Here is a 106,778-nt window from a genome sequence, read left to right on the forward strand (position 1 = left end):
GGAGTATAGAAAGCTACCAAATAATGAAAGGCCTAGATAGAGTGGATGTGGAGAGGATGTTTCCAGTCATGGGAGAGTCTAGGACCAGAGAACACAGCCTCAGAATAAAAGATGTATCTACAAAGGAGATAAGGAGCATCCATATCCCCCCAAACCTGTCCTATCCATGTCTAACCTCTTCTTAAATGTTGGGATAGTTCTGCCTCAACTACCTCCAAGCCTACTCAACCTCTGCCTATAGCTCAGAACCTCTAGTCCTGGCAACATCCTTGTAAGTCTTCTCCATACCCTTTCTAGCTTGACAGCATTTTCCTAGAAACATAGAAAATAGATGCAGGAGAAGGCCATTCGGCCCTTCGAGCCTGCACCACCATTCAATATGATCATGGCTGATCATCCTACTCAGTATCCTGTACCTGCCTTCTCCCCATACCCCCTGATCCCTTTAGCCACAAGGGCCACATCTAACTCCCTCTTAAATATAGCCAATGAACTGGCCTCAACTACCTTCTGTGGCAGAGAGTTCCAGAGACTCACCACTCTCAGTGTGAAAAATGTTTTTCTCATCTCGGTCCTAAGGGATTTCCCCTTTATCCTTAAACTGTGACCCCTTGTCCTGGACTTCCCCAACATCGGGAACAATCTTCCTGCATCTAGCCTGTCCAACCCCCTAAGAATTTTGTAAGTTTTATAAGTTTCTATAAGTCCTTTGACACTATGCCCAGAACTGAACACAATACTCTAAAATGTGGCCTCGCTAATGTCTTATACAACTGTAACGTGACCTCCCAACTTCTATACTCAATACTCTGGCCGATGAGGGCCAATGTGCCAAACGCTTTCAAGAGAGAGCTAGATAGGGCTCTTAAAAATAGCAGAGTCAGGGGATATGGGATGAAGGCAGGAATGGGGTACTGATTGGGGATGATCAGCTATGATCACATTGAATGGCGGTGTTGGCTCGAAGGGCCGAATGGCCTACTCCTGCACCTGCTGTCTACTGTCTATTGACCACCCGATCCACCTTCGAGGAACTATGCACCCGCACTCCTAGATCTACAACACTAACGAGAGCCCTACAATTCACTGTGTAGTTCCTGCCCATGTTGGACTTCCCAAAATACAACACCTCACATTTTTCTGCCACTTTTCACTGGGTCCCTGTGAGTTGAGAGTGAGCTGAGGGCCCAGCGAGTTGCATGGGAGTGTGGCAAACATTATTAGGTCTGCCAGGGTCAGGTAATGGTCCATCCACATGGTCAAATCGTGGATTATTGTTACTGTGATTATTTTACTGTGATTCCACAATTGCCTGGCATCAAATTATTGGTACACAACAGACAAAGTTAATCAGGAGATGGAAATCACTAACTCCGTGTCTGGGTTTCAATCAGCCACAGTGTGTTCCTGACCTCCAATCTACCTCATTGGAGACCTTTGAACTATCTTGAATTGGACTTTACCAGACTTCAATGTTATCTCATGCACTGAACGTTAGTTTTAGTTCCGTTTTAGAGATACAGCGAGGAAACAGGCCCTTTGGCCCACCGGGTCCATGCCGACCGGTGATACTAGTTCTATGCTACACAGTGTGATCCTCAGCTTTTTAGCGACCAAACTTCAATTCATCTTTAATTCTTCAAGTGACATCCCTTCACTGTGCACCATCAATTTACTTATTTTGACCCATCTTCAGCAGCCGAGGTATTAAGGGCGTCCACCTGCAATATTAACTCCGTTCCTCTCTTCGCAGATGCTACCTGACCCGTTGGAGATTTCCAACATGTTATCTGATGTTTAATGTTTGGCTTTGGGAAGAATGAGTGTTGAAGGCGTAGCGAGAGTAGTGAGGAGCGCGGAGATCAAACGGACAGCAACACGGTGGGCAGCGCTGTGAGGGTGGCACGGTGGCGCAGCGGTAGAGTTGCTGCCTTGCAGCGCCAGAGACCCGGGTTCGATCCTGTCCACGGGTGCTGTCTGTACGGAGTTTGTACGTTCTCCCCGTGACCTGCCTGGGTTTCCTCCGAGATCTTCGGTTTCCTCCCACACTCCAAAGACGTACATGTTTGTAGATTAATTGGCTTGGTATAAATGTTATAAATTGCCCCCAATGCGTTGGGATCACTGGTCGGTGCGGATTCGATGGGCCGAAGGGCCTGTTTCCGCGCTGTATCTCTAAACTAAACTAAAAACTATAACACCTCCTTTACTCACCTGCAGCATTCTCTCCGACGGCGATGAGAAATGTGGAGCAGGGGAGCAGGCTGGCCGAGTGGTCCGTCGATGATCTATTCTCTGAGCTCCACTGGATGGTCACATCTCTGATGGGGAAGACATGAGATTCAACTAAAGAAATTCTTCACCCGAGCGCAAACTGGAAAAACAACCGTGGCACGCTGCGTCTATCAGTTCCAATGAACTTCAAGAATATAAACAGAAACTGCTAGGTTGCTCAAGTCTGCTCCTCCATTTAGTAAGATCACTACTGGTCTTGGTCAAATTCCTAGAAAACTTGATTCGTCTCTGACCAAAGATGTGGCCACCTTAGCTTAGTTTAGATACAGCGTGGAAGCAGGCCCTTCGGCCCATCGGGTCCGTGCCAACCAGCAAACACTCGATACACTAGCACTATCCTACACACCAGGGACAATTTATAATTCTTACCGAAGCCAATTAGCCTTCAAACCTGTACGTCTTTGGAATGTGGGAGGAAACCAGGAGCACCCGGAGAAAACCCACGTGATCATACAAGAGAACATACAAACTCCGTACAGACAGATCGAACCCAGGTCTCTCGCACGATCGATCTCTGCAGACTATTTAATCCCACCTGGAAATAATCCTACTGGACACATCTCAATCCATGTGGACCAGGAGTTAATCCCAGCAGTAAAATGTAGACACAAGTCACTGTTGATGAAGGATCCTGACCCAAATCATCACCCATTCTTGTTCTCCACAGATGTTGCCTGACCCACTAGGTTTACAGCACTTTGTGTCTTTTTTTTGTTAATCTCAGCAGCAGGCAAGGTCCATCCTAACAAACTAGGAGTTAATTCCCACAGGCCTGGTCCATCAGGCCACCAGCATAATCAAGGGCAAGTCTCACCCCAGTCACTCCCAAAGATCATAGAAGGCTTTATCTTTGGTCACGCCCTCTTCTCCCCTCTCCCATCAGGCAAGAGGTACAGAAGTGTGAAAATCCACACCTCCAGATTCAGGGACAGTTTCTTCCCAGCTGTTATCATCAGGCAACTGAACCATCCCATCACCAACTAGAGAGCAGTCCTGAACTACTGTAAATCTACCTCATTGGAGACCCTTGGACTATCGTTAATCGGATTTTGCTGAACTTTATCTTGCATTAAATGTTATTCTCTTTATCATGTGTCTGTACACCAGTGGTTCCCAACGTGGGGCGTACGCCCCACAGGGGGGCAATTTGATTTTTAAGGGGGGCAATTGAGCGCGACTGAGGAGGTCTGGGTCCAAATTTTCGATTTTTTTTTTTTTTGGGGATTTTCCATCAGGTTCCATATGTAGTTTATGTTTCAGATGTTATTTTGAGTAAATACTTTTCTTTGGGTAAAAAAGGTCTTTATTGTGTAGTTATTACATAATCCAAGGTATTGCCGTTTTAAGCTTCTTCGGGTGAAACGGAGTTCACTTTTTAAATGATAAGAATTATATATCACCACATGGGGGGGGGGGGGGGGGGGGGGGGCATCAGGATTTTAGAGGTGATTAGGTGGGGCATGGCCAAAAAAAGGTTGGGAACCACTGCTGTACACTGTGGACGGCTCAATTGTAATCATGTGTTGTCTTTCCGCTGACTGGTTAGCATGCAACAAAAAAGCTTTTCACCTTAATACACGTCAATAAACAAAACTAAACTTAGACCAGTTACTCTCAGCAGAGCCAAATCAATCTTTGCAGCCTACATGATCCTAGCAGTTCTGAGTCTAATGTGTAGGAAGGAACTGCAGGTGCTGGTTTATTCCAAAGTTAGACACAAAGTGCCGGAGTAACTCAGCTGTTCTGGCCGCATCTCTGGAGAAAAAGGATGGGTAACATTTTGGGTAGACATTCTAGTCTGAAGAAGGGTTTCCGCCCGAAACGTTGCCTATTTCCTTCACTCCATATATGCTGCATCCACTGAGTTTCTCCAGCATTTTTGTGTACATTCTAATCTGAGGGACCTGTTAATCCCAGCAGGGCAGGGCAGGGATATTCCCAGTTGATCAGTAGTCAAACCCAGTTGGTGTGGGTCAATCGCTACAGACCATGAATTAACTCCAGCAGCCCTGCATCTACCTCAATAGACATGGGGAAAATAAACCATCAAACCAGTGAATGCCAACAGCTTCAGGCCGATCCCAGGGTCTCGACCCGAAACGTCACCCATTCCTTCTTTCCAGAGATGCTGCCTGGCCCACTGAGTTACTCCTGCAATTTGTGTCCATCTTCAATTTAAACCAGCATCTGCATCTGCAGTTCTTTCCTAGTAAACAACCCCTGCAGCCCTGCATCTACCTCAATAGACCACGGGGAAACCATCAAATCAATGAATCCCAACAGCTACAGGCTAATCCCAGACAGGCAGGGAAATTTCCAGTAGATCAGGTGATAAACCCAGTATATCAACAGACCAAGAGTTAACCCCAGCAGCCCTGCATCTACCTAAATAGACCACTAAAAAAACCTTCAAACCAAGCAATCCCAACAGACCTGGCAATCCCAGCAGCTTCAGGCCGATCCCAGCAAACCAGCAGACAAGTCAACCCAAGCGTATCAGGGTCAATACCAACAGACCAGGGGCAACCCCAGCAGGGCAGGTTCAAGACCAGCAGACCAGAGTTAATACCAGCAGGGCAGAGTCCACCACAGCAGACCAGGGTTAATCCCACCAGACCAGGGTCAACTCCAGCAGACCAGGGTCAATCCCAACAGGGCAGAGTCAATACCAGCAGACCAGGGTCAACTCCAGCAGACCAGGGTCAATCCCAACAGACCAGCAATCCTGGCAGAGTCAACGCCAATGGGCCGCTGGTCCCAGCAGCTGCTGGTCAGACCCCATCCCAGCCCAGCAGCGGCCCGGCCTCGGCCAACAGCCTCACCTGCGCCCCGCCAACTCCCTTCTGATCTCCTCATCCTCCTCCTCCTCTTCCTCCTCGGCCACCGCCCGGGAGAAAGCAGAGACGACCTCCCCGAAAAACGTGGCCATTTGCCGGCTTGGTTTCGCCTCTGCCTCACAGGCAGCAAAACTCCCGGCCTGGAGAGGGCGCGTCAGAGGCGGCCCGAGGAACGTCGGTCACCACGGCCGCCGCCGCCAGAGGGCGGGCTCCCCAATACCAGACACTGTAATTACAGCGATCCGCCGTCAGAGGGCGGGCTCCCTCATACCAGACACTGTAATTACAGCGATCCGCCGCCAGAGGGCGGGCTCCATCATCCCAGACACTGTAATTACAGCGATCCGCCGCCAGAGGGCGGGCTCCCTCATACCAGACACTGTAATTACAGCGATCCGCCGCCAGAGGGCGGGCTCCCTCATACCAGACACTGTAATTACAGCGATCCGCCGTCAGAGGGCGGGCTCCATCATACCAGACACTGTAATTACAGCGATCCGCCGCCAGAGGGCGGGCTCCCTCATACCAGACACTGTAATTACAGCGATCCGCCCATCATCCCATACACTCTAATCACAGTGTGGTTCGCCGCCAGAGGGCGGGCTCCATCATCCCAGACACTGTAATTACAGCGATCCGCCGCCAGAGGGCGGGCTCCCCCGCGCCAGACAGCAGGTACACAAAATTGCTGGAGAAACTCAGCGGGTGCAGCAGCATCTATGGTAGTAGGTATGTTGCAAAACCTACCTGAATCGTCGCTGAGAATCTGCCCCAGCCCGTGTGCGCGATTTTGGAGCTGTTTAGAGGGGGCGGGTTTAAAACACGATTTTTACTAGGCTGTTCCAATCGAAGATGTTCAGCCTAGTAAATCCGTTAACGATTTTAAGAAAAATATCTGAAATTACCCCTGTCGCAAAAAAGGCATTATTAGTACTTTTTATAGGCCTCGAATATTTTAGTTATAATAGCAATTTCAAAATCACTTCCGCCGCTCTCTTCAACCCGCGACCTCTTTCTATCAGCCCAAGGGCTGTTTATAAAGACTAAAGAAAATTAAAGGTATGGCCGTTTTATGTTTTTAACATTAAAAGGGGCTTCTTAAGACCCCTTTATACAAAGTTTACTATAGCGAGTAGTTCATTTTGGGCTCTTTATATCCCGCAGTATTTTTCTGGGCATTTGAGGGCACAAATCCAGCGCAATGTGAACGTTCTAAACCAGCACGTTCACACGAACCCACTAGAAAGCCGATTTAAAATGGACTTTAATTTACAGCATTTGAACACTAAATTCCTTCCATTTGGCCTATAAATTGATGTAAATGAGATTTAAAAATCATGTTTTATTGTGAATTATTAGTGAATATTATTTGGACACTTAGGCTATTTAAAAATGTTAATCATTTATTAAGAAATGGATAGATGTTTAGATCTAGTAATTGAAGTTTGAAATTAGCTACAATTTTTTTTTTAATCTTATTTATATCGCACATTTTTAGTCAACTTGCATTGACCCCAAAGTGCTTCACATAATTACATTACATTACACACAGGCAAAGGTGGGTGAAGTGTCTTGCCCCAAGGACACAACGACAGTATGCACTCCAAGCGGGATTCGAACCAGCTGCCTTCCGGTCGCCAGCCGAACACTTAGCCCATTGCGCCATCTGTCGTCCCAATTGGGTAACTAACTAATTATATGCTTTAATTTCAGGTCATACAAGTAAGATTATTTTATATTTGTTTCAGAATGGTTCAATCTATGATAACTGAAAATTTCATTCAGTTCTCTTAATTTTTAAGAAGGTTATGGGCTTTTGACTGTCCATGATCACAGCTTTTTTGTTATGTCCATAGAAAATCAATAGGCAACAAGATGCTAATTTCCGAGTATGAAAATGGCCATAACTTTTTTATTACTTGAGATATGAAAGTGAATTAGGTGTCAAATTAAACTTCTTTTTATGTTTTATCTGATGGGATAAATTGCAGACTTGATTTTTTAAATCTCAAAATTTTGTAACATTGCTATATGGAGCGAAGGAAATAGGCGACGTTTCGGGCCGAAACCCTTCTTCAGACTTCAGGTTTCGGCCCGAAACGTCGCCTATTTCCTTCGCTCCATAGATGCTGCTGCACCCGCTGAGTTTCTCCAGCAATTTTGTGTACCTTCGATCTTCCAGCATCTGCAGTTCCTTCTTGAACACAACAGCATAATTACAGCAATCTGCTGCCAGAGGGCGGGCTCCCCATCCCAGACACTGAATTTACAGCGATCCGCCGCCAGAGAGCGGGCTCCTTCACCCACACCGCTTAATCACAGCGGTCCGGTTACACGTGTAATTACAGGGTTCACCGACAGAGGTCGGGCTTCTCGCCTTCAGTGGAGTAAATTGGAAAGGGAGAGTTGAAATAACTGGAAAGAACCTCAAGAGAGTCAATAGTGTTTTATTGTCATTGTCCCTAAACAGAACAATCAAATACTTACTCTGTAGTTTGGAACTGCAGATGCTGGTTGACACCAAAAATATAAACAAGACGCTGGAGTAACTCAGCAGGTCAGGCAGCATCTCTGGAGAGAAGGAATGTGGCATTTCGGGTTTGGACCAAAGTCTGAAGGGTCTCGACGTGAAATGTCCTCCATTCCTCCTCTCCAGAGATGCTGCCGGTCCCACTGAGTTACTCCAGCATTTTGCGTCTATCTTCAATTAAATACTTACTTTGTCTCCATTAAACAATCTTTAGTCATCACAAAAAAAGTGCTTGGCAAACTAAATACCAGTGTGGTAGAGTTGCTGCCTTATAACACCAAAGACCTAGGATCGATCCTGACCACTGGTTCTCCCTGTGTGTTTTTTGGGTGCTCCGGTTCCATCTTACACCAGGAGCATACAGGTTTGTAGGTTAGTTGGCTTCGGTAAATTTGTAAAGAACCGCTGGTGCGTAGGATAGCATTAGTGTACGGGGTGATCACTGGTCGTTGCAGATTCGGTGAGCCGATGGGCCTGTTTCCACACTATCTATCTCAAAAGTCCAATGAGGTTAATATGTTACAGATCACCTAACCTGACAAATTCAGGTCATAAAAGAAGTGGGTGCAGAGTTTATTGATTGATGAATGGCTGGACGAGTAGGCACAAGAAGATGTTGGAACAATTTTCAAGGTGGAATGTAAACAAATTGGCAGGTTTCATCTCAGGATGATTGAAAACAATATCTTAGCAAGGATGTTAGATGGGCCAGGTTTAAACAAGCTTATGTGGGTGGGATAACGAGAAAAGGTGAGCAAACAGAATCTGCAGCAAGGTAATTGTTTTGTTCTTTCCAAATTTCAGTTGTGAATTTCTGTTTATCCAGAACTAAAAATTTCAAAGGCTAAAAGTAGAGATAGTTATGAGCAGCAACTTTGGAAAACTTTAGCTTCCTGATAACACCTCTGATTGCCAGAATGTGAATGAGAAATGAGGCAACGAAGTGAAGATGTTTGCTGATTATTCTCTTGTAGGTCTGGGTAGATAATATAATCCTAGTCAAAAACAACTTTGCAAATGCTTTTTATTTTTAAAGAATTTTATTTTTACAAGGGGAAAGCAGTTTTTCTGCATAAAACCTATAAAGTAGCATAACCACAGCCACATACACTATTAATATATACAATATGCTACGCTGCCAAGGCAAAAAATGCTGGTTTTCTAAATATGTACAAATGTACAATTTACAATAAACTGCCATAAATGATGAAATAAACTGCTAATGTATTTCCCTTTCATATAAAAGAAAACTGAAGTTTACCATTTTGATAAACACCTCTCCCTGAATAACAATTCGTCAGTTTACACGTACAAAGGCTCCTGAGATCAAAATACAAACAATTTGGCAAAAGCAATGTCCCAGGAAAGTGTTTTACTATTATTTTTTAGGGTGGAGACTTGAGCAAATCTGTGCTAGCAACATGATAAAACGATCAATAATTCAATTTTAAACTCATTTATTTCTCATGCACACTTTGGAGCTTTTGTCAGAAGTCACAAGGTGGCCTAATCCTTGAAACAGTCTGTAATTGTGGCATTTGCATGCTGTTTTTCTCTCTTTCCAGAATCAGACATCTAACCTGGATGGTCAGCCATTCCTTCATAAACTTGTTCATGCAGCAGTAAAGACTAAAGTCTGTTTCAGGCACTCGAATTTGGCACTGCAGTATTGTGTTTCTAAGACTATGGAAATGCTGCTCTTCTCCCCAAATAAAACATCATGCCATAATCACTGGGACATTGCACTTTATCACACCTACTAGCCTCCAAGATGCCAAGTCTAGGGAAACATTACCCACCACATTGCAAAGGAAACAACACATCAAATAATGGGTCATTTGTGAAAACCACAATTTTAGTTCACTGCTTGTAATAAATTAGGTCAACTAATTCTACCTGTCATTATTCGATATTTTAAACAATCATACAAAATTCTTAAGCGTTTCCTTTGTTCAATACTCTACTCCTAACTGGAAACCAAAATGCACAGTCAATTATGGTAATTTCTATAAAATGATAATTAATGTTTATATTAACATCGGAAATGTTTACAATGTCAATTCCAAAATAATGGTTTATTAATTGCAAAGAATTGAGATTAAACTAGAGCTAATGAATCAATTCAGCCTGATGTCAGCCGTGCAGGGAAATTATGCTTTGATTACATTATTGAGCATGTTCATATATTGAATTACCCTTTATAATTTTTGCATCAATTGGCACGATTTTTCTATAAATATAAAAATGAAGAAAAGTGTGACTGAAGAAGAAAGGAAAGTTGATTTATTTGTGGCAGTCTGTTCAAAGGCCATTTGCTCTGGATACTAAACCTCTCTCTTTATAAAAGAGACAGAATATCCCAAATCAGCTACAAATGGAATATAAAATGCAATTGAAAATTATTATTCTTGGCTATCATTCTTTTATACATCATGCTCAAGGACAAAAATATCAAGCATACACATCCAAATAATTAATTCACTTAAACTATGTCATCGTCATCTGACATGTGTGCTAATTAATAATTACAGTTTCTGGTCAAATCCATTGTTTCCCTGAGCATAATATAACGCACAATATCCATGAAACAACGTTTATAATTCATCAAGAAAGGGAACTATTTTTGTAATGTGCATTCCGATAAGGTGACAAAAAAACGTGGGTTGTTTCAAGTCAGCATGTCTTGAACATGCAACAATTCAAACCAAAACAAAAAGATCTCAGCTCTACAACAGAATGGTATGTAATTGTGCCAATGCTTCTGTTACTAATTACAACTTCAACCACAGTTCTACATTGCTATCTGATAGCAGGATGAGGATAGAGTTTGTAAACTAGTGTCTGCAGTTCCTCATTTCTACAGATGGAGGTGGTTATGTTAAAACAATTTGTTTTTGCATCTCTCAGTTGGTGGTGAGGAAGGGGGAAAGGTAAAGAGAAAAAAAAAACTGGGAGAATAAATAGGGTTCCTATTTCAGATTACAATCCATCTCTTTCCAATGAGGTCTCCGCACAAAACACCTTCCTGACATTAATCTCCTGGACACATTTTGTAGCAGCTCAGTTAAATCTCTTACTCGGGTAGAGTTAACTGAATCAGACATGATTCCATTCAATCTCCTTATATTACAATAAGACTAAAAATTAGTGGAATATGCCAAATCCTATGAAGTTCTACCCTTGCAACTTGAGAACCATAATTATATTTTGTTGCAGATATTAACTTGGCTTTTTAATTAAAATATTAATGTACCTTGAGTGGTGTTAGATGTTAACATCTCTTGATCTAACATGATTTTATTCTGGCAGTGGACTGACTGGCTGAATAGGGGAACAAAGAATTACCTTTAGTTACTAAGCTTTTATCTGTCATTGGTAATAAAAATAAACTCGGCCGTTTATGTTACTAATTTTACATTCATATCAAATTTTTAAATGGCAGGATAGAGCCGTAACACGTTGGATAGGTTATGGAATCACATGATGCAGGGAGGGATACAGAGAGGTGTTGGGAAAATAATCAAAATCTGTTAAAAGGTTACTTTTCTCCACAGAAGCTGAATATTTGCACCATTTTCTGTTGTAAATTAGGAAAACAAATGAACATCAAAATTGATTTTATGCAGCTTCTAAATATTAGAGCACATTAGGAGTAAGTCAACTGCAAAGTGCATTTTTATTTCATTTAGGAATCCAACAATATTTCACAGGGAAAATAGGATTTAGCAATGAGGGCTTGATAGGCGTGGGATATGTATTGATGGAAAAAAGTACATTATGAGGCAAATTTTCCTTCCAGTTAAGGTTAGAATGCATATGTTGGGTATATATTTCCTTAGTTTACAACCATTTCTTTGTATTTTGTTGCTCAAGTTGTTGGAATGGGCAGGAGAAAATATTGAAATAAATAAAATTACAGGTGAACTCTAAATCATGATACAAGCAGTTACTGATGACTTCAATGTGAGAATTGTATGATAATCAAAGCCTGTCAAAATTAATTCAGCTCTACCAGTTTAAAAACTGCCTTCTTTACAGCCAATTAAATATAGTTGGGATAAGAAGCTCAGTTTCCACTGGTGATTATTGCTCCAGTACAAACATAAATTATAGCTAGTTAATACCAATGAAATGTTAGTATCTGTGCAAATTATCCATTTCTCTATGATCAAACATAATTTTCTAACTGAACCACTGACGCAGAATTTATCTTTTTTTCTTAAGTCGAAATATTTAAGGAATGTTTTACTTGCAATAGGATAGTTCAGAAGATGACAGTTCATAAGTTTTTATTCAAGCAAATGCAAGCAAATTAAAAAAATAGAAACGACAGCAGGGGAGGGGGGGGGGGGGAGAAATGTTACCCTAATGTTCACACATAACCCTGTTGCCAATGCTGTGTTGTTCTTGCCAATTTTACTCAATATTGAACGCAATGCATTGATGTAATATCCAGAATAATCAAGCATTCCACCCGATTCCATGCGTTCGTCCCCTACATGTCAGGTTAAAATTACCTGTTGTTTCTTACATACAAACCACTTCAAACATTTCCCTCCATTTTGAAAACTAGTGGTGGTACAATATTCTGTAACATTCAAGTATGGAAATGGATCATGTGGTTTGCTGGGGCAAAAAATAAAATGTTCCTGAGGACATATAACAGCAAAAAATAATGAATATCATTTAGCATCTTTGTAGGCACAGACAAAACTGAAGGCACCAAATGTCTTTTTATAAAGCACAACTCCACATCAGTAAACTGTGGATGAGCCAAAAGGTCACTTGCTGTTACAGGCGGTTTAACAGTTTTTTTTTTTTTAAACACATCAAATGGAGCAAACTTGGCTGCCACCATAAATCATACAAAATCTCAGAAATCACATACTCTCGTAAGAGTTCAACTATTTCCTCTTTTTCCCGGTGATCTGGCATTCGAAGAACATTTTGCATATGAGAAATATAAAATTCACGTGCATTTTTTGAAAAGAAATTCTATTTTTTAAATTGATCAGTATAAAAGAGTTTTTTGTTTTTTTTAAATGGCCTCATTGTTTTCACCCTACTCTTTCACCCTTGGAAAAATGATACATGTGGTAAATGGGAACAGATGTAGGCAATAGGTCAACATAGCCGAAGATGATGGCTACTGGTCCCACACTGCAAAATAAACTAACATTGCAAATGCAGAAATTTATGTCCTCCACACACTTAAAAAAAAAAGCTAATTGTGCAACAAGTAGAGTTTTAATTTAAACTGTTATCTATCTTACTTTTTTTTGCAAGGGCTAAATGTGTAGGCATGAAAAGTAATTTGGAAAGAAGTTACCTGACCAACTACTGGTTTAAGTACAAATTAAATATATCCTTAAATAAATGGCTCATCATAAAGTAAATTTTATACATTTTTTGATTAAAAAAAGCTGCAAAAATACAAGAGTTTTGCATTGATCTTCATATTCAATGATACTTTTTTAGAATATAGTATAATTAGCAGTGGGTCAATATCTTCAGAAAACAAATCAATTTTATATCATGTGTAAGAAATAGGGAGGAGATGCTGGTTTACATCTAAGGTAGACACAAAATGCTGGCATAACTCAGCGGGTGAGGCAGCATCTCTGGAGAGATGGAATGGGCAATGTTTCAGGTTGAGACCCTTCTCTCCAGAGATGCTGCCTCACCTGCTGAGTTACTCCAGCATTTTGTTTCTACCCCAAATCATGTTGGGTACATTATAGATTAGAACAATTATAAATAGGCAGAAGAATCCCAGGCTGTTAGTAATTTGGAAGATTTATTTTGATGCATTGCATTCCTGACATTACAAAATAATGGAATCTGTTTTCTTATGGCATTCCTGCGAAGTTTGGTGATCTATAAAATGTAACCAAGTTGAAGAGATTATGAAGGAAGATATTATCTACCAACATTTGGGCAAAAATAATTTGCTGCACACTCAAGTCAAAATTTGTGTCCCGCCTCAGCTGAAGAACTTAGCAAATAACTTGGAATTTAAAGACACACAAAGGACACTTTAGTGTAGCATTGTGCCAACAAATACATATAAGCAAAACTCCCATTATTTGTTGCAAGCTATCTCCGTCTGAGCAGTGATAAGTTCACCATACTGGGATGGAAAAATATACACACCAATTTGCTGAATGATGTCTAGATCATGCCTGGATCAAAAGCACCTGAATCTCTTCAACCCTTTAGTTGATAAGTGTGAATGTTCACCAGCAAGACTCACATGGACATTGCCAACAGAATTGCAGGTCAGAATGAGTCACTACATTTAAATTGGAGAGCAGGATAGATTGTCTAATTTTACAAACTCTGTCTAATTTTACAAACTCTGAAAACGGTTAAAGCATCAGTCGATAGCACAGAGTGAAATGATGTGAAGGTACTGCAACATTTGGGAAAATAGCATAATTTTGGAATAAACACACGATTTATTACAGCGAGAATGCACCATATTCACTCCAGAGTTACTAGGTTAATGCATGCCAGGATTTCACTCCGATCACCTTTTGTTTATTGAAATATTTTGAAATTGCCTTTAATGTAGGCCTCCATTTAATACTACCTTCTGTCTAGCATTGAATATTTGCATAGATGTTGAGACACGAACAACTTTAATTAAAGAAAGCAGGCTGGATTATTTTTTTAACAAAAAGGTTACCAGGAAAACAGGCAAAATTAATTTTGAACCATAGTACATCCAAGTAGGTTTTCTCCTGCATTTTCTAATCTATCTGCTTATAACAACTTTTTTCCCTGAATTTAATTCCAAGCCATCCCTCATATTCCAAATAAATTTGCTCAGATTCTGCAAATCTGCATAAGATTGGCACAGTATAAATATTTATCATCTCTTTGCTCTCAACCTCACTAATTTCAAAATATGTTATATGGTCTATGCATTAAGGCCAGCAGTAAACATTGGTTTATTCTGTCCTTTAGCCAAGCACAGGAATTTGAAAATTAAACAGGCAATTACCCTGTCCGCTGACCAGACAGAACTCAAAGAATAAAAAAATACCAACAGATAAATCTATCAATCATTCAAATACGGTAAATTGTGATCAAGATAATGTTATAGTCTTTTGTCCAATTTTGCATACCTACTTCAAAGAAACTCATCTTTTCACTCTTTCCACAGTGCAGCTATTTCCTTCCTTTGAACTCATCTCCTTCCAAAAATAAGTCTAAGTCGGTATTAAAGTACACATTTTAGACAAAAATATTTGACTTGAATATAAATTCAATTAATGAAGTCATTATAACAAACCTTGAGATGAATGCAAAACGCCCTTTCCTGATTAATAATCGAGTACCCTAATGCAAAAAAAAATAACCGCTTTGTCTACTGAAGAGACAAATATGCTCTCAGTTGGCTTAAAATACATGCAAGTAAAAATAAATAATTTTTGTTGTAGTGCTTAATAGGAGACAAAGCCAAGTTGCAGAGTCTTTTCTAGCATGGTCCACAGACATTATTGGAGTTGCCTGGTGTCCTGTTGCAGTATCTTGTGCTGTTTAATGCTTGCAGTGTCAACCATGATTTTGTGTCCATGAACAGCCAGCTTTCCCCCTCCCCCACAAAATAAATCCAGAAAAATATAAATATAATCCCTGAAATTCTAGAGAAAAAAATTCACAGTGGTTCAGTGCCAAATAAATGGCTGCTTCTCAGTCTCTCACTCTCATGGGTACCCTCCGTACCCGTCCAGACCTGGATATTCCATGGTTAGCAACCTCATTGTGTAAGACACCATCTGTATCGGAATCACAATCATCATATCTTACAGTCCTTCTGCCTTGGTTTCTGGTCCTTATTGCTGATGGTCTACAATAACAATCCTTTTTGACGTAATCAGAGTCATCATCATCATCTTCTCCCTCTTCGCTGTCCAAAATATTTTTCTGTTTCTTGTATTCTAATCTGCTGGTGCCTTTTTTCATAACAGCTTTGTTTTTTCCTCTCCCTATAACTCTTCTGGGTCTCCCTTTCTTCAGTTTTACCTTTGCTTTAACTTTTGACTTTGCTTTCATATTGTAATCGCTATCCAAATCAGAAATAGATCCAGATTCAGAGTCCGTCTTTGATTTTGATTCAGAACTGGAGCTCGAGCTGCCTTCAGATCTAGAACCAGTACTAGAACTACTAGAGCTACATTTGCTGCGAACCATTTCCTGCTGTTGCTGGCTGTCAGGCAGCGAGTCATCATCTTCCAAAATATTGACATTTTTTCTTCTCTTAACACCACCGAATAACGCATGATCCCTCTCTGGCTCTGTGTCTTCTTCCTCTGAATCACTCAAGATCTTGCGTTTCTTAGCTGCAGTGGTCTGCCGAACCAATTTTCTGCTGTGTCCATTTATCCGAGTACCACTAGCGTCTGTTTCTGTAATAGAAAAGTCTTTATTTAGAAGAGAGATATAAACTATCAAAAATTATAAAGAGATGAAACAGCATACCTGGTCGTCATGTTAAAGAAATATAATCCAGTTCACTTTGCCATCAGGAGGGTGAGAATGGTGGTGAAGGATGAGTTAATGGATCAAATCTGGCAGGGACAAAGCAGCATTTTCCGATATAAATGTTGGCAACTTCAAGCCTTGAGTGTGGAAGCAGTATGCATTGCGTTTGAGAACGCATACATCCAGATACAGGAATAGTTTCTTCCCAGCTGCTATCAATGGTTCATGAATGGTTCATTCATCAGTTAAAGTGTGGTCCTGACCTCTTATCAACCTCGTTGGAGACCTTTGAAAATCTTTAATCAGACTTTATCTTCATGTTGTACCCTTTATCTGTGCACTATGGATAGCTTGGTTGTATTCATGCACAGTCTTCCCTTGGACTGGATAACACCCAAACAAAAGCTTCTCACTGTACCTTAGTACACGCGGAATAAACAAAACAAAGGAAACCCCCAAGCTGTGTTTAGCCATCCAGTGCAGCTTTTCCAAATGTTCTCCAACATTGACTGATGTATAGAATTCTGGCAATTCCTCACCACACAAAACATACAATCTGCACACAACATTCCGCACCAAGGAAAATTGTGATTTGAGCAGAAGGGAGTAACTGAAAGAGATTTAGATGGAGAGAAATAATTTTTTAAATATCATATTGTTTGCCAAATCAAGTGATGTGGAAAGAACATTTCAGCCAGGCAGCTGACCAACTGTTTTGTGAGCAGCTCTTGTTCCGAGCGCCATGGGATCCCACAGAAGAACCTGTCTGCACATAATGCCTCTCACTCTGGGGGAACTGCATCAGATTCTTGGATGATATGTGCCAAGCATCACTGAAAACTCCAAGCCAAAATTGAACAATAAGAACTCAAATATATTTCAGAGGAAAATGGCATATTTGCAACATACAAGCATTTAAATTGCGATCAGGGAGCGACACAATACTGAATTTGTGTCTTTTTTCAATATGATTTTTCGATGAGATCCATCATCCATCTGAAAGCACAGCACCAGATTCTGCTAAGTTAAAACATATAATTCCCTAAAAATTAGAACTGCTGTAGGAATCAAAATGTCAACATAGGTCATTTTTGGAAAAATCGCACATGAGAACTTAAAAGTTACAATCCTTTGATTTGACTGAGCATGAGAAGAATGTCTTCATGCCGACTCTCAAAATGATAGGAGAATTAAGTTATCTGATAACTGAAGTAAAGAATTATCATTCAACTTTCCGCAGTTATTGAATCTAAACAATTCAACAACAAATGCAGCACATGCAGTTTTATCTGAATTACTGTGCATGTTAAGCAAATTTGAATTATATTTTGAGATTTCTAAGTCCTGAAGTTATCTAAATAAAATAGTTCATCCAGTTCATATTGTATATACATTAATCAGTAGTTCATCAGTAGTTCAACTGTACTCACCTATTGTGTCTTTAGGTAAGGTGCACTTTCTTACGGTCCTGCTGCTTCCTGCCGCACTTTCTGTCCAAGTATCATTTGGAGAAGAGGTTGAAGATTTCAGAGTACAATTATTCGCTTCAGTAGAACTTTCACTGGAGTCCCCACTTCCTAATACAATGAAATACAGTATTGTAGAGGCTGCTTTTATCTTTCCTTAGTTTACTTAGGTACAGAAATCTTTTCCGATTCATTGTTTTCATATAATCACAATAATTTACATCAAAGAAGGCAATAGGTTCAGTAGGCCATTCAGCCCTTTGAGCCAGCACCACAATTCACTGTGATCATGGCTGATCATCCACAATCAGTACCCCGTTCCTGCCTTCTCCCCATATCCCTTGACTCCACTATCTTTAAGACCTCAATCTAACTCGTGCTTGAAAGCATCCAGAGAATTTGAGGCAGAGAATTCCACAGATTCACAACTCTGGGTGAAAAAGTTTTTCCTCATCTCCGTTCTAAATGGCCTACCCCTTATTCTTAAACTGTGGCCCCTGGTTTGGCACTGCCCCAACATCGGGAACATGTCTCCTGCCTCTAACTTGTAAAATCCCTTAATAATCTTATATAGTTTTAATAATATCCCCTCTCATCCTAAATTCCAGTGTATACAAGCCCAGTTGCTCCATTCTTTCAACATACAACAGTCCAGCCACCTGGGAATTTACCTTGTGAACCTACGCTGCACTCCCTCAGTACCAAGAATGTCCTTCCTCAAATTTGCAGACAAAAACTGCACACATTACACCAGGTGTGGTCTCACCAGTGTAAAACTGCAGAAGGACTTCTTTGCTCCTGTACTCAACTCCTCTTGTTATGAAGGCCAACATGCCATTAGCTTTCTTCACTGCCTGCTGCACCTGCATGTTTAATTTCAATATTCATCGCATCCATGGTAGCCAACAAAATAAAATTACGAGTCCTATTCCCAGGTGTATGTCATTGTCTGGCATGGCACTTCAAATGCACAATCGAACAGTTTAAAAAATATTTATAAATGCACTAAGCTTTTAAGCCCCAGGATGATTTCAATCATATGAACTGGGTCTTCAATTCCAAACTAAATTCAATTTGACTGCCCTTTTTACCAATCGTTTTAAAGTTGTGCCAGCTGGTTCTTGACTTCAGTGCTAAATAAAAATGGGCCACATTCACACAACTGAACCCCTAAATAAGTTTATAGTCCTCAATCATGTCTAACTTTAGCCTCCAATGTTCCAAGAAAACTAAAACAAAGTGTTGAAGGACCACATCTCGTCAGGCAGGAGAGAATGGACAGGCAATGCCAAGTTCCTCTGGCACTTCATGCTTGGCTCAAGATTCCAGCATCCACAGTTTGGCACAACTATTCCTCGCATCATAAAATATCCTTCCATAATCGGAATCAGCATAACAAACTTTCTCTTAACTACTCCCATCGATTTCTTTCATAGAATTACAAACTCATAACAACATGGAAACAGACCATTTGGCTCTCCACGTTGAAACAGCCAATGTTTAAAACCAGCAAGTGAACACCGGGAACTGATATTTTGTACACAATCTGTTAAATTCAAGCAATCTATTTCTATAGCTTCATTTGGAACGGGCTTGATCTTTTATAATCCCAGTCTTCTACTATGCAATAATAGAAACCTAAGAGAGAGAAAAGCGTGACATCCAGTCCTCAATGGCCAAGAAAAGAAGCATAGAACTTAGCATAAAAGTATCTTGATCGCAGATTCACCATGACGTATAGCAATTACTTCTATTTATATATTATCTTTATTGTAGTTAAACATTCCGTATGAGCGAAACACTATTCAGTTTCTTTACTCACCTGTCGTTGATCCAACTGACCCATTGGGTAAATCCTTTTTATCTCTTTTTACAGTTAGGGCAGGTGCCCTGGCCCTTGTGTTCCTCACTCTGGATGATGTAGAAGAATGATCAGAAGCATCACTGGAGCTACTATCACCTGTGCTACTTGTACTGTTGTGAGATGAACTTAATGAGGTAGACCTTTTGCAAAGATATTCGACTTTTGCTTGAGGCTTCATTGGTTTCCGTTTTCGCTCTGGACTAAAGATTGGACAGAAACAAATAAACGCTTGAGTACATTCAGTACTTTAGCAATGCCAGGCCAGCAAATTTCCCAGACGATTAAATGTTATTGCTATTAATCCCCAAAAACATTTTTTAGTTTAGTTTAGTGATACTGCATGGAAACAGGCCCACCGAGCCTTGAACTTTGATCACTCGTCCACACTAGTTCGATGCTTTCACACTTTCTCAATCACTCCCTACACACAAGGGACACGTTACAGAATTAACTTCCATACCCGCAAGTCTTTGGGATGTGGGACAAAACCTGAGCACCTGGGAGAAAGTGCAAACTCCACGCAAACTGCACCCGAGGTCAGAATCAAACCAGGTCTCTCGTGCTTTGAGGGAGTAACTCTACCATCTGTGCCACTGTGCTGCCTCAAAGTTCACTTTTTAAAAGTTTCACTGTATGTCAATACATTTTCTCAACCATTGCAGGCGAGTTGAAAGGATGCACAGGATCTGGGGCCCTGATGAACAAGTAGTGTAGGAACCGGTACCACAGTGAAAGGAAAGGGACATGGCAATCTTTGATGCTGAATGAGCAAAATTCTCAGAATTTGCTTCTCGGAATGGAGGTCTGTGACTAGTGATGTGCTACCGGGTTCGGTGCTGGGCCTGTTACTGTTTGTCATCTATATCAATGATTTGGATGAGAACATGCAGGCCAAGAATAGCAAGATTGCTGATGATACAAAAGTTAGTGGTTTTGCAGATAGTGAAGAAGGTTGTGAACAGTTGCAGCAGAATCTGGATCGATTGGCCACGTGGGTGGAGGAATGGTTGATGGAATTTAATACAGAGAAGTGTGAGGTGTTGCATTTTGGGACGTCGAACAAGGGCAGGACCTACACAGTAAATGGCAGGCCTCTGGGTAGCATTGTAGAGCAGAGGGATCTAGGAGTGCAAGTGCATGGTTCCTTGAAGGTCGAGTCGCAGGTAGATAAGGTGGTCAAAAAGGCTTTAGGCACTTAGCCATCATCAGTCAGAGTATTGAGTATAGAAGTTGGGAGGTCATGTTGCAGTTGTATAAGACGTTGGTGAGTGCATTTAGAATATTGTGTTCCGTTCTGGGAATAGGAAATATTGTTCCAGTTATAGGAAATATATTGTCAAGCTTGAAAAGGTTCAGAAGAGATTTACAAGAATGTTGCCAGGACTAGAGGGTGTGAGCTATCGGGAGAGGTTAAGTAGACTGGGTCTCTATTCCAAGGAGTGTAGAAGGACGAAGGGAGATCTTATAGAGATATATAAAATCATGAGAGGATAGATCGGGTAGATGCACAGTCTTTAACCCGGAGTAGGGGAATCGAGGACCGGAGGAAATAGGTTCAAGGTGAAGGGGAAAAGATTTAATAGGAATCCGAGGAGTAACTTTTTCACACAGAGTGTGGTGGGTGTCAGGAACAAGCTGCCGGGGGGGGGTAGTTGAGGCTGGGACTAACCCATTGTTTAAGAAACAGTTGGACAGATACATGGATAGGACAGGTTGAGGGTTATGGACCAAGCACATGCAAGTGGGATGAGGACATTGTTGGCCGGTGTGGGTGTTGGGCCGAAGGGCCTGTTTCCACACTGTATCACTCTATGACTATGACTCTAATTCATCTGACTGCAGATGTGCTTTAATGTAATTGGTATAGTAATTTCTCACAAAGCTGCATGGAATTAAAATGAAATATTTGAAAAATCCCACATTTCTGAAAGACTTAAAAAAAATTCAGTTCAACATCAACATTTTTTTTTTTAAATGACAAGCTTAACCTATAAAATATGTTCAAATAAAATATTGGACTGTAAATATCATACCTGGAGGTTCTGCTGCTTGACCTGGAGGCATCGGAACTGTGTATACGTTTCTTGCATCTCCATTTGTGCTGATTCCTTTTATTGTAGTTTTGAGCAGTTTTATAATCAGAGATGATGTTTCGAATTTGGTTCTCAAAAAATGCAGACAATCTCAGAGTCATGCTATATATCTATTTGTTGGGAGAAGAAGATTGCTCTCTTAAAAAGTTATGAAACAAAGCTCAGCAATTTCATAATCAAATCAATCATTACATAATTCTTTCAAAATTTAATATGAAATGTTTTTTCTTCCTCTCACTCTTAGAGGTGCCAATTCATAACAAATATATGGCTCGTATAATTACGGGCTTCATCTTAAAAGTATTCTATACATATTGACCAAAATGGGAAGAGGAAATTTCAAAAAGGAAGAATCAATATCATTGTTGCTACAGCCTTACAATTCCAAATACCCGGCTTTGATCTAACCCCAGGTGCTGTTTTTTTTTGTACATTTTCTCTATAATCAGGTTCATTCCCTCCAAAACTCCTAGATTAGCGCCTTGCAAGATTAGCTCTTTGACGTGTAATTAATTAACGAGTGGCAATGATGCCTTTTACAACTGCTGGATTTTATCTTAAGTATTTTTTTAAATGCATGCAAATAACAATGTTTATTCCGCTTACCTTAGACTTTTTGTTTGGGGAATAAGCCTTAGCATTGCTGAAGATTAATCGCACATCTTTGGAAAGATCTACAGGACTTTCGTAAGTTTCTAATGCTTCTTTTACAGTTTCCAAGTCCATTGGAGTGTGTATAATACTCCTGTAATCCTAAATATAATTCAGATAATCAAAATTTAAAAGCCAAACACTAAAAAGTCTATAATTTCTCCTACCTTACAATACAATATATTGTAAAAAATATTGCCCGCTCCTATTGGTAACGTGACTTTGACATGGCTTAGTACGTCAACAAATGTTGTGCAATCAAGTCTAGAGTCAAGAGTGTTTTATTGCACAGAATATGTAATCATAATTAATAACAAAACTAAAAAAAACATTAACAGTGCAATAAAAATAATTATAATAGTCCATCTGTAAAGAGTATGAAAATTGCCATACCTTTGTTAATACTGAAGATATGAAAATGAATTAGGTGTCAAACTAAACTTCTTGTTATGCTTTATCTGATGGGATAAATTGCACACTTGATTTTTAAAATCTCAAAAAGTTGTAACTTTACTAATGTTTCGCTGTCGCTTGAGCTGCCTCTTGATTTCGCCTTGGAGGTGATGGCATTTGAGCCCTGCCACAGTTGCCGAACAGCTTGGATGATGTTGAAAATTTGACCCTTTATGCAACTTTGATATCTTGGTGTGGTTGTTAAGTAATGCCAAGTGTGGAAGGATGAAGTGAAATATGTTTTTGGTATAAGACCTGACTGTTGGCGATTAAAGAGGAATCATGAGGTGGTTTATTCAGTAGTATGCAGATAATAGTACAGTTGGTAGGATATTTGAAGATACTTTCACCGACTGAAAGCTCACAACTAAATTTTGATCCTAACATTTACAGTGCCCCCCATAATATTTGGGTCAGAGCCATCATTTATTTATTTGCCTCTGTACTCCACAATTTGAGATTTGTAATAGAAAAGAATCACGTGGTTAAAGTGCACATTGTCAGATTTTAATAAAGACCATTTTTATACATTTTGGTTTCACCATGTAGAAATGACAGCAGTGTTTATACATAGTCGTCGTCCCACCCCATCCCCATACAAAAGTATGTTTGGGATCATTATCTTGCTGCTGGCCAATGAGCTTTGAGGCATTTGTTTGAACTTGAGCAGATAGGATGTGTCTATACACTTCAGAATTCATTATGCTACCACTATCAGCAGTTGTATCATCAATGAAGATAAGCGAGCCAGTACCTTCAACAGCCAGACATGCCCAGGCCATAATAACCCCACCACCGTGTTTCACATGAGGTGGTATGCTTTGTAACTTGGGCAGTTCCTTCTCTCCTCTATACTTTGCTCTTGCCCTCACTCTGACATGTTAATCTTCATCTCATCTGTCCACAAGATATTTTTCAAAAACTGTGATTGCTCTTTTAAGTATTTCTTGGCAAACTGTAACCTGGCCATCCTATTCTTTGAGTTTCATTTGCTCAACTTTGGTCCTCATGTTGATAAACAGCAATGAAAGTTTCCAAAGGCGATGCAAAGACTGGAGGAAAGACTAGGTGCTGAATGCTCTCTTATATCTTATAAGGAGGCAATTAAACACACCTGAGCATTTACAAACTTTGAAGCTATGAGTCCCAAACTTAAGGTGCCCAGAAATTGGGGGACTATGTATAAACACAACTGTAATTTCTACTTGGTGAAACTAAAATTTATAAAAATGGCCTTTAATAAAATCTGACAATGTGCACTTTAACCAATGTGATTTTTTTCTATTACAAATCTCAAATTGTGGAGTACAGAGGCAAATTTTTAAAAATGTGTCGTCGTACCAAACATTATGGAGGTCACTGTATCTTCATGACCATTTGCTCCAAATATCTTGAGGATATGTCCAGATGGGCTGCAAGGTTACTCTACATCAACTTTCACTTCTTCCTGCAAGTCTTTCACTGCAGAGTCCGAAGGCAATGATGATATCCCCTCTCTCCTGCTATACTTTACTGTACTTTATGTCACTTCTTACCTAAATACCAGCATCTGTTCTTCCCACAGAGCACATAGCCCACTTCCAGAACGTGCAGGCTAAATCTTAACATGTGTTTATGAATTTGGGTCTCTTGATGATGCAAGCAACTAATCAAGAGCATGATTTTGTTTTGCTAGTTACATGGCAAACTCATTGTCATAGTCAATTCACCCACGCTGAATCAATGGGTGCAGATTAATCTCACATCATGATATGTGTTTATTTTAGTTGATTTTCCGATCTTCATCACCTTCCTCAATTTCATCTCTAAATGGTGTATGGACACCTCAAATCCAGAAGAATCTTTGCAGTTAACCAAAATTAACATGTCTATCAGTTCAGGTGTTCTGAAAAATATCCAATAATTGGATCTCTTGAATAATTTGCATTGCTATTTCCTTTAGGGTAAAGTTGGCTTGCCTTGTTAAACTTGTATTCAATAAATAAAAACAAATAATATTATAATAATATAATAATAATAATAATAAGTGTTATTTATGGGCGCCTTTCAAGAGTCTCAAGGACACCTGATAAAATAACTAAAATATTGCAAATGGAATCTTAAGAGTTTCAGTCAGATAAAACACATCCAAATCCCAAGGTTATTCTGGTGCTCAAACCCATCTTCTTATTGCAGCAGGCTCACAATGGCTTTTTGACAAAATTAGCATTTTTGAAAAAGCGCAGAGACATTTATTGAGTTTACTATGATGCAGCGATAAGTCTTCAATTAGCATGCATATTGGAGTCTGAATTGACCTACTGGATAGACACAAAATGCTGGAGTAACTCAGCAGGACAGGCAACATCTCTGGATAGAATGAATGGGTGACTTTTCGGGTCAAGACCCTTCTTCAGACTGATGGACCCGACCCGAAACGTCACTCATTCCTTCTCTCCAGAGATGCTGCCAGTCCTGCTGTGTTAATCCACATTTTGTGTCCATCTTCGATTTAAACCAGCATCTGCAGTTCCTTCCTACACACTTGACCTACTGGATATTCAGCGAGGTCCACAGGCTGCCTGAATGGTTCGGAATCTTCACACTGAAACAGGACTTCCACCAGCTCTCTGCACTGAGCTTTCCATGCATTGACATCACAGATCATGTTCCCATCTAATTCATGCCTTGGGTGATTCTTAAGGGAATAAAACAGATCAAAGTAATCAATGCATCAATAATAAAATACAATCAACACAGCAATTTTTATATCATGAGCTTCAGAAAGAAAAAACTTACAACTCTTGACTGACCTTATAGAATCATGAAGCCCAGAGCTAACTTACACAATAGATTGCTACAATTAACCCTGCTTTATTTAATTGGAAGCAAAATCATCCACATTTAAAAAAAAATGAAAATATATAATTGAACAACAATTAGCATCTAGGAACTGTTAAATAAATTATGTTTAATAGTCAATTTACAATTTTTAAACATGATTTATTGATTGATGGTGTGGCCAGCTAAGTCGGTATTTACTATTCAGCCCCTGAACAGTGGCATTTTAGAATGGAATTACAATTCAACCAAACTGATGCAGAACATGATGCCAAGCTTAACTACTCTCATCTGTCTGCATATGACTCATGTCCTTCCATTCCCAGCATTTTCATGTGCTTTTTAAATGACACTATCGCATCTGTGTCCACCATCGCTGCAGCATGATCCAGGCATGCGCCACTCTCACACATCTCCTTTCAACTTTTCTCTTCTCACTTTAAAACCCTCTAGTCTTTGACATTCCCACCTTGGGAAAAAGGTCCTGACCATCTACCTACCCTATCTATGTCTTTCATAATTTTATATACTTTTATCAGGTCTCCCATCCGTCTCCAATGCTCCAGAAAAAACAGGCTTGTCTAACCTCTCCTTATATCCAATGCCCTCGAATCCAGGTCAACCTCTTCTGCATGCCACCACATCCTTCCTATAATTGGGCGAACAGAACTGTACACAATACTCCAAATGTGACCTGACCATAGTCCTATAAAACTATCATGACTTCCCGAAACTTATCGCAAAGGTCGGTGGGGGCGCTGTGAGACGGCTGCCCTGCCAGCAGCGTGTTAGTCATTTCTACTTTTTTTGTTTTTTTTAGTATTTCCAAATGTGTATTTTAATGTCTCTTGGTGTGTCTTGCGTGGGGGGTGGTGTGGGGGGTAAGGAAAAAAACGCTTTTGGTCGCCTCCTCCATGGAGAGGTGACTTTTTCCATGTCGCCTTCCTCGCAGCCTAACACCAAGGATTGGTGCGGTCTTTCCCAGAGTCGGGCCCAGAGCTTCAGCAGCGGGCGCAGCGTGAACTTTTTCCGATCGCTGGTCCACGGACGGTTCAGTCTGAAGCCGCGGTCTGTGGAGCTTCTAGCCACAGGCTTGGCGTCCATAGCCTGGGATCCCTCATTGGGGACCCCCCGGAGAAGAGCTCCGACTCGCCGACCCGCGGCCTACAACACCATGAAGCCGCGGACTGCGGAGCTCCTAGCCACGCGTGGCGTTCAGAGCCTGGGATCCCTCGTTGGGGACCTCCGGAGAAGAAGAGCTCCGACCCACGGCCTTCAACATCTTGAAGTCGTGGTCTGCGGAGCTTCTAGCCACGGACACTTACTTACCATCCAGAACGTGATCCCTTGCCGGGAATCCCTGGAGAAGAGCTCTGACCGCCGGCCTGCGGCCTTGGTCATCCTGAAGCCGCGGTCTCCAGTAGGGAAGCACAGATTCGGGACTTGCCTTCCAGACGAGAGGGCCTGTCATTTGACCGCCCGCAGCAACAAATGCGGAGGTTATGGCCTCAACCATGGGCGAAAATGGAGGAGGTCTGACTATACTTTGTGCCTTCCACCACAGTGAATGAATACTGTGGTGGATATTTTGTTTTAAATTTTTATAGTGTATTGTGTGTTCTTTTTTATTGTACCGCTGCTGGCAAGTTAATTTCACTGCACTTTATTGTGCATGTGATGAATAAATCTGATTGTTTAAATGATTGCCCTAACAAATGAAAGCAAGCATACCATACCGAGATAAGAACGTTAAACTTCTTTCTTTCAAACATTTTTTTAAAAAGAAAATTCAGTAGTTGCGTTGTCAACACTGATAGTCCTTTTTCTAGATATTTGATTGGCATCAATACTGATAGTTTTCATTCTAAATATATATATTTTTTTAATTTAAAATCCCCCGGTTGTAGTGAGAATCAAACACCCGAATCCAGATCAATAGTTCAGACCTCTAGATACTAACTGAGTAACTTAACCACTACACCATGGCACTGTTTTGTTCCCCATGCAGTTCAAAGTCCACTTGCACAGCAAATACTGCTACCTGATTAACTATGGCAAGTGTTCTCCATGTCCTCTCAATACCCAGATATAAAATAGAAAACTGCTGCCACAGCACAATAAAAATTAAGAAATTCTGTTCCCCATGGGAAGAATAGCCCAAAAGCCAAATAGTGATATTTTCAGGAATCCACTGGAAAAGCAGACTATCAGATTAATAGTTAAATACTTAGCAGCAGAATCAGTATTTATGTTACTCACTCTCTGAGTAGATGTTCCTGCAACAATGGCTGTATTATCACCCTGAAAATCAGATGACAATAGAACATCAGTAATATCTTCAAGAATGTCTTTTTCATTTTGGAATATACATTGAAAAATTATATTTTAACAGGATAAACCAAAATCAGTTACAAATATTATGATTAAAAATTCTTATTCTGTACCTCATCCTCTTCTTCAGAGTCCAGTGAACAGTTCTCCATAGTATGCCAAATCTCAAAAATATCATAACAATCTTTATCCCTGAAATAAAAAAAGTGCCACATTTTAAACATATTAGCTAGAGATGATTCGAGAACACAATGTTATATCCGCAGCTGAGGTATTGTCTGCTCCTCTGACTTCTCTACAACCAGCATCATTATTTCTTGATATCCTGTATTTCACATCTGGTGGCTCCGTCTTGCCAAAGGGACAAGAATTGCAATGGGAGAGTCTTCCATGTTGTCTCTCTGGTATGATTTTGTGATTCCATCATGTTGTTTGTTTGACTGGCAGCAGAATAGCTCTCCCCACTGATACATCATTGCCCATGAATGGTCTTTGGACATCAACTGGGGCTGGGAGCAAATTTGCTTCATCCGAATACGATGCTTGGTTTCATGCATCTGGTTTAATCCTATTTCTAAATTGCCATAGCAGTCACGACACAACCATGTGCTTTGCAATTTCATTTCAGAGGGCAGTTAGGAGTATCTACATTCCCCTCTGTCTGGAGTCATGGTCATAGTTTAATCACTGATTAGCCATACACGGCTCAACGGACAATTCCCTGTACAGGCACCCCCCCCCCCCCCCGACTTACATAATAGCAAGTTACATATACTCGCACATACGTAAACAATTCACAATAGGTGGTCTTGTTTCCTGAATGACCTGTTTTATTGCAACGGGAGGATGGCGAGGGTTTCCCGTCCGCTTAACAGATAAAAAAGTGTCGTCCATTGGAAAGGCAAGCGAGAATGAGGGAGGCGAGGGAGTGCTCCTCCCGACCGAGTCGCCGACATCTTCCATAATGTGCACCATAGCAAGCCCTTCTTCACCTGCTGCCGAAGTGTCTGGTTGACACGGCTGTTTCTACGGCTCACATTTATACCCCCTGGCCGACAGCGCTTTCTTCAAGCCGCCACCACCAACAGGAAGGGCACAGCCACTGTGGGGCTCCCTCCCCTCTCACCAGCTGCCACATCTTCCTGTCGGCCATCGCTTTGTCCACTCCCCCCTCCACCACCTTGGAAGAGCTCAGCAACACTGGGGGAGAAGAAGGCTGCGGCAGTAGAGGGTGAGCGGCGGAGTGGACTTAGCGACAGGAGGTGGCGGCCGTGGTGGCGGTGGCTGGCAACGTCACCTATCCACGTTTTCCAGAGGGCTGCCAAACATGCTGAGCTACTCCAGTACTGTGTGTCATTTGTGTAGTAGTGAGCATCTGGACTTCTTTGTTTCTACATAGTTTTAAGGTGATTCTGACGCACAAAATATGACTTACATAAGGGTTTACAGAATGTAACCCTTACCTAAGTCGGGGAGCACCTGTACCATAAAAGAGTTCCTCTTTTGATGTGAGTGATACAGGTAATCCCGATTTCTGAACAGAGCAACTTACTTGCTCTTTTCAATAGTAGCCAAGTATTGCGCAAACTTTTAAGACATAACATAACACAATATAACCCAATGCAAAGTTTATTTCCTTGAAAAATGTTTGTGAACTAGTTTCATTCCAATTGCCAATTCTGCTGTGTAAATAATTTACAAATTATTCATTTTGTATTTTAAGGTATAATTTGAATCTTATCTAAATATTGTTTATGGAAAAAAGCAGCATACTCACTCAATGAACTTAAGGATTAGATCAGTGATTCTTCTGGCTGATTTAACAATAGGGCTATCTGGTTCATTGAAAGTTTGTGCATTGTGCTCTACGTATCTCACCTCCCACACAAGAGCAGTGATCCTCCTACAAATTATACAAGCCAGAAATAACAGATTCAAAATCTTCATCATTATTCAAGAACATAATAAATGTCGGACATTAAATATATTCCTTCAACACACAAGTACCAAAACAGCTATCATTGAATGATCTACTGTGATTATTTTATCACTTTAAATCAAGTGTGTTTTTAAAAGACGATAAACAGCATTAAATTTCAGCATCCCTATTCCCTTACTTTTATGGCAAATGAAATCTTAGCACGTTGAAGGAGTCCAATAAATAGTTCAATGTTTATTGTTTATGATTCTAAATAGTGATTAATCCAAAAAAAAAAAAAAGAAAATATCTTCCAAAGTTACCCTAGTATAAAAGACCCCCAATATAAAAGGCCATTCGGCTCGAAGGGCCGAATGGCCTCCTCCTGCACCTGTTTTCTATGTTTCTAGTACAACCATATCATATATTTCAGCACAACAATGAGAAATAATTTTCATCCAGCTAAAACGCTGGTATATTTCCCACCCCCCACATACACAAGACAATCTGTCAAAATCTGAAAAAAAAATTTACTTTCTCATGGATACTCAATTTATCAATCAAGACCAGTATTTCAATTCAAGTTTTTCTTTATTGTTTTTTTGCTGGACAAACAAGTTTAGATACTTCTTATCAACCTGTGTTTTTAACACTTTTGGTCTTCTATCTCTCCGCTCCTCCTTCCACATATCATTCCATTAATTGGGCATTTAAACAATTATAGTTTTTCCTAATTTTATATCTTTCGTCTTTGCTTCATGCCTCAAAAAGATTACCAAGTATTTTTATATCATAGTAGTGCAATTAAGATGGGCAATACTACCCAAAAGGAACAGAAAGCGTGGTAAATAAGCCTTTGATATTGCTGCTAAAGACCTGAACATCAGTTCTCTAACGTCTGCATAATAAAAAAAGTTTGTAACATTAGATTTACTCATCTTCCTTTCATTAATTATTTTAATTTATAATGCCATATTAAAAATTTCCATGAATGCTAAAAATATAATTTTAAAATCAAATTGATGTTTATATCAACAAATGGAACAAAAGTTGTGGTCATATCTGAAATTCCACCCATGGAAATAACATGAAATACATCCATTTAACAGCATGACATAATTAAGGGAGCCATTGCCTTCGTTATTTTTTTTTAAATCCTAACCTATTGACAATTATTTATTTTGGGGGGCTGTGAAGGGAGACGTGGAATTTACATACCTGTAAAACCTATTTTGCAATCTCATTCTGATAGTGTTGATGTCAGTGAGGTAAGAAACCACCATACAGTATGCAGGATATTCACGAAGGTCCACAGGATCCTTAAAGGGAGTTGCTATATCTGTTAAATGAAATATTTCCAAGTTAGAAGTGTGGAAATGAATCATGTGAGCAATATCACATTAAACTTGATGCAATGCTTTGTGTCAATGATGATATTGGTCCAAAACACAAATGCTTTAGTGAACATACCAAGTGTCAGAACGTCTTCAATGCCCCTAACAATACGATCACATTCTTCATCTCTTGTTCTTTCACCCCACTCCCCTTCTTGAGGTTTGTAGAGCAGAGCTTCTAGCTCATCTGTTGTAACAGAAACACCAGCACTTGGGTCTTCAGGAAATTGGGCTACAAATTGAACAGGGACACAAAAGAGTGCATAAAAAACTAGAGCAAAAAACTGAAGATGCTAGAAACACAAAACAGGAACTCAAAATGCTGCAAGCACGAAGCCAGTCAAGCAGCAAAGTGGAGAAGGGCAGAGTCAATGTCCTGAATAAACATGTCCTGAATTACAGAGGATGAGAGGAGAAGAAATGTTTATGACAAAGTACAGATCAAAGTTGTCAATATAAGACTTTTTTTTCACTCATCATTTGGAAACAGAAAAGGTAAAATGGACAGATACATGGATAGGAAAGATTTAATGGATACGAGCCTAACGCGGGCAGGTGAGACTAGTGTAGATAGAGCATCTTGGTTAGCATGGGTAAGTTGGGCCAAAGGGCCTGTTTCTGCGCTGTATGACTAACTCTAGAACCTTTCATCAGAACTAGGAAACAGTTCACTATTCAGAGGAAGTCCCAGACCTGAAACATTAATGGTATTTTTTTGTCACAGATGCTTTCTGACTTGCTGAGTGTTGTAAGTATTTTCAATTTTGATTGCTATACAATTCAAGTTGCCGTCAAAACAACAATAAACATTTCTTATGTTACTCAGTTTTGTTAGCCTAAATCCAAGGTCATCATTCTTTTAAGACTTACAATATTATACCAGTAAAATAACATAACTTTGAATGGATTAACATATATGTGTAAACTTTAATAGAGCATTCCAACTGATTACCATTTTCAGAAATGGGTTCCATATCCCAAGGACTCAGCCTCTCAATTTCGTTATTCTCCCAGCTTTAGAGACAAAATTAAACACGTTAGTAATCATAAATCCTGTTGAAGTGTGTGTGTGTGTGTGTGTGTGTGTGTGTGTGTGTGTGTTTCATTCAGACTGATGGTATATTTAACAAGTTATTCACATTTTAAACTTTACAAAACGTTGACAAAAATCACTTCCATGTGCTCTGCCCGTTACCACCGTATGACGTCACAATGGGATCCCGAATCACATTTACATTAAAAAAATTGCGATTTTCAAAAAAACTCAGTTTCTAATCAAATTCTTGGGCAACAGTTTCATTTATAATATTTTTTTTTTTATTTATGGGGGGGGGGGGGGGGGGGGGGGGGGGGGGGAAGAGAGATAGGGGAGAGATTTAATTTACAAAAAATGAGATCTGCACAAAGCTCATTTCAGATTCATTTTCAGAATTTCACTACCCCTGTTAATATAGATTTATATTTTGATTTGTACACTTAGAAGCAATTTACTTTGATTCAGATGTTGTTTCTTCCAACTTACCAAACAGTGTAACACTGAAAATGGCTATCTGGATATGCTGCCTGGAATGGCTCCTGAGTCAATGCTGTCCCAAACCACCAAACATCATCTATTATAGATCGGAACTTGTCATCTGTGAAAACAAAATAATGAATCATTGACAGCCTTAAGACATTTACTTTCAAGACTGCTTAACATCAAATGCTAACTAATGCATTTAAATTTTCAACATGGTTGAGGGGATATTCACAGCAAGGTTTTCCTTAATGTTGATTACCGAACTACAAAAACAAAAAAAAGTTTGCCGTCAGCTTTTTATTGAGCAAAGAACCCTGCAAAGGCATACACAAGGTCAGTGATGGGAAAATGGGAGGGAGGGGTGGTGTAATTTAGACTTCAATATCACGGTTTGATGGTTCGTCAAAAATTAAAAACAGTAAGAGGAATTAATAAAATCTGGAAATAAATTGAAAACGCTGGAAACACTCAACCAGTCAATTAGTATCCAAGGAGAAAAACAGAATTAATGTTACAACTTTATTGTATTAATAAATTAGACTTACTAGCTTTCCAATTCCTATTTCTGGCTTCGTCATAAAATTGACGTAAAATAAGAAAATCAATCACATCCGGCATGTCATGATACCTGGAATATAAAACATTTGATCACTAATTTCCATTATTTAAACTCACTGCAAGATTAATAGACAATTCTGCATATACTGAGACAATGAGATGAAGTGGTACAGTTAATGCTCCTGGAGGATAGAATATGTTATGAGCACAAAGTGAAGAAAGCTTTTTGCTACATCTGACAAAGGAAAAGCTCAATGCACATCATTCCTGAATAGCAATTTTGCATCACTAAAATAAACTCAATGGTTTTTAAAAATCCATATTTAACCTTGAAATGTATCAACATTTATAGAAGATATTGCTTTAAATAGAAACACTAGTCAAAAATTATTTATCATCATCCAATCGGACTCAAACAGGAGAATAGTTTGGCAGAGCATACAGGATAGCATGCTCAAAAATAAATTAAAGCTTAAATTAAAAGTCAAGATATTTCAATAATCACCGAAAACTTACAGGAATATAGAAAACTTAAAGGAGAGATTGGACAGAAATTTGAAAGGCAAAGAAACTATACGAGGAAAAATATTGACATGTAAAATTGAGAGCCAGAGAAAGGGAGGGAAGTGCACACAGTCAGAGAGGCAGTGACTGTGGCAGCATTTTGACTCAGGCCCAAGCCACGAAATTGCAGTGGGGCCTAGAATTGTAGACTTCTACAACATTTTTAGTTAAGCCTTTATTTGTAATTTTATTTTTAAGTTTAAGAGTACATTTTAAAAACATATTCACGCATAATATTGTCAACCTAAGGCAATTAATCAGGAACATTAAACATGGGTAACTTACTTTACTGAAAATGACTTATTCATGATTTTGCCTGTATCATGATCGATGAAGGCAAGCTTGAGGCAGCACAGTGTAGGAGGGCCAACTTCATATTTTAGACCAACTATTTTTAAAAATTCTTGGTCCTAGGTAAAACAAAAGTAACAGAAAAACAAGTCGATTCAGATCCTAAAAAGGACACAGTAATAGGTTCAAGACATTCCAACACTATTCAATGGGTGCAAACTAACATTTCGTTTGAACTATCTAAACCCTGCCATTAAACACTATTCATTCTTCAAAACTTAGAAATTCTTCATTCTTCAAAACTTCATCAAATATAATAAAGGAAGACATTATACATCATTATATATTCTTTCAATGGCCTTAAGAATATTTTTAAATGATCAGGAATTGAAGCCTAGGTCTTATCTTTGATTTCTGTGGTGTTTATAATTTTATCTGTGAGAGGAAAGGGTGTAATGGCTGTTGTTGGTGTGAAAGAGAAAAAGTTAAATCATTTCTCACTACTTGTCACTATCCTGCTACAAATCAATAGGACCATGTTCCAAAATTGAAATGCACCTAGCCCCATTGTTCAGAACTCAGTGCCATGTCCACTAATGGAGTGAATGATCAGATGTGCCAGCTAGTTTCCGATGATAAACGAACCTGCAGGAACCTCACCAACAATTCTCTTTAGAGCCACTGGTATGTACATACATTTCGGTCTAAAGGTTTATTTTAGCAGAAATTAAAAGGAATTGGAGGGTGAATGGCAATAAACATGAACAGAACAAGAAACAAGATTGCCTTATAAGTTAAAATCACAATAGAAAATGCTGGATGCCCCAACAGCTCAGACAGCATATGTGGAAAAATAAATAGAATTAATATTTCAAGGCTAAAGGGTCTTTGATTTGAAATGTTTACTGTTTCTCTCTCCAGAGGCACAAGAGACTGCAGATGTTGGAATCCTGAGCAAAAAAACAAACTGCTGGCGGAATTCAAGAGCATCAGACAGCAACTGTGGAGGGAAATAGACAGACGAGAGAGGGGGAATAGTGAGAGGGTTTCACAGAACTCATGTTGGATGAGAAATTTTTTAAAGTGGGCATACTTTGACAATATTTTGCAATGGAGCAACTAAATGGAGACACAAGATACTGCAAATGCTAGGATCTTGACCAAAACACTGCAGGAGGAATTCAGCATATCAGGCAGCATCTGTCGATGTAAATGGACACGTAAGGTTTTAGGTTGGGGTCCATCAGTCTGAAGAAGGGTCCCGACCTGAAACAGCGTCTGTTAATTTCCTTCCGCAGATGCTGCCTGACCTGCTGCTTGTTTCTAGGCCATTTCTAGTTTATTTTAGATTTACAGATTTTCAATTATCTTTGAATATAATCACAATAAAGAGCAGATGGGATGTCTTGAGCAGATACGCTGGCCATAAATAAAGAGAGAGATATTTAGAGTGGAAAGTAGCACAATTAAATCAAAGATGATCTAGCAAGAACAGTTGAGATTAAAATTGAAATTACCAACAGTGAAAACTTTCTAATCAAGGGAAGTGGAAAAGAAATCTCATTTAAACAGAACAAGGATTTTAAATCAGAGACATGATGGATGAAACTGGAAGATGCTTGAAAGTATAAATTTCAAAGCTGGAAGAACAAGGTGATGGGATAAAAACAAAGGCTTAAGTTAGTTAGACAGGCAGAGTAATAACACCACTTCTGACAATGTAATATCCTCCATGATAAGAAAGTCTATTGTGACACTTTGCTCATGTCAAAATGGTCACCAGAAACAAATGCATGTCTCTGTATCTCAACCCTTCCAGTTGTGGAAAATCAATGCAAAAATATATGAAAATACAAGTAGTAATCACTGAGGCTACTCAAACTAGATTGCATACTAATGGAACAAAAAATTGACTCTGAATTTATAAATTTATTATTTATTATTACCCTAAGTTCCATCTTGCGCCATGGCTGCTTGAGTTTACTAATGGTGTATATTTTGGCCTTTTTAACAGCTTCAACATAAGCTTCATGGCCTTGCCGGAAGTAAACAACCTGTGGAAACAAATCCATGCAACAATGTAAAGTATTGCTCAATTTCCATTTCATGAGAATCATTGTATTTTAGAAACTGGAACACACCAATTTTTCAAAAAATAAAAAACTTTCAATAACAGAATCTATTAATTCATGGAAGTTTTTTTTATAGTATTCTGGTAAAATACCATGTAGCAGCTTCACGTTTAAGGTCAAAATCGGTGGAGTCAGATTACAAATTAAGGGATTGCAACATGGCTAAAAAAAAAACAAGGAAGGGCAAGGGTTTAAACTAAGTTATTAACATTGGTACCTGATGAGAAGTGGTTTTCCACAGCAACTGTTGCTGGGCCCATTGTATAAATGATTTAAACTCAGAATTACGAGTCTAGTATTTTGATGGTGTATGAGATCAATACAGAAAACTTAAATGTGAAATACAATGCACATCACAAAATTTGAACAGAATTTAGAAAGTCTGAAAATAGATTAGCGGTACGAACAAATCTGGCCAATACACGAAGGTGCTGATGTCAGTAAAATAAGTCACAAAGTACTACCATGGAAAGATAAATTTCAGAATACTTCTAGTGCCAGAATTTGTATGATAGATAAGATTCGGATCTAAACAGTTCTCCATAAAACTCCCATAAACATGCAGTCTTTCACCATTTCGCACAGTGATCCGTGTCAAAATAAAACCCAAGTTTTGTTTATAAGTGGATGCAACCATCCTTACCTCATCACCCATTTGTGGAACATAAGGCGACCTGCGTGGCACAGTGTCAGTAATCCATTTTGGCGGTTGCCATTCCTCCAACATTGAACTATCACCAGTTGGAAGGTTTGGCTTCTGCATTGTGAGGAGAAACAAATCAAATTATTGAAAATATATTTAATTTGCAAAATAAATGTGCCTTCTTCTTTAAGTCCAAGCATGTTTATTATTAAAAGTCATATCTTATTAACATAATCTCTGAATTGCTATGTCCATAATAAATGTGACCTTACATAGTCATTAATTAATGCTGAGCAATGTCAGAAAGATAGATTCAGTTTGAAGCCCTCATCAGTATTTGCATTTTTGGTTTCTTCGAAATATTGTAGGAAGATCTCATGGTAACACACAAAAATGCAAAGATACAAATTAGGGTAAGAGTAGTTTACTTGGCCCATCAAATCTGCTCCTCCATTCAATAAGATCATGGCTGATCTAGTTATATTCAATTTGCATTCCTTTCTATGCTGGGTAGCATTGTTTGTTATCCTATTTCTTCAAAATTGCCTCTCACACGTGAAAGATTGAAAATATTACAGTTGAAATACAATCGTTTACAATGGCTATCTTCTACTACATTGCTTCAACAATGTAAGTCAATTGGCACGATGCCCTTAGAAATGTTAACCAAGTGACTACAGGTCACATTAAATATTATATAGGAAGCATCAAGCTATTTGACCACAATGAACAGCTGTCATATATTTCTAATTTAGAATCAGGGAAGTTTATTCATTCATTAAACAACTAGGGGGATTTTTAAACTCACGAGGAGGTTACAGCTACCTTTCGTGGTCTTCCTTTGGGTTTCTTTAGCTTTTCATTCCAAGGTTTTTTACTTTTATCATCGTGTTCATCTTCTGAGCTGCTCAGTATGCGTGGAGCTCGCCGTCTGCTTTGTCTTTTGGGTGGTTGAAGATTATTTCCTGCGTTTGCTGTCCAGTCTGAATAATCACTTGAAGAATCACTAAACACAAATGAGCAAATTTAATTCATTTTCATCGGGCAAGTCTGGTAGTTAAACATTTTATATGAACATAAATTACATTTATAAGTATATTTTGTTTCTTTTTATGAAAGTGGATAAGTTTGCGTTTTTTTTCCATGTCTTCCAAATCTTGAAGATGTAGAGCTAGATGTATAACTTCTGGATAATCATGTACTGAGTATAGAAAGTCTGATATAATATTGCAAATTTATGGTACTTCACAGCAGATAAACTCAAGATTTGCACCATTCTGCTAGTTTGGTTTACTGTGAATATAATCACGAAGGCGTTCAGGGCCTTTTGGCTTCTCCACTTTGATCTCTAACCTTGGTTACTATCTCCACTCTTTTCTCTCCCACCGGATTCATCTGTCAAACCACCACTCACCTGGATCCTCCCATTACTTGTTAGCTCTTGCCCGATCTTTTACCCTCACCTTCTCCCAGCTACCTCCCCTTTACTCCTGACCTGAAATGTTGTCTGTCCATTTCCCTTGACAGATACAGCCTAACCCACTATGTTTCTCCAACAGATTGTTTTTGATTCAAGGTTTTAGCATCTGCAGTCTCTTTTGCCTTAAAGGCATCTTTCTGTTACAGGATTATTAAGATTTCAAAAGAGAATTATAAAGAAATGATTTTGTGTGAAAGGTAAACATTTGTAGAATAACTGCTTAATTATCTATTATTATGTTCAACAAAACATATCTGTACCAGAAAGAAACAAGTAACTGCAGATGATGGTTTACAAAAAAAGACAAAGTGCTGGAATAATTTAACAAGCCCCCACCTCAGCAATGCTGGAGCTTTAAGATGCTCAAACTGATTTTCAAATTTCTTCATGCTTCACCCTTTCTTATTTCTAAATTTCCGCCAAAACCACAAACCCTGAAAATCTCTCCACTCTCCAATTCTGGCCTCGACTTCACCACCAATATTAAAATTTCTCCTCTACACAGAGCCCTTCACCAGCATTTAATGTTCCAAACTCAAATTCTCTCAACTGCTCTGCCTCTCTACCATTTAAGTGCTCCACAAAATCCTACCTACTGCTATAGCCAAACATTTGGTCATGAATCCCATTAAAAAATCTGCAACCGGTTTGACCACCGGGTGGCACCAGCAATGGCCGCCTTACCAACAGTCTGTCTGTTCCATCCTTCTTTGTTGTGTTAATAGTATGTTTTAAATGTATGTTTTTAGTGTTCTTTAGCTTTTTTTATGTGTGTGGGGGGGGGGGGGGGGGGGGGGGGGGGGGGGCTGGGGAAGACTTGTTTTAATCTCTTACCTCGACAGAGATGCCATTTTTTTTCCCGTATCATATCTCCATCCACAATGCGGCCTAACATCGAGGGGTTGGTGGCCTCTGCTGGAGATCGACCGGGAGCTCCAACCGCAGGAGCTTATGGACTTACCATCGTGGACCTCACGATCTTTTTGCCAGGGATTGACCTTGGAGCTCCGAACACAGGAGCCAGCGGACTTTAACAACGTGGAGCTCGCGTTCGCTGGTTAGAGACTGATTTCGGGAGCTCCAAGCCGCAGGAGCTTCGACCGCCCCGACGCGGGAGCTTCGATCAGCCCAACTGCGGATGGTTCGACTGCCCCGACCGCGGGAGAATAAAGAGGAAGATTATTTTATTGCCTTCCATCAGTGAGGAATGTGGGGAATCTACTGTGGTGGATGTTTATGTTAACGTTTATGTAGTTGTGTCTTGTTGATTTTTTTATTTAGTATGATAAATCGAATTTCACAGTACCTTAATTGGTACGTTACAAACCTTGAAACAATGTAAATATATTAAAAAATACATATTAAATTATTTGCCATGTTACCTTGCGCTGTTACCTTCGCTCTGCCACTCCTCTGAAGAGCCTCCACTACCCTCTAGTGAATTACTTTCCTAAAAGGCAATCAATATTTTATTGTTATTTCATTTGTTGACCTTGAATTTGAATAAAGTACATTGCTGGAAACGACAAACTGCAGATGCTGGTTTACAAAGAAGGGCACAAAGTATGGGGCAACTCAATGGGTCAGGCAGCATCCCTGGAGAACATGGATGGGTGATGTTTTGGGTTGGGACCTTTGAGGAAAGAGATGCTCTCCAGAGATGCTGCCTGACCTGCTGAGTTATTTTGGCAATTTGTGTCTTTTTTGTAAACCAGCATCTGCAGTACCTTGTGTCCCAAATTTAGCTAACAAATAGCAGCAGTTTGCACGTCAGGTTCCTTCTGCCTCAAAATAGAGTGTCTGAGATGCAGATATTTAATGAATGCCAATTTCATGATTTTTATCTTGTACTTGATTTCCATTTGGTCTTTACTCAGATCCAACTATTTGATCTGTCAGACTTGCATGCAAACTTAAGTTTTCGACTGAGTACAAAATAAAACCACTTCATCGTTATACAAATTAAATGAAATTTCTACACCAAGGATTAAGACTAAAATCACTAACCTCATCTGAGCTAACCTCTTCTGCTTCTTCATGGAAAAACTGAGCCAATTCTTCAACGGCAGCCCGTGTTCGATATTTACGTGGCCCACAACGGCGTCCCCTCATTTTTCTTTTCATATGTTCAGATGAATCCAAGGAATCATTCTAAAATGATAAGAAAACACATTTTCACTGCAAACTTTTTAACCTAATGTACAATACAGGGTGACCAAAGAACCCAACATTGCAGGAGAGGTCTCGTATAGATATGTTAAAAAAGCAGCTTGCGGAAAACGCCCACATAATGAATGTGATCTGTACAGTAGCAACATTGACTGCATGCAGCAATAGTGTGCCATGCCCAAGCTCAAGCTTTATAAGCTATTAGACAGTACAGTAGCGTCTACCTCAAAATACAAAAAACGTTTTAAGGCTACTTCATAATTTAGTATTGAAAGCATCTTTAAAAATAGAAAAAACATGAAATTTGATTGAAGAATATTAAAAAAAAAAGAAGAGTTCTGTATTCAGGCTTCAGCTTTTCATCATTTAGCAATAATTTGATTGTGACAATAGTGAACTATATCAGAATCTGTAAATGACATTGGGAAAGATATAGAATGTTATTGCTCGATTGAAGAGGAAGAATATGCTGAATATCTTATCAAATTCAATGATCTAATTTAAATGTGGTATAGCCTATATCTAGTCCTAAATTCAATAAATTTAATCCATAAAATATAAATTTGAGATTAGGTGTAGTTGAGTTTGTCTCAACGAGACATGTAATACAGAAGATTTCCAGTGGCTCTTTAGTTTGTACCCAGTAATTTAATAGTTAAACCATTTACCCTTTGTGCAGAGTACATTGGTCGCCTTTTCTTCTCTCTTGCATACAAGGCAATTTCCTCTTCACTTTTGGCAATCCTAAAATCTTCCTGCAAACTGAATACATGATTTCCATTAGTGCATAATGATCAAAGAAAAACTCATGCAACAAATTTCATGATTGGATTATCAAATTATATATTTTTTTGTAACGTATGTTGAAGAGCAAGATACGTTACAGTTCTCATCTGTGGAGAAGGATGAGCGGTTGTACTGGGAGAGATCAGAACATACAGTGAAAACATAATTGGATAGATGAAGTCAGAAGAAAGTGAAGGTGAAGAACAAACCAGAAGAACCAAAGTTTGCTATCTTCTCCACCTGAAAGAAACGTAAAAGTATTTTGTTCAAGAAACCAGCATGTTGAAGTATGTGAGGGAACTAACCAGAACAACTTTGAGACAAAGTGAATCAATCCAATTCAAGGTCATTAGCAAGACTCAATATTGAATATGCCAATTTAGATAGCCATTCCTCCCAGTTTGTATCAGAGTTGGTGATCAGCAACCTGCAATGTTAAACCCATTTTTCTCTCCATGAATGTTGGCTTGCTTACTGAGCATTTCTAGCATTGTCTGCAATTTTTTACTGCTGTACATACCACATTCAGCTCTGTTGGAGTAAATGTAGGACTACCATCTATGTTCAATACCCAAAACTGGAGAATTGTGTAAACTGAACTTGTCAACCATTTTTTTTACAATGTGAGATGCAAAGTTTGTTAAATTATTTGTTTGTGCACCTACTGTATATGTAAATATAATGAAGGCAAAAAACTGTCAGATAGAATCCCATTCGCCATTTGATATTTCCGAAGTTGTATTATGATAGGTCTCCATGAAAAAAATTGCAACTCAATGGTCAGAATTGGCTGCATATTCCAGCAATTTTGCAAAGCAAAAGCCAGATGGAAATTCCTAAAAAATCTGCTAGAGAGCATCTTCTCCAACATCTTGGCCCAGGTGAAAACTGGAATATGTTGCAAGAGCCCACTCGTGTGAATGGAGTTACAAAGTGGGGAAGAATTGAGTAAGTTAGGTTTTTTTTTCATCTTGAACAAATGCTTTTAAGTTTCATCATATACTTTACTTGTAAAACGTTATTTTTCAACTGTTTGTTTCAATTTTAAGTTTTGAAGAGGCATTCAGAATAATTAATGTTGATAGTTTTTTCGATTATAAAGCTGCAAGCGTGGTTTTGCCAATCAGGTTTTCTAGAGGCATGCAGAATATTTTCTGGTCCTCTCACAGGTCTGTTACATTATACAAAACCTTGACATATTGGATTATCACTCAGTTCCAGGACGATTTGTGGATACATTTCTCTCTCTAGACTTGACAAAATAAGTACACAATATAGGTATGTTACAAAACCTACCTGAATCGTCATTGAGAATCTGCCCCAGCCCTTGTGCGCGATTTTGGCGCTGTTTAGAAGGGGCGGGTTTAAAACGCGATTTTTACTAGGCTGTTGCAATCGAAAATGTTCAGCCTAGTAAATCATTAACGGAAAATCGCTGAAAGACCCCGTCGCAAAAGGTATTATTAGTTTTTATGGCCTTGTATAATAGTTATAGAAGTTTAAAAATCACTCTCTAAACCCGCGACCTCTCGCAGCCCCAGGGTTTTATAAAGCAAACAATTAAAGGTATGTACCTTATTTTTACATTAAAAGGGGCTTCTTAAGAACCCTGTATATAAAGTTTTCTATAGCGAGTAGCTCATTTTGGGCTCTTTATATCCCGCAGTATTTTTCTGGGCATTTGAGGGCACAAATCCACTGCAATGTGAACGTTCTAAACCAGCACGTTCCACAGGAACCCACTAGAAAGCTGATTTAAATGGGACTTTAATTTACAGCAATTGAACACTAAATTCCTTCCATTTGGCCTATAAATTGATGTAAATGAGATTTAAAAATCATGTTTTATTGTGAATTATTTGTGAATATTATTTGGACACTTAGGCTATTTAAAAATGTTAATCATTTATTAAGAAATGGATAGAAGTTTAGATCTCGTAGTTGAAGTTTGAAATTAGCTACTATTGGGTAACTAACTAATTATATGGTTTAATTTCAGGTCATCCAAGTAAGATTATTTTATATTTGTTTCAGAATGGTTCGATCTATGATAACTAAAAATTTCATTCAGTTCTCTTAATTTTTAAGAAGGTTATGGGCTTTTGACTGTCCATGATCACAGCTTTTTTGTTATGTCCATAGAAAATCAATAGGGAACAAGATGCTAATTTCCGAGTATGAAAATGGCCATAACCTTTTTATTACTTGAGATATGAAAGTGAATTAGGTGTCAAATTAAACGTATTGTTATGCTTTATCTGATGGGATAAATTGCAGACTTGATTTTTTAAATCTCAAAATTTTGTAACATTGCTACACAATATCAAGAGCTTTTCCTTGATTTACATTACATACAGATGTATTCTTGGAATTTACAGTTCAGTGAAAGCCAGTGCCAAATACATTATTTTGAGGAAAATAAAATTCTCCATTATACAAGGCAAACCAATAAATCACTTTGTGGACAATTTTGGATACTTCCATACCTGTACACACAAGATGGTATTTCTGGTACCACCACTCTTCGTTTCCAGGCCATGATGTCTCTTTCTGTAGCTATTTGACTACGGGGAGCATTGTGATGCATCTGACGAACACCTTCAATCTGCCCACTGCGACGTAATCCCACATTTGGTGATGATAAAATATCAGTGCTCGGATTCCTTACAGCTTGAAAAAAAAAAGGAAATAAAAGCTAAATGATTTGATAATCAGGCCTAGTCTGCAAATAGCAGCACATTTTGCAAGTTAACTAAAAATTCACTGAATACAAAGTACTTTCTATAATTTGACAGGCACAACTCCACCAAAATAACTCGTATTGCTTGAAATAAATCATTTACTGCTATTGTTTTGAAATGAACCTCAGAACGCAGAATACTTTTTGCTAACCAAAGTTAATACATGAAAATAACCTACCTTATTTTGCACTATTCATATAGAAACAAATCTCAACTTAATCTCCACTTTGAAGTCTTACCAATGTGCAATGCAATAATGATTTGTGTACTGGTCAGCATTATTCCTCCCCTACCCTACTGCATCTGAATACTTTGCCCAAGCATCCAAGAAAAAGCAATAAATATTAATGAGACTTGAGGTACTTTAAATAGCACGTGACTTTAATGTTTCAAATTTGAGCCTGCAGAAAAGTCTGCAATAGAATAAATTTGGTAAAGGAATGGTGTTTAATGACAATGTTATGGCAAAGTACATCCATGTTGGTGGGTTCATTTTTGTTAAAATCTGAAAACGATAATCAATGAGTCGAAGAATTGATAAACTTGGCATAACCTTTGGAGACAAGTATTCCTGGCAATTGGCAAGGGGCTGAAGAGATTTTTTTTTTCAATAAATAGCCGTGAGCAAAGGAAAAAGATAAAATGGCAAAAGCTCGACATCTCCAAGGTTTTGATGGCATTATTTTTCCCCCAAATAGGCAAGGATATGTCATGCAGATAAGATTCAGCAGGATTTTACATTTAAGAAAGGTGCGACTTGTTCTTCATTTTGGAATATTATATGAAGACAAATTAAGGCTTATTATTCTCTTTTGCACCCAAGGAGTTTATAAAATTGTGTTCAAAAATCATTACATTCCTTTTTACTGTGTTGCAGAGAAACATAGTAATTTTGATGTTTAAAATTAAAATTCTCTATCACAAGGCAATTTAACTTCTGATGTTCTTTTGTACTTACAACACCTTTTGGAGATAATTTACTTTAGAAATAAAATCCGTACCTCTTGCAGGTATGCTAACTCTGTGGTGTGGACTATTCAATCCATTTTGTTCAGTTCCCAACCGCTGGTCTTGCTCCTGTTGCAAATTTTGAATCATGCCATCCAGAACACTGAGCTCCATGTTCTGTTCATCTTGTTCATTTGTCTGCTGCCCAATCACTTGCTCAACAACACCACCATCACCTATCAGAACATCAACATTCAACAAATTAGGGCGGCACGTCAGCGCAGCGGTAGTGTTGCTGCGTTACAGTGCCAGAGATCCGGGTTCGATCCTGATAACAGGTGCTGTCAGAACGGAGTTTGTACGTTCTCCCCGTGACCTGCGTGGGTTTCTCCGGGATCTCCATTTTCCTCCCACATTCCAAAGACAGCGAGGTTTTATAGGCTTTTTGATTTCGTATAACTGTAAAATTGTCCCTAGTGTGTGCAAGAAAGTACTAGTGTACTAGTCGCAGGTCGGCACGGACTCAGTGAAGGGCCTGTTTTCCCATTGTAACTCGAAAGTAAACTAAACTAAAAAACGGGAAGCGCCATGTTCAAAACTACGGTTAAATGTATAGAAAATGCAACGAAAGCAATGTCGTGTTTTTTATTATTTGATTTACAAGAGGTACTGAATTATTTTACTTTGATACCAAACTAACCCACTTACTTGTTGCCACGTATCCTAACTGTGGTATGAGCTGTTCATCTTGACAGTTCTCACGACCTGGCACTAATCGCTGATATTCTGTTCGATGAGGATTCCCATCCACATCCACAAGAAATGGTGGTGGCATGAGATGGGGAGCTTGTTGAGTCTGTTCATCCAAGACAAAATTGTTCCCATCTCGAATTAAAGGCCGATAATCAGTATGGAAAAACATCTGTTCCGGAATCTGCAAAACAAATTATTTTTTCTTTACTTATATCCAATTCTATCCACATCAAGAAGCGTAAAAGATGCCTTGGTAAAAATAAACCTACCATATCAAGTAATGCAATTTTATCACAAGATCGAAAGAATCAATTTTAATTTGACTACTCTTCATTCAATTTCCTCTGATAACCTTTGCCAATAGCTACCTAAGTTGTCATCCCACTAGTGCAAATCCAACAAACCAAATGTGCAGGCAGGTGGGACTGGCATAAATGGGACATCTTGGTCGGCATGGACAAATTGGGCCATCAGGCCTATTTTCATTCTTTATGAAATTTTGACCTCCTGCAGCAGAGAGTGGTAAGTACATGGAAAGCATGCCTGTGACTGTGGTTGAAGCAAAGTCAATGAGAACATTTAAGAATTGTCCAAGGGAGCACATGAATTGCTACAATGTAGAAAGTTATGGAGCAGTGCTGGGTGAAAGGTGGTCATTGGTTGGCATGGTCAAATTGGACCAAATGGCCTGCTTCCATGACTATTACATCTTTTGATTCCACTGGTAAATGCAACGGCAGGAGTAAAATTAACACATTTTTGGAAGATCACAAAATAAATACAAATGCTTACCCTTTCATACAATTTACTGCATCCAAACCCAAATATAAGCAAATGTCCATGTGAGTCAGTGCAAGCAAAATGCTGGCCATCTGGAGAAAACTTGCAGTCAAATACAGCACCATGACCTTGGCCTTCAATCTGTAATTGGATCATACATTTTAGCTATTCCAATATGCCAAATATATTGCATCCAAAGCAAAGCACCCACAACAAGTTGCACAGAAGATGCCTTAAACATAGTGTACAATGTAAAATCTTGAACAAAGAACAATCAAATACAAATCAGCAAAACTTAGTTAACATTTTTCACGATTACTGCATTAAAGAAAACTGATGAAAGAGATATTTCCTACTTGTCCAGATTCAATGCTTGTTGTAGTGAAAACAAGTTATTTGGTTCACTCTAGAAATATTAAGATAAGGATTCCAAGCAAAAACGATCTGACTAATTCACAGTGATAAATAAATGAACAACCATGATTAGAAGCTAAAAATAATAAAATCTGCACATATGGCAAAACAAAGTAAATTAATTATTTTTACTAGTAAAACATGAGGGTCAGTTGTGAGAAAGAATGAAATCAAGTGTTAAGTGGGTACTGTATACACAAGATCTGCATGTTCGAAAGTCTAGTTTTAGTCCAGAATTTACAGACAAATTGATTAAGATCATGGAGATCATCAGATAGAAGAAATAGGTGTATGCCAGTCAGTCTCCCAATCAGCTTGCACCCCCATTCACTAAGATGTGACAGAAAACTGGAGATACAAGAGACGACAGATACTATGATCTGATGCAAAACAAATTGTGATGCAAGGACTCAAGCTGAAACGCTGACAATCATTTTGCCTCCTCGGGTGCTGCTTAATCCACTGTTTTCCCCCAGCAATTTTTTTTAATCTACATCCCAGTAAATCTCCTGAAATTTCTGCAGCACAATCGTATCCTTGCTATAGTGTGATGATCAAAACTGCATAAAATACTCCAAGTGAGTCTAATCATTGTCAAATATATCACACATGTAAATTCATTCTAAATTCACTGGTGGCTGCATGGCTTAATTTGACCTGGGATCTTTGACTTTGCTGCGAATCAACATCTAGGCCCCAAGAAAAGACCCCTTAAGTTTCCTGAAGAACATAAATATCCAATGAACAAGAAAAAGTTCAAATAAATATTTCTCTTACGACATCCAATGGCACAAATGTAAATTTTCCAATGACTGATACTTGTATATTTATTAGTTTTATTGCTTTCCCCTCTACTTTCTAACCCTTGCAGGTTGGAAAAATGCTGAAAAGCAGGACCTCCAGGGTTGTTATCTCCGGTTTGCTTCCAGTTCCTCGTGCTGGCGAGAGCAGGAACAGGGAGATACGGGACCTGAATGTGTGGCTGAGGAACTGGTGCACGGGGCAGGGATTTAGATTCCTAGATCACTGGGATCCGTTTTGGAGTAAGGGGGAACTGTACAAAAGGGACGGATTGCATCTTAACAGGTGGGGGACCAGCATTCTGGCAAGCAGGTTTGCCACTGCTACACGGGTGGTTTTAAACCGAATAAGGGGGGTAGGGTGTCAAATGGGATAGTTGAGGATGGAGTTAAAGGGAAAGGGTTTCTTAAATGTGTGAACGGAGAGACAGAGGGGGTGTAAAATGAGAGTAGAAGCAATAGGTAGCAAGGTGAAAAGTAAAAGTGGCAGGCAGACAAATCCAGGGCAAAAATCAAAAAGGGCCACTTTTCAACATAATTGTATAAGGGGTAAGAGTGTTGTAAAAACAAGGCCTGAAGCTTTGTGTCTCAATGCAAGGAGCATTCGTAATAAGGTGGATGAGTTGAATGTGCAGATAGCTATTAATGACTATGATATAGTTGGGATCACGGAGACATGGGTCCAGGGTGACCAAGGCTGAGAGCTGAACATCCAGGGATATTCAATATTCAGGAGGGATAGACAGAAAAGAAAGGAGGTGGGGTAGCGTTGCTGGTTAGAGAGCAGATTAACGCAAAAGAAAGGAAGGACATTAGCTTGGAGGATGTGGAATCGATATGGGTAGAGCTGCGAAACACTAAGGGGCAGAAAACGCTAGTGGGAGTTGTGTACAGGCCACCTAACAGTAGTAGCGGAGTTGGGGATGGCATCAAACAGGAAATTAGAAATGCGTGCAACAAAGGTAAAACAGTTATAATGGGTGACTTCAATCTACATATAGATTGGGTGAATCAAATTGGCAAGGGTGCGGAGGAAGAGGATTTCTTGGAATGTATGCGGGATAGTTTTCTAGACCAAGCATGTAGAGGAACCAACGAGAGAGCAGGCTATTCTAGATTGGGTATTGAGTAATGAGGAAGGGTTAGTTCGCAGTCTTGTTGTGCGTGGCCCCTTGGGCAAGAGTGACCATAATATGGTTGAGTTCTTCATTAGGATGGAGAGTGACATTGTTAATTCAGAAACAAGGGTCCTGAACTTAAAGAAAGGTAACTTTGAGGATATGAGACGTGAATTGGCCATTGGCAATTAATTCTTAATGGGTTGATGATGGATATGCAATGGAAGGCATTTAAAGACTGGATGGATGAACTACAACAATTGTTCATCCCAGTTTGGCAAAAAAAAAAAAAAAAAAATCAGGGAAGATAGTGCATCCGTGGATAATAAGGGAAATCAGGGATAGTATCAAAACAAAAGATGAAGCGTACAAATTAGCCAGAAAAAGCAGCCTACCAGAGGACTGGGAGAAATTCAGAGTCCAGCAGAGGAGGACAAAGGTCTTAATTAGGAAAGGGAAAATAGATTATGAAAGAAAACTGGCAGAGAACATAAAAACGGACTGCAAAAGCTTTTATAGATATGTGAAGAGAAAATGATTAGTTAAAACAAATGTAGGTCCCTTGCAGTCAGAAACAGGTGAATTGATCATGGGGGACAAGGACATGGCAGACCAATTGAATAACTACTTTGGTTCCGTCTTCACTAAGGAAGACATAAATAATCTGCCGGAAATAGCAGGGGACCGGGGGCCAAATGAGATGGAGGAACTGAGTGAAATTCAGGTTAGCCGGGAAGTGGTGTTAGGTAAATTGAATGGATTAAAGGCCGATAAATCCCCAGGGCCAGATAGGCTGCATCCCAGAGTACTTAAGGAAGTAGCCCCAGAAATAGTGGATGCATTAGTGATAATTTTTCAAAACTGTTTAGATTCTGGAGTAGTTCCTGAGGATTGGAGGGTAGCTAATGTAACCCCACTTTTTAAAAAAGGAGGGAGAGAGAAAACGGGGAATTACAGACCAGTTAGTCTAACGTCGGTAGTGGGGAAACTGCTAGAATCAGTTATTAAAAATGGGATAGCAGCACATTTGGAAAGTGGTGAAATCATTGGATGTCAGCATGGATTTATGAAAGGTAAATCATGTCTGTCGAATCTTATAGAATTTTTCGAGGATGTAACTAGTAGAGTGGATAAGGGAGAACCAGTGGATGTGTTATATCTGGACTTTCAGAAGGCTTTCGACAAGGTCCCACATAAGAGATTAGTATACAAACTTAAAGCACACAGTATTGGGGGTTCAGTATTGATGTGGATAGAGAACTGGCTGGCAGATAGGAAGCAAAGAGTAGGAGTAAACGGATCCTTTTCACAATGGCAGGCAGTGACTAGTGGGGTACCGCAAGGCTCAGTGCTGGGACCCCAGCTATTTACGATATATATTAATGATTTGGACGAGGGAATTGAATGCAACATCTCCAAATTTGCGGATGACACGAAGCTGGGGGGCAGTGTTAGCTGTGTGGAGGATGCTAGGAGGCTGCAAGGTGACTTGGATAGGCTGGGTGAGTGGGCAAATGCATGGCAGATGCAGTATAATGTGGATAAATGTGAGGTTATCCACTTTGGTGGCAAAAACAGGAAAGTAGACTATTATCTGAATGGTGGCCGATTAGGAAAGGGGGAGATGCAACGAGACCTGGGTGTTATGGTACACCAATCATTAAAAGTAGGCATGTAGGTGCAGCAGGCAGTGAAGAAGGCAAATGGTATGTTAGCATTCATAGCAAAAGGATTTGAGTATAGGAGCAGGGAGGTTCTACTGCAGTTGTACAGGGTCTTGGTGAAACCACACCTGGAGTATTGCGTACAGTTTTGGTCTCCTAATCTGAGGAAGGACATTCTTGCCATAGAGGGAGTACAGAGAAGGTTCACCACACTGATTCCTGGGATGTTAGGACTTTCATATGAAGAAAGACTGGATAGACGGTTTGTACTCGCTAGAATTTAGAAGATTGAGGGGGGATCTTATAGAAACTTACAAAATTCTTAAGGGGTTGGACAGGCTAGATGCAGGAAGATTGTTCCCAATGTTGGGGAAGTCCAGAACAAGGGGTCACAGTTTAAGGATAAGGGGGAAATCTTTTAGGACCGAGATGAGGAAAACATTTTTCACACAGAGAGTGGTGAATCTCTGGAATTCTCTTCCACAGAAGGTAGTTGAGGCCAGTTCATTGGCTATATTTAAGAGGGAGTTAGATGTGGCCCTTGTGGCTAAAGGGATCAGGGGGTATGGAGAGAAGGCAGGTACAGGATACCGAGTTGGATGATCAGCCATGATCATATTGAATGGCGGTGCAGGCTCGAAGGGCCGAATGGCCTACTCCTGCACCTATTTTCTATGTTTCTGTGTTTTCATTTGTTCTTCCCATTTGTTCTGCTTTGGCTTCATGCATATTACGTTTTTGCTATTTAACCAATAGCAAATGTTGTTCATATCAACTTATCAGTTTAGAGCACTTACCATGTTAAAGTAATGGTGAGATTTTGTTCCTTTTGTAATATCCCAAATAAAGACATTTCCATCATGGCCTGCAGACAAAATTATTCTCGAGTCAAACGGATGTGGTTCCAAAACGAACACTTCGTCTTCATGACCCTAAAGAATAATGAACGAGAAATAACAAATACCGCAGGTGCTCAAACTCTAAAATAGAACAGAAAATACTGGAAAGGAGTATAGAAAAGAGAGTAAAGTTTAAGAGCTGGGTAAGGCAAAATAATGTTAGTTAAGTTGCATGAAAGATAGGGACATGGATAAACAAACATATCAGTGAGTGTGAGGGGAGGATTGCTGCGGGGGCAAGCTGTAGAGGTCCTCTGGTCAAATGTCTCTGGGTGAAAAAGTTTGACGTCATCTCAGTTCTAAATGGCCTACCCCTTATTCTTAAAGTATGGCCCCTGGTTCTGGACTCCCCCAACATCGGGAGCATGTTTCCTGCATTTAGCTTGTCCAATCCCTTAAAAAATGTATATGTTGCTATAAGATCCCCTCTCGCCCTTCTAAATTCCAGTGAATACAAGCCCAGTCGCTCCATTCTTTCATCATATGACAGTCCCGCCATCACGGGAATTAACCTCATGAACCTACGCTGCTCTCTCTCAATTTAAGAACGTCCTTCCAAGACTGGAAGCAACAGGATTTCAGCCCGTATTCAACTTAGGCTCCAGATTTTCATCATGTCAAATACCGTTGAGATGCCGCATGTTAAAAATAGAGTCAGCAAATTCTGACTTGCTGCAGCTTTACAGGTACATTAATACAATAAATTACCAATAATGCTCAGTAGCCAGGCCAAAATGTATTGCAACCAAACCAAAGTCCATACTAGATCGTTGTTGAAGTAAGGCTGATCAGAATGCTTTAGGATCCTGGTGGTTGATGGGAGGCTGTTCTTGAATGTGGAGGTCACAGTTCTCAAACTCGTGTGCCTTCTTCCCAGTGGTAGCAGTGAGTTTAGAGTGCTTTCAGGGTGGTGTGGATCTTCTTGATATTAGCTATCTTTTTGTGGCAGGGCTTTTAGTTGATCCCTTTGAAAGGCAGGGAGATCAATACCCATGTTAGACCGGATGATGTCTACTACTTTCTGCATCCTCCTACGTTCCTAAGCATTCAAGTTACTGAACCAGGTCATAAAACCAGCTAGCATGTTCTCCTCTGTACACTTGAAGAAGCTCAATAGATTATTTAACAACACATCAAATCTCCCCAATCTTCTAAGGAAGTTGTTGCAGTAAACATTTTTTCTGGACCCAAGAGAGATCTTCAGTTTGCACACCACAGAGCCTGAAGTTGTTGGTTCTCTCCACCACCACCCAATTGACGAAGAGAGGTTGAAGGATCCTTGGCTTTCCTCTCCTGGTCAACAATTAGCTTTTTGGCCTTGCAAATGTTGAAAACAAGATTGTTGTTCCAGCATTATTCAATCAGATTATCAATCTCCCTCCTGCACTCCACCTCGTCTTTACCCGTTACAGAATCGCACAGGAAAGTCGCATCAAAATATCCTGAAGTTACATGTAAAGCACCAAATTGTATTTAACAAATTTAAAATCAACCCTGGCACACAAAGAAATGGTGTGGCATTTCCTCAGAATTGAAAGCAAGTCTTACAGTCAGCGCAGTCCTCGACCGTCACAAAAAAGGCTGGAACCCTCAAAATTCTAAATCAAAAAAGTACAATCTATCAGCTGTTGCTGATACAGGACAAAATATTACATTTCATCTGAACTGTGTTCAATTTGGCAGCTCCATGAATAATGGGCAGAGCACCAAGGCAAATTCCTTGTATGTGAATACTTGGCCAATAAACTTACTTACTTAATTGTGGTACAGGTATTAACATAAAGGAGGATAAGCATTGCGAAAATCATGCTCCAAAGTGATATTAGCGCAACTGAATCAACACGTAGATTTCTAAGTAATTAAAAAACAATCATACAATCTTGCTTGCATCAGAATTTGTTATGCGTCTCACACTGCTAAACAGTATGTTGAGGTCCTAGAATCCAGGAAGGGAATTGAATTTAGGAATTAAGTGAGCAAAAGAAACAAGCAAAGAGAGACAGTATGTATAAAAAAATCCTTACCATTTCATTTATAGTATACGATGAAACACATTTCATACAAACTATGACAGCATTCAATTGGGCTTTATCAATGGAAGTTTGGATAAATATTCCCACATCATTTATTAAGATATTCAAGTTTTCATGGGTAATACAACCTAGATATATGTATTATACTTATTGACAATCTGCCAATCAGCAGACTTTGTATTTGTATTTTTACTCAATGTACCAGAATTTAAACTCAAATGCAAAACTTGAGATAGAGCAATCTATAAAAAACAATTTAATTGCTAGTCTTTCACAACAATCAAAATACAGCAATTCATGCACAATAGCATTAAATTATTTACACTGGTCAACTTTGCAACGTGTTAATCTTTAAATATAATCTGGCTAGCACTTACCATTAGGATATGCAGTAATTGCCCAGTATAGGAATTCCACACCTTTAAAGTATGGTTGTTCACAGCAGTGATTACAGTATTGTCGTGACGGTCCCATGCTACCATTGTTACTTTAAGTTTTGTGATCTTATCATCTCCTGGACTAGTGTCACTGTTAAAAAGACAATAATTACACAGATAAAGTGTTTTGTACTGGCAAGAAACAAATGACTGAAAAAGCAAGAAAAAAATTACAATGTAAAACTATGACATTCAGGGAAATAAGAATTTTCTCCAACTCCATTCTTTTCAGTTTCTGATCACCATTATCCATTTCCTAAACTTCCTTAAGGTGCACACAATAGATCTGCAAGCACGGAGAAGAAGCGCTAACTCCAGCTCAACTCTGCCTGTCCTGCTGGGTTAACCGACAGCCCTGGACTAACGGACCACGCTGGCTGTATGCCTGGGGCCGCCACTGTTCTGGGCCGGTATCCCGTCAGTCCAGGGCTGTCAGTTAACCCGGCGGGACAGGCAGTTGAGCTGGAGTTAGTGCTTCTTCTCCGCGCTGGCTGTAAGCCTGGGGCCGGTGTCCCGTGAGTCCAGGGTCACGCCGGACATCTCCGGCCTCCTCCGTACAGGGATGGGACACTCGGGAGGGAACGGTCCAGTAGCAATTCAACAGCGCTTGCAGCGCCAGAGACCCGGGATTTAGATTGCTCATTTGTCAGAAAAATAATTTGAATGTGTTTCTTTCAGTCTATGCATATTTATATTTGTGCAGCATCGAATGTCAAATATTAAACCCCTTCAAACCTTCATCAACAGTATCAGTGAAATGCCCCTGTGCGGGGATAAAAGAAAATTCACAGCATAGCTGTGGAAAACAAAGTGCTAACCACTCTGAATCTTAATACACCTGCAGTCAAGTCCTTTACAGCCAATTGTAGAGATGCTCACATACGACAACACAAGACTAAGATATCTGAGAATCCTAAATCTTACCCTGGCAATTTGGCACTCATATCCAGCAAGATACTTTTCCACTCCTGGTACTGGTAACGCCAGATCCGTGCTGTTCCATCTCTGCTACCACTGACCAATCTAATTAATAAAAAATAAACAATACCAACAAATTCATCCTGTAGCTGTTGATGCTCTAGAGATTAGATTTCTGCTTTTAAAAAGTTTAATAAAATCCATCCAAAGTTAAACTAATTTGGACTACTGATTACAGAGAGTAAACAAAATCCAAACAAAGGAAGAACATGTTTTGTAGAAAACTGAAGAGAAATAGTTACTTTTTAAAATTTTCCTGTAGAATATTTCTTGCCTGTAGCTGCAGCAAGTAAGAATTTTATTGTTCTGTTTCATATCCAGTGAACATGACAAATTAACATTTGAACTGAGATATGAAGAATGGTGGAATTAATGTCCAAGTTAATAAATGATTTGTTTAATGATGAAATATATACTTTAGGTAAAAATCATGTTAATTAATTTTGAATAATAGTTATATAACTGTGGAGTTAATGCCTGTTTGAACTGCACCTTAAATCAAGAGTACAATTACTTTAAAAGTTATTAAATTGTTTACAATATACAGTTTTATGCACAAAGGATTTTCTTAAATTGTATATATCCATTCTATTAAAAAGTGAAACAAAATAAATCTTAAGGCCTTTACAGGGATTACTTCCTTTAGCCTGAATTGTTTCAAGATTACGTTGGATAAATAACCAGATTTGGAAAATAAAATTTGCCTTCATAAAACTACTTGAATTTACAACGGTAAAATTATCTTATTAAAACAATCAGGAACTAGCTGGACATAGTTAGGTAGCAGATATGGTGTATTATTTTAAAACAATTTTGTAACGGTAATCTAGAACTTAATAAGCAATACATCAAATGTCTGGCTATCACCAGGCAGCATTATAAAAAGTTAAATAATAAAACTGTAAAGTTACTACATTATTGATAACAATTTACAATAACAGTATATAAAATATTTACCTATCACCATTGTTGGAGAACTGAATACTGTCTACTTTATCCTGAAATTGTGAAAATAAATGTAAATATTTAATAAATCTAACACAAAATATTTGATGGCTTATTCATAACTAATATTTGCTCTGGAAGCAATCTCACCATTTTTGAATACTAGTAAATAAATACATTTATTTTAAAATGAATCATAAACAATAATCAGAAGTTCAATTAAATGTTTCAAAGTTCCAAGAACTTGTTTACCATGTGAGATTCTAATTCTGAAATCTTCTCAGGGGTTCCAGATCCCAGATAATATATACGGATCACATGATCACTGCTGCCTGCTGCTAGAAACATGCCACCTTTTGACAAAAAAAAAATGTTATTAGAACAACAAACTACAAACAAAAACATATTTCTGATTATAAACCACAATTGTAAATCAGAACTATAGAAACTATTTAGAAGCACCGAAAATCCAGGTACAATAAATCTTAAACTTTCAGTAATTCAGTTTCTCAAATTTGTGGTCAAAGCCCTGGGATGCAGTATTCCGTTACCATTAACCACATTACTGCCTTCATAGCCCACAATATGATGAGAATTTTAAACTGTTATAACTGATTCAACCCCACCAGCTTGACTCTGATAATCCAGGGAAGTTTCCCACTTATTTTCAAAAGGGTGAAAATGCTGAATGAACTGGTTAAAAAGATATAGCCCATCCCACTAAGCTATTCCACTACCAGTAAAGGATTGAATATCCCAAAGTGCAGGGTTGGTGTCTCTGTGTGTACCAATACATCTTATCATCTTGAAGACAAAAAATCACTAAGTAAATCAAATTCTTATTCAACTCTGAAAACCCCACACGTCTCCTGGAGTCAGCAAGGAATAAATGGTATTTGCAGTTTTGGGGTTTCGTGACCACTTCTGGGTCCATCACTGCCACTGAACTCTATAACTCTCACATCAAGATCATGAGGTCAATCCATGCAAACCAACTGCCCCACATTAAATTAAATCACATTCAGGATTCTTCCACAAATTAAATTCTCACATTCCAAGCCCTATTTTAATGGACTAGTGATGACAAAAAGCCGCCTGATAAAACCTGCAATCTTAGCCACAAATGTGCTTACATGGCGCAGCAGTTAAATGGTTGTCAAACACATAGAATCATAGGTTCAGCTTCAGAGGTGCCGCCACAGCGTAGAGCTGTATTTTTCAGGATCCCCTCTGCTTACCCTGCATTGGAAAAGAGCTAGAACGGATGCTCTTCAGCGACATTGTCTTACCCGTTTCTAGTTGGATTGCCTCATCCATTGCAATCCCTACTTCCACAGACGAAACCACAAAAAGAGAGCAGTTCTAATGGACAAAAGATAGTATACAACTAGAAAAAAAACACCCAAAGCGAGAGGCTGCAGCACTGAAGAATCACCCCGAAATGTAAACTACATCTCTCTCCACACAGGTCGCCAGACCCAAGCATTTCCAGCATATTTTACTTTACAAATGTTATCAATCTTTAGTAGTCCAATGACAATTCGCACAGACTGACAATGACTTGCAAAAGATATTCGGCAAAGGATCCAGTGTCGAAGTACTATTTTCCAAAAAACTGCTGCTCCTAATCATTTTCATCAATCATAAGTAAAGGACATCAATATCCAGGGCTACAATGTAATATTCAAGTCATCACATCCCTGTGGATATAAAACTGGGTAACCTAACAGCTATACGACAAGAGTTTGACCCTTTACATCAAATGTAAAGATCCACACACTAATGTCAGCATACTCCTTGAAAGCAATGTCATCAACAATAAGGCAATGAATTTCATGCAATAACTCCATTAGACACAACATTGTGTGGGAAGCCAGTTTCTCATCATTTCAAATACTGCAACCACTGTGGCGCACCGGTAGAGTTGCTGCCTTACAGCACTTGCAGTGCCGGAGAACCAGGTTCGATCCCGACTACGGGTGCTGTCTGTATGGAGTTTGTACGTTCTCCGCGTGACCGTGTGTGTTTCTCCGAGATCTTCGGTTTCCTCCCACACCCCAAAGACGTACAAGTATGTTGTTTGATTGGCTTGGTGTATGTGTAAATTGTCCCTAGTGTGCGTAGGATAGAGTTAATGTGCAGGGATCGCTGGCCGGTGCGGACTCGGTGGGCCGAAGGGCCTGTTTCCGCACTGTATCTCTAAAACTAAATCAAAAAATAAAACTGTAAGCCTTTATTCCCAGCTCACCCACAGTGATTCTGTGATGGTTGGAAGAAATATGAAGACACACTGGATGCACATGTCAAGAAAACAGATATAGTTATTGCGTGGCACCAGCAAGTCATGAATCTGTCTCAATTATGCTGCATCAGCCATCAAACAGGACCCACATTGAAAAGACAAAATTCTGCCGTTTAACCCAAAGAAGAGTGTTGGTTAATAAACATGCTAGCAAAATTATCTGCAACTTCTGTGTAGATGTATAGATCCAGGATTGATTGCCCAAGTCATCTCAGTTCACTATATATATATATTTTGAACCAAGAAATTATTAACTTTATAATAAAAGATCCTGGACTTTTTGTGTATTATAGAGTCTATGTGCATGTGATGCGACCACAAGCAATATTTTCATTGTCCTTCTGCATGACAATAAATTGAACTTGACTTGAAAAATCACACTACCAAAACATTAACTGAAATTTAATTAAAATGTAAAATTATTAATACTACTAAAAACGCATCACGCAAAAAGTAAAACACACATTTAACTTAATTATTTTTATTGCATATTTCCTAAAATGTATCCATCCCCCTCAGACATTCCTTTCTCCAGAGGTTTTCTGGGCTATTAATTGGCTCTCTAAGAAATCTGCATTACCTAAAACAACCTTCACAGGACTCCTAATCAGTAACTCCAAATCTGCAGACCCATTTTACCATCATAGAACTGAATAGTTAAAAAAAAAATGTCCTCTGTATGAATGTAACTAACTTCTATTCCCACAGTTCAAATAGAATCATAGAATGAGACAACAAGGTCATTTTGACTTTGTGCCAACTGTAACACCTACATACGTTAATACCATTTGTGCAGAGTTTGTATGTTCTCCCTGTGACCGCTTGGGTTTCCTACGAATGCTCTAATTTCCTCCCCCATTCCAAAGACATTCGGGTTTGTAGGTTAATTGGCTACTGTAAATTGCCCCTAATGTGTAGGATGCAAAAGTGGAATAACGAAGACTAGTGTGTCAGGTGATCGATAGTCGGTGCGACCTCGATGGGCAAAAGGGCCGGTTTCATCGTTAGAATTTAGAAGATTGAGGGGGGATCTTATAGAAACTTACAAAATTCTTAAGGGGTTGGACAGGCTAGATGCAGGAAGATTGTTCCCGATGTTGGGGAAGTCCCGAACAAGGGGTCACAGTTTAAGGATAAGGGGGAAATCTTTTAGGACCGAGATGAGAAAAACATTTTTCACACAGAGAGTGGTGAATCTCTGGAATTCTCTGCCACAGAAGGTAGTTGATGCCAGTTCATTAGCTATATTTAAGAGGGAGTTAGATGTGGCCCTTGTGGCTAAAGGGATCAGGGGGTATGGAGAGAAGGCAGGTATGGGATACTGAGTTGGATGATCAGCCATGATCATATTGAATGGCCTCAAAGGGCTGAATGGCCTACTCCTGCACCTAATTTCTATGTTTCTATGTATCTCTATATCTAAAACTAACTGCATTAGGCTCATATCCCTCTTTGTACTTCCAGTCCAAGTATCCAATGCCTTAACAATTTAATTGTATCTACCTCTACCATCTCCTCTGGTAGCTCATTCCAGATAACCCACCACACTATGTGTAAAAGAAAACTTACTTCAGACCTCCTTTAAAGTTCTCCCCTCTCACCTTAAACTGTGCCCTCAAATCTAGATTTCCATGCCATCTATCCTATCAACTGCATAAACCTTCATAGAGTCAATATCCTATGTTCCAGTGAACACAGCCTATCCAAATTCTCCTGATAACCACAGATCTACATCCCAGGCAATATCTGGTGTCAGTAGCATCTCTATTTTCAAACGTAACAAAAATTAAATATGAAGACTGTTTCAATCACTTACCAACACTAAATGAGGAGCAAATCATTGGAGAACCTGGTCTGGACCGCTCAGTAAACTTCAATGGCTGATTCCTTATTAAAAGGGGATAATCGTAAATATACGCAAGATTAAAAAAGATTTTCATTTAAACTACTCATTGACCATTCTTTCTTTATTTTTCAGATAATAGGTAAATTACATGCATTATAACATAATCAAGACCTAAATTATTAGTCTTATCTACTGCTTTAACTCTAGTGCCTTCTTAGGAATTTACATTTCAGCCATTTAATCTTATTTTTTGAGTGCGCTAGCGAAGTCCAAGTAAGAACACCAAAACTTGCACTATTATCACAATCTTGGATATTTATAGTGCTAGTGGTGCTCAAATAAGACAAGTTTTGAATAGAACACGTATTGGAAAACCAGGTAATGTGGCAATTGATGACATCATCCGTCTCAAGCACTACAGCAAAATAACAGCCCCATACATCTTCAGCTACATCACAATCATAATCATGTTTAAGAGGGAAATGCAGATGCTGGAGAATCGAAGGTTATACAGAAAAGCTGGAGAAACTCAGCGGGTGCAGCAGCATCTATGGAGCGAAGGAAATAGGCAACGTTTCGGGCCGAAACCCTTCTTCAGACTGATCAGGGGTGGGGGTGGGTGGGGACAAGCAAGGAAAAAGGAGGAGTAGCCGGAAGTCATAGGGTGGGAGGAAAAAGCTGAGGAAGGGGAGGAGACAGCAAGGACACAGAATGGGAGAACATTTTCAACAGAGATCCCCAAACGGAATATGAGGTGCTGATTTCCGGTGCTGCTCGCTGTGTGGAGGGACCCAGGACAGATGGGCGGGTCTTTGATGATGTTGGCAGCCGGGAGGTCAGCTTTTGCGGACCGAGCGGAGGTGTTCGGCGAAACTCGCCCGATAGATCCTTTATTTCAAAATGTTTTGGTACGAGGAATTTGATTTGGTCATACCAATAAAAAGCCAAAGAACACACAGAATACATTTTAACAGAGATGGCAACGGAGAGATGAGTGTGGCCAGGATGGTGTGGGTCTTTGATGATGTTGGCAGCCTTTTTGAGGCAGCGACTGCGATAGATCCCTTCGAAGGTGGGGAGGTCAGAGCTGATGATGGACGTTCAAGTTGGCGAACTAAGCCACAATGCAGCCAGTCATTATGCTCTCTGCTGTGCACCTGTAGAAGTTTGAGAGAGCCCTCCTTGACATACAGACTCCCCGTAATCTTCTCTGTAATCTTCTCAGTGGTTTCTCCTGCTGAGACCAGGAAAGATCTTCGGAAATATGCACGCCCAAGAAATTTAAGTTTCTGATCCTTTCCACCATCGTTCCGTTGATATAAACGGGATTGTGGATCCCTATCCTACCCCTTCCAAAGTCCACAATCAGTTCCTTGGTTTTGCTGGTGTTGAGAGCCAGGTTGTCGTGCTGGCACCATTTGGTCAATCAGTCGATCTCACTTCTATACTTTGACTCATCACCATCAGTGATTCGTCCCACAACAGTGGTGTCGTCAGCGAACTTGATGATTGAGTTTGCACAGTCATGAGTATAGAGTGAGATGCTGGTTTATACCAAAGAAAGACAAAGTGCTGGAATAACTCAGCAGGTCAAGCAGCATCTCTGGAGAAAGAGCATGGATGACGTTTCAGGTCGGGACCCTTCTTCACTAAAATGTCACTATGTCACTTTACCAGCAAATATGCAATACTTTGGTTCTGCAACTTGTAACCAATTCAGAAAATAATTTTGCACTAAATCGATTCTCAAATAATCATATCCATTGACAGTACATATTCCCACATACATCCTTTTATCGTCCCTATTGTTAGGCTTCCAAACATATGGCACAATAATATTTAACTTATTATTTGGGAAGAAAATAACATTTACTCCAAGTACCAGCTGCAACTCCAAAGCTGCCAGCTGGCAAGTATGCTATCATTTTCAAAATGGAATTATACAAACTGTTCATCATCTTAGTTTCCTTTATCTATTCACAATCGTTATTGTGATTGACAGATTTTACTGTAGCTTTGAAATACTTCTGCCGTCACTGCACTCTTTAAAAAAAATATTACACACGGCAATAAATATGAATGGCAAACAAAGATGGGGGGGGTATCCACAAAATGTAGTTAAAAATCACAACTGTCTTTCAAATTCTGACAAGACATAAAAGTATTGAAAGCACATTTCCCACTATGAAAAATGCATTGTTTTTAAGTTAATAATGCAATATAATCATTTCAAATGTATATCCAATCTTTTAATCAGATCAGAATTCTGATGCCAACACATTACAAATTTACTTTTTGTATATATACCTAATTATCAAACAAAAATTATGATCGTCTCAGTTACAAAATAGCCTACTTGGGTATTCAACTAATATTTATTAAAACTTACTTGAACTTCAGCGTATCTGGATCCCACTGCCAAAAACAAACGCTCCCATCAGACCCGGTAGAAGCCATGTATCGAACTGAACCTTTACTCATTGGACCAAACTGGAAAATTGACAAGAGGAGCATCAATATATATATTTACATCAGATTCTGATGAACATTTGAGAAAATAATTTCTGAAATTAACCATTAAGGTAAAGATAAAACAAATATGTAATTACATACCAATTTTTACAAATCATTCTAATCATACCTATACATTAGGCTCAAACAAAACATCAACCATATTCATTTGGTTTAATATAGCTACAACAAATAAATACTTAATTTTAAATGCCAACTTCTTCTGGTCTTAAAAATAATTTTGATTACCTATTTATCTGCTTATGTAGTATTCATTCACCCATTTACACTAAGTTAGATGGTGGCCATGAATGAACTTTCAAAAAAATAATGGAAATACTCAATGAATTCCACCTAACCGCACCCAATGCCCATATCCATACAATGAAAAACCCTCTCTCCAGAGATTCTGCCTGTCCCGATAAGTTACTCCAGCATTTGTGTCTACCTTCAATGAAACAACAACCTTCCCAATTGGATTTCTAATGCTAAATTCTGAATTCTCAAAACCATGTAAGAATCACACCATCGATTTTATATTGCAAAAGGGCCATATCTTAATAGAAATAATCAAACATTGAAAGATACAATAATCCATTAGCAGATCGTAAAGTAACTTTCAGATTTGTCACTAGTTTTTCTGACAAGAATCTTCAGCCCTTACATATTTTATACATCAAGGCATTTGAAAATCACATCTTTACTACGACCAGTTTACATTATGAAGGGGAAAGTGTGTGACATACCTATTTTCAATTACAGAATGCAATTTTAGACTCCTTTGCTGTCAATTATTTTTCTGAACTGACTTAATTGAAAAAAAAAAAATGGAGGCAGAATAAACCAGAGTTTTAAACATGCATAAACATGGTTCTGTTTTGTGTAAACACAAGGCAAGTTTTTTCAGTGTTCACTTATTGAAATCAGCTTTTTAAAATTTGGGGTATTGCAGGAGCATTTTGTGTAATTTTGCTATAGGCTTAATGAAAAACTTCAGGACATTAAAAGAATTATGGCAGAATGAAGAAGAGAGCAAAAGCAATTTGAAAACATGCTCATCAAAAATTTAAACAAGAGTTTTCAAGACTTTATAAGTTTTATACTTTTATCAGGTTACCTGCAAGGAGGTAATGGATCCTGTGTGACCTTGTAGCACAGCCACTGGGGCGCAGGTTCTCAAGCACCAAACACGAATAAGTTTGTCACAACTGCCAGCAGCTAACATAGAGTTCTCGTAATTCACAGCCATATCAGAAATTTCAGTGGAGTGGCCACGCAAGGTGGAGAGTAATCGGCCAGTGTGTGTGGCCCAAATCTTCACGAGACAATCGTCAGAGCCCTGGAAGGTAATCATCAATTAAGGTGTTGCCATATAATTTCCTGAAGATTGTAGCCTTCCATCTACTATTTACCTCAATTAATTTTCCACTCTTCAATTTAACCTAAACAAATTCAGTAATTCTGACCAACTATATCCAACAATCTGGAATTTGCAATACCAAAATCAATTATTTGGGACAGATTCAAAATTAATTTTGATAAACTTGTTTTTGGCTATGATGGCACCAGAGACTGGTGCCATTTATGAAGCTCGTATTTTAAACAGTTAAAATAACCTTATGAGAGTTTTTCCTTATTAACTATCTGTCCCCGACAAAGTCTCTCGACAATCATAGCGAACAAAAGAAACTCTCAGAACTATTAATTTTTATTAGACACGATGCACCTGGCACAGCTCTGAATACAGACAAGAGTGAAACATGAAGCACTTAAGAAAAGAGAATGCACAAGTAATTTGAGGAGGCCAAGGACCTTTTTCAGGACTGTCTTCAGTCGGTGCGGCATAATGGTGCAGCGGTAAAACTGCTGCCTCACAGCACCAGAGACCTGTCATGCGGAGTTTGTATGTTCTCCCTGTGACCTTGTGCGCTTTCTCCGGGTGCTGCAGGTAGTGGTACAAAATATTCAATGCAGTCCAAAATATTATTTTCCTTTGGTCTGATAACATCTGGCATCAAAGCTGTAAACACTGCTCACTAAAATGTCATTCCATTTGAAATGTACTCAATATTTCCAATTATTAAGAGAACAAAATTTAAAGCGATGCACAACATAAATTGGATCACACAAAGCTGCACTTACTGTAAAGATCCTGTGACCTGTGCGATCAAAAGCAACACAATACACAGAAGACAGATGTCCAAGTATCCTGCGATGCATCTTTATATGCTGATATGTGCTGGTTGGAAAAACTGAACCAAAGCGTCCACTTCCTGTCATCTGTCTGCCACGGACATTTTCCACTGAAATAATAATTTTGCACCAGGATGAATATTTTAAGAAATCTCTGGTCACATATAGTTTCAAAGCAGCACAATACTGATCCCACACTTACCAACGCTAGGTGGATTCCCATAACGAATAGGCATTTCTGGTGGTCTCCCTCTGTGAAGAGTTGCAAAAGCTGAGCCTCTCCATACTATCTGTTTACAATCTTAAACAAGAAAAAGAGTGAAATTATTCATAAATTAATCCAAAAGTAAGAGCACTGTGAACATTTGATTAAGGCTGACATTTATCAGGGTCAAAAGTATGACAAGCAGGTACAACACTGCTGTAGGAAAATGGCTGAAACAATCAGTACAAATGGATTACATTAGAAAATTCAGTAATACAACCATACCAGTCAGAAATTTTGAAATACTTACACCTCCATTTACATAATTGTAAACCTAATCAATCCATTTTATTCGTCACTTGCACATAAAGTGCATGTGAGATGAATTTGCTTTACTTTACTTTTTTTTTTAAAGTAACATTTACTTTGCACCGTACATTCACAAATGTGTTCCCAAATTCTGCTCCGATTCCACTTGCAAGTTTGCTGATGACACCACCATAGTGGGTTGGATCACAAACAATGGTGAGATGGATAGCAATATGGAGATAGGAAATACAGATGCACCATAGAAAACATTATATCACGATGCATTGCAGCTTGGTATGGCAAGCCGAAGATGACAAAGAATTGCAGACAGCTGTAGACACAACCTAGTCCATCGTGGAAACCAGCTATTTTCACAATTAATTTTGCAAAATGTTCTATTTTTTGCTGCGCTTCATCCATGTTGACTGCACAACCAAACTTTTTTTTTTTTTTCCAGATACCACTTCTTGAATAATATGCCAGTTTTTCTTCCCCATTACTAATATCAGACTAATAGGTCTATATTTTGAATTTCCCTTTCTCTCCTATCATAAACACTGGATTTGTGTTCAAATCTGTGGCAACAATTCTAGAAAATAGAATTAAAGCATTAAAAATTCCAGTAATACATTAGAAAACCATTAAAGATAATTCATCATTTCAAAATGAAAAGAAAGTACCTGAACATCCTAACACTAGACATTTATTGCAAGATATCATGGTTGATGTCATGAAGTCACAGAAAAATAACGACCAATATGCCCAGTGGTAAATAAATTGCAGTGTGACACTTTTAAACTAGGGCCTGGATTTTGCAGTCAGCTGAAGGTAACAATGTGCAGTTAATCTTGGGGAAAAGAAGATATCCACAAATCTCAGTAATCACTGCCACAGACTCCACTTTTCCCAATGTCTATTGGAAATGGCAAAATAAATTCTGAGTACTCAAGCTGGCTAAGCAAGAAGATCATAGAAACGTAGAAAATAGGTGCAAGAGGCCACCATTTGGCCCTTTGAGCCAGTACCGCCATTCATTGTGATCATGGCTGATCATCCACAACAGACAGATGATCAGCCTGCCTTCCCCCCTTTTCCTTGATTCAGCTTGCCCCGAGAGCTCTATCTAACTCTCTTTTAAATTCATCCAGTGAATTGGCCTCTACTGCCTTCTGTGGCAGAGAATTCCACAAATTCACAACTCTCTGGGTGAAAACGTTTTTTCTCATCTGTTTTAAATGTTTTCCCCTATATTCTTAGACTGTGGCCCCTGGTTCTGGACTCCCTCAACATTGGGAACATTAGTCCTGCATCTAGCTTGTCCAGTCCTTATATAATTCTATACGTTTCTATAAGATCCCCTTCTCATCCTTCTAAATTCCAGTGAATACAAGCCCAGTCTTTTCAATCTTTCCTCATATGACAGTCCCGTCATCCCAGGGATTAACCTCGTGAACCTACGCTGCACTGCCTCAAGACCAAGGAAGTCCTTCCTCAAATTAGGAGACCCAAACTGCACACAATACTCCAGATGTGGTCTCACCAGGGCCCTGTACAACTGCAGAAAGACCTATTTACTCCTTTACTCAAATCCTCTCGTTATGAAGACCAACATGCCATTAGCTTTCTTCACTGCCTGCTGTACCTGTATGTTTACATTCAGTCTTCTTCTTCTTGCGAATGAAACATAAACCAAAGGAATAGTTAGATCTCAAGCCGGGTGTTGAGCAGCTAGGTTGTCTCTGCGTCAATGTCTGCCAGGTCCTGAACTCCATTTGGTGGGTGGTAGAGCTGGCACCAAGAGATGACATGGTTGGCTGTCTGTTGTTCTGCTCTGCTTTCACAGGCTGGGCTCTGGCAGAGTCTCCATCTCCACATGCAGGCATTGAAACGCCCAACTCCAGTACAAAGTCTTTTGAGCTTCACCCATGCTCCTCTGGGGAGGTCAGACCATGGACAGCTTTTATCTGGTGAAGAGATGTAGCTGTGTAATGGAGATGAGATTGCCTTCCACTCCTGTGACCACTTGGTGGCTATCCAGTGTGCTTTTGTCACAGTTGGCTGGATGGATGCTAGGAGTTGTTTTCCATGTGGAGCAAAGGGGTGACGGGACTTCAGTCGGGGTGGCCTCTGCTCTCTGCTGATAGCCTGATGGAGGAGGTGATCTGGGTCCATGGCACGACGAGATAGTGCCAGAGTTGTTGCTTGCCTTCGGATCCCTACAGGCTGAATGCCTGCAAGTATAGGGAGCTGCTCGACTGGAGTAGGTTGAAGGCACCCAATGATGGTTCGCAAGGTGCTCGTATCTGTCTCGTGTCTGGCGAGTATGTCTACCTCTACTCCATACTGGGGCACAGTACTCAAGAGCCAAGGCAGGGGTGCGAAGAGTTGATGGACTGGCTCCCCAACTTGTTCCTGCCAGGCGACGGATGAGGCCACTACGTGCCATGACCTTGTCGCGGAGACCAGCCAGGTGTTGACGAAATGTAACGACCTGTCCATCCAGCTTTACGCCGAGGTAAGTGGGTGTTTGTTGGAAGTCCAAGCGCCTGTTGTTAACGGAGACAGCTAGCTCTCGCTTAGCTTCCCTGTTGTTTAGATGGAATGCTGTTGACACCGTTTTGCCTCTGCTCAGCTTTAGACACTTTACTTTTAACTTTTACTTTCAGTGACTGATGTACAAGGACAGACACCCAGGTCTCGTTGCACTTTCCCTTTTCCCAATCTAATAATTTCCTGATCAAAGGACTTTCACCAACGGCAAGCCTTCATAACGTAATATTTTTAAGCTTTTGTTTTGCCACTATCTACCCAAACAAATTTGATTTGTTCCATATGTTAAGATGCTATAAGACTTTAAGATATAGTTAAGAAATAAATCATTATCTACTTAATTTATTGCACACACATCTCAAATCAGTTTTAAAAAACACGGAACTGGTTAAGCAATCATTTTGCTAGTAAAAACACAATGGATAAAAGCATTACATTTTTTCAATTGCTTTATAGAATAATAAATCAAAAATACCTTGTCAAGATTATCTGGAATTATGCTGGAGAATGATACAAAATAATCAGCATGTGGAGTATGGGGCAAATATTGACAGAAACCTAGATTTCTTAATTAAACCGCATTTCTATAAACTCAGTGTTGTTTTGTAAAAAACTAACTGCAAAATCTGGACCATAGCTTCCCTAATATCACACTAGTGTGTCCCTTGTGGAAGGACAAAATATAAAACTATACTGCAAATTCTGAAGGATACACAGTAAAGCTCATTATTTAAAAAAATTATTAACTTTACCAGATGAGCAAAACAAGGTAAATAAAATGCAGAATTTTATTTGTCGAAACAATTTATTTTAGAAAATCTACAACGCTGCACAATTGCTAACATGTTCTGAAACATGATCTAAAAATTGTTTCATGGAAAAGATATTATCTTCATGCAATAACATAGGTTACGATAAATTAGATAGCTTTAAAAAAAATCCAAAACCATAAATTGCTCTAAATGCCCAATAATTATAGCTCTGGTGAAAATAAGAAACAGCAATGAGACAGACAGAACTTGAGACAGTCAGCCATTTCACTGAATAGTGGAATATTCTTGAGGGGTTGCAAGCTCCCCAGCTATTTCTAATTCCTGTTAGTCAGTTTAAAACAACCATCAAATTCTACAGTGACAAGCAGACAAAAGAAATGTAGCTTTTCGAAAAATTGCAGGATAGTCAAACATGCAAAGGGTGTAAAACTCCCTAATTTTTAAAGTGACAGGGGAGTGAAAAAAAGGTCATTATTAAAATTGTGATTTGTTCAGTTCTACGCGTACATAAATAATCACACATTTATCCCCCGGTGGATTGTGTGCCCTGCATCACATTCGTGACAAAGTCCCACCATTTATTTATTTGCCTCTGTACTACGCAATTTGAGATATGCAATAGGAAAAACATATCACATGTGGTTAAAGTGCACAGTCAGATTTTATTAAAGGACATTTTTATACATTTTGGTTTCACCATGTACAAATTACAGCTGCGTTTATCCAGTCCCCAAATTTCAGGGCATCATAATGTTTGGGACATATGGCTTCACAGACATTTGTAATTGCTCAGGTGTGTTTAAATGCTTCCTTAATTCAGGGATAAGAGAGCTTTCAGCACCTCGTCTTTCCTCCAGTCTTTCTGTCACCTTTGGAAACTTTTATTGCTGTTTATCAACATGAGGACCAAAGTTGTGCCAATGAAACTCAAAGAAGCCATTATTAGACTGAGAAACAAGAATGAAACTGTTGGAGACGTCAGCCAAACTTTAGGCTTACTAAAATTAACTGTTTGGAACATAATTAAGAAGAAAGAGAGCACTGGTGAGCTTACTAATCGCAAGGAAGCTAATCACCAAGGAAGACCTCCACAGGTGATGACAGAAGAATTTTCTCTGTAATAAATAGAAATCCCCAAACACCTGTCCGACAGATCCGAAACACTCTTCAGGATTCAGGTGCGGATTTGTCAATGACCACTGTCCACTAGAAGACTTCATGAACAGAAATACAGGCCAGGGGCCGCAGAGCGTTTTTGAAAGTGGGGGGGGCTGAGCGATCATTGATCACCGGCCTCGGGGGGAGGGGAACTTTGATGTATTAGTGTTTTAGTGCATTGAGGAAGTATGATTTCAATGTTTTTTGTTTGAAGTATTTTTAACATAATGTAGAGCCTACATGAGAGATAGGAGCAGGTGATTATTATAGCAATGTTACAAAATTTTGAGATTTTAAAAATCAAGTCTGCAATTTATCCCATCAGATAAAGCATAACAATAAGTTTAATTTGACACCAAATTCACTTTCATATCTCATGTATTAAAAAAGTTATGGCCATTTTCATACTCGGAAATTAGCATCTTGTTCCCTATTGATTTTCAATGGACATTACAAAAAAGCTGTGATCTTGGATAGTCAAAAGCCCATTTCTTAAGGAAAGATTAACATTTTTAAATAGCCTAAGTGTCCAAAGATTATTCACAAATAATTCACAATATAACATGATTTTTATATCTAATTTACATTAATTTATAGGCCAAATGGAAGGAATTTAGTGTTCAATTGCTGTAAATAAATGCCCATTTAAATCGGCTTTCTAGTGGGTTCCTGTGAACGCGCTGGTTTAGAACGTTCACATCGCGCTGGATTAGTGCCCTCAAATGCCGAGAAAAATACTGCGGGATATAAAAAGCCCAAAATGAACTACTCGCTATAGATAACTTTATATACAGGGTTATATACATGCCCCATTTAATGTAAAAATAAGGTACATACCTTTAATTGTTTGCTTTATAAAACCCTGGGGCTGCGAGAGGTTGCGGAGTGAGACAGTAATTTTAAAACTATTATAACTATTATTCGAGGCCTATAAAAACTAATAATACCTTTTGCGACCGGGTCTTGCAGCGATTTTTCGTTAATGATTTACTAGGCTGAACATCTGCGATTGGAACAGCCTAATAAAAATCGCGTTTTAAACCCGCCCCCTCCAAACAGCGCCAAAATCGTGGACATGGCTTTGGGCAGATTCCCAATGACGATTCAGGTAGGTTTTGTAACATACCTAATTATTATTTTTGTTATTGCTCGACCTCCAAAAGCTGGGAGATAATAATAGGCAATGCCGCACCTCAAAAAATGGGGGGGGGGTTGAGAGATATATCCCCCCCAAATGTGGGGGGATATATCCCCCACCTACCTGGGACACCGGTCGCCGGGTACCAGCTATCAGGGGAATCGGTTACTGGGGGGCCCGGGCGACAGGCCACTGAGGTACTGGTTACCGGGCACCCGTGCCCGCTCCGTTTATCGCTGAAGATTAACTTATATCAGAGTGATGGCAAGAGCAAAGTATAGAGGAGAGAAGGAACTGCCCAAGATCTAAAGAATACCACTTCATCTGTGAAAAACGGTGGTGGGGGTGTTATGGCCTGGGATGTATGGCTGCTGAATGTACTGGCTCACTTATCATCATTGATGATACAACTGCTGATGGTAGTAACATAATGAATTCTGAAGTGTATAGACAGAATTCCTCCTCATAGGCTCCAAAGCCACACTCAGCAAAATCAATAGCCCCACTCTCACCATCGACGGCACCACTGTCTCCCCATCTCCCCAGGCCCGCAACCTTGGCGTGATCTTTGATTCCACCCTCTTCCTTGAGCCTCACATCCGCCATGTCATTAAAACCTCCTTCTTTCATCTCCGCAACATCGCCAAACTCAGACCCTCTCTCACACCTCCCGCTGCTGAAAGACTCATCCATGCCTTCATCTCCTCCTGACTGGACTACTGCAACTCACTTCTCCTTGGCATCAGCTCCACCTACATCAACCGACTCCAACTGGTCCAGAACGCAGCCGCCCGACTCATCACCCACACCAAATCCTGGCATCACATCACTCCAGTCCTCAAACAACTTCACTGGCTTCCCGTCTCCCACCGGATCAACTACAAAATCCTGATCCTCACCTACAAAGCCCTCCACCATCTGTCCCCCCCCCCCCATCTCACTGACATCCTCTCCCCTACCAACCCTCACGGTCCCTCAGATCCACATCAGCCGGTCTCCTCTCCATCCACAAGTCCAACCTCCGCAGTTTTGGGGACAGAGCCTTCTCCAGGGCAGCTCCCAGGCTCTGGAACTCCCTCCCCCAACTGATCCGCAATTCCGTGTCCCTCACCATCTTCCAGTCCGGCCTCAAGACCCATCTCTTCACCTCTGCCTATCCTTAGCCCCACGTCCCCCTCCCTTTTCATATGTGCATTAATTGCCTCATATTGTGTTTTGTATTGAATTCTGTCTTTACTTTGTGTACTAGTCATGTCTCTACTATTTATTTCATTCCCCTTACATGTTTTTCCTCCACCTGCTAAATTTTTGTAAGGTGTCCTTGAGACTCTTGAAAGGCACCCATAAATAAAATGTATTATTATTATTATTATTATTATTATCAGCTCAAATGCCTCAAAACTCATTGGCCGGCAAGATTCCATGGTGCATTCTACTACAAGACAATGATCCCAAACATACTGCTAAAGCAACAAAGGAGTTTTTCAAAGCTAAAAAATGGTAAATTCTTGAGTGGCCAAGTCAATCACCCGATCTGAACCCAATTGAGCATGGCTTTTATATGCTGAAGAGAAAACTGACGAGGACTATCCCCGAAAATAAGCGTGCAATACAGGCCTGGCAGAGCATCAGCAGAGAAGACACCCAGCAACTGGTGATGTCCATGAATCGCAGACTTTAACCAGTCATTGAATGCAAAGGATATGCAACAAAATACTAAACATGACTACTTCGATTTACATGACATTGCCATGTCCCAAACATTATGGTGCCCTGAAATGGCAAATCCCCCCCATGTTTTGTGAAACATGTTGCAGAAAACCACCACCACAGCCTCCGAAGTCAGCCACCACAGCCTCCGAAGATGGTAAGTCCACAGGCTCTACGACTGGAGCGCTCAAGATCAATTCCAGTTGGAGGCCGCCAGCTCCTAGAATCTAGCAGCCCGGGACTAGCTGCAGTTCCCAGGGCAACTCGTCTGCCCCGGGACTGGCTGTAGCGCCCAGGTCGGCTCGCCTGCCCCACACTCCAAAGTCGTGCAGGTTTGTAGGTTAAGTGCTTCGGTAAAGTGTAAATTGTCCCTAGTGTGTCGGATGGTGCTAGTGTACGGGGTGATTGCTGGTCGGTGCGCAAACGGTGGGCCAAAGGACCTGCAGTTCCCAGGTCGTCTGTGCGCCCAGGTCGGCTCGCCTGCCCCGGGAATGGCCGCAGTTCCTAGGTCGCGAAAACTAAAAGGAAAAAATAAAAACACCTGCAGGCTACGGACCGGAACCAGCCCGTGGGCCATAGGTCGCCGATCCCTGTCCGAGATGTCAGGCCTCATTGTGTCCCCCCTCCCCATGTTTTAAAAGCGATTTCCGCCTATGATTTATGGAAGTACACAAGAGAATCATAACTTCCATTTCAATTGTTGGGTGGATGCAGCAGTGGGAAAATAGATAAAAATAAACAATTACAATTTCTACTCCAGATTGAATTGAATTGAATTTCCTTTATTGTCATGCAGACCTTTCAGTCTGAACGAAATTTCGTGATTTCATGCTAGAAATAAACAAACTTCAAGAACCATGAAGTGACAAAGTGGTATAGGCAACAGTTTGGCCTATCTTGCCTCTGCTGGATTCCCTACTTTTTCCTCACAAGCCAGTATTTACTTTCCCATCAAAATTTATTATATCAGGATGTTTTAATTAATTTCCTCTTTTGGTCTGTGCTGAAAAATAAACAGTCAAACTTACATTCTTCCACTGAAAACATCTCAATTGAAGCTAATTTTACCTGTTTCCTCTGCAGTTCAAGTCTTAACACAATTTAATATTATGTCCATACGTTGAATTTGGCCATTTTAAGCAATTATTCTAAACCTGCATACTGTGGTAATAGTGTAGACACAAGGAACTGCAGAGGCTGACTTCCAAAAACTAGACACAAACTGCTGGAGTAACTTAGAGGGTCAGGCAGCATGCCTGGAGAATATGGATAGGTGACATGACGTGTCGGGACCCTACTTGAGCCTGAACAATGTTCCCAACCTCAAATGTCACCTAGCCATGTTCTCCAGGGATGCTGCCTTACCCGCTGAGTTACTCCAGCACTTTGTGTCTTACTCTGGTAATAGATCAGGCTGACACTGAGAACAGGTTCTTTTTAGCTGAATTAAAGTCCTTCATGATCTTTAATCCCTATATTTATATCTTCCCTGTGGCTTCACAGCTTTAAGAATTAAAAACTCCAGTTTCTCTGGTCTCTCCATAAATCGGCATCCATAGTATCATTTGCAGAAATCTATCTATACCTCATCAATTCTTGGAACAGTGCAATGCCAAGAATTGCCCAAATTACCTCTGAAGTTTAACATCAGTGTTTGTAAACATGATAACTTCCTCGATTTTGCACACAATAGAGTAATTTATCCATTGTCCAAGGAAGGATTGGCATCTATGGCCAATGGACAAATGGAAGCATGGTTGTATGTTACTGAATGTGACACAGTAAAGTAGCCAATTGATCCTCAGCTAGAATTTAACTAATTTTAAACAAATTTGCAGCCTATTATGGGCGACCCCAAGTTACAGCTCTTCGGTTAGACAAGTGGATGTTGACCCTTACACAATTCACAAATAACTAACAAAAATTTGAGATACAAAATATATTCCACAATCACCAAATCTGTGAAAAGACTAAGGAACAAACAATAATTTTCAACTTGCATTCTTTGATTCATCCATAGATTTTGCAACTTTGTATTACAGAAAATTGTGGACCATTTTCCAAGAATGCAGCACCACCACTGTCACCCCCCCCCCCCCGTAAATTTGGGGTCACCTGTATTATTCATTTTTCCTCAGCAACTGAACTATCCAAAAACCCATCATGAACAGTTCATGAGGTCCATTACCTTTTGCAGTTCGAAGTAGCGATTGTCGCCCAGCTCCAAGAAGGGACTGTACTCCAGACACACTTGGAGGAATTTCCTTATCCAGCAATGTGCCAATTCGTTGGCATATCCGCAACAGATAATCAGGGGGCACATGGCGATTTGATAAAACCTGTAATAACACAAAAGAATCGTCTCCAGTTTCATTGTTTCATTCAAGGTTGCGTGGGAAAACCTCAGTAGAACACAATTTTAGTGTAGCTGCTAGTTTACACAAAGGGTAGCAGGAACATACAGCAGACAACAAGAAAATAATCAACTCTAAAATCCCTGTCAGCGTTCAGCAACATGATCTGAAAAAATCTTATTTTTGACTGTTCAGCTGAAACTTCAGCGTAAATTTTCATACGACATTGGAGATCTTTTGAGTTGTCAGAGCAATCTCATCAATCTCATTGCCATGTATTTTCCTGTAATCTATTCATTCTCACGTGTTCATCAACTCCATCTCAATCGTCTAAAATCCCATCTACATTAGGTGATTTACCGCAACCAACTAACCTACCAATCATCAATTGGGATACAAGAAAAACTGGAGCATCCAGGGGAAACCTAATCAATCACAGGGAGGATGTGTAAACTCCACACAGCCAGCCCTGCACGTCAGGATTAAACCCAGGGCTGGTGAGGCTGCAACACTATACCACGTAGAAAAAATATATTTTCAAAATGTAAAATTTTCACTTTAAAATGTTAGCGTTTTATTTACCATACATTAGCTTTGTACATTCAACATTTCAGAGAAAATGTAAGCAAGGAAGATCAGAAATATTGAGATGACCCAGGACAGTAATAAAGAGAAATTGGGAAAATGAAAACATTGGTTCATGTTATTATCTGATGGATAATTGTAAGTATCTGTTTAAAATCAAGACACTGCTTCCAAATTAAGACCATAGCAATTGAACAACATATCAACATTTAGATGGAAAGGCAGGTTGACATTAATGTCCCTGACCTTCATTCCAAGGATCATTTAAATCAAACCAAAATGCTGGGAAAAAGGAGCACTAAAGACAGCATTGCTGGAGAACTACCGGTTAAAAAAAAGACAAAGTGTTGGAGCAATTTAGTGGGTCAGTCAGCATCCTTGGAGAAAATGAATAGGTGATGCTTCGGGACAGAACCCTTCTTCAGACTGTGCTCTCCAGGGATGTTGCCTGACCCGCTGAGTTACTCGAGCACCTAATATCTTTTTTTGTAAACGTGCATACATGGTTTCTTGTTTCTAATTTTTCAAGTCCATACCTTACATCAGAAACCTTTTTGTTAAGTTCTGATGAAAGATTGTGGGCACATTAGCCTTTCCCATTCCAGAGATGCTACCTGTTTTACCCTTTCCAGCATTTTTTAATCTTTCCAACTTTAGCATCTGTCGAATCAGGAAAATAGGCCCCTTGAACGAACTTGCCCATGCCAACCAAGATGCCCCATTAACAGTAGCCCCACCTGCCTCGTTTGGCCCATATCCTTCTAAACCTTACAGTATCTATCGATAAAATGGACAGGTAACGTTTTGGGTCATGACCCTTCTCCAGACTGCTTTTAGTAGGGAGGATGGGGAGGGGAAAAAAACTTCTCTCCCTTACTAATCAGTCCGAAGGGTCCCAACCCGAAACGTCACCTATCCATTTTCTCCAGAGTATCTGCATGATCTGCACGAGTTGCTTTGGGACAAACCAGCATCCGCAGATCTTTTTATTAGATCCTTCTAAACCTTTCCTATCTGTATTCCCCCCCCCCCTTCGAAACGTATCTGCCAGCAATGAATAACTATGTAATTTTATTTAAACGTGTCATTTAGCTTCCTCGCAAGAGAAACTCTGTCCACAATATTAAAAGGTGCCGAAATTTTGAAGCATGCGTAGCCAAAGGGACCAAATTTTTTCTCGTCGGCCAATCGGAGAGCTTGGCTCACCAAACTGAACAGACATTCTGTTGTTAAAGAAAGCGAACCTGCCATTGGGTCCTGGGTAATAACGTAGTGCTGACGCCTGAAGAATGATGTGTGCTAAACCACTCCCACTTTGAGAAAAGTGTAATAAATTTAGTTTCAATCATTTATCAGTTTTAACACCTTTTACCCCAAAATAACCCCCCAAAGTAAAAAAAAGAGGCAAACAGTTGCCTAATATCTCACACCTATGCAAATACCACTCACAAATATTAAATTATGAAAATAAAACATTTCAGCTTTTTATAATATCAATTATACAATATTAAAATTAAAAATCACTTACAAAGTTTTCATAGCTTCTGTGGTGCTCGTTACCTTCCCAGTCAAGACGCTTTGGGAGCAGCTGGAAGGGGGAAGGGAAAAATTATAAGGAGGAAAAAAGTAAAATGTCAAGTCTTTAAATATCCATCTCAGGTGATTTTTTTTTTAAACGAGAGAGGGGGGAAGAAAGAACCGTCAAATCAGATAGCATTGGAGTGACATAAGAGGCCGAACAGGAGCAGCAAACGGAGTAAAGCACAGAGAAGACGAGCTGAGCGGTCGCTGCCACCATCTCTCCGTCTACCCACCTCTTTTTCCTCCAGCTCTCGCACCAAGACCTGCCAAAAGAGACGGAGAATATTTTATCCGTCGGCATACATCAACTGAAGGTGGCTGTCCTGTTGTTGAAGTTATGAAATTGAAAGGAAAATCCACTCACCTCCGCCGACTTTCGGCAAGGACCGGCCGAGAGAAAGCGAGCGATTAGGAAGTAGAGCTCTGAGAGGAGGAGGGGGGGAAAGACAAGAGGTTCTTTATTCTTCAACAGCGTTGCTTTTTAAAAGAAACAAAAAACAATTGAAGTGTTTTAAGCTTCTTTTCTGTCGTGAACTCTTACCTGATTCTAATGGAGAGACTTTAGTAGAGGTAGCGGTTGTCTCGGCCATGTTTCCTTGTTTTTTAAAATATGTACTTGAATTTCAAAGATGGATTTTAATACGTGAGTCTTTGTTTGTAATTGTGTATATTTTTTGGATTTTTTTTCTCGCATATGTGTGCTTTTATATACAAAAAAGTGTCCCGCCGGTGTCTTGCTCAGCCCTGGGCCCGGCCGCCTCCAGTCTCTTTAATCAAGATTTTCGGACGCCATTGAGGGAGTGCTGAGGCCGCCCTCAGTCGGCCGTACACATGCGCGGGAGGGGAAAAGAGTCCCAGGCATCAGTGACGGGGTTGGGGGAGGGTGTAAGTTAAAATGTAATACGTAAAACCCAGCAGCGTCTGCAGAGGAAACGGGTGCCACTTTTGGTTTTGGGGTGATAGTAAGCACTAAAGACGAGAACAATCGCAGCCTCCGTGTTGATGCAGGAAACACACTGCTTTTGTTCGGGAAGGTTTAGTGAGGAAGGGTGAATAAAATGGAGTCGAGCGGCTTATATCGATCCGCTGCCGCCTTCCTGTCACGTCATCGCAAGATGGCGGCGCCGGGCCAACGGCGGTTAGAATTCACCTTTTCAAAAGGCTGTTCGCTGGCCTTGGTCATCATCCATTCTATTTTATCTCTACAAGTAAGAAACTAAACTAAATGAAGGCCCCGATGCATTGGATAGGAGCAGAAATAACGCTGAATTACAGTCGTTAAATTATATTCTATTAACAGTGGAGTTAAGTTCCTTGCAATCTTCTCCGACCTGTCACATTTCAAATTACAAAACATTTCCTAGGTGTGTAATTGAATGAAAGTAAATTTATTGTGTACTATAATATTATTTTCTCTCCAAATAGCGAGGAACATTTCAGATCCAACATGTACTTCTGCTCCTATCCAATGCATCGGGGCCTTCATTGTTTGACAATGTCACTCGTAATCAAAGGTCTTCCTGTTCCATCCTAACCTTCCCTGCTAGCTAGCTCGGGTCTCTATAAGGCACCTAAGTGATCAAAAAATAATCCTCCTCTAAGGATATGTTTTAGTTTGTAATCGAGATTATAATTATCATTTATAAAATAACAAGTACTTGCAACAATTTCAATTTTCTGATGATGACTTCAATAAAGTTCTTCTGAATTCTAATACTTGTTTAACTAATTTTGACTAATTTTAGTTGTGGAATAATTGTAACAATATTACAAATCTGCATGCCCAAACCAAGAAATGATCAGTGCTTTAAATTCATTTATCATTTAGAATGTTTAACCATGTTGATTCAGAGGCATCTTAAATATGGATGCATGGTATTATTTAATGTAGCATGATAAAAATGTCAGTATATTCAACTTCCCCTGCTTATCCAATGATGTTAGCTCCAACACTATAGAAAGGAAAATTATCCGTGATCCTTTAAAGGTTTTGGTTAAACCTCAGTACCCCCTATACTTCAATGCTGCCAAGGGTTTGTATACCTTCCCCTTTTATTCATTCTCGGAAAGTGTAAGCCCTCATTCTTGCTCAGATTAAATCCCATCTGCCGTTTCTCTGCCTATTTCTGAAAATAGATTTTTTTTTTGTCCCTCTCTATACTTTGACATCCTAACTGTTCCCAACTACACCAATTTGGGTTGTGTCTGCAAACTTATAATCAACCCATACACATGTTGTGTCTATCTTCAGTTTGAACCAGCATCTGCAATTCCTTCCTGCACATTTTGTCTGCTCCACTGTAAAATCTCCTTAAGGTATGTCTACTTTGAGTTCTGCAACATCCTCTCGTGCTGCTCTCCCTCTGATCTATGTATCTCCCTCTCCCCAGACTTCAGTCTGAAGAAGAGACTCAAGTTCAAGTTACATTTATTGTCACATAATCCAATTGGTGCAGTGAAATTTGAGTCACCATGCAGCTCACAAATAAAATAAAAAGAACACAACACTAGAATTTAACATGAACATCCCTCACAGCAGAATCAACATTTCCCACTGTGAGGTAAGGCAATAAAGTTCAGACATCTTCCTCTTGTTCATCCGTGGTCGGGTCCTCTTTGAGCTTTCCGCAGTTGCCCCAACGGCAGCCCGATGGTTCAGACCCTCTCGCCGGGATGATTGAAGCACCGGCGTCGGAACGGAAGAACACTCTCAGTGGCTTGGAGTTCCGAATCGGCAACATCTTGCCGAAGACCGCGGCTCCGAAAGTCCACAGGCGGAGCTGGGCGGAGCTCCAACACTGGCGATCCTCGACGAAAGATCCCAGGCCTACGTGATGTAAAGGTCCCAGGCCTCCGCTATGTAAACAGGAAACAAGGAATGGGTGATGTGGAAGTTCCGCAGACCACAGCTCCACGGTGTTAAAGTCGGCAGGCCCTCCGGAGCTCCAACACGGCGATTCCCGGTAAGGAATCGCCCGCTCCGCGATGGAATTCAGTGCTGCGTCGATGCTGAAGCTCTGGCAGGTCTCCGGCAGGAAAGACCGCGCCAATCCAGATAGAAACATAGAAATTAGGTGCAGGAGTAGGCCATTCGGCCCTTCGAGATGGTAAGTGGCGAGGGGGGGTGAAGATGTGGCTCGGAGAAAAGACGCATCCTTGACCAGGTAGTGATTGGGAAACAGTTCCCCACTTCCCCTCCACATAAAAAAGACTAAAAGACCTCCAAAGACATACTTTTAGACAGACTAAAAATAACAAAAAGGGTGAAAGGGCGGACAGCTGTTGGCGAGGCTGCCACACTCAATGACTCGACCCGAAACATCACCCATTCCTTCTATCCAGAGATGCTGCCTGTCCCGTTGAGTTACTCCAGCATTTTCTGTCCATCTACATTTACATCCAAGTTGTTTATATTAATCACAAACGGATGATGCAAAAAAACTAATATTGTATAAAAGTTCAGTGAGAATAAAAAATATCTACATAGCAAATCCATGAGCATCGCAAGGAAAAAAGTGATTGATGTTTTGGGTAGATAGACACAAATAGCTGGAGTAATTCAGCAGGACTGGCAGCATCTCTGGAGAGAAGGAATGGGTGATGTTTCGGATCGAGACCCTTCTTCAGACTGGATAGGGAAAAGGGAAACAACAGATATAGATAGTGATGTGGATCAGATAAAGAACAATGAATGAAAGATATGTAAAAAAGTAACGATGATAAAGGAAACAGGCCATTCATTGGAAGCTGTTTGTAGGGTGAAAATGAGACGCTAGTGCGATTTGGGTGGGGGAGGGATAGAGAGGGAGGGAATGCCGGGGCTACCTGAAGTGAGAGAAATCAATATGCCACTGGGCTGTAAGCTGCCCAAGCGAAATGTGAGATGCTGTTTCTCCAATTTGTGTTTAGCCTCACACTGACAATGGAGGTGATCGAGGACAGAAAGGTCCGTGTAGGAATGGGAAAGAGAATTAAAGGGTCCAGCAACTGAGAACCTCCTCCAACTTCATCTGCTCTATCCATTGTTCAAGATGTGGACTTATACATCGGCAAGACCAAACGCAGGCTGGGCGATCGTTTCGTAGAACACCTTTGCTCAGCCGGCCTGAATAAACCTGATCTCCCGGTTAATTTCAAGTTTTCATGTGCCTAGTGTGTTGTGACTGTTGTCAGACCAATTTCCCTCCGGGCATGAATAACGTTTCATCGTATCGTATGACCATAGGAACTGATTTGTCAAGGAAATATGCAAAATGCTGGAGTAAATCAGAATGTCAGGCAGCATCCCTGGAGGACATCGATTTCTGACATGACATTTCTGGTCAGGATTCTTCTTCAGACTGTTTGGGATGGGAGGAAAGAAAGCTACTGTGCCCTCCATAATGTTTGGGACGAACACCTGTCATTTATTTATTTGCCTCTGTACGCCATAATTTGAGATTTGTAATAGACAAAAATCACACGTGGTTAAAGTGCACATTGTCAGATTTTATTAAAGGCCATTTTTATACATTTGGTTTCATCATGTAGAAATTACAGCAGTATTTATACATAGTCCCCCCATTTCAGGGTACCATAATGTTTGGGACATGTGGCTTCACAGGTGTTTGTAATTGCTCAGGTGTGTTTAATTGCCTCCTTCATGCACGTATAGTGAGCTCTCAGCACCTAGTCTTTCCATCACCTTGGAAATTTTTATCGCTATTTATCAACATGGGGACCAAAGTTGTGCCATGAAAGTCAAAGAAGCCATTATGAGACTGAGAAACAAGAATAAAACTGTTAGAGACATCAGCCAAACCGCCGGCTTACCAAAAACAACTGTTTGGAACATCATTAAGTGGGAATGATACAAAATTTTGAGATTTTAAAAATTAAGTCTGCAATTTATCCCATCAGATAAAGCATAGAAAGAAGTTTAATTTGACACCTAATTCGCTTTCATGTCTTCAGTATTAAAAAAAGTTATGGCCATTTTCATACTCGGAAATTAGCATCTTGTTCCCTATTGTTTTTCCATTGACTTAACACAAAAGCTGTGATCGAGGACATTCAAAAGCACATAACTTTCTTAAAAATTAAGAGAACTGAAATACATTTTCAGTTATTATAGATTGAAGCATTCTGAAACAAATATGAAACAATCTTACTTGGATGACCTGAAATTAAAGCATATAATTAGTTAGTTACCTAATTGCAGCTAATTACAAAATTCAATTACTAGATCTAAACATCTATCCATTTCTTTAGAAGCGGTTAACATTTTTAAATAGCCTAAGTGTCCAAATAACATTCACACAAGAATTCACAATATAACATGATTTTAAAATCTCATTGTCATGAATTTATAGGCCAAATGGAAGGAATTTAGTGTTTAATACCTGTAAATTAATGGCCATTTTAATCATCTTGCGAGTGGGATTTTGTGGAACGCGATCGATTGGAACGTTGAGGTTGTGGTGAATTTAAACCCCATATCGGCAGGAAAAACACTGCTGGTTCGTATGGGGCCTAAATCACCTTTTTGCAACGTCAAATTTGGATTAAGGTAATCCTAACAAGCACGTTTATATGTAAAACTAGACAAAGTGGGACCCGTTGGGTCCCATGTTCACACGGGAGGGCTGGTCTCCTGACGCAATATTCCACCTCTCCACCAATTCCAATATTGGTGGCCAGTGGGGGGGCTTTCTGGAGCGCTGGTATGGGTTCTTGGGGTGGCAGCTCAGTCCCTCAAGCCTGATTTGCTGGCAGCTCACTCACGGCTGGTGGGCTGGCAGTTGACTCATGGCTATTTCTTGAAATTCCATTTCAAGCAGGGTGCAAGGCCACCAAATTCAAATCCATTTTCCTCCCATTTCAAGCAGGGTGCAAGGCCACCAAATTCAAATCCATTTTCCTCCCATTTCAAGCAGGGTGCAAGGCCACCAAATTCAAGTGCAGTTTCTTACCACTTTGAGCAGGGTGCAAGGCCACCACTTCAAGCAGGATGCAATGCAACCGAATTCAAGTGCAGTTTCCAACCACTTTGTATTGTATTGTATTCAAATTTATTGTCATTGTCTCAATTAGAGACAACAAAATGAATTTCCCTTTACAGTCAGTATCATAAAAATAAATAAATAATAAATATTAAAACATATTAAAAAAATAAAATAGAATTTAAAAAAAAAGCACAAACACAGAAAGTCCATGACACAACACAACACAGTGGCACCAAGGTGAGGAAGGCACCATTGTCCAGCCAGCCTCCCCTCCAATCTTCCCAGATGTTCATCCGTGGTCGGGGCCTTCCGAGCAGGGTGCAAGGCCACCGAATTCAAGTGCATTTTCCAACCACTTCAAGCAGGGTGCAAGGCCACCAAATTCAAGTGCAGTTTCATACCACTTCAAGCTGGATGCAAGGCCGCCAAATTCAAGTGCAGTTTCATACCATTTCATGCAGGGTGAAACCAGCATAAAACCACACAAAACACCAAACTGATTTCAGTAGACATTCAGTGTGTTCCGTTCATTCACAGCTCAGACAGTCGTGACCTCTGCCTCCCCCATGCAGAGACTGAGCCACACCCACATTTCCGAGTTTTATAACCCCTCCCCCTCCTACCAGAAAAGGTGTGGCCTTCATGGCGTGATTGACAGGAGAGAGATTCTCAGCATTTTTTAAACACTAATAACACATTTATTTTTAATTGATGGGAAGAATTCTCTGCATCTGCTGAACAGCAGGGGACTGAGTAAGATAGCCAAGAATCACAGCCGTAAGTAGTAGCGTTTTATCTAAAATCAACACAGGTACACAACCTTTTATCCGAAAGCCTTGGGACCAGACACTTCTCGGATTTCGGAATCGCGGAGCTGGGGCTGAGGGCGTCCGGCCGCGGGGGGCGCTGGAAATGGAGCGCCGCGCAGCCAGGTGTAGAGTTGCCGGGGTCGGAGCTACAACCGGCGCCGCCCGCGGCCGGACACCCGCAGCCCCAGCTCCGCGATGTTGGGAGTCGGCGGCCACAGTGCTCCGGAGCTTACTGCACGGCGACCCAGTAAGGCATTGCCCGCTCCCCGCCTCTCCGACCAGGTAGGACCGGGGAATCAGTTTCCCCCTGTAACCCCCCCCCCCCCCCCCCCCCCCCCCCCCTTGCATAAAAGCCCTCCAAACTAGTCACTTAGTTTGGAGCAATGATTTACAGATGTGTCTGGGGGGGGGGAGGGGGTAGTACAGACCTGGGTTGAAACTTCGGGTCTTGGCGCCCCTACTTTGGTCGGAGAGACGCTGGAAAAAAATGTCCGGGCGAGCTTTTCGGTTTCCAGAACCGGATGGTGTGCCCTGTATACAGTGCAAACAGGAAGTAAGCTGCAGGAGTGCTTTAACTTCAAGCCAAAGACCCAAACCACCATTGCAGTAAGTAGGCCTTTCAACTTCAAGCCAAAGCGTCCCGGCCGCGGCAGTAAGGGCGCTTCAACTTGGAGCGCCGCGCAGCCAGGGGTAGAGTTGCCGTGGGTCGGAGCTTCAAGCCCGGCACCCGCTACCGCGTAAGTAGTGCCTTTCAACTTCAAGCCAAAGCACCCAGCCCCACTTCAAGCCAAGCCAAACCTCCCCCCCCCTTCTCATGCCTTTCAAAAGCCAAAGCACCCTCCAAACTAACTGACTTTTAACATTTAAGCCATGAGCCACCATTTACAGATGCCTTTTAAGTGTCTCACCCAAGCCACCATTTGCAGGGAGGAGCCAAAGCAGCCAAGTAAGTAGTGCAGTAGTCGCCAAAGACCTATTTGGGAAGTGACCTATGCGTCATTTTCAAACCACATTAAGGGGTCAGGTGTGTTGGCAGAGCCAAATGCGAGCTTTTGGTCCATCTTGCAGACGACATCCTGGAAAAAATGTCCTGGTTTTCCGAGCTTTTCGGTTTCCAGAAGCTCCGGATAAAAAAGGTTTTGCACCTGGGTATACAGTGCAAACAGGAAGTAAGTGCATTTGCAGTAGTGCCTTTTAACTTCAAGCCAAAGCACCCAAACCACCATTTGCAGTAAGTAGTGCCTTTCAACTTCAAGCCAAAGCATCCAAGCCACCATTTGCAGTAAGTAGTGCCTTTCAACTTCAAGCCAAGGCACCGAAGCCACCATTTGCAGTAAGTAGTGACTTTCAACTTCAAGCCAAGGCACCCAAGCCACCATTTGCAGTAAGTAGTGTGCCTTTCAACTTCAAGCAAAAGGCAGCCAAGCTACCATTTGTAGTAAGTAGTGCCTTTCAACTTCAAGCCAAAGCACCCGCCACCATTTGCAGTAAGTAGTGCCTTTCAACGTCAAGCCAAAGCACCAAAGCCACCATTTGCAGTAAGTAGTGCCTATCAACTTCAAGCCAAAGCACCCAAGTAAGTAGTGCCTTTTAACTTCAAGCCATAGCACCCAAGCCACCATTTGCAATAAGTAGTGCCTTTTAACTTCAAGCCAAATCACCCAAGCCACCATTTGCAGTAAGTAGTGCCTATCAACTTCAAGCCAAAGCACCCAAGTAAGTAGTGCCTTTTAACTTCGCCAAAGCACCCAAACAACTATTTGCAGGAAGTGCCTTTTTACTTCAAACAAACTATATTTTCATTTTCAAACCACATAATAAGGTTGGACTCACAGGTTGAGTAGACATGTGTTCAGTGTTCTATTAAAGAAAGGTAAGAGCTCAGAGAGGCGTGACAGTTTGGCAAAAGAATAAATCAGGGAAGGTAGTACATCCATGGATAACAAGTGAAATCAGGATAGGATCAAAGCGAAGGATGCGTACCAAAGTTGCTTCATCCATCTTGCAGAGACTGAGTGAGGCACACCACTTCCTGGTTTTATAGTCCCTCCCCCTCCCTCCAGCAGGGGCAGCAGAGAGAATGGTGAATTTTTTTTAAACGTTAATATCTCTCTGTTTTGTCATCGATGGGAAAACTCCTCCAGTCCAGGAAGGCGGAGGGGGGTTCTGAGCGAGGTGGCAAAAAATGACGGCCGTAGGTGGCGGCGTTCTCTCGGAAATCACAGCACAGTGGGCCAAAAGCGGTCAAGATCAGACTTTTAGTAATATAGATAAACAGTTTACCTTTAGCTGTCCTGGACGGGAAATCCGTCCCGTTATCGGCGTTGACAGCATTAGAAGTGCGTTTTTATTTTACTCCAGCGCTGAAATTGCCCCGCGGTTTAAAAAAAAATTCACAGAACGGCAGTCGGAACAATTCTTCAGCATAAGCTAGCAGCCCGAGAAATTATATCTCGTCAGGCAGGAGAAAACCGTATTTTAACCCCATCACCCCCCTCAAAGGCGCCAAAGTCGCGCACACGGCCAGTGGCAGAACTGCAGCGCCGCTGAAGGTAAGTTTTGTAACATACCTACATTACCAAGAAACAGCACTGGTGGGCTTATTAATCGCAAGGGGACTAGTGGGGTTAGGCTCAAGGACGACTTACCTATATTAATGATCTGGATGAGGGATTGACAGAAGTTTGCGGATGACACTAATCCTCTCTAAACAGTGGGCAAATTTCTCCACAGATTATAAATGTGAAATTTTAGGCAAAAAACAGGAAAGGACTATTATCTAATCGCCACCGATTGGGAAAGGGGGAGATGCAGCGAGACTGGGTGTCATGGTCACCGCCATTGTGGTAGGCATGCGTCGTGATGGTATGTTTCACCGCAAAAGGATTTTCGACGCCCCACTTCACTCAGTTGTGGTGCTGACACCTGGAGTATTGCGTACAGTTTGGTCCAAATCCGAGGGCGCTGTTGGCCGCTTCGTACGGCACCAGGCTTCCTGGGACAGATAAAGAAATGGTGACTTGGGTTATCTCATTTTGAGAGGGGATCGAAACTTACAAAAAAACAAGATGGGGAAGATTGTTATTATCTCAATGGGGTTAGGTTAGAAACTTTGCGGCAAAAACAGTTTGGGAGACAAGGGGAGGACAGGCTTCACAGTAAGGGGGAGGTACAGAGAGACCACGCAGAGGTGGTGAAGGTTCACGGGATTGATTCCATGGTTGGCGGTTAGACTGTCCTTGTGGAAAGATTGAGAAAGGCACTAGGATACTTGGATGATCAGCCATGGATGGTTTAGAAGGATCGAAGGGGGCCTTCTGCACCTAATTTCTATGTTTCTATGTTCTATATAAAATTATAAAAGGGCTGGACAAGCTGTATGCAGGAAAAATGTTCCCAATGTTGGGCGAGTCCAGAACCGGGGGCCACACTCAGAATAAAGGGGAGGCCATTTAAGACAGTCGAGAAAAGACTTTTTCACCCGGAGAGTTGTGAATTTGTGGAAGTCCCTGCCACGGAGGGCAGTGGAGGCCAAATCACTGGATGGATTTAAGAGAGTTAGATAGAGCTCTAGGGGCTAGTGGAATCAAGGGATATGGAGAGAAGGCAGGCACGGGTTATTGATTGGGAACGATCAGACATGAGCACTATGATAGTCCTAAAACAGAAAAGTCTGTATGGGAATGGGAAGGACTATCTTCTATATAACTAAAAGTCTCATCTTGACCACTTCCTGTCTGCGCTGTATATTGGATTTAGAAAAAACGCTACCATATATCACTATGATTTTTGGCCATCTTACTCACAGTCCTCCACTGAGGCTGCCCCGAGGAGTTATGAGTGTTTAAAAAATCTTGAGATCAGCTAAATGGTCCTCTCGACTGTCAATCACCACGATGAAGGTAACACCCCTCCCGGGTGGCCAGTATTATAAAACCCAAATGGTATGAAATTGCATTTAACAATAGACAATAGATAATAGGTGCAGGAGTAGGCCATTCGGCCCTTCGAGCCAGCACCGCCATTCCATGTGATCATGGCTGATCATCCCCAATCAGTACCCCGTTCCTGCCTTCTCCCCATATCCCCTGACTCCGCTATCTTTAAGAGCCCTATCTAGCTCTCTCTAGAAAGCATCCAGAGAACCTGCCTCCACCGCCCTCTGAGGCAGAGAATTCCACAGACTCACCACTCTCTGAGAAAAAGTGTTTCCTCATCTCTGTTCTAAATGGCTTACTCCTTATTTTTAAACTGTGGCCCCTTGTTCTAGACTCCCCCAACATCGGGAACACGTTTCCTGCCTCTAGCGTGTCCAAACCCTTAACAATCTTAAACCCCTGTCCCACCGTACGAGTTCATTCCAAGAGCTCTCCAAAGTTTGCCCTGATTCGAACTCGGAGATTTACGGTAATGGCCACTTGTCGGTACTCGGGGCTCTCGTGGACATTTTTCAACATGTTGAAAAATCTTCACGAGTCTTCCCGTGCTTACCTGCTGTTAACGAGTCTTCCCGAGTACCTGCCGTTAGCGTTACGAGCCGCTAAGAGACGTCCCCGAGCTCCGACGTTCCCGCTACGTTCATTCTCCGTGCTTACCACGAGTTTGATTCTTTTTAAACTCAGAGCTCTTGGAATGAACTCTTGGAATGGGACAGGGCCATCATCCTTCTAAACTCCAGAGTGTACTAGCCCAGCTACTCCATTCTCTCAGCATATGACAGTCCCACTATGCCGGGAATTAACCTTGTAAACCTACGCTGCACTCCCTCAATAGCACGAATGTCCTTCCTCAAATTAGGAGACCAAAACTGCACACAATACTCCAGGTGTGTTCTCACTAGGGCTCTGTACAACTGCAGAAGGACCTCTTTGCTCCTATATTCGATTCCTCTTGTTAAAAAGGCCAACATGCCATTAGCTTTCTTCACTGCCTGCTGTACCTGCATAGCTTTGTAGTAAATATCCATCTGGTTCACATAGGTTCTTCAGAGAAGGATATCTACAATTTTTACTCGGAATGGCTCAATGTAATTCCAAATCAACATTACGGTTGACACTAGATGTCTAACATAATCCACGAAGCTTCAAATTTACTGAAATGAACTGCTATCATTCTGACCACTCTCTTTCTTGGACCCATCATGAGGTCCATGATGCAAAATTCCTGCAGTTTCCTAGTAGTTATGCAACAAAACTGCGGCTGAAGATGTGATTAATCAGATCTGGCCTGATTCAATACCCCATTGAAACGTAAACATGTTCAAAAGAGACAGATAAATTGCAATTTATATTTTTCTATTAATATTAGTTTTGAAGTAGAATATTCAAGATTCAATTTAATTGTCGCATGTGCCAATTATGGTACAGTAAAATTTGAGTTACCATACAGACATATTAAAGTAAAAAGCATAAATACACACAGCACATAAAATAAAGTTTAACATAAAAATCCACCATAATGAAATCAACATTCCTCACCATGATGGAAGGCAATAAAGTTCAGTCATCTTCCTCCTTTGTCCAAGACTGAACAAAATTGCAGAGTTGTGGATGTAGCTCAGTTTGATACACCAACCAGTCCCCCCTTTCCCACCTCACATCAAGACTTCATGTTGCCTCGGGGAAGCAGCCAACATATCTATAAAGGATCTATCTATCTATAATCAAGGACCATTTACACCCCAGACATTCTCTCTTCTCCCTGTCCTTGAAGATATAAAGGCTTAAAATCAGATTCAAAAGCAGCTTCCTCCCCTCTGTTATCAGAACTGAACAGTCCTCTCCTAACCTAAGGGTGTAATCATGATCCCCCAACCTACCTCATTGCAGTCCTTGCACTTTTATTTGGCTGGACTTTTACTGTAACTATAATGCAATAACATTGTAACACTAATCTGCACTCTGGTATTTTTCTCTTTGCACTTCCTGTTGTAATTGTGTATGACTTCATAGTACTTGTAAAACATAATGTCACTAGATAGCAAATAAAGCAAGCTTTTCACTATAATGTATTACATATGACAATGATAAACACAAAACCTATGCCCAAACCAATGTGTTTTTCAGTTTTCTAATAGCTTATTTCATTTTTAGTTGTTTTTAGTAATCATAGGACCGGGAAAAAAATCACTCAACCATTCAGGCATGCTTCACCAGCTAATAAATCATAGCTGACCTGACTAACTTTTGGGATGGCATAATGCTACTGCTAGTAGATCTGTTGTCTAGCCTGACCTCTGCTGCTGTCTATGGAATATGCATGTTGTTCCTACGAGTATTTTGCTTTCCTTCCACACCTGAAAGATGTGCAAATTGCTAGGTTAATGATAAACATCAATTGAGTTGTAAATGACAGCAAGTGTGCAGGTAAGTCGTCAAATCTGAGGGATTTGATGATTCAGGTTTACGATTGTCACATGTACACAGGTACAGTGAATAGCTTTGTTTTGCATGCTATCTAATTAGATCATGTAATACTGTACATTGATACAATCAAGTCAAACTCAAGTACAATAGGTTGAACAAAGGTGTAGGAAGGAACTGCAGATGCTGGTTTACACTGAAAATAGATACAAAATGCTGGAGTAACTCAGCTGGCCAGACAGTATCTCTAGATACTAGGAATGGGTAATGTTTCAGGTTGAGACCCTTCTTCAAACTCTTTGGTTGAACAAATCTATCTTAAGTTGAACAAAGGGGAAGGTACAGAGTGCAGAATATAGTTCTCATCATTGTAGCACAACAGTTCCATAGACAAAGTCCATTGTCCGCATTGGTGTAGAGGCAAATCGGACAGTACCCAACCGCATGGCAAGAATGTTCAGAAGCCAGACAACAGAGGAGAGGAAGCTGTTCCTGAAACTCGTGTGCACACTTTCAAGCTTCTATTTCTTCTGCCCAACAGGAGCAACGAGAAGGATTAACTGGGATGGGACAAGTCTTTGATTATATTGGCTTCTTTTCCGAGGCATCATGAAGCATACGTGGAGTTGATGATGGGGAATCTGATCTGTGTGATGAACTGGGTACGTCCATAACTCTGCAATTTCTTGTGTTCTTGGGCAGAGTGGATTCCCAAACCAAGCTGTGCTGCAACAGAGCAGCAAGCTTTCTATGGTGCACCTATAAGGGGAATCTGGGGGAATAAAATGGGGATAATGTCACATTAGTGTAAATAAGTGTTTGATTCCAGCAAAGTATTGTTGGGCAAAGGACTATTTTCCCTTCTGTTTTACTCTATAATTTAGCTCACATTCTCACATTCCCACTAACCTAACAGCTCTTGCTTATCAAGAAACTATTTGCTCGTAAATTTTCAATTAACTGCTTCCAACATATTTACACTCTTCCTTAAATAAAGGGACCAATACTAATACTGCAGTTGCAGTCTCACCATTGACCTATATAACTCAAGTATAACTTCACTTCTTTTTATTTTCAATTTTTCCAGCTGAAACTATCAAACAATTAATATGATATCTTAATAACTTGTTGTACCTACAAATTCATCTTTTGCTCCACTAAATCTTGGAGCTCAACAATCTCTGAAATTTAGCCAGGGGATCAATCCTGTTTCAATGAGAAATGCGGTAAGGGTAGCGCCAGGAGTCCATTAAAATAATGAGGTGCTAGCCTAGTGAAGCCGCAACACAGGATGACATATCTGCTGAAAATTAGTTGTAGAAGGAGGATCCAAGAATATTCCCATCCCCAACAATGGTGGAGCATGGCATATATCTGCTAGAGACAAGGCAGAAGCATTTGCAAACATGCTCACCCGGAAATGATGTGTTCATTTTTGCTCCATGTGATATCAAGGAACACCTGAGAATATGGAATACAAAACCTAAGAAACCAGACAGTATTCCACCTCCAGTACTGAAGGCTTATGCACCAGAACTACTTTGCCTCAAGCTACGTAGTTCCAAAGCAGTTATAACACATGTATCATCTGAAAAATTGCCAAGGTATGTCCTGTTCACAAAAAGTCTGGGCAAACCCAAGTGATCCAAGCTAATCGTTGCCCAATAAAGTCCACTCTCATTCATTGACAACGTGATGTCAGGGACCATTGAGAGTGCTACCAAGCAGCGGTTATTCTACAATAAGCTGCTTGCCACTGCCCAGTTTAAGATTCAACATGGCCTTGATTAGATTGATTAGATTTTATTTTAGGGACAGTGCATATTAATAAACATTTACATGTAATACGCAAGATTGTAGCCAGTACCTAATTTCCATCTTTAGTCCCTCTGGTAAACAAGGTAAACACATCACAAACACTCAACACAATTTAAAGTCCCAAAGTCATTGTCTCTTCCCTCCTTGCTCTCCCTCTGCGCTAAGGCAATCCAAGCCTCCGATGTTGTGACCCCGCCGGGTGATGGTAGGTAAGTCCCGCGGCTGAATCCGTGCTCCGCAAACTGGCCGGTTCAAACTCCGCGGCCCGGGGCGGTCGAAGCTGCCGAAGCTTCCACCCTCCAGTCCAGCGGCTGTAGTTGTGGGAGCTCCGGAAAACAGAACTCGAGCTCCCGATGATGTCGTCCACTGGCCCGCGGCCGAACCTCCAAGGCTCCAAAGTCGGAAGTTGGGTCGCACCGCAACCACAGCCCCGAAGTCAGCCAGCCTCACGTTGGTAAGTCCTGGCTCTGCCTCCACAGCCTCGAGGTCCGTCGCAGTTGGAGGCCGCCAGCTCCGAGATAGGCCTCAGCGCAGACAGACACGGAGACAGGGGATACAGCAGGAAAGGTCGCACCCCCTCGAAGGAAGAGTCAAAAAACATGTTACACCCACCCCCTCACACATACACAACTAAATAAACCGAAATAAACTAAAAACGGGACAAAAGAAAACAAAAAACAGAAAAGACAAACGGACTGCAGGCGAGCCGCAGCTGCAAGGCAGCGCCTTCAAACCTTAGCATGGCTATGAACCAAACAATAACCAAATAGCTCAATTCCAGGCATGACTATGACTGCCTTTGACATCAAAGCAGCATTTGACTGAGTGGATACAATTGAAATTAATGCACTTCAACAGGGAAATATCCCAATGATTGTAGACATTCCTTACAAAACGGAAGATAGTTGAGGTTGCTAGAAATCATTCCATTCAGCCGCAAAATATCATTGCAGAAGTTCTGAGAAATATCCTTGGCCCAACCACCTTCAACTCATTCATTGGATCAGATTAAATATTTATTGAAAATTGCACAATATTTTTGCACAATTGCACAATCCCCTTTTCAATACTTCAGCAAATGAAGCAGCTCTGCATGCAGCAAGACCCAGATGATATTCCAGTATGGACTAATAAGTTGCAAATGACATTCATGCACATTTTTTGGAAAGTGTTCAGTATTACATCTCTCGATCACTTCTTCCAAAAAGTAGGGCCTTACATTTCTCTGCGATAAGTTCCATGTGCCATTTGTGTGGCTATTCTGTGAGGTATTTATGTCTTGCGCTATCAACTGATCTCTTTTACTGTTTTTCACATCTCTAAGTTTGGTATCATCAATATTTGAACTTTTATTCTGTTCCAATATTCAAGTCTTTAAATATATCAAAAAAGTCCTCACATTGACCCTTGTAAAATACCAATGTATACCAAGAAACATTTAGTTGCTACTATCTGTCCTTAAGGCATTACTTTTATTCCTGTTAAATGACTTCATTTCATAAGCTTTAATTTTACTAAATTTTATAAATTGCTTTCTTAAATTCCATGTTGACGTTACATTCCTTTCATCAAACTTCTTAGTTACGTCATCAAACCTTTTAATTATGTTGATCAAACTTAATAAATCCATGCTGGCTCTCTAATAGACTGAAACCACTCCCAAGTACCCTTTCCCCCCACCCTCTCCCTGCCCAATTGTTGTTTCCAAAACCTATGCTAAGCTGACCAGCCTATAGATTAAATAAATGTCCTTACAACCAAGAACAAGGGCATCACATTTACCATGTTCTAATCTTCTGAGATGTTTTCTCTGTATTTAGGAATTAGTGGCAGCCCATCTGTTCACAACTACATACAAACCATCTACATCAGGAGATTTATCCAGTCCAAGCAATCCAAATCTTTCCAGTTGGTCCTATCGATCAATTTTCACTTCATCCATTTGTTCCATCATTTCTGTCTCTTTCAATGTCTTTCTAATATCTTCCATAGTGAACATTGTTACAAATACATATTAAGTATTCCATGTCCTGTGCCTCTAAGAATATATCACTTCATATTATCTGCTCCTCTATCAAGCTACATACTTGAAATGTGACATCATCATGAATTGGATTATGTACGCTATCTATCTATCTATCTATCTATCTATCTATCTATCTATCTATCTATCTATCTATCTATCTATCTATCTATCTATCTATCTATCTATCTATACTTATAAAACTTTGAACTTGGATGTGTGTGTGATCATACTGCTCGAAAAAAACGACGCCCTGATGGTAAAACTTTTACATATTCCTGTAGAGATTTATCCGGTGAAGTCAAAAATCGGCTTACGTGAAAGTTTCGAGCTTTATTTCTCAAGTTATTAATCAAAATGTTCAAAAATTTCAAATTACTTAGAAAATGAAACCACTTTGGCTGATGGGGTGATGACGTCACAATGGCAGCACGCTGTGTTCACGTGCAGCGAGTCACATCGCCTGGCCACACCGCTCGCAATACCGTTGATAAAAACCACACTGTCTTCTTGCTTGCGATGCGAGTGACGTCACCCACCCCCCGACTACTCGTTCTCGGACCCTGACTGCAGCCTGAAGCCGGGAGTGAGGTTCGGGAATCAGCCCTCCCCCCTGGCAATGCACCCATCTCCCCAAACCCATAAAACTCTACTCCCCCTCCCTCTCTCCACCCCCCCCCCTCTCTGCCCCGCTCACACTCCGTCTGCCCCCCCCCCCCCCCCCCCCACCGCAACGGGTAGGTGCGTTTTGCAGCTGGGAGCGAGGGATTTTAGAGTTCGGGAACCAGCTCTCACCTCTGACTATGTGCCCCCCCAACCCCTCAAATTCTACTCCCTCCCTCCCTCTCTCCCCCAACCCCCCCCCTGTGCCTCTTTGTCCCTCTCTGTGCCTCCGTGTCCCTCTGTGTGCCACTGTGTGACTGTGTCCCCCTGTGCATCTTGTGTCCCTCTCTGTGCTTCTGTGTCCGTCTCTGTACTTCTATGTCCCTCTCTGTGCCTCTGTGTCCCTCTCTGTGCTTCTGTGTCCGTCTCTGTACTTCTATGTCCCTCTCTGTGCCTCTGTGTCCCTCTCTCTCTATCCCTCTCCAGCCGCGCTTGCGAGTTGGGGGCTATGCGTGAGTGGATAAGGTAAAAGGAATGAATGAATAATATTAATATAATATCAATTGGGGTGGTTAGTGTGTGTTGGGGTGGTTAGTGTGTGTGAGTGAGGGGTTGGTTAGTGTGTGTGTGACGCCGCAGGCCACCCCCTCCCCCCACAATCGCGCCTTGAGGGGATGGGACCCAACGGGTCCCACTTGGTCTAGTAGATCTATAAAATGTTACAGCATCAAATGCGTGATTTGCCCCATCAAGTCAGTTGTTGTGATTTTTTTTCTACATCAGTGATGTAGATTATTAATTTCAATGTTACACTTTGCCTTATACTATTTTAATCAATTATTTAATTTCCATTTGAAGTGATTCATGTTGGGTTTGCTTCTAGAGTGCCTCAAGGAAGTGACTCTAAACTCTTCACATAGCTTTATTTAACTATTGTTTTTTTTTTCCTCTCACGCTACCATATTGCCACTTGAAGATATTCATAAGGTTGCACCTCAGCATTCTTTTTCCTCTTTTTGTGCTCTGATTTGACTTTAATATACATTTAACTTCTGGATGAAGACATTACGCTTTTTTTTGGTATCAAATCTCCAAGTTGCATAAGTAGGATAGCTACAAAATCCTATCCATCATTTCTCAAAATTCTTCTTTTCCTTTATTTGCAATGTTTTATTTTATAAAAATTAAATAATTCCTCTCTCATGTTTGATTGAGGAAATATGTGGTTCTCAGTCATTTGCAGTGATTCAATTTGTTAAATATCTGATAAGAGCAGGATCAGATTAGCTAGGACACCCATTAATAAAATGCAGATTGGATGAACAGTTTGCAGAACACCTCCAATTCGTCTGCAAGAGGAATCCTGAGCTCCCAGTTCTCCACTGCACTCCACTCCTACTTTGGCCTCTCTGTCTTTTCCTATTCCAACAAGTGTTATTGGAAATTCAAGAAACAGCACCTCCCCTTCAGACTGGGCATATTGCAACCATCAGGTCAAATATAGAATTCACCAATTTCAGGTAACAACTTTTTTTCTCTATACGGAAATTGCTGGATATTTCAGTTTCAATTTGTTCTTTTGTATCTTTTCTCTTCGTCTCTAATTGCTAAAATTTAAATAAATGGTTTCCTTTATCACTTTGGCATTCATCCTGACAGAGATAAATATTCTCAGTACACTTCAGTGTTATTTAATGCCACTAGATCTTGTACATTCACTGATAGGACAACCAAAGCTCTGGTTTAACACTGTATCCAAAAGCTGGAAACCATTGCATTGGACCAATCTATATCTTGTAGTCCAGACTTTGGTGTGAGGTTTGAACTCAGTACCAGGAATAAAAATGATAATATATGACCATAGCTGACAGTTTAACCTCATACACTTTACAGCTTTCCACAATTGTTAATGAATTTGGTAGCATAGAACCACTGTCCTTGTATCAAAAGGTCATAAGAAATAGGAGTACAATTAGGCCACTTGGCCCATCAAGTCTATTCCGCCATTCAATCATGTCACATAGGCAGAATACAAAATCGTTATAGAAAAACACAAACAAAATATTACTCAGAGATAAAGTTTAATTCATAGGTAGACAAAAGTGCTGGAGAAACTCAGCGGGTGCAGCAGCATCTATGGAGCGAAGGCAATAGGCAACGTTTCGGGCCGAAACAAGGGGTCACAGTTTAAGGATAAGGGGGGTATCTTTTACGACCAAGATGAGGAAAAAAATGTTCACACAGAGAGTGGTGAATCTCTGGAATTCTCTGCCACCGAAGGTAGTTGAGGCCAGTTCATTGGCTATATTTAAGAGGGAGTTAGATGTGGCCCTTGTGGCTAAAGGGATCAGGGGTATGGAGAGAAGGCAGGTACAGGATACTGAGTTGGATGATCAGCCATGATCATATTGAATGGCGGTGCAGGCTCGAAGGGCCGAATGGCCTACTCCTGCACCTATTTTCTATGTTTCTATGAAACCCTTCTTCAGACTGATGTAGAGTGGGGGGGGGGGGGGGGAGAAGAAAGGAAAAAGGAAGAGGAGGAGCCCACGGGCTGAGGGAGAGCTGAGATGGGGAGGAGACAGCAAGGGCTACCAGAAATTGGAGAAGTCAATGTTTATGCCGCTAGGGCCCAGGACAGAAAGGTCAGATTTGGAATGGGAGGGGAAGTTGAAGTGCTGAGCCACAGGGAGATCAGATTGGTTAATGCGGGGTTAAGCCAGGGGATATGAGGAGAAGGCAGGAACGGGGTACTGATTGTGGATGATCAGCCATGATCACATTGAATGGTGGTGCTGGAATGGCCTACTCTTGCACCTATTGTTTATTGTCCGAGACATGCATATTGAGTAATGACTTCCCTACCAATATGTTGTACTTAAAAATGATAGAACCTCTTCTTTTTACCACTCTGTATTTTATATGACTGGAAATATATGTATTGTAAAAATGTAAACAGGTGCTAAAAGAATATTTTCTATGAAATAAAGTACCTACTTAATTTAATTTAGATAATGTGAAAGAGGCATATGAGAGCTAATGTGGTTTTTAGTCTGAAGAGAAGATACACTGAGGCAGGACAGAAACAAACAATAATGGAGGAAGTATGAAGGTACATAAAAATGCTGGAGAAACTCAGCGGGTGCAGCAGCATCTATGGAGCGAAGGAAATAGGCAACGTTTCGGGCCGAAACCCTTCTTCAGACTTCAGGTTTCGGCCCGAAACGTTGCCTATTTCCTACGTTCCATAGATGCTGCTGCACCCGCTGAGTTTCTCCAGCATTTTTGTGTACCTTTGATTTTCCAGCATCTGCAGTTCCTTCTTGAACACATGGAGGAAGTATGATGCTGATTCACAAAAATCTATTCACCAGATGATGTTTACCCCAAAATCGTTCCCCCAAAGTGTTTTTCATACTTTGCCAGTAATTTTAGTCATAGAGTGATACAGTGTGGAAACAGGCCCTTTGGCCCAACTCACCCACACTGGCCAACAATGTCCCAGCTGAAATTGACGAGGGTAAAGCAATGGATGTTGTCTATATGGACTTTAGTAGGCCTTTGACAAGGTTCCTCATGGAAGGTTGGTTAAGAAGATTCAACTGTTGGGTATAAATGCAGGAGTAGCAAGATGGATTCAACAGTGGCTGAATGGGAGATGCCAGAGGGTAATGGTGGATGGCTGTTTGTCGGATTGGAGGCAGGTGGCTAGTGGGGTGCCTCAGGGATCTGTGTTGGGTCCTTTGTTGTTTGTCATGTACATCAATGATCTGGATGAAGGTGTGGTAAATTGGATTAGTAAGTATGCAGGTGATACCAAGATAGGGGATGTTGTGGATAATGAAGAGGATTTCCAAAGTCTACAGAGTGATTTAGGTAATTTGGAAGAATGGGCTGAAAGATGGCAGATGGAGTTTAATGCTGATAAATGTGAGGTACTACACCTTGGCAGCACAAATCAAAATTGGACGTACATGGTAAATGGTAGAGAATTGAAGAATGCAGTTGAACAGAGGGATCTGGGAATACCCGTGCATAGTTCCTTGAAGGTGGAATCTCATATAGATAGGGTGGTAATGAAAGCTTTTGGTATGCTAGCCTTTATAAATCAGAGCATTGAGTATAGAAGCTGGGATGTAATGTTAAAATTGTACAAGGCATTGGTGAGACCAAATCTGGAGTATGGCGTACAATTTTGGTCGCCTAATTATAGGAAGGATGTCAACAAAATAGAGAGTACAGAGGAGATTTACTAGAATGTTGCCTGGGTTTCAACAATTAAGTTACAGAGAAAGGTTGAATAAGTTAGGTCTTTATTCTCTGGAGCGCAGAAGGTTAAGGGGGGACTTAATAGAGGTCTTTAAAATGATGAGAGGGATAGACAGAGTTGATGTGGACAAGCTTTTCCCTTTGAGAATAGGGAAGATTCAAACAAAAGGACATGACTTCAGAATTAAGGGACAGAAGTTTAGGGGTAACATGAGGGGGAACTTCTTTACTCAGAGAATGGTAGCGGTGTGGAATGAGCTTCCAGTGGAAGTGGTGGAGGCAGGTTCGTTGGTATCATTTAAAAATAAATTGGATAGGCATATGGATGAGAAGGGAATGGAGGGTTATGGTATGAGTGCAGGCAGGTGGGACTAAGGGAAAATAATTGTTCGGCACGGACTTGTAGGGCCGAGATGGCCTGTTTCCATGCTGTAATTGTTATATGGTTATACACTAGTCCCACTTGCCTGCGCTTGGTCCATGTCCCTCCAAACCTGTCCTATCCATGTATCTGTCTAACTGTTTATTTAACGATGGGATAGTCCCAGACTACGGATGGACACGGAGGGGAGGCTGGCTGGACTATGGTGCCGTCCTCACCTGGGTGCCATTTATGTTATGTTGTGTTGTGGACTTTTTGTGTTTGTGCTTTTGTTAAATTTTTAATTCAATTTCAATTTTATTTTTTAATATGTTTTATTATTTATTTATTATTTATTTTTATTATTTTTCTTGTGATTTTTTTTTTTTTTTTTTAACGATACTGCTGTACGGGAAATTCATTTCGTTGTCTCAAAGTGAGGCAACGACAATAACATTTGAATACAAGAATACAAGAATACAACTACCTCCTCTGGCAGTTTGTTCCATACACCCACCACCCTTTGTATGAAAAAGTTACCCCTTGGATTCCTATGAAATATTTTCCCCTTCACCTTGAACCTCTGGTCCTCGATTCCCCTACTCTGAATAAAAGACTCTGTGCATCTACCCAATCTATTCCTCTCATGATTTCTTATACCTCTATAAGATCTCCCTCGTCCTCCTGCGCTCCATCAAATAGAGATCCAGCCTACTCAACCTTTTGTTAAGTTTGACTAATATCTACGGTATTTGCTACATGTACCTTATATTTTATTGAGACAATATTGTAGGTACCCACAATACTTGTTATTCTTGTAGGCTGTGATAAGTTTTCAAAGTTATAGGTGACCCAGTTCTGTCAAAGATTTGTTCCCACTCAAGTGATGTGCAATACCATTGCACCATTATTGAATTTCTTGTCTGGTTAACCTTTTGACATAAAAGTTTTTGAATGCCATTTTAGTTAGTATCTGAAATATCCGATGTTCACAATATTGCAATAATTTTTCTTTGAAGTTTCAAAATGCTAGAACTTATGCTCATCGTGCTGTCTTGTCAACATTGGGTATTGAATTATCAGAGATTTGTTAATATTGAAAGGACTAATACCATTGTCATCACCCTAGCACAAACTCTGTCCCTTTGACATTGACTGCAAACTGAAGTTGAACTGAAATGCAATCTTCATTTCCTATTTGAGTCTGAGCTGAGATACCAACTCTTTGTGTTCCATGGCTGGGTAGCTCTACCACTAACCTTACCCATCTCTAAACCATTTATTTGTCTGAGATCTATGGGACGTCTATTCCTGACTGTCCTTCCATCATCTCTCTCCCATAGGAACCTATTAAAAATATTTTCATTTTCCTAGATTTTGGTAAAATCTTAGTATCTCATTTCATTGTGTGTGAAATTTGTGCAATACTCAAGAGTCAAGAGTGTTTTATTATCATATGTAAACATATTACTCTGTAAGCAATATAATAAACAAGAAGAAAGTTCAGTGTGTGTGTGTGTATATACATATTTATCTATATTACTAAAAGCCTGATCTTGACCACTTCCTGTAGTTCTGTATATTGATTTTAGAAAAAAAAGCTGCCACTTACGGCTGTGATTTTTGGCCATCTTATTCAGTCCCCCTCCGCTGTGCAGGACAAGAGGATTTTTCCCATCGATGAAAAGTAAAAGGTATTAGTGTTTTAAAATTGTTGAGATTCTCTCTCCTGAAGGCTACGCCCCTTCCGGAGGGACTATAAAACCCGGAAGTGTTGAGTGCCTCAGTCAATCTCTGCAAGGTGGGGGAGCGAGAAGGTCACATCTCTCAGTCTGAGCTGTGAATAACACTGAACACATGTCGACTAAACTGTGGTTTTACTGACCTGTCAGTGCCCTTAATGTGGTTTGAAAATATAGTTTGTAGATGCTAAAGCTGTGTTGCCTTTGGTTTTCAAATGCTAAAGCTGTGTTGCCTTTGGTTTGGAAATGCTCAAGCTGTGTTGCCTTTGGTTTGGAAATGCTAAAGCTGTGTTGCATTGCCTAAATAAAGTTGCCTTGCCTAAATAAAGTTGCCTTGCCTAATTAAAGTTGCCGTGTCTAATTAAAGTTGCCTTGCCTTCAATATAATTAAAAGTCTAATTTTGACCACTTCCTGTTTGCGTTTTATATTGATTTTAGAAAAAACGCTACCACGTATGGCTGTGATTTTTGGCCATCTTACTCAGAGTCCTTCTCCGCTCATCAGATGCCGAGGATGTTTCCCATTGATGAAAAATAAGAGTTATTAGTGTTTAAAAAATGTTGAGATTCTCTCTTCCATCAATCACGCAATCACAATCATGAAGGCCACACCCCTTCTGGTGGGAGGGGGGGAAGGACTATAAAACCCAGAAGTGTGGCCGTGGCTCAGTCTCTGCAAGATGGAGATGTCATGACTTGCTGTCTTTAGTGGCCTTGCACCCTGCTCGAAATGGTATGAAACTGCACTTGATTTTGGTGGCCTTGCATCCTGCTTGAAATGGAATTTCAAGGAATAGCCGTGAGTCAACTGCCAGGCCACCTGCCGTGAGTGAGTGAGCTGCCAGCACAACAGGTTTGAGTGACTGAGCCGCCAGCTCAAGAATCCATTCGGCCCACAATATCCATACTAACCCTCTGGAAACCAGTCCCTTCAGACCACAACACCCATACTAGCACTCCAGAAAGCGCCCCCCCCCTCCCACTGGCCACCAATATTGGAATTGGTGGAGAGGTGGAATGTTGCATTGGGGGACCAGCCCTCCCGTGTGATGCTGATTTAATATTATAATAATTATACTCTCATAAAAATCAAACAATAATAGTGCAATAATAACAATATTAATCTATGTAGTTGTGAGCTTATTTGAGGTGTTTAATAGCTTGATGGCTCTAGGGAAGTTGCTGATCCTGGAGGTTACGCTTTTAAGGCTCCTGTACCTTCCTGCAGGAGTGAAATGAGTGTGTGGGTCTCTGATGATGTTAGCTGCCTTTTTGAGGCTGCAACTCCTGTAAATCCCATTCATGGTGGAGAGGTCAGAACTCGTGATATACTGTAATGAACAGTGTTCACAACTTTTTGCAACTCCAAACACAGCCTAACCATAGTCCTGTAAATGATTCCTGACTTATACTCAATACCCCAAACTATGAAAGCTAGCATGCCATGTTACCACTTCTTATCACTCTATCTACTTGTGTTGGGACTTTCAGGGAGTTATTTAAAGAGGGCTAGAATACAAGACCAGGTTGCAGGTGCTGCTCAGGCCGCATTTGTATTGTGAGCCATTTTGGGCACCTCTGAGGAAGGATGTGCTGGTCCTGGACAGGGTCCAGAGGAGGTTTTCAAGAATGATCCCAGGAATGAGTAGGTTTAACTTATGATGAACATTTGACGGCACTAGGCCTGTACTCGCTGGAGTTTTGAAGAATGAGGTTGGACCTTAGTGAAACGTGAATAGTGAAAGGCTTGGATAGAGTGGATGTGGAGAGGATGTTTCCACTGGTGGGAGAGTCTAGGAATAGAGGTCATAGCCTCAAAATTAAAGGGCGCTCCTTTAAGGAGATGAGAAGTAACTTCTTTAGTCAGATGGTGGTGAATCTGTGAAATTATTTGCCACAGAAGGTTGTGGGGGGCAAGTCAATGGATATCTTTAACGTAGAGATATATAGATTCTTGATTAATACAGGTGTCAGGGGTTACGGAGAGAGGGCAGGAGCATGGGGTTAGGAGGGAGAGATAGATCAGCCATGATTTAATGGCAGAGTAGATATGATGAGCCAAAATGGCCTAATTCTGCTCTTATTACATGAGTAGAGCCAGGTTGTTTAGGCGCTAAAAATCTCTGAAATAGGCAGGCAAAAAGGCATAATAAAATTACAAAAAAGGCATGAAAAAGGCATTTATTGACAAAAAGGCATTTATTTCCACCACCAAAATATGGTTAAAAATGATAATTATAAAGGTATACTATATTAAATGGCCAAAGTTGCACATAGCTACTAGCATTCGTATCAAATTATCTGGTGTTAAACTATGCCGTCTGTCAGACAGAATATGCTAGTTGTGAAAAACTTCTTTCTATCCCAGCTGAGGGCACTGACGCATACCTGAAACAAGCTACAAACTCTACATTCAAGTCGATATCTTGTGCATTACAACTACATTTAAGAACTTTAGCTAGGTTTTGTATTTCTTCAAGATCTTTGTTAGCTAAAATCACTCACATTTTCCTTTTGTCTTCACCTACATCGCCAGGAACTTTAAGTACAAAGTACAGCAAGTGAAGATGTAAACTGAGCAATAATTCAGTTCTTTGACTTCTCCAGTACTTCCGATGTCAAGAAATACTCCTTTGATGGTTGACCTGCCTCCAATGTACCTATGACCACATTGGCAACAAATCTCCCCACAGCATCAGTTATCTCGTCTATTGAGATCCATATTTTGTTGCATGCAACTTCATCTCTAAGTTTCTGCACAACAATGTTGAAGTTACTGTCAACATAATTTTTCCGTAATGATGACTCGCTTGGTATATGTTCCTGTGTATTTCTCTAAAAAACGTCAGAGATTTATTTTCCAATTTCTAGTGGAATTCCAGCATCAATGAATGCGTTGCACAGATCACTCAAACTCAGATATGCGATTGGAGCCAGCAATAAATGTTGTGAGACAAGCTTGCGTATTTCCTACCTTCTGTTTCTCTGCCACCAACTTGTGTTTAGCTGTCTATACATGCATGGAGATGAAATATGTTTTCTCATGATTCACAGCTTTCTCACATGCATTGCAAAACAGCACACAGTTGTCTGTAGAGAATATATCACTCCCGTACACTCTCACCAAATCGTTCCTTTTTTTTTTTTACAAGGTGTTGACTTGAATTTAGGCATTTTGACACTTGCAGGGGTAGATCCTACAGGAGCGGGGATGCAGACCTCTACAGGCAGGCCAAGTACAAGCTAAGAAGAGGAATCAGAGCTGCCAAGGAAAGGTACTCTGAAAAGTTGAGGAGCAAGTTCTCAGTGCAGATTGCAAGAAATTACAAGCCACAAGAGGAAAACCCCCTGCTCCTTGGACAATCGTCAGCTGACCAATGACCTGACTGAGTTCTACTGCAGTTTTGATAAACAGAAGCTTAACGCTGGTAACCCCAACCAACAGTTCACACCTACTCACAGCTTGACTGAACTCTTGCAAAGACTGGACCCTTTCCCATGCACCTCTCCCCAATCACCACTTAACACCCACTTACAGCCAGGTTTTGCCCCGTGGTGTCAATTTTCTTGTAAGTTACATTAAAATGGCAAAAAAAAGGCTGATTTAGGCACTCAATCGTGAAAAAGGCATTATCTTCGTGAAATCATCAAAAAAGGCATGAAAAGGCACATCAATCCTGGCTCTACTTATGAGCTTAAAAAGGCTAATTATGCCTCCTGAAATCATCAAAAAAAGGCTGTTAAGGGTCAAAAGGACCTCCCAAACATGGCTTAAATCAGGTTAAACTTGATCCGTCATTTCTTACAATTTTTTGTATCTGAGCTTACCTTGGCAGCCTTCATTGGTCCAGCAAGATGCCTCTGCACATCACTGCTGTTAAGGGTCATGCTACTTTCCCCTTACTTTGACCTCCCAAAGTGCATCACCTTACACTTAATCAGGTTAACTTAAAATCTGTCCTTTCTTCACACATGACTACCCCTTTGTCAAATTTGCGGATGATCAATAGTACGCCTCCGTTGTGGAGCAGCCTTGGCAGCCCTCATTAGTCTGAAGGAGGTAATAATAGAACTTCAGCAAAAAACAAAACCATGGTGTCAAATGGAGAGGGTGGCGGAACACATTGAGGAGGAAACCGTGAAAACCATTTACCCTGAAAACGTCCCAAGTCACTTTGAGGGTGCTCAGGAAGAACTTCACTCAGAAACAGAGAGGTACCCAGCTGTGTATGCGTGTGGTACACCAGCTGCATCTTCAGGAAAGCGCTCACATTGACATCTCCAGAGGATTGTCGGACTGCCCTCTTTCCTTGAGGAAAACCCTGCACCCAAAAAAACCCAGAATATAATAAAGGACATCTCCCACCCCGGACACTCCCTGTTTGAACTGTTGCCGTCAGGCAGACGGTACAGATCCTACAAGGATCACAAATGTTAAAAAACAGTTTTTACCGTGTGCATCTAAATGTAATCTGAACGAAGGGGCGATACAGACTAAGGGACTGTGGTAATGGTGAAATACCATGGGGACTTTATTAAATTGCTTATCCTTACTAACCGTGGATGTTTCGTTCCATGTAGACAACATTTTAAATCCATGGCCCACCTACAATAAAGAAACTCATCTATTCTATCACTTCACCTTCCAAAAAAAATTGATCAAGTTAATAAGACATGACCTGCTGCTTTCAGTAGTGCCGACTGTCCCTAATTAACCCATTCTCTTCCAAATGGGAGCAAATCCTATCCCAAAGAATCCTCTCCTAGTTTTACTACCACTGACATGAGGCTCTCATCCCTTACTTGAGAAGATGCAAGGGAAAACATTTGTTAAAGCTCCCACAATCTCCTTTCTTGCCTCTCAATAACCTGGAATAAATCCCATCAGGTCCTGGGGATTTATCCACTTAACTTGTCTTCAAGAGCCACAATAACTCCTCCTTCTTAATCTCAAACTGCCCTTGCATATTAGTATTCTCCACGCTGCCCTCCATGTCATTCTCCTCGGTGAAAACAGACGAAGAGTACTCATTGGACCCAACTCCATGCACAAATTCTCTTCTCCTTCACCTAGGCTTTCAGCTAAGGCTCACGTACTTTCAGCCCTATTACGGATAAATTGTTTGTTCCCTTCAAAGTTTGCTGTATTATTTTTAAGTTATTGATTGATGCACCACACTTGATCAAAATTTCCAAATTCAATTCACATAAAACCTCAATTGAGACTTTCATCCATTACAGCACTACTTATATTTTAAATAACATGATTAGCTATTTATTGTCTTAATACAATAAATATTTCTGCATTTACATTTGGAAAATTATACTACTAGTTAACTTCAATAGTGTTGCTCCTTCCTTTGCACCATGTTATTTTATAGGATTGTTCAATATTTTACATTCAACTATTTAGTCATTTTCCTTTTTGGCCCTTGCCTTACTTAAATTTCACTGAGGGGAAGGACATGGAGGGCAGAGTGGAGAATACTAATATGCAAGGGTAGTTTGAGATTAAGGAGGAGTTATTGTGTCTCTTGAAGACAAGTTAAGTGGATAAATCCCCAGGACCTGATGGGATTTTCAAACTGAAGGAGACAATAGTGGAGTGCTAAGTGTATTCGCAATATTAAGGTACCAATAGTGCAAATATCTCTTTAAAAGGTCAGTGCAGCAAATTTCAGAAACCTGTTAAATCTGCTGCCAGCACCCCGACGTGTACCATATCCCATTCGCCCTCACTTGTGCTCGGCTTTCCTGTCGACTCCAATTCAATGTCTCAAACTTACAATTTTCACCCT

General features: G+C 40.4%; 2 protein-coding genes across 2 annotated transcripts in view; both read right to left on the minus strand.

The window, feature by feature from the left end:
- psmg1 (proteasome (prosome, macropain) assembly chaperone 1) overlaps nucleotides 1-5,289 on the minus strand; it is a 16,258-nt gene extending 10,969 nt beyond the window's left edge. The window contains exons 1-2 of the mRNA XM_055645164.1: nucleotides 5,118-5,289; nucleotides 2,215-2,321 (exon numbers count right to left, since the gene is read on the minus strand). Of these exons, the coding sequence (XP_055501139.1) occupies nucleotides 2,215-2,321; nucleotides 5,118-5,224 (214 nt within the window). The 5' untranslated portion in view covers nucleotides 5,225-5,289. The remainder of the gene's footprint in view (nucleotides 1-2,214; nucleotides 2,322-5,117) is intronic.
- Nucleotides 5,290-14,186: 8,897 nt separating this feature from the next.
- On the minus strand, nucleotides 14,187-77,787 carry LOC129703006 (bromodomain and WD repeat-containing protein 1-like). The gene is made up of 40 exons (XM_055645165.1): nucleotides 77,551-77,787; nucleotides 77,374-77,432; nucleotides 77,243-77,272; nucleotides 76,957-77,016; nucleotides 74,678-74,828; nucleotides 64,849-64,947; nucleotides 64,596-64,756; nucleotides 63,571-63,792; nucleotides 62,332-62,432; nucleotides 59,913-59,983; nucleotides 56,047-56,147; nucleotides 55,807-55,847; nucleotides 54,796-54,894; nucleotides 53,812-53,962; nucleotides 51,300-51,434; nucleotides 46,519-46,647; nucleotides 45,682-45,907; nucleotides 45,027-45,209; nucleotides 43,771-43,954; nucleotides 41,167-41,260; nucleotides 40,337-40,480; nucleotides 39,712-39,779; nucleotides 37,675-37,855; nucleotides 36,850-36,963; nucleotides 36,021-36,128; nucleotides 34,069-34,193; nucleotides 33,207-33,289; nucleotides 32,665-32,776; nucleotides 32,095-32,156; nucleotides 31,219-31,374; nucleotides 30,967-31,087; nucleotides 29,608-29,733; nucleotides 27,944-28,022; nucleotides 27,759-27,800; nucleotides 25,213-25,356; nucleotides 22,182-22,328; nucleotides 21,516-21,685; nucleotides 19,441-19,682; nucleotides 17,583-17,729; nucleotides 14,187-16,076 (listed from the first exon to the last, which is right to left on the minus strand). Exons 1-40 carry the CDS (start codon nucleotides 77,597-77,599, stop codon nucleotides 15,361-15,363), a joined length of 5,433 nt encoding a protein of 1,810 aa, XP_055501140.1. The 5' UTR covers nucleotides 77,600-77,787; the 3' UTR covers nucleotides 14,187-15,360.
- Nucleotides 77,788-106,778: the final 28,991 nt, after the last annotated feature.

Source organism: Leucoraja erinacea, chromosome 13, assembly GCF_028641065.1.
Source record: "Leucoraja erinacea ecotype New England chromosome 13, Leri_hhj_1, whole genome shotgun sequence".
Lineage (NCBI taxonomy): Eukaryota > Metazoa > Chordata > Chondrichthyes > Rajiformes > Rajidae > Leucoraja > Leucoraja erinaceus.

Excerpts from the sequence above, each read along its gene's own strand:
- LOC129703006 (XM_055645165.1), bottom strand. The coding sequence starts at position 77,599 with ATGGCCGAGACAACCGCTACCTCTACTAAAGTCTCTCCATTAGAATCA. Across the intron at positions 41,261-43,770 it reads ATACCATCTTGTGTGTACAG|TTTGCAGGAAGATTTTAGGA; the intron begins GTATGGAAGTAT and ends TCATGTATTCAG. Across the intron at positions 16,077-17,582 it reads CTTACCTAAAGACACAATAG|AAACAGACGCTAGTGGTACT; the intron begins GTGAGTACAGTT and ends TTTCTATTACAG.